We start from the raw sequence: 138,893 nt of genomic DNA on the forward strand, positions 1-138,893 counted from the left end.
CAAAAACTACCAAAAACCCCACCAAAAACAACCCCCCCAAAAAAAGGGTGGAGGAATAAAAAAGGCACAAAGACAGGGGGGCCACGAGTCCATGCCCTTGTGTCTGATCCTCATTGGGACCCAGAGACATGGAATGAAGTAATGTATGCAGGTACATTTTTCATGTTAAGAAACCACCCGGGGTGGCAGAGAGAATGTGGGATTAATGTAGCTCCTCTGGATCCCTTAATTTTAGCTTTGGAAAAGGACAGGGAAAAACAGGGATCTAAAGTGGAGAGATGTTGTTCAGCCTGTAATATTGGAGAAAGATGTTTAAAGTTAAGAAAAAAGAGTAATCAGGAAGATAGGGTGGAGGATTATCTATCACCGGGACCTCCATGAGGAGCATCCCCTGCCACGAATCCTTCAGATGCTAATGAGAAGGAGGTGGTTGCTGTTGCTGACAACAGAGCTGAAGGACCTGAAAATGTTACCCGAATTGCTGCACACATTCGTACTAAAACAGGACCAGTAACTCAGGCACCTTTAAGACAGGCAATCGGACCGGAGGGCCAGACAAGAATAAAGGTGAATTTTATAATGGGAGCTTTAGATGCTTGGAAGTTAGCTGTGAAAGACTATCGAGATGATCCAACAGGAGTGGCAAAAAGGTTTCAGTGGGTTGTTAAAAGCCAAGATCCTGACTGGGGAGATATAGATGTACTGATGGATGCATTAACTGAAATGGAAAACCAGCTGGTGTTAAAAACTGCCTGCACTCATGTGAATGCTCAGATTACTGCAGGAGCATTAGCAGTCAGAGTGGAAGACCATATTCCCACCACAAAACCAGACTGGGATTATGAAGAGCCTACGGATTATGCCGAGCCTACGGATTATGCCACTCTGAAAATATATCAAAATTGGATAAAATTTGGACTGGAAAATGCAATTCCAAAACCAGTAAATTGGTCAGCCCTATTTGTTATATGCAAGCCAAAACACCAACTGAGTTTTTGGACAGGTTGAGAGAAGCAATGTGAAAGTTCACTATGTTAGAACCCTCCTCAGAGGATGGGAAGCACCAGATAGCCAATTCATTTTCAGGGCAGTCATCAGAAGATATTAGAAAGAAGCTTCAGAAGTTTAAATAACCAGATAATTGTGAAACAGAAAAGTCGATAGAAGAAGCATGGAGAGTGTATAGAAATCAGGAAGAGGTGGAGAAGAAAAAGCTGGGTCATTCCATAGCCACGGATACAGTGGCAGCTTTGGGACAAGTAGAAACTGGTAGAGGGACTAATATGCGAGAGTATGAGGCAGAGGTAGAAGAAGAATGGCAGGCAGGGGTGGAGGAGTAAATTCTTTTCCTGTGGGACCAGATCAGAGTGTGTACTGTAGGGGATTTGGACACTGGAAGTGAGATTGCCCTAAAGGGAATCCCCAGGTGGCTCCAATGACTGAATAGGAACTAGACTGATGGGGACCTGGGGAATCTACCCCAGTGAATTTACTGGTTAAATTAAAGCTAGGGACCGGAGGAAAGGAGGTGGAAATTTTAGTGGATACAGGAGCAAACTATTCGGTGCTAAATCAGAGTCTGACTCCATTGGGAAAAGCATTTGTTACAGTTGTGGGAGCTACTGCCCGTCAAGAAAAAGTTTCTTTCTGGAACTATTAGAATACAAATTGGGAAAACAAATAGGAATGCATATTTTTTCAGACTTGCCAAATTCTCCAAAATCTTTACTAGGGCAAGATTTACTAGAACGTTTGGAAGTGACTATAATGTTTAAGGAAGGAGAAATGGAATTAAGAGTTAAGGATGAACTATTAATTGAAGTCTATTAATTCAACAGAAAAGCAAAAGAGAGGACCTCCCTGAAATAGAAGAAGTCTTTAATCAGGTATATCCAGGAGAATAGGCATCTGAAGTTCCAGGTGAGGTGAAAAATGCTTTGCCTGTTAAAGTAGAAATAAAAAGGGGGGCCTGCCCAGTTTGGATAAAACAATATCGATTAAGATTAGAGGATCAGAAGGGAATCAAAGAAATAATTGATGAATTTTTAGAATATGGATTGTTAATTGAATGTGAATCAGAATATAACACCCCTATCTTACCAGTAAAGAAACCTGATGGAAGAAGTTGTAGGTTAGTTCAAGATTAAGGGCAATCAACAAAATTGTGGAGGATATTCATCCAGTAGTAGTTAAACCCTGTGCCTTGTTAACCAAATTGAACAATAAACAAAAACGGTTTACCATCTTGGACTTAAAGGGCGCATCTTTCTGTCTGTCCTTAGCCAAAGAAAGACAGAATTTGTTTGCTTTTGAATGGGAAAACCCCAATACGGGAAGAAAAACCCAGTTAATTTGGACAGTATTACCTCAAGGATTCAAAAATAGGCTGATGATATTTGGAAATCAATTAGCTTGAGAACTAGAATCATGAAATACACCCGCTCAGACAGGAACTTTGCTACCATATGTTGATGATTTGCTAATTGCTACTGAAACTAAAGAAAAATGTGTTCAATGGACTGTTGAACAGTTAAATTGTCTAGGACTAGGTGGATAACCAAGTGTTCAAACAGAAAGCTCAATTAATCCAAACTTGAGTATCTTGTCTAGGATAGGAAATAACTGGAGGACTTTGAGAGCTTGGAACAGCCTGAAAATAAGCCATTTGCCAAGCACCAAGACCATCCACAACAAAGGACCTTTGAACATCCCGGGGTATGACTGGATGGTGCTGGCTCTGGATCTATGATCATAGCATATTGGTAAGACTGTTACATGAACTGTTAAAAGGAAATTGGCTCCTCTGGAATCTCTTGATGGTCTCCAGACATGGGAGACACCATGTCTTCTCCACCCTCGGCTGCTGCTGGGACAAGAGGGGCTGTGCTGGGCTCTCCCCGAAGCTCGGGCTCTCCCTGAAGCTCAGCCTCTCCAGTGTCCTCAATTGGTGCAGGTGACATTGCTGCCATGGCAGCAGTGGCTGTGTGGTGCTGAGTTACCAGCTGGGCTTAAACCACAATGCAGCTAATGCCAGTGAGTTACCAAGGTGACCGTGACTCATGTGCTCTGGTTGACACACTGCATCTTCATCTCCTTCTGCTTGGGATAGGAATCTGGAAATAAAGGAAAGGCCAAGTAACTCCTGGGTTTCAAGTAACTCCTGGGTTTCCAACAAGGCCTGGAAACTTGGGATGCACCCTGCAATTCACGGGATGGGTGAAGACAAGCTGGCTGCAGAGAGCGACGGAGATGAGAGCCTTCCACTGGGCAGAGCTCATCCATCTCCAAAACCAGTTTGGGAGGGAAGCAAGACAGCAGCACAGAGAGTGGATGTCTGCCCAGACAAGCCTTACCTGCAGCCCATCAGTGCTGCTCTGCCTCCCTTTGGCTGTATGGTCTCGGTCCAATCTTACCTATATTTCAGACTGGGAGATGCTCTGTGTGCTCTGTAAAAGCCTGGGAGTTCCTTTTCAATCCTCCCTTCGAGGGCATCCTCTCCACAACAAGATATTGATTCATGAATCATGGAATCCCAGTCTGGTTTGGATTGGGAGGAACCTTAAAGCTCCTCCCAGTTCCAAGCCCCTGCCACGGGCAGGGACACCTTCCACTAGGGCAGCTTGCTCCAAGCCCCTGTGTCCAATGTGGCCTTGAACACAAGGGTTCCCAGGGATGGGGCAGCCACAGCTTCTCTGGGCACCCTCAGCACCCTCTGGGCGCCTCAGCACCCTCACAAAGAGAATTTAATCCTAATATTTAATGAATACCCAATTCCACCTCGTGAGACACTTTACAACACTTCTGCCTGAATTTTTTTGCCTCTTATAATAACCTGACACATGCTGGATTTCCTCTGCAGACCCATTTCATGGTTGAAACCCCCCTGACACAAGCTCTTTCCACAAGCCTTAGGCATGGAGACATTACCCCCAAAGGCAATACACAGCCTGTGCATGTCCCCAGTGTTAATGCTGAGAGGCAAACACACACGGGAGAACTTCCCAGCCAGCTGAAGGCCTTCACTTCTGCTCTCCAGATGGTCTCCTTTATTCTGGAGATTACTCCTGGTAGGTAGAGCACACTCACAGATTACTGTGTGGGTGCTGGCGATGTCTTTAGGTTTCTGTTAATTAATATGTATATTGCTACTGAAGCACCCATGTTAACCTGCACACCTCTGTGTTACAGACCCAGTGTCATGACCCAAACACCAGTGTGCTTGGTCACCAAAACCCAGGAGATGAGCAAAAACCCAAACCCCATCAAAACATGAGACTTCTGCCAGCTGTAGGCAGGAAGGCTCTTCCCATGCAGCCTGCACATGTTATTGCTTCCCAGGGATGCCCAAGGAATGGGAAAGACTCATTCGCTTGGTACTCTGAACATTTTTGGCTCCATTTGGGATCAGCTGCTTCTGGGAGTTTTATTTTCTGTGCAAGCTGCAGAGGCATGTGAAGGAATGCAGGAGCTCAGCATATAGCCTACCACTGCAGGAAGGGAATTAGGATGACAGGGGAGAAGAAGCTGAGGCTTTCTGTTGTCTGCCCTGGCCACGGTATGGAGAGGAGGGTTTGCCCGGGGACTCCTGGCACTCACCCAAGCTCTGCTTCCCCAGCTGGCGCAGCAGGATGATGAAGTCAGGGGCAGAGACAATGTTGAACATCAGCGTGACCACAACCAACCTCTGCACGTAGCGTAGGAGAGGGGTGAGACCTGCAGGGTGAGACCTGCAAGCTGAGACCTCAAGGACAGAGGGGAAACCCCATGCTGGGAACAACCCCCAAACACAGATCAGCTATCCCAGGAAACAGCAAAACACTGGAAAACTCCAGGGATGAGTCCTGGCTCTTCCTGGCTTGGGAAAACCCATGATAGACAGTTGTACCCTGCAAGGTGGACATGTGACAACAGGACAACCACTGGCCCTGCCAAGGCTAACCTATGACCACCAGGTCCAGAGCTGCCTCCTTGCAGCTTATGGGGTTGCTGAGGCTGCAGGAGTAGAAGCCACAGTCCAACTTCTCTCCATTCCTTATCTGCAGTTCAGTGAGGTTTCCAGAGAGCAGGAAGGGCTTTTTAGGGGGAAGGAGACATCCGTCCTTCTTCCAGGATATGGAAGCCACCATTCCCACTTGCACCACACAGACCAGCTCGATGGGTGAATCTGTCAGGTTCAAATTGCACTGAAGCTCAGGCTGGGGCACGAGCTCCGAAAAGCAGAGAGAAGTGCGGTAGCATTGCTGGGAGCATGAGTAGTGCCTTGCTTTGGACCTGAAAACTGGCCAACATGCAGGAACCCCGGGCCCCTTGGGAATGAGCGGGTCCAATTTACACTGCTGGACATTTTGGAGGGAGAGAAGATACTGCAGGAGCAAGAAAATGTCCACCAAGTTCAAGCAGAAATTAGATGTTCCCATCCCTGCCACCCCACTGCCCCTAGGATGGACACTACCAATGCTTGGGGATGAGACACAGCACCCTGGGTGCAGGGATACTGACCTATAAGAGATGCGAGTTGGGATTATGTCTGGAAGGAGTGGCAGGAACTTTCCAGACACTGCCGGTCACTGGGTGTCCCAAGAGGAGAGGGCTTTTCCCACGCAGCAGTGATATGGGAAAGTATAGGAGGGGGCAAAGAAGTCATGAAGTTCAGCCAAAAAGCAGCAACATGGGACACTGCTGCTCCCTGCAGTTAAACTGGTCCAGCCACAGCCCCATATGGGCTGGAGCACAGAGAAGCAAGCCTGGCAAGCTGGAGACCCCAGCCCTTGCAGAAGGAAGACTGGCTCCATCCCTCAGCTCACCCCTAAGTACCTGCTCTTAACTACGTCTGGTCTTCCACTTGATAGCAACACCATGCGCCTGAGCTCCTTCGTCCCTGAATGTCCTACATGAGGTATGCTCCTGTGGTGATGCAGAGCTCCAGGAAAGGGCAGTTCAAAACTGCGTTAGCTCTTGTTTCTGTGTAGTTTTCAAGGAAATCCAGAGACAGAGAATGGCAACGCTGCTTTGAAGGAAGAGTCTCCGAAGTCTGGAGCTACATGGGGGGAGCTCTTACATGGAGCCGTGGGAGATCAGCCACATCTGCCTGGCATATCCACCCTCGGCTGAAGAGCATGCATAAACCCAGCTGATCTCAGGATCTGATCCTGAAGGGGTTAAGAGGGAAATTGGTGAGGCAGCAGCTTATCCTGTGATTGCTCCCAGGGAGTTCCAGCCCCAGCTGCAAGGGACTGAGTTCCTCAAATCGTTACCATAACATTTGTTTTGCTCATTAAACATGAGCAGAAGTCCCTTCTCTTGAGGGGGTTTATGCTAGCTGACATTGTCCCACTCTACACTGCTGGTGTGGCCCCAGCTTGAGTCCTGCATGCAGTTTTGTGTGCCTCAGTACAAGAAGGGCATCAGACTATGAGAGTGAGCCCAGGTGAGGGTGACCAAGGTGGCAAGAGACCTGCAGGGCAAGACTTAGGAGGAGCAGGTCAGGTCACCTGGCTTGTTCAGCCTGGAGAAGGGAAGGCTGAGGGGTGCCCTCACTGCAGGCTACACCTTCCTACAGGGGGGCAGTGGAGGGGAAGGTGCTCTGCTGACCAGCAATAGGACACAAGGAAATGGGAAGAGGCTGTGTTAGGGCAAGTTTAGACTAGATAAGAGGAAAAAGTTCTATACTGGGAGGGACATAAGTCCCTGGAACATGCTGCCCAGGGAAGTCATGGCACCAAGACTGTCTGAAGTCAAGATGCATCTGGATGATGCTCTTAGTCATATGGTTTAGTGTTAGGTAGTTCTGTGAGGAGCAGGGAGCTGGACTCAGTGATCCTTATGGATCCCTTCCAACTCAAGACACTACATGATACTATGACTACTCTGGTTTCCATCTTGTGGAGCTGGAGGTGTTTAAGGCCAGGTTGGACAGGGATTAGAGCAACTTGCTCTGGGGGAAGGTGTCTCTGTCCCCCTGCCATGGCAGGGGTTTAGAACTGGATGAGCTTTAATGTCCCTTCAACCCAAACCACTCCGTGATTCTATGAGCTGTCTGCTACATGGACTAGTGAATCTCTGTGAAAACCATCCTCTCAACACCTTTGACTTACTGATAACTGCAAGGAGGGTTGTCCTGTCTTTATCATGCATCAGATCAACTGTTGCTTCTAGGTGCTGCTGTCTCCCTCTTGTACCCTCTGCAGAAGAATCAAGCTGTTCTCTAGATAGAAGATCACTCTGCCTTGGTAAACGGTTGGAGACTGCTCATTTGCATAGTGCTGCAGGATGATTTCAGATGTGGTGTTTTTTATATATTCCCACTCAGTGATGCTCATGTTTTTGATATCCGGCGCATGCATCAGTACATCGGATCCTTCAGCTACAAGTCTCCTTTCTGTGATTCTCCCCACTGCTGAGGACCCCTGCCAAATCATCAACAGGTCTGGAAACAGGAGAGATGCCAGAGTGGGTTAGTTTTGAAGCAAAAGCCAATGAGCAATTTCATCTCCTTGTACACCCTATTTTATCTTACTTATTTTTGCCACAGGTTTTTGACTGACTTCCTGACACCTGTTAAACCAAATGCCTGATTTCTTTCCTCCTGTGGCAAGATAAAACTGTTGGTTTGTGTTATAAAAACACTGCTTAGCTGGTTAAGACAACATCTTGCCCTTTGGGATGAAAATGATGTGCTTAAAGCCCTAGAAAGTCCAGATTCCCATCAGAAGATGCTATCTCAGAGTGACTTCCCCCCTGGGTCTCAGCACCTGAAAAGAAGAGCACTGCTTGGAAAACAAACACTGAGACACACTTTGCTGGGACTCTGTAGTCCTGTCTGCTAAAATAAGTCTGCTGACAGTCTTGGTGTGTGAGAGCTGACCTTTCTGAATACTGCTAGAGCCAACAGACATAGTCAGCCTGTGTGTCCCACCTCCCTCCTCAAGAAGAGGTTAAGTACTGCAAAACTGCTGCTCCCACTTAGCTACGTGTCCAGTGATCTTATGCATCAGGGCCAGGCTGCACGTGCAAACCTGAAATGCATTGTACAAAACCCAGGCATGAAAACCCTGTTGTAGCACCACTGGAAGAAAAGGACTTACCAAAAGGAAAGTCACATCTAATATTTCCAGCCCCTAAATCTGACAGAATTGTCACCTTGGAGATATTATTAGCATGTTAAAAAAGGTCGTGCGTGGTTAAACAAGGAGCTGCTGGGCAAACTCAAGTGGAAAAGGAGAATCTATGGATTATGGAAGGAGGGGCTGGCCGCTTGGGAGGAATATAGGACAGTTGTTAGAGGATGTAGGGAGGCAATTAGGACAGCTAAGGCCTCCTTGGAACTCAATCTTGCTAGTCGGGTTAAAGACAATAGAAAGGGCTTCTTCAAATACATAGCAAATAAAACTAAAACAAGAGGCAATATAGGCCCACTGCTGAACGAAGTGGGTACCCTGGAGACAGAGGATATAAAGAAGGCAGAGGTGCTGAATGCCTTCTTTGCCTCTGTCTTTACTCCTGCAGACTCTCCCTGAGGGCCCCGGATTTCTATAGCCCCAGAAGGAGTCAGGACAAAGGAGGAGTTTGCTTTGGTAGATGAGGATTGGGTTAGGGATCAGCTATGCAAACTGGACATCTGTAAATCGATGGGTCCGGATGGAATGCACCCACGGGTGCTGAGGGAGCTGGCGGAGGTCATTGCTAGGCCACTTTCCATCATCTTTGGTAAGTCGTGGGAAATGGGCGAGGTGCCTGAGGATTGGCGGATGGCAAAGGTCACACCAATCTATAAGAAGGGCAAGAAGGAGGACCCGGGTAATTATAGACCGGTCAGCCTTACCTCCATCCCTGGAAAGATGATGGAACAACTTATTCTTGACTCCATCACTAGGCATATCAAGGATGAGGGGGTCATTAAGAACAGCCAACATGGTTTTATGAGGGGGAAGTCATGTATGACCAACCTTATAGCCTTCTATGAGGAAGTGACTAGGTGGAGGGATGATGGTAGAGCGGTAGATGTAGTTTTTCTTGATTTCAGTAAGGCATTTGATACTGTCTCCCACAGCATCCTCATAGATAAGCTAAGGAAGTGTGGGCTTGACGATCAAGTAGTGAGGTGGATCGAGAACTGGTTGAAAGGAAGAAGGCAGAGAGTTGTGGTCAATGGCGCAGAATCTAGCTGGAGGTCTGTGACTAGTGGAGTTCCTCAGGGGTCGGTGCTGGGACCGGTGCTGTTTAATATTTTCATCAATGACCTGGATGAGGGAACTGAGTGCACCCTCAGCAAGTTTGCTGATGACACAAAACTGGGAGGAGTGGCTGACACACCAGAGGACTGTGCTGCCATTCAGCGAGACCTGGACAGGCTGGAGAGTTGGGCGGGGAGAAACTGGATGAAATTTAACAAGGGCAAGTGTAGAGTCTTGCATCTGGGGAAGAACAACCCCATGTACCAGTACAGGTTGGGGGGTGACCTGCTGGAAAGTAGTGAAGGGGAAAGGGACCTGGGGGTCCTGGTGGATAGGAGGATGACCATGAGCCAGCAATGTGCTCTTGTGGCCAAGAAGGCAAATGGCATCTTAGGGTGCATTAGAAAGGGAGTGGTTAGTAGGTCAAGAGAGGTTCTCCTCCCCCTCTACTCAGCCTTGGTGAGGCCGCATCTGGAATATTGCGTCCAGTTCTGGGCCCCTCTGTTCAAGAAGGACAGGGAATTGCTTGAAGGAGTCCAGCGCAGAGCCACAAAGATGATTAAGGGAGTGGAACATCTCCCTTATGAGGAGAGGCTGAGGGAGCTGGGTCTCTTTAGCTTGCAAAAGAGGAGACTGAGGGGTGACCTCATCAATGTTTACAAATATGTGAAGGGTAGGTGTCAGGATGATGGAGCTAGGCTTTTTTCAGTGATATCCAGTGATAGGACAAGGGGCAATGGGTGTAAACTGGAACATAGGAAGTTCCACGTTAACATCAGGAAGAACTTCTTTACTGTAAGAGTGACAGAGCACTGGAACAGGCTGCCCAGGGGGGTTGTGGAGTCTCCTACACTGGAGATATTCAAGGCCCGCCTGGACAAGTTCCTGTGTGATGTCCTGTAGGTTACCCTGCTCTTGCAGGGGGGTTGGACTAGATGATCTTTTTAGGTCCCTTCCAACCCTTGGGATTCTGTGATTCTGTGATTCTGTGCTGGCTCCTAAAGAGTAAACAAGCTAAAAGAGCAGAAACCAAAAGGAAAACTAGTCTAAGCAAAGAGGGAGGATGACAGAGAAGAGGTGAAGAAGCTCAAGGCAAGGTCTGAGAGCAGAGAAGAAACTCACGGGGAAGCAATCCTTAAGGATGAGATGGATGAAAGCTGCTTTATGAGGTGGTGGTACCCAGGTACGGCACTGGAGGAAAGAGGCTTCCTAAAGGGGACACCTTCACCAGCACTGCCACAGGCCTGGATGGAGCAGGGAGGGAAGGAAAGAACAGGAATGCTGCAAGGATGAGCTCTCCAAGTTGGTGCATGGCCAGTGCAAGCCCCACACAAGTCCCTTTTCATACTCACAGCACATGATGTCCACCAGCAGGCAGGGTAACATGGTGAAGCCCTGAAAGCTCCAGACCAGCATAAGGGATGAACGCTTCCTGCAGTGAGGGGCTCTTGCAGTGGCTGCTTCAGGCATGGTGGCTGGGTCTCTGAAGGACGGCGTGAAAGGCATCTGCTTCACAGGGGTTCACCATTAGCATCTGCTACACAGGGATTGGGAAAGGTGAAGGCTGCTTGGTGCAGCAATGGGGGAACCCCCAACCTTCTCCACATGTCCCCACAGCACTGGCATCTCCACCAGCAGCACAAGCTGATGCAAAAGGTTGCTTGGAGAACAGCTTGGGGAAACCATCACAGCTGTAGAATCATCATAGAACCATAGAATGGTTTGGGTTGAAAGGGACCTTAAGGCTCCTCCAGCTCCAACCCCTGCCATGGGCCGGGACACCTTCCACTAGAGCAGCTTGCTCCAAGCCCCATCCAATGTGGCCCTGAACACTGTCAGGGATAAACGAACAAACCAGGAAACCACCTTCCTCATAGGCCAACAAAGAGCTATTTCAGAGGCTTCTGTGACCTCGCCCTGGCCTTGTCTGATGCTCTTCCCATCCTGCAGTCAGGGTGAATTGAGCTCTTCAGAGTCCTGGGAGTGAGTATGCCAAATGACACGTGCAAAGGCTACCCTGCTCAAGGGCTGGGGAGAGGAGAAGGGGGACTCTTTAGGAGCTGTATGAACAGTACTGTGAGGGCCTACGATAACTCTGCCTGCCTTTGAATTCATGTTTCTGGGACTGGGTAGGAGGGGGAAGCTGTGCCTGGGGAGCAAAGCGAAGCTCCTGGCAGGGAGCACGGGGGATGAGGGGGAGATCACTTGGTGCCTACTACTTCAGTCGGCATCCCTATTGCCCCAGTTCCCAGCCCCAGCTGTCCGATATCCGGCCCCACAGGTGCAGCTGCTGTTTCCACCACCCCACGGGCCCCTGGCCCCTCCTTCCCTGGGACTGCAGCCCCGACCCGACCCCAGCGACCCTTACTGCAGCGCCCGCACTGTGCCGCCTCTTCTGCAGCAGGCAGAAGCAGGCAGGGAGCCTGCGTCTGGTTCCTGCCGTGTGTGCGCAGGGACCACCCTGCTCCGCGCCCACCACAGCCCCCTGCTACCTCCGCTGGCTTCACCCGGGAAGCTGTGGTGATGCTGTTTCTGTCCTGTGGCTCACCCGCAGCCTCAGCAATGGGACCACCACCCAGAGAGATGCTCCCTCTGCACCCGCCACTGCAGCCACCTGGACCTTCAGCTGTCCTTCCGCTCAGTGAGACACAGTTCAGCTCTCGGAACTATCTCCAGCCCATCCTCTGGACCTCTGGCTCCTGGGTTCAGCTGAAATACTTTATTTTTTGTCTCCGTCCTTGGACCTGGTGCAGTGCTTTGTTTGGGTTCAGTCTGATAACACAGATAACGCTGATAAAACACAGTTGTTGCTCATTAGCCCTTATCCTGATCAAGGACTTTTCAGTCTCATGCTCTGCCAGTGAGGAGGGGCATAAGAAGCCGGGATGGAGCAGAGACAGGACATGTGACCCAAATTAGCCAAAGGGATATTCCATACCACAGCACATCATGCCCAGTATAGTAACTGGGGGGAATTACCTGTAAAAGACTAACTGCTGCTTGGGTCGGGCTGGGTATCGGTTGGCGGGTGCTGAGTAGTTGTACTGTGCATCACCTGTTTTGATGTTTTTTTTTCCTTTGCCCTTTTAGTTTTGTATTCTCTCCCCTTGTTGTCTTATCGCTATTATTATTAGTAGTCCTATATTATACTTTATTTATCGGACTTTTCTTATCAGAAGAGGGCAAGGAACATGAAGGGGTGAGCAAATGGCTGTGTGGTGCTGAGGTACTGACTGAGCCCACGTCAGTCCTCTTTGGCGCCCAGCAGTAATGTTTCTCTCACTGCGCAGGGAGGCAGCACTGCGGTGTGGATGTGGCTCTGCCTTCTCAGACAGGAAAAAAAAAACAAGGACCAAAACAGATTTCGTAAGGTTTCAGTTTCCTGCTGAGCCCAAAGAGTGAGCCCTCCCCACCCAGTCACAGGCAGCATCCAAACACTAGCCCCCCTTGGCACCCAAATCCCCCCCCCCCCTCCACTAAAGAGCCCCTCCTGGCAGGAGATAATGCCAGAGCACACAGCACAGGCCAGGGCTGCTGAGAGGGATTTGCATGGTTAAACAGAAGGCTCAAATCTGCTGCTGCTCCCACACACACACACACCCCCCCCCGGCCCCAGCCTCACATCTGGAGGACAGCAGTCCTGTGGATTCAGGGGGAAAGAATCTGACACTGTCCAACACCCTCCCGAAAAAAACCCATGCACTGAAACTATCTGCACCAGGGAGCAGAGAGTAAAGTGGAAAAGGTTGGGGCAGTCCTGCTGGTTCCTGATGGTTCTTCTCTACTTAGGGGCTGCTTTTAAAGAGAAAGAAAGGGAGAAAAGTGCAATTGGCCTCCCCTGGTTGTGTGTTATTCAAAACAAAAGGCAGAAATGAGTTAATTTCATTGCCATTTATTGCAGGCATCCTAGAGGCTGAAATCCACTGAAACTGAGAACCTATTAAACCTGGGAGGAAGATGGGGTTGACTCAGCCAAGTGAGAAGCACCCAGACCCACGTCTAATGGGTGGAAGGAGCATCTTTGCTGCTGCGCTTGGACATTTCAAAGGACCTGGAAGGGAGAGGAGGAGGAAGGTGTTGAGCATCTCTGGAGCCAGGGGCTCTGGTGCCCCACTTGCCTGGCAGAAGTGAGGGCTGTGGTCGCCTCTCTCTGTGCCAAACCCTGCATGGCCCAAAGACAGAACAAGACCATACAAATGGCTGTGGGTGTGATACTGGTTCCACTGTATCTCAGGATGGTTTTGGCTTGGACAAAGAGAAGTTGCCTGAAGTCCATAAGGTTGTGATGCCCCATGGGCATTCCCTCAGAAAGCTGGCTAAGCCCAAAGGCACCCACAGCATGGCTGAAATCCAAAGGGCTGGGGTAAAGGGCTTCCTTTCTGTGAGGGTGCTGAGGCGTTGGCACAGGGTGCCCAGAGAAGCTGTGGCTGCCCCATCCCTGGCAGTGCTCAAGGCCAGGTTGGACACAGGGGCTTGGAGCAAGCTGCTCCAGTGGAAGGTGCCCCTGCCCATGGCAGGGGGCTGAGACTGGATTAGCCTTCAACCCAACCTGTTCTAGGATTCTATAATTCTATGAAACCAGCAGGAATTAAGGCTTAAAGGTGTCAGGCTGAGGCCATGAGGGGAGAAATCTGTGGGGAGATTTGAGCAGGGACTCAAGCGCCTTGCTGGATGGGGATCTCCACAGAGTTACCCACTGAACCCAGTGTGAAATCAGGGGCTGCATCTTTCTTGGGGTCCAGGACTTAACGCAAGGCACAGGGTAGTTTCCATATCCCTCTCTTTTTACTTCTAGATGGTATGAATTTATTTGGAAAAAGGCAATAGAGGCTCTACCTCTCCATGTCCGCCCAACGGGTGTCACGTTCCTTCAGCCAGCCCTGAGTCGTGTGATCTGTGAAAGGACAAGTCTGTTCCCAGGCGGCAGGAGAAAGCGTAGAGGAGGCACCGAACGCACAGGATGGGATGTTGTTCTTGGGATGGTGCCTGGGGCTCTCCACGGAAGGGAAAAGGGCAATGGAGAGGTCTTGGGGTCTTCACGAAAGCCAAATAAATAGTTCCTAAATGATTCTCATGGCTGCTTGATCCCATGGGGTCAGAGGAAGACCAGCTGGCTGGATATAGAGCACTTGGAGGGGCAGGGAACTGAAGAAACAGGAGACTTACAGCAGAGGAAGATGGCGAGGAGCGGGAGGGCCGACACGGCCGCTGTGCTGACTGTGAGGATGGTCACGTCCATGAAGTCCGTGCATCCTTCTTCTGTGTGCAAAAAAGCCAGGAGTCAGCACTAAACACCATTGAGGCAGAAGGTGATAGAGGGGAAAGGCAAATCACTGTGAAACATGCACGTGTGCAAACCAAGGGAAAATAAATGAAGAGAGAGGTGTTGAGAATCTAGTTTTGCTTTTGCAAAGATTTCTCCTCCCTGAAAACCCCAATTTGCTGGATTTAGTTTGGGTCTACCTCCCAGCAGCCAAGTTGGAGGGATATTAGGATTTACGTGTCACGCACAAGCTTTAGCCTGAGTGTGTGGGGTAGTCCCTGGAGCAACCCCTCTCACCGTGGCGATGGTGGATGTTCTTGATGAGGAAGCTGGTCATCAGCACCACCACAACCACTCCTCCGGGTGCAGCATAGCCCATTGTGCGCTGCGCTGCCCAGGGGAAAACAACAGAGTCACATTAGCATGTGGTATGTGATGCAGATGGAGCTCTGCCCTCACCTGTGACCTGGTGTGGAACCCACCAGCCTGAGGAGCACAGATGCAGAAATACAGGTTTCATTAAAAAAAAAAAAAAAAAGAAAAAAGGAAGAATGAGATTTTGGGCAAAATAACTCCCCTTGGACCATTTTCCCCTCCCTCCTTCCCTCCTTGCCATCCTTGGTAGAGCAGCTCACCTGCTTTGCTCTTCAGCTGAGTGAGATTTGTAGGTTGGAAGATTACCGTGGTGGAGACCAGGAAGGTTACCACCATGATGTACATAAGGGCAATCTCTGGCAATATGATTGCAACAGAAGGGCCTGAAAGAAAACAGGACAGGGCAGAGCATCTGTCTACCACCTTCATCACTTTATAACCCTCCATCATATCCTTTTCCCACTCTCTCACAGCCTTTTCAAGCTGTTCTTGCCAGCAGCCTCTCCATCTCTTGGTCACTGTAACTGCCCTTCAGCAATCAGCCCTTGCAAGGCCTCTGGGGAAAGGGGAGTAACTATATTAATTGCATGCATGGGTTTGTAATGCATATGGAGGTCCAGGCCTCCATGACTAGCTAAGATCACACATGGGGAAAGACGTGTTGTTCTGGCTGAGTCTATCCCATGTGTTTAGCTGCGTTACCCTCCCTCTGGGGGCACTGCCTTCCTGCCTGACCCCACCAGACATCTCCCATGAGGTCTTCACCCCACCTGGTCTGCAGGTGAGAGATTGCTTCTCTGTGCTCCAGGGTAAAGGCGCAGTCTTCCTAGCACCACCCCCTGCCCCCAGCCGCCCGCAGCCACATCCTACCTTCCTCTCGCATCCAGAGCCCACCGGCGGTGCCAGCCAGGACAGAGGCGATGCACACCAGCCCGCAGGTGTAGGCACTGAGCCATCGCCATAGTTCCCCCCCTGCACACCAGAGCAGCGCCAGTTGAGCTGCGAACCCCAGGGCATCCCGCGCCAGCCCCTGCTAGGTCCCTGCCTCAGCTTGGGATGCAGCCTGTGCCCACCCAGGATGCTGGGGGATCCTTGGTGAGTTGGACCTGCTCTTTAGTGAGGGGAGCTGGAAAGGGCTCTGTTTCCCCCCAGGACACAGAATTAAACACAACCTCTTGAAAGTGGAGCCTTGTAATAGTAAAAACCACACACACACACAAAAAAAAAAAATAAAAAAAAATCCTGAGAAATGTCTTTTTCCACAAAGGTGTCAGTCAGCACCTCAACTGTCTGGAATAAAAGTGCTTGGGAAGTACCAGGATCTAGCCAAGCTTTTTCAGCCTGGAGAAGAGAAAGCTCTAAGGAGACCTTAGAGCAGCCCCCAGTGCCTAAAGGGGCTACAGGAAACCTGGAGAGGGGCTTGGGACAAAGGCCTGTAGGGACAGGCCAAGGGGAATGGCTTTAACCTGCCCGAGGGGAGGCTGAGCTGAGCTCTTAGGCAGAAGCTCTTCCCTGTGAGGGTGCTGAGGCGCTGGCACAGGGTGCCCAGAGAAGCTGTGGCTGCCCCATCCCTGGCAGTGCTCAAGGCCAGGTTGGACACAGGGACTTGGAGCAAGCTGCTCCAGTGGAAGGGGTCCCTGCCCGTGGCAGGGGATTGGAACTGGATGACCTTGAAGGTCCCAACACAAACCACATGAGGGTTCAGTTGCCCTGACTGGACTCACTTATCCGGAGCTTTTCAGACTGGCAGACGGGAATGATCAGTCCCCATGCTGAGACAGCAGCAAAGACCACAGCAACCACCGCAATCCTCAGCACATCCTGCAAGGCGGGGGAGACACCTGGAAAACACAAACCCGAGGAGCTGGGAGTGAGACCACTGCTGGGCCAAGCAAGGGGGGCTCTGGTGGGCCACGGGGCTTCTCTCTCTCCAGGACACATTCAATTCATTTGCCACCTGGTGTTGAATCAGCACTTTGTGCTGCAGGCTGTGGTCCATGGAATGTCCAACCTGGGATAAGTGCTGCCCACAGGCTTTCTTGGCCACCGCCCCCCCCCCCCCAATATTCTGCTCACCATCACCTTGGCCAAGGGCCATCAACCTGGGACCTTCTCCAAGACAGAGCAGCCAGTCTCCTGCCATCCATCCTGCCAAGGATTGTGCTTTGGTGGGATCAGAGACTGGGAATTGCTGCCGATCATCCTACCATGAGGAGCTCCTGTCAACAGCGTGTGGGGCACAACCACACAAGAGGGCAGCTGAACCTTGGGGGATGAAGGCAGAGGCATGGGATGAAACCACCCAGGGATCCCCAGGGAAGGGTGAGAGAAGGAAGAGTGATGGGAGGCAAAACCACAGCAGCCATCACCTGCAACCGTGATGTTCAGGGAGGTTTCTTCCCAGCTTATCCCATTGCTGGCATTGCAGGAGTAGGAGCCGCAGTCCGATTTCTTCGCCGACCTCAGGTACAGAACGCTGCGGCTGCTGGAGAGGAGGAAGCCTCTGTCCAGGGGCAGGGGCTGCCCGTCCTTCTTCCAGGTGATGGTGTCCACCCTCCCCTCTGCCACCTCACACAGCACCTCACCGGTGGTCTGGGCCATGAGAGCACTGCTCTGGAGCTGAGGGCGAGACACGGGCTCTGGGAAGGGGACAGGAATACCAGAACCTCTCTCAGACATCACCTGGAGCATCGGTGATGGGCTGCGATTGTCACCAGCAGCATCCATGTGCCTGAAGCAGTGCAGCCACGGGTGCATTTTCCTTGGGCTCCCCTGGGGCTGCCATGCTCACGGGTTTGGGCTGGTTTGTTGCTAGCTGAGTCATTGCTTTTATTGCATTTGGGTAAATAAAGGGCATTTTAAAACATGTCAGGAAATGAGGGGGGAAAAAAAAGAGGAAAAAGATGCAGATCCCATTCTGATTTATGTGTGGTTGGAAGAAATGGGTGGTGAAAGGCTGTGGTAGCATTATGGCAGCAGCATTATGACAGCAGTGAAGGGATAATGCCAAAGTAAATGAAAGGAATTGCTGGGAGTGATACTGAGTACAAACTTCTGTGTTATTTCAAGTCTGCTCTTATCTCTGCGGCAGCATCTGGTGCCTGAAGATTGCAAACAGACCATCAGGCAGCGTGGCCTGAGGCCGAGGACTTTGTCCTGACTTCTCCATAAAGCTCCATGGGCTCAGCTCCATGGGCTTGGCCAGGTCTGCCCTCCAGAAATGCTGGAGATACCCCCTGCAGCAGGCACTGACACACAGCACCCCCAAGTCCCTTCCTCCCTGCACTGAGAATAGAAAGAAAGGGATGGAATTGTGTTTCCAGGATGGAGCCCAGCCCTCTGTCACAGCCTTGAAGGTCTCCTTGGGCAGCATCACCAAATCTGCTCCCCTAGGACATGTTGGGAACCTCTTCCCAGAGTCTCCCTGGTGATGTCTCCATGCATGACAGGCTGATAGTCCATAAAGAGTCAAGGGTCAGTTCGTCATATTTGAAAAATCATGGCAGTCAGGTGAAGTTCCCTATGACTGGAAAAAAGGGAAATAGAACCCCCATTTTCAAGAAGGGAAAAATGGATGAACCAGGGAATTACTGCCCAGTCAGTCTCACCCCTGTGCCTGGCAAAATCTTGAAGCACATTCTCCTGGAAGGCATGCTAAGGCACATGGAAAACAACAAGGTGCTTGGTGACAGCCAGCATGGCTTCACTAAGGGGAAATCCTGCCTGACCAATCTGGTGGCTTTCTATGATGGGGCTACAGAACTGATGGACACGGGTAGAGCAGTTGATGTCATCTACCTGGACTTGTGCAAAGTGTTTGACACTGTCCCAGACAACATTCTTGTCTCTAAATTGGAGAGATATCAATTTGATAGGTGGAGCACTCGGTGGATAAAGAACTGGCAGGACGACCGCACACAAAGAGTTGTGGTCAATGGCTCAATGTCCAGCTGGAGACCATTAATGAATGTTGTCCCTCAGGGACTGGTGTTGGGACCAGCCTTTTCAACCTCTTTGTCACTGACGTGGACAGTGGGATTGAGTGCACCCTCAGCAAGTTTGCCAATGACACCAAGCTGTGTGGTCCGGTTGATACGCTGGAGGGAAGGGATGCCATCCAGAGGGACCTTGACACGCTTGTGAGGTGGGCTGATGCCAACCTCATGAAGTTTAACCATGACAAGTGCAAGGTCCTACACCTGGGTCGGAGCAATCCCAGGCACAGCTACAGGTTTGGCAGAGAAGAGATTCAGAGCAGCCCTGCGGAGAAGGACTTGGGGGTGCTGGTCGATGAGAAAATGAACAGGATCCGGCTGCAGTGTGCGCTTGCAGCCCAGAAAGCCAACCGTATCCTGGGCTGCATCAAAATGAGAGTGACCAGCAGGTTGAAGGAGGTGATCCTGCCCCTCTCCTCTGCTCTTGTGAGACCTCACCTGGAGCATTGTGTGCAGTTCTGGTGTCCTCAACATAAAAAGGACATGGAACTGTTGGAACAAGTCCAGAGGAGGCCACGAGCATGATCAGGGACTGGAGCACCTCCCGTATGAAGACAGGCTGAGGAAGTTGGGGCTGTTCAGCCTGGAGAAGAGAAGGCTGAGTGGAGACCTCAGAGCAGCCTTCCAGTATCTGAAGGGGGCCTATAGGGATGCTGGGGAGGGACTCTTCATTAGGGACTGTAGTGACAGGACAAGGGGTAACGGGTTAAAACTTAAACAGGGGAAGTTTAGATTGGATATAAGGAAGAAATTCTTTCCTGTTAGGGTGGTGAGACACTGGAATGGGTTGCCCAGGGAGGTTGTGAGTGCTCCATCCCTGGCAGTGTTCAAGGCCAGGTTGGACAGTGCCTTGGATGGGATGGTTTAGTGTGAGGTGTCCCTGCCCATGGCAGGGGGGTTGGAACTGGATGATCTTAAGGTCCTTTCCAACCCTAACTAATTCTATGATTCTAGGTAACGCCCCTGCCCTGCTTGCACCCATTACCATGTTCTTTCCTCCCATGCCCACCACTTACTGAGGACTTCCAGCAGGATTTTCAGGCTCTTCCTGTCTCCCATGTTGACAGTCACTTTGTAGATGCCACTGTCACTTTCCTGGACATCCTCCAGCAGGAGAGATCCATTGGATGGATGGAAAACAGCTCGTCCTGTGTAGGGTGTGTGGATGGCTGGGCTGTGGGACCCCCTGTAGTACTGCAGGATGGTGTGGGAGCTGGTGCCATTGAGATATTCCCACTGCATGGAGTAGACCTGTGTGATGTTAGCCAGCCCAGGAAGCAGCACTGGTGATCCCACAGCAGCAACTTTACTCTTAAGGGGTTCCAAGGTTTCTGCAGCCTGTTGCAAAGGCACCAGCAGCCCTGGAGGGCAGGAGAAGAGAAGATGAGCCGGAGAGATGGAGCAGGATGGCATGGCTGGGGAGAGGCTTTGGTACCCAGATGCCAGAGGCACACACGTGGTACCTGGACTACTTGGTCACAGCCTCTCACAAAGCCATCTCCCATTACGCTTCCAGGCAGGGAGACATTCCAGCTGGAGCAGATACAGATGTCGAAACACAGCCCTAGATGCTTGGAGCTCTCTGCTTGCAGCGCTGCAAGCTTGTTCTACTCCACTTTTGTGTGCATTTTAGGTGGAGTTCCCTCCCAGTCTATGCCAAGAACAAATTTTCTAGTTCTGACCTAGTTTCCATGGTTCATTCCCAATTCTCAGCCTTGTTTGGGGCAGAAGGTGTCCATCCACTCCCAGAAGAGCTGCCTCCCCATAATCACAGGGTCATTTCTGGGCTTGTCATGACTTGGGCTCTAAGAGGCACTTGGGGACTTCAGGAGGAAGGTAAGTCATAGTGTCCCCCTCTTCGTTTTTTGCCTCTCCCCCCCCCCCCCAACAAAACCCAGAGCTTTCTCGAAAAGCCAGGCAGAATCACAACTAAAGCCTTGGGTTGGGAAGTGGAGTCTTAAAAACATAAATGTTTTAAAGGGTGAATGTAAAGGGTTTAAAGCAAGGAGCCAGCCCCAAGCAGAGGAAGCAGAAGAAAAGGTGTTTATCTGCACAGACAGCGATCCAGCTACTTGCTAGCAGTGTTCCTGGTACTGCTGGGGGGCTGCTCTGTTGGAGTGACAGGATTTCTCCTAAAGCTGCTCCTCCCCTGTGTAACTGCTCCACTGGAGCATCAGCTCCGAGGCTCACAGAGACAGGGACCAGCATCAGCCTGTCCCAGCCCCACAGCCAGGCTTCCCACCAGGACACAGGCTCCAGCAGCGCTTGGATGCTGGGCAGGTGGGACACGGCACCCTGGTTCCCCACACACCCTGTTTTCTTCCCGGTGCCCCCGTTTCCGCCTCATCAGTGGATGCTCACGAGTGTTTGCTGCCCGTGCAGACAGCCCGAGAGCGGCCCCTGCGTCCTGCGTGCTGCTCCCGGCAGCTCTGCAGGTGGGAAAGGAGCCAGTGAATCCAGTTCACCCGATGGCTTCCAACTCTCATCCCCACAGCATCGAGAGACGGCTCCTGCTGTGCCTGCCCACTCCGCCCCCCCGTTGCCGAGCCTGAGAGGAAGAAACAGCCTCATGGCTAAAAGTCCCCTCACTCTAGGAAAACCCTGCTCATACACAACATGCGGCATCACCAGCAGAAGGGAAGAGGAAACCCTTTGTCGCAGGCAGCTTTCACAACTGCAATATCCGAAGCTCATCCAAGAGGCAATTGGAGCTCACTAACACCACGGCATTGGAAATCTAGGTACATTCTAACAGGTTTCTTTTCTCTTTTAGATGCTCACCCTGAAAACTCTTTGTAGCTGTGCACTTCAAGGCAGCCACTGCATATATAAGGACCACGCTGAGGCTTCTCACGGAAGTAAAACTACAATAAATGTTGTGTTATTGCATACACCAGCCCCAGCATAAATTTGCAGGAGGCTTTTAGCTTTGGCACTGTACTTGGCTCTTGGACTGCTTCTGCCTTCTCTGTCTTTGCACAGTGAAGCAGAGACATCTTCCCCTTTCAGGTGAAGTATTTGTCCCCTCTAAAAAGCATCCTATTGACCAGACATCCCCCTGTTCAACTGCAAAGCTCTGCTGAAGCCTCAGGCTCTCTGTGGGCTTGCACCAGGCAAGGATCTGGACACAGACAGCATCAGCACCCAGCCTACGGGCTGCTTACCTGCAAGGAGCACCCAGCCGGTCCCCAGCAGCTCTGTGGGATGACACGTCAGCATCTGCCAGGGAAAAATGGCTCAAAACTGCCCTGCTTTCACAACAGCCCTTCAGGAGTCCCCGCTGTGAGAACAGCTCAGGCTGTACCAGGTGGGTTCTGGTGCTCCTGATACAGCGCTGAGGGTAATCCCAGCCTGTTTTCCTGACGATTGCTCCTCTCCCTCCCTGCTGCCTCCCCTCCTGCTCCTCTGCCTGAGGATGCTTCCCGGAGCCTTCCCAGTGACAGCTCCCAGCCCCTGCGTCCTCTGATGCTGCTGCAAGTGCGAAAGCAGAGCTGCCTGATCCCTGCCCACACGGCAGCGGGGAGCCGCAGCTCCCCGTGAGCAGATCCCAAGGCTCTCCCTATTGGTCATGGAAGCCCTGGGAGCAGCCCCCACTGAAGGAAATGCTGAGCATGACTGACAAGGCGAAAGCAAGGAGAATAATCCACCTGCCTCCAGGAGAGGTGCCTGTTCCAGTTCTTGCAGCAATAGAGATTACAGGTGATATCCCAGATCACTGCCGTACCCTGAGGTCAAATGAGCACCCGTGGCATGAGAAAGCACAGAATCCCAGCCTGGTGTGGACTGGAAGGGGCCTTAAAGCTCCTTCAGTTCCACCCCCTGCCACAGGCAGGGACCCCTTCCATTGGAGCAGCTTGCTCCAAGCCCTGTGCCCAACCTGGCCTTGAGCACTGCCAGGGATGGGGCAGCCACAGCTTCTCTGGGCACCCTGTGCCAGCGCCTCAGCACCCTCACAGGGAAGAACTTCTGCCTAAGAGCTCATCTCAGTCTCCCCTCGGGCAGGTTAAAGCCATTCCCCTTGGCCTGACACCGTTACCGAGCCAGTCGCAGCTTTAGCTGGTATTGCCAAGCTCAGTCTTAACTATCAGCTTCACAAGAGGTCCCCAATGCTCCCTGTGGGTGCCTGAGAAATTTGGTTATTTCTCATTTCCCCACCTCGGCCTGGGTGAAACCCATCCACACCTCTCACACCAGCTCTGAGGTCTGGTGCTCCTCACGCTGATCTGCCACATCTGCGTCTCAGCAGGTTCCTAGTCCCTGGCCAGGCTGCTTGGCCTGAGGCAGCCACTGCATCACCTGCAGCCCCAGCTGCAGACACTGGTGGAAGGACAATGAACTTTAAGGTGAGTGGAGCTTGCAATTGGCCCAGTACAAAGAGGGCAACACTTTTTTGGGGGGGTTGGCATTAAAGGGGAGGCTGCTCCATTCAGACCCTGCCTCTCCCCTTGGCTGCGGCCAGCTGGGCACTCTCGTTTCTGTTTTAACCTCCCCTTCTCCTGTGCCCAGCAGGTTCTCTATTCCCATGCACGTGGTTCCTCAGTGCAGTGCCAGGTTCTTGCAGGGTCATATCACATGTCATGTTCTGCATGCAGTAACTGAGTTAAAAGCAACTGGAAGTTGGGCACTTGAGCAGGACATGTGAAAAGGAACAGTCCTGTCCCCTCCCTGGAAGTAGCACATTTCTTGGGTAGCCCTTGGCAGCTGCAATGGAGGCACCACCATGCAACAGCAACGTTCAGGGTAAGCATTCACTCAAAGGTGTCTTTGGAAAGATGCTGAAGGATGAAGCTTTGGGTCTCCAGGCTCATAGTTCACTTGCTTGCAGGCAGGATGAGCTGGCGCAGATGAGTGCTGCCCACCCACCATGTTGCCATCACCCATGCCCCCCTCTTAATTTGACTGCTCCAAGGAGCAGTTTCTATCAGTCAGGCCACTCTGGCTGCATTAATACTTCCAGGTTGCTGTAAGGAAACTCTAAAACCACATTCTCTCTTAATCTCAGAAGAGCTACAAGCCAGACCAGGGCAGGCTCCTGCTCGTGGTTAACTCCTCTCACAAGTACATTAAAAGCTTTTCTGGCTCTTGTGTTGCAGGGCTGGGAGAGCCCAAACAACAGATAAAGCAGCACCAACCTGCTCACAGCAGCTGCCAGAAAGAGTTTGCTTGCCCACTGCTTGGGGCCAGTGGCTTCTTGTGGCTGGGGAGAGGTGAGAGGAGCAGGTGACCATAGGCAGACATGAAGCTGATGAGCTTGAGCCCTTCTGTCTTCCCCCTCCCATGCTGCTGCAGCCCCTGAGTGTCTTCCACCTCCTTTCAGAGGTTACCAGGAGCAACCTCATGGTGCTGTCAGTTCCCTCAGCACTGAGGGGCACATCCCCTCAGGGCCCACACATCCCCTCAGGGCCCACACATCCCCTCAGGGCCCACTCGCGTGTCCTGTCCTGATCCTGACCTGATCCCATCCCGCTGAGGGAGCTCTCCATGCTGTGGGTGCTCTCTGAGGGCCAGTCTTACTGGTAAAATCCGAGGTGAAGACATTGGGTGCCTTGACCATGTCCTTTGTCACCGGGTCTCCCCCCATTCAGCACTAGCTTCAAAGGATGATGTTCAGCCACCTGGGATGGATGAAAATGTGGAGGAATAAACAATGACAGGCAGCAAGGCCATGAAGAGAACCAGGGTGACACTTGAGGTCTCAGATACAAAGCTACACTTATCCAGAGAGGGAGATTGCTCTGAGATGCAGCCAGAGATCTCCACCAGCACCGAGCCATTCGCAGCCACAAGGAAAGCCACACAGACTTTTAAGAGCTCCAAAGAGTAAAGAAGGGCCAGGGCTGGGCAAGCTCTGCAAGGAGCTGCTCAGAGAAGGAAGTGGCAGAGCAGAGGCAGCTGGTATGGCTGCAGCATGGGTTAAACAGAGAGGTGGGGGGCACAGTGTAGGTGAAGGCAACACCTTCTGTGGTGGGAGCCCGGGGTGGGGGGGGCAGAGAAGTGGAGAAGAGAAGGTGGAAGCAGGAGGGACCAGGGAGCACTGTGGAGCACATGGGGCCAGCCTTGGCTCCTCTCACCTCTTCCATCCAGATTAAGTCCTGCAGGTTCCTCCCTGCTCTGTGCACAGTGAGGTGAGAGCCCGGCTACAGCCCTGCAGCTCCCTGAGAGCACTTCCTGGCCTCAGCTGTTTGAGAGCTGCTTCTTCCCAGGCTGAGCTCCAGCCCTAAGTGCAGCATTCCAAGAGCATGACGCCACCAAGGCTGCTATCTGGAGCACGGCTTGGCCCAGCACCCTGTCCAGCAGGATCTCAACAGGTCCAGTTCCCCTGGGATTTTCACCCTTTCCCTGGAGAGGTGATTCAATGGCTGATAGTTCTCATGGTGAAACATGTTCCTCTTGTGTCCAGTTGGGATCTCCCCAGGACTAACGTGCCCATCACCCCTCTCCATCACGGTATGTGCCAAGAGCAGCTGTGGTCAGGAGATGCCCAAGGCTCTCACCCTTCCGTAGCATGCAGGGTACAGGGTGCCTGGCTTTCCCTGAAAGCCAGAGGGAAACAAAACTCCGTGTGTGCCCTCCCTGCATTTTTAAAGATGCCTGAAAATCCTGGTGCTGCTGAGGGAGATGCAGCCCTTTAAACTGGAATTACACGGCTCAGCTGCCTTCCACGCGTGCATCCCACCCTTCCGAGCAAGTGGCATTATGTGCCAGGAACTCCACTGCACAGAAAGCCCCATCTCCCTGTGCTACAATGGGGACATCTCAGAACAACAGAGGAACTGTTGCCCTGGGATTGTGAACTCAAGCAAACTGCACTACTCAGCAATTACTCACATACAAACATACGGACAACTTCTCAGGACAAAGGACCTTCATATATTCTTTTAATGACAAGACTTGGGGTAGTGAACCTGGGACTCATGATTAAAATCCATGTAATGTTCTCTGTTACCCTGTAACGAAGGGGAGTCTGTGGCAGCAAGCTCCCATTGATTTGCCTTCAGCATCTTTCTTTTCCTTTGGGTGATTCTGTATTCCCAGGAAGTCTCAAGGAGAAGCTGAAACCAGCTCATCCTCCAAATTCAAGAGGGACTTTCCAGGCAAACTAATGCATTCCTGTTGCTCCAAATCCTTTCCAGCCAAGGCTCAGCATGTGTAGCTGCTGGAGGGGGAGGCCTGGGGGTGCAGCATCAGCAACAAAGACATCCTCTCTGCTTGGAGGCACAACGATGTTCTGCAAGGCTCCTGCTTGAGGCAGCTCCCACAGGCACAGCAGGAGGTGGGAGGTCCAGTGCCTGGTTCAGGATGCCTTGATGGGTGCATACATGACCTCTGGTGTCACCCTTGGCTGCGGCTGTTCAGCGCTGCCTCCAATTCGGAAGCAAATGCTCACCACATCCTCCACCTCCGCGCTTTCCATGAGATTCCTCCACATGCAAGGCCTAGAGAAGTACAAAGGAAACACCAAAGGTGGGACTTCTTCAGAGGTCATATTGGGATCAGGAGGGGTCCAGAGATGCTGCCCATCTGCACGCAACAAAGAGCTGGCAGAGGCAGAAGCTGCGTAAAGCTCAGATGGCTTTACCCACCATAGTGGTGAGGGAACATTGGCTCCAGCACCCCATGGATGAAAAACTGGCTCAGCCCATCAGGTACACCCAGCCCTGAGGGAGTGCTTCACAGGAATCCATGAGACTGGGAAGCAGGGAGGGATGAGCTCTTAGGCAGAAGCTCTTCCCTGTGAGGGTGCTGAGGCACTGGCACAGGGTGCCCAGAGAAGCTGTGGCTGCCCCATCCCTGGCAGTGCTCAAGGCCAGGTTGGACACAGGGGCTTGGAGCAAGCTGCTCCAGTGGAAGGGGTCCCTGCCCGTGGCAGGGGTTGGAGCTGGAGGAGCTTTAAGGTCCCTTCCAACACAAACAACCCTGTGGTTTGCTGCTTTATAGGGGACCCAAGCTCTGGCAGCAAAGGGGTCTGCCTCTCCAGGGCTTGCAGGGAGCTGGCTGTCAACCATGGCAGTGCCCCAGAGAGGGCTGAGAGACGAGCTCTGATTACTCAACACGCTCAGTGTTATCTGTCCCCTGGCAGTGCACTGCATTGCACTGCATTTCACAGCCAGGTTTGCCCCTCTGGCCACCTACATGTGAAGGAGCTCTCAGTCCTTGTGCTCCAACAGGAAGTGAGAAGGCAAAAGCAAACCCCACTCCTGCTCTTCATCTCCCAGTGGATGGAGCAGCTGCTGCCACCATGACCCTGCTGGGACTGAAGCCAGGGCAGGTCCCCAAGGGCACATGTCACGGGAATGGCAGTCTTGGGGTCACCATCGAGCTGTCACTGTCACCCAGCCAAGGAGCCCCACCAGCGTCACCCCTCCACTGGGCTGCTCCCGGCAGCACAGCCCATCCCATGGGATCCCTGGCCCAGCCCAGACTCACCAAGGAGCAGCAGGATGGAGCCGAGGCTCCATCAGCACCAGCCGGACGACAGCATCTCTGGGTCACAGCAGAGGAGCTGAAGCTCGGGCTGATGGTCACCACACCTCCGTTCAGTGCCAGGGCTGTCAGCTCAGCCAGGGAGGAAGCTGGCGACTCTTCCTCGGGCCCTGGTGCAGCACGGGGGTTCCTTGTGGGCCCAGCTTTTCTTCGTGCTTCAGCCCACAGGCTGCTACAACTGCTGGTGGTGGGACCTGGGGAAGAGGGGGAGTGTCTGTGACCCTTGTATGGTCCCATTTTAGAGCTTGAGTGACGCCAGGGCAGGAGGTGAGAGCACCAGGGCTCAGTGCTGCTAAAGCAGCACCACCCATCAGCAGCAGGGGAAGCCTCCCCCTGGCTCTGAGATGGGGACCTTGCACACCCGCAGCAAAGGCAGGACAAGGCTCATTGGGAAGTGGAAGATGAAGGATTTAAGCATTCCTCTGGCTCCAGCAGGGCTTCAGAAGCCCTAAGAGAACTGTGATAAGGATTTGCAAAGCACCAAGAGTAAAAAACAGGGATTAAAAGTGCATAAATGGTGAAATGCAACTATATAAGCAATGCCCATGACACCGTGAACCACCAACCTACACAGCAGAGCCCATCACCTACAGGTGAACACAACACATCCCAGCTCTCGCCCCTTCCTTCCTGCCCATGAGCATGGCCAGGGCCATCGCTGTCAGCCCAATTACTGCTGCCTCCACTCACGTCGCCTGCACTTGGCTGGGTGATGTGTCCTGCCTGGGTTTGCACCTGAAGGTGACATTGTCTGTGAGCAGCAGCAGGGACCTGTTCTCAGGGAAGAGCTTTGCATGGCCAAAATCAATCCATCTTTCCTCCAGCTCAGGGAAACCACCCACTTCTCTAATACCTAAAGGCAAACAGCCAGCGAGGTGCTTGCTTTCATGAAAGCACAGCACAGGAGAACTCTTCCCAGCAGGAAATGCCTCCTTTCGCATGCCCAGGAATAGCCCCCAAACCCCAGGGCACAGATGCTGCAGAGAGGCCTCTTTGAACACCCTCTTCTCAGCACACTTTGGTCCCCAGCCCTGTGCTCAGACCCTCCTGGACTTACTGGGGAGGAGTGGGATAGAGCAAGCGGCCATGCCCGTGGGAAGTGCCCACATCTCCTGGCCCAGAGCATGGTCACGAGAGTGGAAGCTGCTGGTCACAAACCTCTGCAGGGCCTGGAAGGGAGCTGGGAGCCAGCACCAGGCATCTTCCTCTCTCAGGATGCACCAGGCATCTTCCTCTCTGAGACTTGCAGCTCAGGGTGGGCAGAGCAACCTCTGGACACCTCCATGGCTCCATAGGATTTTCCCTGCTCAGGGAAAGCTGAAGGTCTAAAAAAACACCCAGTTTTGGGGAAGGGCAAACTGGAAAGAGTAAAGTTCCTTCCTTTTCCTTTCAGCCTGGAAACAGCCAGCAATCAAAGATAACAACGGTACCTTTGCCTATGAGGATCAGGTAAATGGGACAGGCAGCAGGCTCCTGCTGGCTTCCTCCTCAAAAACCCCACCCCGTCAGAGAGCCCAGTGAGCTCTCACTGCTCACAAAGACACAGCCCCTGTGCTTCTCTTCCCCACGGAAAGCCTTCGATGGAACCCAAGAGCTAACAGGGAGGACAGAGGTGGGGGATGCACCAGCACAGCCCTGTGACCTGCAGGTAAGCTGGGGGCTCTTGGGCACACTGGGGGGGAACAGGAAGCTCTGAGGTGTACTGGGGGCAAATGGGGTTCCTGGTGTGACCAGCAGGTAAATGGGGGGTTCTGGTTTCACCACATTGAGCACGCCAGGAGCACTGAGAGCTGAATGAGGGGCTGTGCTGCACAAGTCAAGAGGGAGGGGTCTGGTCCGAAGGGCACCCGGAAGAGACAAAACACCAGTGCTGGGTCTGAACTGGATGGGCTTTAAGGTCCCTTCGTCCAAAACCAGGCTGGGATCCAAAGGGGCAGCGCTAATCCCAAACCCACGCCGGGTGGACAATTTCTTGCCTCTTCTGCCACCTTGTGGCCGATGGAAGAACGAACCATGAGAATGCAACCAAGCTGCCTTGGTTACCGCTCCTCGCGTTATTCCAAGCTGATGGGCAATACAGACTTAGTTTCAGGCTCCTGATTGCTTGAAATGGGTATTTGGTTAAGATGATCACTTTATAAATAATTTATCTAGAGACCTGGTGCTTAGCTTTGGAAAATGCCTTAAACACATCCATTGGATCGCCAGGGAAGGGGAAGGAGGAGGAAGCAGTTCATGATTTATTGGCTGAAAGAACTCAATTACAAAACCTGATCCAGTAGCATTAGAGCACAGAGAGCCAGTTCCCTGACGTGCACACCAAGTGCCCGGCTCACTAGGAACTGACTGCCAAAAAGCCCTGGTCCTCCAGATAAAGCTGCACAGGAAGAATTTAGCCCTTGTGGGAAGCAGAGGGAGATGAAGCTCAGGATTTAAACAAAGCCCTCTCCACTCCATGGCTTAGTGCTGGAGTGGCTACATTAGAGTAACACCGATGAGGAAACGTGTTCTTCTACATTCACCATAAGCAATCCCCCCCAGAGAGGTTACTCAGGCCCCCTGAGGAGTGTGCTGGCCTGGGGCTGGCCCTTCAGAGGAGGCTGATGTCTGAAGAACACAGCCCTTGGCAGCAGGAGGGTGAGCAGCAACAGCCACCACGTTGCCTGGCAGGAAGGCACCTACGTCACCATGACCTGTCACCAACACACTTGTGCCAGCCCCAGACCTGCCCGCTCCAGCTCAGAGCAGCGGCAGGTAAAGCTGATGTCCACAGTATTCCCCTCACATCCTGGAGGCACAGGAGGCAAAAGGAGCTCAGGAACCCTCGGTACCACCAAATAATTTGTGAGGACCCCACCACTCCAGGATCCTTTGGTTCACAACACAGAGATGGTTTGCTGTCACCACCACACTCCCAGCCATGGATTCACCCAGCAGCACAGGGGAAAGCCACCCCCGGAGCATCAGGGTGGGACTGTGTATGGAACCACTGGAGTTTGCTACTTCCACACCATCAATGAGGATGTGTAAAACTCCCCAGCTACGTTGTGCTGGTGTAGCTGGCATTCAAGGAGAACCTGGCAAAGAAAGGAACAGACTGGATGCTGCAGGCTGCTCAGGAAATTCACTGCCTCAGCCTAGAGGAATACTCAATTCCTGCCTGTGCCCGAGGCTGCTGTTCACAGAGATGGGAACCCATCCTGGAGAGATGAACCTGACAGAACCAGCTCACTTCAGGCTGCTGTTACCTGCCACCATAGCTCATGTTTCCCCTCCTCAGCCCCCTCCCCTCTGATCCACAGCTCCCTGCCAAGCCTTCACTGGGAAGCTCCTGGTACCCACAGCAGTGGGAAATACTGTGAAAGTCAGCCTCAGGCAGCTCAGGCCACACTTGCAGGAGTCTCTCAGCACTAGAGTCTATACAGTCAGTGTTTAGATTAAATGAAGGCAGCAAATGTAGCACTTGTACCTCGGACACAAGAGCATCCTGCTTGCAAAGGAGGGCCAGGGGTGAAAGAGACCAGCCCTGGTTTAAGGTCTAGTATAGCAGAGCAGACACCTCCAAAGACACAAAACCTAAAATCCCCTCTTGGTTCTTAAATTCCCATGTTTCTAGCATTCCAGTGTTTCTAATAACAGGATTTGCCTTTGTTCTTTACACTGCATCCCTTTCATGTGCCAGACCAGTTTATCCCCCAGCTAGCTGAAGCTGAAAGGCACTTCTGTGTTCACTGCCTCCATACGCAGGAGGATCTGGTGAAAACACCACCCAAACTGGTCAGCCCCATGCAGCAGCTGGTGAAATGACAACCTTACACAAAGCCCTTCTTCAGGAAAGGTGAAGGAGCAGGCACAGGGGGAGATCCGACAGCAAATCCTGTGGCTCCTGAGCCTTCGCCCTCGATTCAAACACAAGAACACACACATGGCATTACTGGAAGTCAGGGAAACAGGAGACCCACATCCCTCATCTAACACAGCTCTCCTTCCCAACATGCAGCTCTTGCTACTTCCCCCGTTCCTTCTAACCTAAAACTCTTCAGAAAAACCCTCCCAAGAGGGGGTTCTCCCTTTGCAGGCCACCTCTCCAGCAGCATGGCTTGTATCAGTCACTGCTCCTGGGGTACGTGGTATGTTTAAGAAGCCACTGAAATCTGCCAACAGCCCTCAGTTTGAGTAGTGGCATGTTGACATCAAACAGGGGCCAGATTTTCCTTTTCTCTAGAAGGGGTGAAGTCCAGCCTGGGGTGAGACAAAGCCCCAAAGATCTCCATTCTGCTCTGCTGAAGTAAACAACCCAAAAACCTGGAACTCCAGCTGGCAGTAGGCTGAACAGCAGGGATAAATGCAAAGAGTCCAAATCCTGAAGGCACTTGGTTGGAGGAGCACTTCCCATGGAGTGATTAGCCCTTCCTGGGCAGAGCCAAGACAATCTGAGGGCCTGGAGCAACCAAGCTGGGTGCAGACAGCAAGAGGCGGCTGTGCTCAAAGGCAGAACAGGGTCCCACAGAGCTCCCACAACTTCCTTTGGCTTCCACTTGCTCCCTCTCCTTAGCAGGCACCCAGAACGGCTCAGAGAGGGTGGAGGTGTTTGAGGTATGTGCAACGTTGTCCGGGTGACACCAGCAGGTCCCTGTGCACGCAGCCAGGCTAAGCCTGGAGTCCCAGCAGGCGCGCGGTGTTGAGCACATCGTCCCGCGTCAGGTAGCAGCCGCAGAGCTGGCGGTACCCGGTGAACGCCTCCCGCCCGTGCAGGACACGCCAGTTGTCTATGAACAGGGCCTGCAGGAGCAGAGAGGAGGCCATCAGCAGGGCAGCCACCATGGCCAGGACCCTCTGGAAGGACAGGTCTGAAAGCTGGAGGTCCCTCAAGACTGGAAGAGCAGCTGAGGGTTTGCCAGGGTGGGCACAACCACTCCTGCTCATCACTGTCACACAGCACAAGACCACAGCCAGATGTTTCATGTGATCTGGCACAGCTGCTCTACCTAAAGCAGCAGTTCTGCTCTGCTGCTCACCAGGAGTTAAAACACGAGGGCTAGCAAAGCACAGAGACACATTCTGGGCTGTTTCTTTGCTTTTCTGCTGGAGAGGCTGGGCAATAGTTCATCAGCAACAAAGGGGTCATCTCCTGCCTCTAGAGTGTCACTTCCCCCCAGCATCCTCAGGAACAGAAGGGTGGGGGGTTCTAAGATCATCCGTTTCCCCACTGGATCCTTTCATTTCTGGGGCCCTGGGCTCAGGCTGAATCTAGCCTCTGAAAGAATAAAACCCCTTCAAGCAGACACAGCTGAATGAAGAAGCTATGCACTGCAGTACCTTCAGGTCTACAGCTGTGGCTCCAGCTCTTCAAGCTCCTCCAATGCTGAACCCAGCATCAGCCTTTCAGAGCACAGGGCAGAGCTTTTTCCTTCCAATACCAAGGTGTGCTAAGGCATCTTAGCTGCTTCTGGGACACTGCCCAGGTCTCCTGTGACTCACTGGCAACGTGAGGGTTCAAAGATAACCTCAGAGCAGAAGTAAATTCAGCTTCCTACACCTTTGTATTTCCATCACACTGGAAGTTTCTTCTGGAAGAAGTGAGAGGTTGAACACTAAGTGTTCCCAGCCCCTCTGCTTCTGAGGATCCTCACTGCAGTGACTGAGAAGATCTTTCTCCTCTCCTCTAGCTGGGCCTAACCTTACCCTGAGGCAGGGTTTGAACTAAACATTTCTGCCTTACCTGGAAGCTCGTATTCTTTTGGAAGAGGAAGAACAACCCCCCCCCCAACAGATGCCAGTACTGTAATACAGGCCACCTTAGAAGAGCTGTGTAGAAAGCCGCAGTATGTGGAGCTTGCCTGAAGCAGTCACCTTAGTGGCAGCAAGCATATCCAAAGGACCATGCTTCTCTCCCTGCACAAAACCCAGGCGAGTCTCCCAGCTCCAAGCCCTACCTTGCCAGGCTTCAGTTTGACCCAGAGTTCATTCTCTGGTCTCCGGAGCTCAGTGGTGAGGGTGCGGTGAGCAGCGTACCAGCGGTGTGCAACGTCGTACGGCACCGTGTTGATGACGGCACGATCATAGTTGTTGTATCTACAAACAAAGAAGAGGTCAGAGACTGCCCACGTGGCTCCATGAGCACAGCCAGGGAACCGCAGGAGCCTGGGGGATTAGGCAGTATTTAAGGGAGACCAGAGAGATGATATGAGAGGTTACACTGCACGTGCAGGACTGTCAGAATACCCAGCACTGGGAGCAAGGAGTTTACTATCAAGTGTAAAACTGTTCTTGCTGGTGCCCTATGGAAAGATGTGCCACAGCAAAGGGTGAGGCCACAGGCTGTCAGAATGAGTGCAAAGCAGTGCTGGACAGGGTCCTGCACTCAGCCAGGCTGGAGTTCCAGAAAGCAGCCCAAATTTCCTTTGGAAGTGGCGCAGTCCACACTCTCCCTGTATGCCAGGCTGATTCCTAGAGGCTTTTTCAAAGAAGGGCTGAATCCTACTGCCTCTCAAATGAAAGGAGATGGGGGCATGGAGCTGAAGTGAGGATGAGAGGAGTGAAAAGCCAGAGCTCAGCACTGACACCCATTCTTGTCTGGGTGGTTCTGACACCTTCACTAAAGCAGCAGTGCACAGCCCAGGAGGAAACATGGGCTGTTCCTGCAGCTTCACCACTGCCCCTTAGATATAGATTGATTTTTCATAGAACCACAGGCTGGTTTGGGTTGGAAAGGACCTTGAATTTCATTCAGTTCCAAGCCCTGTCCTGGGCAGGGACACCTCCCATTAGAAGGTGTCAGTTTAGGATACCTCCTGAAACACCCCCCCCCCCAACTGGCTACCACAATCCCCTCTCCTCCCCATTAGCAAGAGGCCTCACATGGGTGTTACCTGATGAGATAAAGCTCGTTGTTCCAGGGGTAGACATTGAGAACTGGCCCAATTCCAATCATGTGGTTGTGGCAGTCTCCCACATTCTCGACGTACTCGTGCTTCAGCGGGACCTTGGTGAGCAGCTCAAATTGGTCTGGGGCACACTGGAGAACTTGCTCTGCCGCATAGAAACCATCCACCAGCAGCGTCCGCCCACCTGTGCCCTCGTGCTTCAGGCAGTGGAACACTTGGATTCTGCATGGACAAGAGAAACCAGAGCATGAAGACACCTTGGCTGCCTGTCCCGTGACCAGAAGGTGTTCCCCATCAGGTGTAGGCGGATGCAACCACCCTTCTGGTTTCACTGAGGAATGGAGACAGACCAGCAATTAACAGGCCTGCGAGTTCTTAAGGCGTAATCTACACCATCTCAGAACAAGAGGACAGTAAAGAAACGCTGGTTGTACTGTTGAAGTTGTCAGGAAGTACAAGGGTGTCCAGGATGACTCTCATTCAAAGGCACATCCATTATTGTCTCCCACAAGGCAACACATTAAAGACCCCTTGGAAAGCCTGGAGGAGTCCCCAGCGAGCATCTTACCTACAGGCACATCCCTCCCTAGTGGGAAACCATCCAACTCAGCTTCTGTCCTTCCATTACTTCTCTGAAGCTTCTCTTTTCCTCTGTCCAAGCAAGGTGGGCATTGTGCTGTTAGAAGCAAACACCCAGGAGCTGCCTCCAGCCACCTCCCCTTGTTAGAAAATGAACTGTTACCTTCTGGGAAAGCCTTTATCTTCTGCTGTCCCTTCAGGGCCTGTGAACCCAGTCCCACAGCAGGGGATGGGGCAGCACCTCCCAGCTCCACACTCACCAGCACCTTTTCACCTGGGCGCTCTATTCACCCTTTACAAAGCCAGTGCAGGAGCACTGGAGCAAAGGCCACTCTGTGCCTCAAAGGCAACAACTTCTTCCTGCAGCTCAGGGCTCTGAAGAAGCCTCTTCTCTGGGCAGGCTCTTTGGTACTTGAGGAGCTGGATAATGTTGCAGTCTTTCCCATAGCTTGGGGGTTTTCTATCCTCTACCCTTTGTAACAACCTGAGACTTGTCAAGTCTCAGCCAAAGCAGCGGGGAAGAAGCAGACATTGAAATGAACACATCTTCCTTGAAAAACAGCTCATTTCACTTAGAAGCAGGTCAAAGACTCAAGCGTTTTGGAAGCAAGTCTGGAAGAGGCTGGGAAGAAAGGATTTCTGGCAGAGGTGGTGGCTCAGGAAAGCTAGAAATTCATGTTCTTCCTGCACAACTCTGGCTTTGCAGAACTACAAGCACTAATGGTTAGCCCTACCAATTAAACCCATGTTGCCTTTGCTTGATGCACTTTAGCTGGCTGCAGATGGAAGGTTCCCTACCTGAAGGGAACCCTTTCAAGTGGAAAAGAAAGATACAAAAAGAGCTAATGAGCTCTATAGTTCTGGCACTGCGCAGTTACATCAAAGCCCTTCTGAAGGCTGAAGTTCTGATCTTATTTGATGTTGGGGGAGATTTTGTGAGCTCCTAAACCAAGTCAGCCAAGCAGGTCACTGCAAACCATGGGTTCTGCACTCAGCTGTTAGCTGAAAACAGAGAAGCCAGCTACATCCACTGTGGGGCAGAACCTGTGCTCTGTGTACTTCAGCTGCACAGAGCACAGTCAAATCCACTGACTTTGCTCCTGACATCGAGCTGCTTCCCAAAAGCTTCCTGCCCGTCAGGACACAAAGCTCAGGCTGCCCTGAGATCCACCTGCAGTCAACAGATCTCCCCCCTTAGTCCCACTTTGCTTTTCCAGCTCTGTGCTGCAGACCTTTCCCATTCAGGTGTTCAGCAAGTTACAGCCTCACTTGGGAAGAGCTGATCCTGCCCCGGGGCAGGAGGTGTGGACTGAGTGACTTCTCTTTGTAGCTTCATTTGCAGGAGATCACAGTAGCTCCACACATCTCCCCCAGGCTATTTCCCCTCTTGACTGAGATAAAAGCAGATAAAAACACTACTTAGGCTAGAAATTAAGCCTGAAGTCTCTTGCGCTTCCCCCTGAGCCATGATCTGCTGCCTTTCCACCTCCAGCTGGGTATCAAACTCACCCTAGAGGCTGTACCAGAAGAGCAGTTGGGAGAACAGCATTTGTGAGCCAATGCTGCAGCTACAAAATGCTTTTTAAAGCACAGAAGGGTGTGAGCTGGGGGAGCCTGACTTCTGCCTACCTGCAGGGCTGCACCCCTGCCAAAATGCAGCCCCCAATCTGCACGAACTGGTGCAGAGCAAGGTGAGCAGGGACTCTGAGGTACCTCTCCACGCTGTGCCAAGGGGAGCTGCTCTCCCTCCTCTCCAGAAGCTCCTCAGCCCACAGAGCTGGCCCGATGAGGGTGAGGAGGGTTCGCCCCAATCAGCAGGGGTAAGGCAAAGCAAACCTTTCCAGCAGCAGCTTTGTGCAACAGCTCATGAGAGGCACTTGCTGCAGGGGAAGCTGTGCTTTGCCGGTGTCCTGGGTTCAGCAGTAGCAGTCATTTTTCTCCTTCTTAGTAGCTCGTGCAGCGCTGTGTTTTGACTTTTGGCCTGGGAACAGAGCTGATAACACTGATGTTTTAGTCTGACCAAGGACTTTCTGAGCTTCATGCTCTGCCAGGGAGGAGGTAAAGCCAGGAGGAAGCAGAGACAGGACACCTGACCCAAAAGGTATTCCATACCACAGCACGTCATGCCCAGGATGTAACGGAGAGTTACCTGGAAGGGCTAGTTCACTGTGGGGTTGGACTAGGTATTGGTCGGTGCTCGGTCAGGAGTGGTAGGGGAGTTATCGGTTGGCTGGTGCTGAGGTGTTGTATTCTCTTCCCTTGTTATTTCCTTCATCATTATTATTACTGGTGGTAGCAGCAGTGATCTGTGTTATACTTTAGTTACTAAACTGTTGTTATCTCAACCCGGGGGAGTTACATGCTTTTCGATTCTCCTCTCCATCCCTCCGGGAGTAGGGCAAGGGCAAGAGGTGGGGGGGGAGGGGAGTGAGTGGACAAGCTGTGTGGCTGGGTTTAAACCACGACAGCCAGGTGTACCCAAAAGACACCTCAACCCAGCTTCTCACCCCCATGAATGCTCTGGGGCACCTCAGAGACTCTGAGAAGAGACTGTGAGAGAAGCTTCAGGGTAGCACAGGAACGACCACAGCATTGAGCCGCCTTTGAGACTACAAGAACTACTTGAACCACAGCAATACCAAGCTGCAGTCAATAACAGCCAAGTCCTTCACTGCCTGCATTCTGGAATCCCCAGAAGTTCCAAGCATAGGGAAAAGTGACCTACAGACTCCCCCCAACTGCAGAGGGATCAGACAGGACCTGGAATTGCTGAGTGACCAGTGCAAGTACATCCCAGCATCAGCACTGGAGACAACACAGCCCTAGCAGAAGCACTCACCCACAGGGCTCCTGGAAGTAGGTTGTGTCTGTGTGACGATCCAGAGCCAGCTTGGTGTAGGCAGTGTCTCCCCGGGAGAAGTCCGAAGTGAAGTACCACATCCTGCCATAAATGGTCTCCCTGCGAAAGGGACAGGCAGTTATAGCATGGGCTGAGGGAGCAGGGGGTCGGAAAGCAGATCCTCTCCTGCTTTGAGGTCACTCCCCTCCAGCCTCTGTACAGAGGAAATTAAAGCAGAACAACGACATTCACAATGCCAAGAGCTGGTGCTTCTTGTCCCTCCTCCAGTGTTCAACTTCTCACTCTCCTCCCCAAAAGACTGATGGCACCTGTCAAACCAAGGAAGCCCCTGAGCGGCACGAGGAGCTGCCAGGGCACAACCAGCCCCTGCCTGCACCCACCCACCATCGACCCCACTTCTGTTCTCAGGATCTTGCGTTTTCAGCCCCTTTACCCCCTACAACATGCACAGAAGGAGACAGACAGAGGGACAAACAGTGCTCAGGGGCTAAGGGGGAGGGTACCCGGAGCAAAAAGCTGCCTGGATATTCCTTGGAGCCCTTCATTTCTATTTATTTCTATTCATTAGAAGCAATCCCTCCTCTCCCAGCAGCGTAAGGCAAGTTAAAGTGTTTATGCAGCTTGGACAAGAGTTGAAACACAAACCCTGTCCTGCCATGCCGCTGGGCTGTTTTAAACACAGCAGATACATTTCTCACTGTTTTTCTTCAATGAGAGCTACAAACTGGTTCTGATCTGCCCGGCTCCCAGGGCCAGGGCTGCCCTCCTAACCTTCCAAGTCATAACAGGAAATGCCTCTCTTTGCAAAGCTCTGCTCTTCGTACACAGGCCACTTCCTCCAGTTCCTCCTCTCTGTGCACAGCCCCACTGTCACAAAAGTCACCACGCGCTCCTGAGGCAGCTCCACAGCCTCATGATCCAGGCTCTCACCTAGGAAGAGGCAGATCCCACAGTGCAACACTCCAGCTCGGTTCAAGCACAGTGGCCAGAGGCTGTGGAAGACCCAGACCTTTGCTTTGCAAACCAGGCCACAGGCACGACACACAGGACAAGGCAGCAGCACCTTCCCAAAGAACTGAGCAGTCTGCCCTCACAGTTCCTGACAAAGCTGTCAGTGGCATTCCCAGGGCAGCCCCTGTTACCTGATCAAGCTGATCCTTTCTGCCACCATTTCTGTGTCCTCTTTGGTGGGCGCAACATTCTCCACGAAAGCGATGCCATAAAGCAGGAAGTTCTGCAGGAATTCCTTCAGCCCCTCATCTGTCTCCAGGAAGCTCCGGCAGTCCACAGAGGGCACCTGGGCCTGGCGGTAGATTTCAGCGTTCCAGAGGATGCGGGGGTGCATCACCTGCTGCTTCTGCCCCTCGTAGCTGTTCTTCACCAGCCACTCCAGCCCATAGCGTGTCACATGCCCGTCTGGCCCTGATGCGAGGGACCAGAGTCACAGTCACCACCAGTGCATGCCACAGCCCCAGCTCATGATCAGCACAGCCACCACTCTCAGACAGTCCTCACCCTGTTAATTTGTCTGGTGACAGTCTTTGCACCCTGATGCCACCCACACTAGTGTCTGGTTCAGGCTACATGAAAGCATCACTGCTGCTGCAAGGAGCCAAATTCAGAGCCAAGGGCCTCAACTTCAGTGGTTCTGGTTTCTGCTGACAGAACTCCATGAGGAAGTTGAGCACTGAAGACCAGCCCATAACTAAGGGTAAGTTACAACAGAAGGGAGAGAGCAACTGAGAAGAAAGGACAGAAAACGTGAGTTCTGACCAGGGATACCAGCTCCAACAGCAGGGAAAAGGAACCCAACCATTTCTTGACCAGTCTGTTCACTCCCTGCATTGCTGCTGGGTTCAAACCAACCAGCGAAACAGCAGACACTGAAGATACTCACATCTCTACCCAAAAAGGGCTGGTGAGGAGGGGGAGGACAACACAGCCACACATTTAAGACCAAGACATGTTACAGCAACAGCAACTGTTTAAAATCTGCTTAGGGCCAGATCTATTTCCAAAACAGCTACTGATTTAGAGACAAGGCTGCCCTCTCCCAGCACACCTAAGACCAGGATCCACCACCGAGGCTCCCTCCAAGCAGGGCTGGTGGCCCAGAAACCATGGAACAGGCACTTTGCTACCTACAGGTGAGGAAGAGCGTGGTCTCATCCACTCGCACAGCCTTAGGTTTGATGGCCAGGTCCACACTGGCTGTGTCCAGGCTGCGCTGGTTGGTCTTGGCATTGTAGCAGGAGGCGGAGCGGCAGTGGTCCCGCAGCCACACGAAGTCCAACCGCATCAGCGTGTTGGCGTACCTGAGCTCTGCAGAGGAGGCCGGGCTCAGAGCTGCACTGGTGCCAACAGGCAGAACCATCACCCAGAACTGAGCCCACAGGTTAGGATCCCACTGACTGACAGGGGATGCACAGCTGGTTTGTCACACTACGCAGTGTCTTCATGGAAGGCCTGGCTGTCACTGAGCTCACCATGGGCTCCCTTCTTACCTAGCTCACCCTGCAGCAGGAAGGAGTAGAGCTAACATGCTGCTCACATAATTACCTCTTTCATTTCTCTTCAAGCAGTAAATTCAGAGCTGTACATAACCTAGCTGCAGACCCCAGTACATTAATACAGGTAAGAGTCAAACAAATAATCACCCCAACATCCAAACTACACAAAGGTTACAAACCCCACCAAGACCCTGAGACAAGGCCTTGATATCCATTTAGTGTTAAAGCCTCTCCTCCTTGTTCCATTCCAGGACAGCCTGGGAATGCACAAAGCCCTTCAGAAGGGGGAGCCAGCAGAGAAAAGAGGAGAGCGCTTCCTGCTCTAGTTCCACTCAGCTTTGAATCCAAGTACCCAAGGTCGCTTTGCAATGGGAAAGCAACAATACCCTTTCTTGAGGCCACTGTGTTGGATAAAGGAACAAGCAACTCCCCTTGCTTCTGAGTGACCCAAGTACCAACATCTAACTGGCCTCAGCAGACAGAGGCTAGACCAGACCAAACAGGTCCTGGGGAAACCTGTGCCTCAGTTGCCAAGTCACCTCCAAACCCAGGACAAAAGTCAGTCCTGCCTTTGGGAATTCCCAGAAGGAACATGGAATACAGAGACCAGCGGGCACCCCTCTAGCACAGCCCATTTCAGAAGAACACAGGTAACTGAAATCACTCCCAGGGACTGGCTGGGAGCAGGGACACGGGAGCCAGCACATACCGAGGTGGTCGTGGTGTAACTGCCAGGCACACTTGAGGGACTCCGGCACCGTGTGGTGGCAGCGAGTGGCAGCAGTGAGGACAGGCCTGGTGTCACTGGGTGGCCACAGCAAGGCCGGGCTGGAGCTGCCACACAGCCGGAGAAGCCCCACCAGCCTCTGACGCCACATCCTGAGCTGCTGGGAGAGACGAGACAGAACTGGTGACACTGGTGACACATGCACAGGGACACACACGCAGGGGTTGCTGCTGCTGCCCAGCCTGGCCCCCAGCCCCACATCCCCACACCAGACACTGGCAGCACTCCGGGAAAGCCAGACTCATCCCCACAATCACCACTGATGGACACAAGAGGTGAGAGAGAGCTCATGCACTAAGGAGGGGAGAAGTAGGTGGGATCAAAGGAAAGGCTGAAGAGGGCTGGGAGGCCCATTTTCAGGCTCTTCTCTCTTGTTGGCCTCCCTCTGTTTCTGGGATAAGGGCAGGAGAGGAGCAGGAGGAAGATGGTACATGCACATGAGCCCTGCTTGCCCCCCCCAGCTCCTGCCCATCACTCACCGACAGCAATGAACTGTCAGGGGCTCAGGGAGCTTTCTTACCAACCTCAGCCCATCCAATGCAGCAGCTGCAGCAGCACCAGACACAGGGTGTCTCCTGCTTTGTGACTCCCACAAATCACAGCAGAAAACAGTCCTGGGAAACAAATGAAAGCCCAGGATTTACCAGGCAAAGCAGTTCCAGAAGGGACTGCAACGTGCTGCCAAAGCCTCATCCTGACTGCAGGTCTCGGCCTCTCTCTGGCCTCCCCACTTTGAATTCCCCATTCCTGGGCAGAGCTACAGAGCTACGGGACAGAGAGAAAAGTGACCTTGGGTGGAGGCACAGGAACTGGAGGAATCCAGGGATTAGGTCAGTTCTAGAAGAGCATCAAAAGAGCACTGAGGAGGAGGACGAGGAGGATCTCTGCTGCTGCTGAAGGACACCACCAGCACGGAAGAGAATCCAACCAGGGTTAATCTTAGCCTGGAGGTCATGGGACCATTTCTCAGAGGGAGATCTGTAACGACTCCTCAATTCAAGGGCAAAACCTTCCAAGCATTAAGATATGAAGCCACACAGAGCACCCTGTCCTGGTTATCCATTCCTGGAGGGCAGGTCTCAACCCAGCAGGATTTAACAGCACTTTGGTCTCAAATGCACAGAAATGTGGCACCACTGGGGAGACGCAGACTCCGGGAGCTTTTCTTATCGAAGACTTGTGATTTTCCTCCATGCTTTCTTAACACTGGAGCTGTGGCTGCCCCACCTGCTTCTCCACTGCAGAGCTCTCGAAGTTGGCAGTAGCAATAAAATCACCTATTCCATGTTCTCAGACAACAACTCGCTGGGCAGGAACAAACTAAACCAGAGGCAGCTCTGGGGGAAATGCCTGGAAACAGTTTTCTAACAGAACATGGTCTGAGGTGGGGATGTGCCCCTTCAGCAAAGGCTCACGAGGTTCCTGGCCTCGAGTCGCCAGCAGCTTCAGCGCGGCACAAAGATTTGAACTTGGAAGTGCCGGATCTGCAGCTGCCAAAATGCAACCCTGGCTCCTGGCAGCTGCAGGAACCAGCTGCCAAGTCACGGACATGGACCTTTGAGATCATCAAGTTCAACATTAATCCAGCGCTGCCGAGGCCACCGCCAAACCCCGTCCCCAGGTGCCACATCTACACATCTGTTCAACCCCTGCAGGGACGGTGACTCCACCACTGCCCTGGGCAGCCTTTTCCACACTTGACAACCCCTTCAATGAACAAACTGCTCATAATCTCCAGTCTAAACCTGCCCTGGTGCAACCTGAAGCTGTTTCCTCTTGTCCTGCCACTTGTTCCTTGTGAGAAGAGACCAAACACTGCTGTGAAGCCCATGAAACTCCTTAGAGATGCTGACTGAGCTGCAACACCCTCAAAGACTCCTGGATTCTCGCTACACACAGAGGAACTGGGGCACCAGAGAGCTTACACAGTCCAAGCCAGAGTTACCAGGCACCTGAAGACACACCACAGCACTTGCTCTTCCCTTTGGTGGTCTCCAGCCAGGCAGAAGATGAGGCTTTGTAGAACAGCCAATGCTCAGTCCTGGAAGAACACTTTCCAGCACACACACTGAAAATTCAATACAGGGAAAAGAACTCTCCACTTCTGATGTGCAAGCTCAACCAAGTGAGGAAAAGCCACAGCTAAAGAAAAGCAGAACTTGACTATGATGTGTATTGGCTTTAGAACTTAAATAAATTATTTAAGTCCCTGAACCAAACACTACAACTCACAAAACATCAGCCTGTTCTTTAGGATGTGCAGGAGGGGAGGCTCTGCCCAGGTTTTGGTATCAAGAAACGCCAACAGGGAAAGGAAAAGAGCAGCCACTTTGTTTGCCCATGCCTGGTGTCCTCACACAGGCCCCAGAGCTCACCTCCAAATCCCTTTAGCAAGTGGCCTCTGCTCAAGGCAGCTCAGCCCTGGTTCCATCTTTCTGCACATGTTCCTTTTATCTCCTCCTCTCCCAGTATCAAAACTCACCAGAGAACACACAGAGGCAATGGTGAGTGACCCAGATACTGAACCTCATCACTGAGACCTCCTGCTCCTCTGCTGTCCTTGCTGGAAACAGACACCACCACCAGCGCACAGAGAAGCCTTGAATGAAATCTTCCCAAGAGGTCCTAAACCTGAGAGGAGCTGCACCAACCCCTATGATCAGAGAGGGTTTACATTCTGCCTTCGTGTTCAGTCGGAGCCAAGAGCTCTCCTGGCTGGAACCAGGTATGGGAACAGCCAGCTCTTCCCCTCACCTTTATGCTTCTATCACCTTTATCCCCCCCCCAGAGCCTACCAGGCAGTGAATGAAAGCCAGGAGCAGGACCAGACCCCCGGTAAGCAGGAGCAAACATTCCAATGTGTTGTGAGCTGAGGAATTCCCTTGAGACGGAGGCCAAGAGACAGGTTGTGAAGGGAGGAGGAAGGAAGAGAGGCCTCAGGAGGGCTCATGTCCAGGGGACTTCCCTCCTGCCCTTCAGCAGCATTCCACTGCTGTCACAAGTGCTGGTTCCTCGAGCTCTGCTAAACCCCACAATTCCCCCTGTGAGCTAAGGAAAACACTGAGCTGGAAAAACCAGGAGCCAGCTGGTTCAGCAATGCCTACACACATGGAAGGAGAAGCCCCACACCTCTGTGGTCTGCGGTCAGCTTGTAGCCAAAGCCTGCCAGGAGCCAGGCAGCTGGTGCTGGGGACGCTGCTCTGAGGCCTGACCTGTGCTGGTGCTGTGAACAGACCTGACCTGTGGCAGCATGGGCAACCCAGCTTCCAGGCTCCTTTAGCACCCCGGAAAGAATTCCCTGTTTCTCACTGAGCATTCCTGAGTGCTCAGCTGCCGACACTCACGCACCCTTGTCCACACCTGGAGCCTCTGGCTAAAGCAAAGGGTTCTGATCCACCAGCAGCACGGGATTTCAGCAGCACAACAGGCCTTGGGCTTCTGAGAGAGAGAGAAAAGGGAAATCCATTGTTTTGTGGAGGCAGCCTGAGGAATAGCGGGCAATCCCCAGGCAGGGCAGCTCGGAAAAGACCTTTAAGATCCTCAGACTGAACCGATCCCCAGCAGTGCAAAGGCCACGGCTGACACCAGCGAGCGCCGCTACTGCAGCAACGGAGAAAGCAGCTGAAGAGCAGAGCGCTGCAGAGGCTGGGACAGAGCCGCTGCCCCGGGCGGAGCAAGGGCCCGAGCCAGGGGCTGAGCCCCACGCTGGGAAGCAGCTCCTGGGCACAGGCGCTGGGCTGCCGGCAGAGCGAGAGGGGCCGCGGCCCGAGCTGCCCCCGCTCCCCAGGCAGCTGCGGCAGCGGCTGTGCCCCGCTGAGAGAGGCTCCTGGCCCCCCCCGCAGGCCGCTGCTGCTGCAGCCACCGCGTTAGGGCTGAGCGCTCAGGACCCAGAGTCCCCTGCAGCCCTCCCCCGCGGCACCGCTCGCAAACTCAGAAGCCGTTAAAGGCACCCCAGACCCGGCAGCTCCATCCACAGCCGCTGCGCTGCCCTGGCAGCGAAGGGAAGAACCTGCTCGCCCGAGGCTCAGCAGCGAGCGCCGGCTCCAGGCCCCGCTCCCCACCGCTTCCCGCAGCCTCCTGCTCGGAGCTCCTCCGCTGCCTCCAGCGAAGCCTTCGTGGGCGCAGCCGAACGCGAGCAACCTCCGCGTCGTTTCCTGCCCGCAAAGAGCCGGCTCTCGGGCCCCTCCCGCAGCTGCGCGCGGACGCTGCCCCGCCCGCCCCGCCCCGCAGGGGCTGTCCCTGCTGCGGGCCGGAGCGCAGCGGCTCTGCCGGAGCTGCCGCGGCCGCAAGCTCCGGTCCCTGCCCGGCAGGGGCTGAAGCCCCGAGCCTCGCGTGCGCCCGGGGCACGGCCGTTACCTGCGCCGCGGCGGGGAGAGGTGCAGGGAGGCCGCGGCGGGGCCCGGGCGGCTGCAGGGGCCCCAGGGGCGCTCCGCGGCTCCTCCCGGCCTCTGTCCCGGCGCCCCCGGAACGGACGCGCTGCTCGGGAGCGCCTGCGCAGCGCCCGAGGCGGCGCCGGAGCCCCCGGAGCGGGTCCCGCCGGTCTCGAGCGGCGACGCCGCCGCGCCCCGAGCTCCGGCCCCTGCGGCGGCTGCGAGCGCCGGGCGCGGCACGCGGGGCTACGGGACACGAGCGAAAGGCGGCGGGGCCGGGCCGGAGCCGCCCCCGAGCACGAGCGCCGGAAGAGGGGCGCTGGGCGGAGCGGCGGCACCAGCGACAGGAGACCTGAGCCCGGACAGGGACCCATAGAGAGCGGGGCGGCGTGTAGCATAGAGTGGAAGACAGAGCGACTCCCGACAACAGAAAGGAGGCTAGAGCGTCCTGGAAACCATGGGGAGGTGCACAGAGCCCCCCGGGCAGCAGGGACTCGGGCCTGCGGCCACAGCATCGCACGTGTAAGATACAGTAGCCTCTAGAGCACCCACTGTACCACAGAGATGCAGGCCTGTGGCTAGAGCGTCCCACGTGTACGCTTAGAACAGCGGCTAGAGTGCCCCTGGTACCATAGAGATGCAAGCCTCTGGCTACAGCGTCGCAGGTGTACCATAGAGAGGTGGCTATAGCACTTCTTGTACCATAGAGATTGAAGCATAGAGCCAGAGCGTCGCACATGTACCATCGAGAGGAGGCTAGAGCATCCCTTCTACCATATAGACGCAGGCCTGTGGCCAGAGCGTCGCATGTGCACCATAGAGACGAGGCTAGAGTGGCAGACATACCATGCAGACTCAGGCCTGCGGCCAGAGCGTCGCATGTGTACCAGAGAGATGGCTAGAGTGGCAGACATAGCATAGAGACTCAGGCCTGTGGCCAGAGCGTCGCACGTCTACCATAGAGAGGTGGCTAGCATAGCAGGAAATGCCATAGAGATGCTGGCCTGCGGCCAGAGCGTCGCCCGTGTGCCGCAGGCAGCCGGCCCTGCAGCCGCAGTACCCCCGAGCCGGGCGCTGCGCTGGCCGCGCGCTCTCTCCGCGGTGGCTGCGCCCGGGGCCGCTCCGTCCCGCGAGCGCGCGTCGCCCCCGCCCGGGGGGGTCTCCATAGCGAGGGGTGCTGCCCCGTGCTCGCCTGCGGGCGGCGCACGCGCACTGCGGCGCTGCCGGTGCCCGGCTCGGGCGGAGCCGGTCGCGCCGCCGCGCGCCTTCCCCTCGCTGTTCCTGCGGCCTGGCCGAGCTGCGGGCGGCGCGGGGCCGGGCGCGCCGTTGGGCAGGAGCCGCTGGGTTCGTTCGGAGGCACCGGATCCATTCGTGCCGCGGGGCTGAGGCGCAGCGCTCCCTGCCCCGGCCCGAGCCCGCGGCGGCCCCGCTCCCGCTGCGGCACCCTCGGGGCCCCTTGCCTTGGGCGCGGATCCCTCGGGGCCGCACCGGGAGCGGTGGGGGGGACCCGAGCGCGGCGGTGCCACCCCTTGGGCTGTGCAGCACGGCCACAGAATCCCAGACTGGTTCGGGCTGGAAGGGACCTTAAAGCTCCTCCAGCTCCAACCCCTGCCGCGGGCAGGGACCCCTTCCACTGGAGCAGCTTGCTCCAAGCCGCTGTGTCCAACCTGGCCTTGAGCACTGCCGGGGGTGGGGTCTGTGGGGCTCACTCGGCTTTATGGCCTGTGCCCCGCTTTCGGGGCTGGGGCAGACAGCGCTCTTCGCCCCCCAGCGCCCGGCGCGTTCTGCTCGCTCCCGCAGCCTGGCTTAGCACGGAGGAGCCCGTGTGCTGGGGAAGAGCCGGGATCGGGGGGCTTAAACAAGCAGCGGCCGCTCAGTGCCCCTGCCGTGCCTGAGGGGTGCTGGGGACGCGGTCCCGCACCCGGCTGGAGGAGCGGCATCAGCCTGTGCCCGGCAGCGGCTGCCCCAGAGGATCCCGTGCCCGTGTCCCCGCGCCGGGGCCGGTGGCGGGGCCGGGCGCCGCTCGCTCCGTACACGCGGGGTTCTGTCCCCGTGCGGCTCCTGCGCGGGCAGAGACCGGGAGATGTTCCCACAGGGAATCCGCAGGTGCCGGGAACCGCGGGAGCAGCGAGAGCGGAGCGCGGCTGAGCGGGGGGAGGAGGGGGGGGCGCGTCTGGGGGCGGTTTGTGGGGTAAAGCGTGTGTTAAACTGCGGAGGGGGAGAAGGAGCTGCTCCGGTTTGGCCCAACCTGAATGTCACCATCCAGCACCACCCAACCCAGAGCACAGCTCCACACAGCCCGGCCTGGGTGACACAGCGCGGTGAGATGAGCTGCCAGAGAGGAGACTGAGATGAGCTCTTAGGCAGAAGCTCTTCCCTGTGAGGGTGCTGAGGCGCTGGCACAGGGTGCCCAGAGAAGCTGTGGCTGCCCCATCCCTGGCAGTGCTCAAGGCCAGGTTGGACACAGGGGCTTGGAGCAAGCTGCTCCAGTGGAAGGGGTCCATGCCCATGGCGGGGATTGGATCTGGAGGAGCTTTAAGGTCCCTTCCAACCCAAACCAGGCTTGGATTCTGTGAAGATCGGAGGAAAATCCAAATGATCTAAATCCTGGAGTGGCTCTGATCCTTGCTGTGGGTGTGCAGAGCTTGATCTAAGGGCTGTTGAAGCTGGTCACCTGTGCCGGGTGCCCATGGTGCTGCTGGCTGTATTGTTGGCTTCCCTGCTCTGGTGTTACTCTTCCCTGAGGCCACTCTCCCACTCCCAAGGATTCGTCACCTCCCCATGGAAACACAAATGCTTCTTTATGTCACCTGTTTAATTATTATCATTATTCTTCATTTTTAATTCCCCCTCTGTCTTTTTTCTCCGGTTATTCAGGAGAAGGAACGGAGCAAGCCCGGACTCAGATGTTTGTTTGCTGTGTCCTGGGCGCTGCTCCCTTGGTCACCCTCCAGTGGCCGATCCACTGGCAGGGAGCGGGAGCAGCAGCACAGCGGAGCCTGGGAAAGGCCGGGACCCGCTTCCCACGCCCTTGTGTCCCCGTGAGCCCAGCCTGGAGCCACGGCTGCTCCGCTCCAGCGCTGTCCCCTGAGCGGCGGCAGCAGCTGCCCCTGTCCCAGCTCGTGGGACACCTGCACTGAGCCACAGCCTGGGTTGGGTTGGAGGTGCCTTAAAGCTCCTCCAGTCCCAACCCCTGCCGCGGGCAGGGACCCCTTCCACTGGAGCAGCTTGCTCCAAGCCCCTGTGTCCAACCTGGCCTTGAGCACTGCCAGGGATGGGGCAGCCACAGCTTCTCGGGGCAGTCACTGGAGCATTTTGTTCCCAGTGGCCTTTGGTTTGCAGCAAATTCCCTCATCTGTTCCAGCATCACAGTGTCGTGGGAAGCAAGAGCAAATCCCTCAAATGATGCGGAACACCCCTGTGGGCACCTGGGTCCAGTGAGAAGAGCACAAGTGGCCGAGGAGGAGGATCTCTCTGCCCACCCCTCAGCACAATGTCTCCTGCCTTTTCACAGTCCCAGCACCACTTGGCTGGCTCCAGCTCTGTCTCCCTTCTCCCAGCCCTGGGTGTTTGGCACAGCCTTCCCATGATCCGGACAGCCGCCCCCTGTGGAGTTGGGTGCTGGAGGGGTGCTTGGGGGGTCCCCGGGCTCTGCTTGATGCCAGGTCCCTCCCGGCACCCTGCATGCAGCAGCCCAATACGTCCGATATTAAGGCTGGATCATCCCCCTCCCTCCAGTCTGCTCAGTGATGCCACCCCATGAACATGCTTTGGATCATAGTCTTGGATCACCTCCTCCTCTGGCCATTCCTGGGGGTCTTCCACATGTCCCACAGCATGGAAGCAGAAAGGATCCTTGGCAATTCACTGCAGACTGAGGTTAAGCCATTGCACTGATCAGAAGTGGTAAACTGAGTCAGGAACTGTGAGCTGGTGTCCATGAATGTGTGCTTGGGGATGTCCTCCAAGAAGGGAGGACGTGGCCACTGTGGGCAAGACAAGCCCTTCCTTTGACTTCTCTGTTTGCTGTAGGGCAGCGGGGGCTGTCCCAGCCTGCTCTCCCACCCTCCACTCCTGGGAATGATAAAATATCCAGCCTCATATCACCCCCCCCCACCCCGGGAAAATGAGAATGGGGTGTCCCTGGAGGGACAGACAGCCTGTGCTGGGGCAGGGATGGGGCAGCATCTGCGCCTTCCCCTACCCTCCATGGGGACAGGGGCAGGCGAGCCTGGACACAGCCAACGCCTCCCCCCTGTGCTGGGTGAATGCTTCTGCTTGCCCAGGGCAGCAATCTGGGAAGGGGGAGAGTGGCTCCCTGGGATGAGTGGGAGGAGGTGGGTGATTCAGGTGAGAGCCACACAGAGGCTGGCCCATTCAACCCAGGACCTCAGTGGCTCCATGAGTCTGAGCTGAGGCTTGAAGTCTCACTGTGACCCATGTCTCATGTGCCCAGCTCTGCCCCATGGCTCCTTCATGGAGCAGGAATTCTGCAGCTCTGCCTGCCCACAGCTCCATCCCCCTTGGGCATCCCTGGGGTCTCCCCTCAGCTCCCCCCTGCCCCAGGAATACCGTTCACCCCAGGGTCACTGCTTTGGCTGCTGCACAGCCCCTTTCCCCTTCCAACCCGACTTTCCCACTGCCTGCAGCACAGCGTGGCCCTGCCCCAGCCTTTCCGTGGCCCCTTGGGTCCCGCTTGGAGCAGAGGAATGTGGCTCAGCAGCCTGGGGGCTCTTTGTCCCAGTGAGTGACCCTGGAGGGGTGTTGGGGTCAGGATGCTTGGCACAAAGGCAGACGCTGGGGTTGTCCCCATCCAGGCAAGCCCCTGAGCTCAGCCCACCCCAGCAGGGTAGCATGGACCAGCAGCATCTGTAGGGAGCATCCCTGGACTGCCAGGACATACCTGGCCACTCTGGGAATCACAGAACCCCAGCCTGGTTTGGTTGAAGGGAGCTTAAAGCTCATCCAGTTCCAACCCCTGCCATGGGCAGGGCCACCTTCCACTGGAGCAGCTTCCTCCAAGCCCCTGTGTCCAACCTGGCCTTGAGCACTGCCAGGGATGGGGCAGCCACAGCTTCTCTGGGCAACCTGTGCCAGCGCCTCAGCACCCTCACAGGGAAGAGCTTGTGCCTGAGAGCTCATCTCAGTCTCCCCTCTGGCAGGTTAAAGCCATTCCCCTTGGGCTGTCCGTACAGGCCCTTGTCCAAAGCCCCTTTCCAGGTTTCTTGTCGGCTCTTTTAGGGGACCACGGCAAGGAATTGATGAGGGTTTGTGAGACCTGCAGCAGAGCATCTGCTCACCACGGGTCTGAGCATCAGCCCCCCACCCTGTTGGCTCTGGCTGTGGAAACCCTCTGGCTGTGCTGGAGCAGGGGCCAGGCACGGAGTCCCTCCACCTCCAAGGCATCACCTGCACCTTGAGGGCTTCATTTTGGGCATGTCTCCTGTGCCATGCACCGGGTGGCCGTGCAGAGCAAGCACTAATGGGGAGGTGGGATGTGCAGTGAAGGGTGTCGGGGGGTTGCAGCCATGGGGCAGAGCCTCTGCCTCAGCTGAGGAAGACAAGGAGGTGAGAGAAGGTCAGGGAAGTTTTAGCCTGGCCCAAAGCGCTGGGGCAGGAGGGGCTGAGCTCCATGTAACCACTGTTATTTAATTTGTTTTTTCTAAATAAAAAAAAGGAAGGAAGTTAATAAATAATGTAAAGTGAAGAATGCATTAATGAAAAAGAGAACGAGGGAGAGAGGGGGAGAGAGGAAGGGACAGGGCAGAGGGAGAGCGTGGGGCGGGGGAGAGATATTCCTGCCTGTATCGATTGGATATGATTACATTAGCCCTATCAAATATTCATACTACATTCCACAAGAGGTCATTGTGTGTGCTTCTCCAATTTGGCTCTGCCTTGACGCAGAGAGCAGGCTCTGAGTGGGAATAGGCTTGTGCAGACAGCTCCAGCCCCGGCTTCAGGGGTGTCACCCCCTGGGCTGGTGGCACGGTCTGGGTAGGATGTTGGGGCGGAGAATAAATGGGGTGCTGAAGGGGATGTAGGGGGATGCTGAGCCCTGTGGGTCCTTTGCAAAGCCCCTGAGGGTTGTGGATTGTGTGTGGACACAGGAACTGCTGCTGAGATGGAGCCGTGTTCCAGACGTGTTCCAGACGCAGCTCCTCCCTGAGAAGCATCCTGCTCCCCTCTGGGCACTGCAGCAGTGTCACTGTCCCCTGCCTGCTCGAGGCTGTTCCTTACCCTGGAGCACCTGAAGGGGGGTTTTCACAGCGCCATCCCTTTGCCAGCTGGGAAGGGGTCAGCCCAGGCCACAGAGCCAGGCAGGAGATGGATGAGGTGCCATATGGAGGGCAGGCAGGAGCATGGGTCAGGTCCCCACTGCAGTGTCCATCTCCCAGGGCTCCTCTCACCCTGCTCCATCCCCATCCCCTGCAGCTCACCTTCCCAAAGCCACCCGTGGTGGTTCTTTGTCCCGAGGCAAAGCCCCTTGGAACTGCTGTTCTATATGAGGCACTTCCCTTGCCCGTGCCTCAGTTTCCCCACCCCGCCTCTAGCTCCCTGCAGCCCGAGCAAGGCACTGCTGCGGTCCCCATGAGCCAGTGCTGTTTCTCCCCTTACATTAATAACAACTTTAGAGCGGGGTGGCAGGAAATGCATTTCCAGTTCATCTGCTGCAGCTATTAGATTACCAGGAAATGGCTGCCTGGCTGCCGGCCAGAGCCTCTGAAGGGCCGGCGCGGGGCGAGGGGAAGGCAGACGGAGCCCGTGGTGCTGGTGGGCACCTGGCTGAGCCGGTGAGACTGGTTCCCATCACCCTGCGCCCCGTGGTGGGCCAGGCTGTGCCCCGCAGGGGTGCAGTGCAGGGGATGCTCCCAGATGCTCCATTCTCGACTGCTCTGGGAGCTGGGATGAGTTGGGAAGGAATCTGTGGATGAACCTCGGCTCCATTCTGAGAGCAGCAGAGCTCAGACTGGCTGCACTCTGCTGGGACTCAGCTGTGCTGGGACCAGAAAAGGGAAGATTTGGGATTGGGACATGGAGGGTGCATGCACAGAATGCGGCAGGGCTCTGCAGAGGCTGGTTATTCCGACTGGGCTGGAGTCAGGAGGAGCACGGGATGGAGGTAAATGTGTGTTGTCTCTCAAGAGCTGGGGGCATCTGCAGATGGGACAGCTTCGTGCTGTAACCCCCCCAAGCTGGGCATCGAATACCAAAGCCTTTAGTGGGGTGATGCCCGGGGCTGTGCAGGGCTGGCTCTGCCCCTCACTCTTCCCGGGGTGCTGTGTGTGGTTGCTCCCTCCTTTGGGGAGACTCCAAGGAGCAGCCAGGAATGGGCTGGGCTCCAGGGGGATGCTCGAGCCTCCCTGCCTGTGCTGGCAGCAGCTCGGGGGCCTCAAGCTCTTGCTCTTTGCTTGGTCACCCCAAGGCGCTGGAGCTGTGTGCAGGGTCAGGTGCCAAAGGGGAGGCTGGGATGAGCTCTTAGGCAGAAGCTCTTCCCTGTGAGGGTGCTGAGGCGCTGGCACAGGGTGCCCAGAGAAGCTGTGGCTGCCCCATCCCTGGCAGTGCTCAAGGCCAGGTTGGACACAGGGGCTTGGAGCAACCTGCTCCAGCGGAAGGGGTCCCTGCCCGTGGCAGGGGTTGGATCTGGAGGAGCTTTAAGGTCCCTTCCAACACAAACCAGGCTGGGACCCTCTGATGCTGTGCTTGGCTCAGAGGGGACCTTGTCCCTTTACTCCCCAACCCCTGCCATGGTGACATCTGCTCCAGCCCCTGCCGGCTGGGAAATGAGGGATGGCAAAGCGGGGAATCAAGGGAGGATGGAAGGGGATGGAGCAAGTCATGGAGCAAAGTGTGGGGCGAAAGCAAGGTCTGAGCCTTGCTGGGGTTTATTAAAGTTTAACAGAGAAGAAACCCTGCTTTGCGTGGAGGGGACCGGCTATTTTTAGCCGTGGGTAGGATGTCAGCTCTGAAAATAGCCTGCTACCAGATCCTAATGAAACCCTCTCTCTGGCTCTCACCCGGAGTGAGTTTGGAGGGGGAGGATCACTGTCACACTGAGGAGCTCCTGACATTCACAAGGACTCACCTTAGGCTTTTATTTATTTGTTTCATTTCTTCCCCTTCCTCCCCCCAGTTTCTCCCATTTTTCGTGGCTCTGCCTTACACTGAGCAGAGGAGTCACCAGCCAAAAAAGTGGCTGTGGGGGTGGTGCTGCTTAGCTACGGCCACATCCCGGCAGCATGTGATCAGATTGGCAATTTAATATGGAGCCTTTCATCCCTGCACACCCGCTCCAGTTAAAGTGACATTGAAAAGGGAACCCAAAGTGCCCATGGGGGGAGCTGACCCCTCCCCGTCCGCCACCTCCATCCCCAGGGAATGGGTGATGCTCAGTGCACATGAGAGGGCTCGGTGGGGGTGGGAAGGTGGTACCCAGGCGAGGGAGGATGCTCGGGTCAGGTACATTTGCTGCTGGGGGCACGGACTGTCTGGTCTATGGGGAGATGGGCAGGAGAACACATGTGGTGGAGCTCAGGCTGGGACCTCTCTGGGAAGCCCAAGGAAGACCTGGAACAGCAGTTGGTGACTGCTTCCAGGGAAGATTGGGGTGGTGCAGAAGCATCCCAGGGAGCATGGAGTACGGAAGCCAGGGAGAGAGATCGTTCTGAGGGTATGGGGACAGAAGAGAGTGGTGGAAGCAACCCATCTCATCGTGCTTGGGATTGGAGGTGCTCTACAGACAAAGGTTCGATGAAAAGCTTGTGTCCTGTGGACTTAGGGTCAGGCCTGGCAAGTGGGACTGGTGCTCCACAGGCTTTCTGGGAATGCTCAGGGTCCAGAGGGTGCAAACTCTTTGGTACTTGGTTCCATGGTGGGTGCTGCAGTGGGGTTTGTGTGGGGAAATACACACCCCTACCCATGGCACCCTGCACAGACCTCAGGCTTTGGCTCAGCAAAAGCAGCCTGCGCCTAATGGGAATGAGAAGCTTTCAACTCTGTGCCCCCTGCCTCCCAAAGGAAGGACTGGATGCAGCTGGATGGCTGTGATGGATCCATCACCAGAGCTGTATGCCTGTTCAAGGCCAGGCTGGATGAGGCCTGGAGCAACTTGCTCTAGTGGAAGGTGTCCCTGCCCGTGGCAGGGAGTTGGAACTGGCTGAGCTGTAAGATCCTTTCAACCCAAACCAGCCTGTAGTTCTATGAAACATGTTAATGGCAGGCCTGCAGTGCCCCATCCAGCTTTATCTCCCTGCTTTGGTTCCCCAGGAGCTCAGGGCTGAGGTCTCCACCTCATGTTTGGAGCCACACTTGCTGCTTGAGTCACACCTTTGCTCTGGTTCCTCTGCTGGGACATTGATGTGGGTTTGGGGAGGGCATCTTGCGGGGATAAATGTGTTTTGTCAAAGAAGAGCTGCTGTGGGAGCACAGGGAGCCTGTGAGCGCACTTCAGCTTTGCCCAACGTCTGGTGCTCACTGTACTCAATGGGACATGGAGAATGAAGTGAAACCTGGTTTGATGTGCCCCGTCCGTTGTGTTCCCGTGCTGGGGCAGCAGCTCAGCCCCTGTGCTGGGTGCTCTCCCCCTCCTGGTTTGCATGGGGCCAGAGCCATCTGCATCAATGAGTCAGCAGGACCCACTTAACACTTCTCCAGCAGGATCTCCTCCTCCTGACAGAATGGGCAGCTTCTGGCAAGCTCCGTCAGCGTGTTACAATCTCAGCTCATTAAAGGGATGCATCCTGAGCTCTTTATTGATGTTTTATGCTGCCTGGCTCCATCTTCAGAGAAACAACTCACAGTGCAGTCAATGACTACACCTCCGCGGTGCTGCAGGCTGAGTGAAGAGCTCAGGATCTGGCTCAGGGCTGGGCTCAGCTCCCATTGCTGAAAGGCTGCACGGCTGCAAACTGTGGTGTTCTACACCAGAGCAGCCAAGAGGCACCCCGGGGCTGGGATCCCCTTTCCAGGCAAGGTTCAAAAGGAAAACACAAGGAAGGGGTGGCTTTTTTTTCCTCTGTGCTTGCTTATCCCTCTTTGCTGGGCAGAGGAGTTGCCTGGCACAGAAGGGGAATGATGTTCTCTTTCCCCCAGTGCTGTTGCCTGTTCAGCTGGAACCTGCTTGGGTGGATGTATCTGGCCCCCTCTGTACCTGGGATGTGCTGGGATTCACACATCCCTCTACCTTGGGAGAACCACAGTCTTTATAAGTTCCCCAGTGCTTGCTGTTGCTTCTAAAAAGCTGGTGGCACTGTCTGGCTTCAAGTGGCTTTTACATAATACAGACTGTCAGGCCAGATGAGCGTCATGGTCCCCTCTGGCCCTCAAATGTGTGAATCTAAAAATTAGAGAGCACCAGCACCTCACTGCTTCTGGCTGATTGAATCAGGGGAATCACAATGTTCTCTTTAACCTCCCCTTTTCTCTCTCCCCTGCCCGCATCATCTTTAACTGAAGGTGAATGCTCCGTCATCCAGTGCCCAGGGTTGTCAAATAGCATTGGAAGGAGCAGACATCTCCAGCCTCATGCTGGGATATTCTCCTCCCCATTCGCAGTGGTTCTCTGGTGGGATCAGGGGTGCTCAGGCTTGGAGAGGGCTGGAAAACAGTGCTGAGCTCTCCTGGTTGCTTAAAAAAGCAACTGAAGTTCTCCAGGCTCCAGAGTGAGCTCTTTTGGGTTTGTGAATGTGTGTGTGTATCTAGAGAAACACACGCTGAGGAGAGGAAGGAAGGTGGTGACTCCCCAGATGGTTTGTGCAGTGTTGGGGATGTGCAGGAGAAGAGGAAGGAGCAGGGCAGGGAGGAATTGGTGGGGATTGCCAGGGATGAGGGTTCCCCAAGGCAGAGATCTGCAACAGGCAGATGGGAGATCTGCAAAAGGAGCTGGGAACACCAGGATGCTCTGCCCTCTCAGTGCCTGTATCTCAGTGCTATCAGCAGCCCCAGGCAGGAGATGTACTGATAGCCCCAAAAGTAAGGGGGAGTGGGACTCCTGGGAGCTGCTATGGACTGGACCCCAGGGGTGCTTGAGGGGTTAAGAAGTGTTGGATTCACCCTGGGAAGAGGAGTGGAACAGGTTCAAAAGGCCAGTCCAGAGGAGCTGGCTCAGGTGGAGGTGGCTGGGAAGGGGCAAAGGCAGGATGGGTGCCTGGAGGTGTCCCAGAGCTGCAGAAAGATGTTAAATCCCTGCTTAGTGCTGGATGATCGCTCCTGCAGGGAGAGGTTATCGGGAAACTCATGTAGCCTCACACCTTCCTCCAACATATACAGCTGCGCAGGACACCACATCCCTCTTCCAACAGCCTCAAACCCTCCAAACACTGGCTGGAGGCTCCATCCCAGACCCTTCCTTTGGGAGCGTCTCTGAACTTTTCTGCTTTGCAAATGCATTCAGGTTTCCAGCCCTCCTCCTCAGGGATGCTGCGGTCAATAACTCACCAGGAGGCTGCTATTCTCCCTCTGCTTCCCACCCTCCCACTTGTCTCAGTATCTCTGCATTCATGCCTTTCTGGCCCTCCCTCGGCAGCGGGTGAGGAATAAAGCAGCGCCGGCTGAGCACGACGCAGGCTGCGCCGGCGATGCTGTGAGCCCACCGAGGGAAGCCTGAATCACTGGCACCTCAAGGTGGGAGTGATGGATTTGGGCTTGGAATTGGGCTGGGATAAGGGGAGGACGTCACACATGGGTTTTGGGAGTCAGGTGCTCGTAGCCATCTGGCAGCCGCTGGGAATTGGGCAACTCGGCTCCTTTCTGCACCTTTAAAGATGAAGCTGAAAGCGGTGGGGAGAAGAGGAGGGGCTCGTGGGAGCACAGAGATGCGGCATGAAGGCTCTGGGCTGTAGCTGAGGCTGAGGCATGCTCTCAGGGATGCGTTCCTCTTGGAGAAACTCCTGGAGGAGCATCTCTGGTGGGATCCAAGGGAGGTGGAGAGCTGCCCAGCCCAGAAATGTCTAAAAGATGAGCCTGGAAGGGCTCCGCTGGGCACCGTGCAGGAGAGCGGAGTCATTGACCCTGCTGGGGAGGACTCCAGTGCTTCTGCTGGCACCAGCTGGGAGGGAGCTGCTGAGCCCAGTGGGATCATCCTGGTTTGTACCCATCTGGTGGAGCAAAAAGTGGCGGAACTGGTTTTGTCAACCTTGTTCAGGCTCCTCATCCCTTCCCTGCCCTCTTGTACCCAGCCCCTGTGCTGCCCGTCAGCAACCAACATCGAGAAAGGATGGCTGGGTCCTGAGGAGCCGGGTCCTGTGCTGGGGGGAATTGCTGGGGTGGGTGAGGGCTTGGATGGCTTCAGCTTTGCTTCTCAAGGCAGGTTCTGAACCTGTCCTGAGCTGCTAACATCGCTTTGCTCACCCAGTGAATGCTGCCAGAAAGGATGGGTGACCAACCTGGAAATGCTGCCAGAAGTGAGGGTGGGAGCTCAAGTGGAGTCCATGCCAATGTACAATGTCATCAAGGAGAGGCCTTGAGTCTTTGGGATCGTCAGACTAGGTCCCATTTATTTATGGATGGGGCTGAGGGAGGTCACAAGGGTCCCTGGTACTCCCAAGCAGCGGTTGTTGCCTTAGAGAAGAGAGAAAGCAGTGGAAGGTGGGAGTGCACAGCAGCACAGTGAGATGTCTGGGACAGAATATCCAGGTCCAGTTTGGACCTTGAGTCCAGGGAGCTTGTTTCTGGGAGAATGGGATGTGTGTGGGATGGTTCTGTGGGTCTCAGTGCAAAACAACCGCTTTTCCACCCCAGCTTCTATCAGAGGAGGTGGTTCTGGTGTAAGTCAGGCTGTCTGGTCCCATGGAGGGTGGGCAACGTCTGAGCTCCCACTGATGCCTCTTGAGATGCCCGGGAAGGGTGAGGGGTGATGGTGGCTGCGCCCATTCCCCACCCATGTGCGGATCAAATGATTCCTCAAGGTGACAGCGCCCAACAGCAGATGCCGACCCTGGGCCCCCAAACCTGCTCCCCACACCCCTGCCCACCCCAACGGGCTGGACCAAGCTTCCATGCCCATGAAGCCTCCTGAGCCAGCGCTGGTCCCGCGGGTGTCCCCAGGGGCCAGGGGGCGGCGGGTCCGGGGTGGGGGGAAGCGGAGCCCGAGGCAGACGGAAATGTTTAAATAGTGCCTGCAGGCTCCGCGCTGTTCCCGGCTCCGCTCAGCCATTATCTGGGGAGCGGATGCCGGGGCTCTGTGGGACTGCTAATGGGCCGGTGCCATTCCAGCGGGATGACGCCACTTAGGTAAGCGCTAAGAGCTCCAGCTCCGGGAAGGCAGCGGCGGAGCGAGGGAGAGATGTGGATCCCTCCCTCCGTCCCGTCCTCCGCTCTCCCCCGTTCGCAGCCGGCGCTGGGGACGAGCCAGAGCCGCCCGCCCGGGCTCTGCCGGCCCCGATCCCGGTGCCCGTGGCGCGGGGCTCGGCGCGGCGGAGGGGCCCCGAGCCCCCAGCCCTGAGCAGCCCCTTGGCTGCCCCGGCAGCGCTCGGCGCTCCGCGGGCGCATGGACCGGCGGCTGCCCCGGCGGCGGCAGCGGGGTGAGTTCGCCCGCACGGACAAGCATGGGACTGGGCACGGGCGGCCTGCGGTGGGCGCTGGAGCGGACACGAGTGGGACTGTGGGGGTGAGGTGCAGGTGGGGGCACGGGGCACGAGGGGGGCGTCTGTGCTGGGGCTGACAGCGAGCGTGGGTAGGAGTCACGCGTGGGTCGAGCGGGCAGCGGGGCTGGGGCGTCCCGAGCGCGAGTGGGGTGCGGGCACGGCGGGGACGGGGGTCCGGGGACCGCGGGGGCTGCGTGAAAGGAGGGGCTGGGGGCTGCGGGTCCGACTCCTGCGAGAGGTGGGCTGTGCTGTGCGGGGCTGTGCTGTGCGGGGCTGCTCGGGGGGGCTGTGGGGCCCGCATACGGAGGGGCTAGGCGCGGGGGTTGTCGCCGGATACGACCCACGCGTGGGCTGCTGCAAACCGGGGCTGGGGCATCATCCTCCTGCCACCGCCCCGCTGCTCCCTGCAGCGCTGGGGTGGTCCTGGCAGTCCCTCCGGAGGGAAAAATCCCTTTCCTTTCCTCCCACCTGGGTGCCCTGTGCCCCTCGTCCGCGGCTTGCAGCCACGCCAGCCTGTAAATCATTTGCTTTTACGATCACTGCTCTGGCCACTATCACACGAACTTATTATATGTGTTGGGGTGCAGCGGCCATAAAGCTTCCCCGGTTTCCGGGCTGGCAAGACCCTGGCAGGCAGGGTGTGAGGAGGAGGAGGCTGGGGACACGCTGCCCCGGCCCCCTCAGATGGCAGCGAGGCAGTGAGGCGTTCATCACTGCCCCAGGGGTGGCCTTCCCACTGGGAACTGGAATATGGACTGGTTGGAGCAGGGAGTGAGTGGGGGCCACTGGGCTCCCAGGGGTTGAGGGCAGCAGTGGGGTCCCAGCTCCAGTATTCACTTTGCCTTCCCTCTGTTCCACTGGACTGGAGGACCTGCAGATCCTCTGGTTTATGTCCCCTTGGGTCCCAGGGGGACTTTTGCCTCCCCATGCCAGTAAATCTGGGTCCATGTCCAAACCATGCACCTGGAAATTGGAGGTCCAGGAGCATTTGGGCCCTGGTTCAGTGCTGAGGGTCCTCCCAGGACCTGTCTTGCCCAGGACCCATCCAAGCCCAGATCCTAAGTGTCAGGGTTAGCAGACACTGCATGGCCTGACTGCCAGCTCTGTCTGCCTGCTGTTCCCAGGCTCTGTTCCTCCCCACAGTATCCCCTTGTGCACTTCCTTCTGCCTAAGCCCAGCTCATGGGTGTCCTCATGTTTCCTGAGCTCCAGGTCTTGCATAGAGGGCTGGGGGTGGCTGTGGTGCATCTGCCCTTGGGCTGCTCTTTATCTCAGGGCCCTCAGTCTTGCCCCTTGGGTCACACTTTCATTCAGACCCAAGACGGAAGCCTCATGGGGCTTTGCTGCCAGAGCCCTAATGCCCAAGTGCTGCCAAATCTCATTGCCCAGGTTAGAGGGGACAGACACCCAGCTGTGAGCAGCTGCTCCGTGGGTGGAATCAGCATCTTCCTTCACCGGATCCCACCCCGAGGTGGGATATGGGTCATGAGGGACCTGGGAACCCTTGGAGGCTGCTCTCCACTCCCCCCTGCCTAGTCCTAGCTGCAGATGAAGATGGGTCATATCCCTTCGGGGATCCAGGGGACTTCAGGTCACCAGCCTCTGCTTTAGTAAGACCAGGTGAGGAGCTCAGTGGCAGCAGGTAGCAACTCACAGGAGGGTGTTTTTCCTCCATGGCCCATTCCCATCCTGTCAGTGTGCTCACAACACGGGTCAGCTCTGCCCTGCCAATTCACTTTGGTGTTAGTGGTAAAGAAATCAGCATCCAAATCTATTGTGGGTGTCCCAGCGCACCTACTAATTCCCTGCCTGCTGCCTCTCCTTGGATAGGGTGAGCATCTCACTAGAATCACAAAGGGAAGGGCACAGGTGGGTTTCAGGCACAGGAAAATCCCAAATCTCAGCAGATCCATTGCTTTTTCTTTCCTGGGAGGGGAACAGGAGAGATGAGATCTTGCTTGAACAGACAAAGTAAGTTGCCTTTGCTTTTGCCTGCTTCTCAAGGTCAGCCTGGCTAATGAAAATCAATCTTCTCTCTGCCTCTCTCTGCTGCATGAGCAGATTCTACCTGCGGCCCCTCACCTACTTGAAAAGCTCCAGCACTGCCTGACTGTGGGGAGCTTCCTCAGGGAAACAGCATCTTCCTGCAGGCCCGGGCACCAAGAGGTGTCTGTGTCACTGAGGGATCACTCTCTGATCTGACAGAGGAGAATGGCTTTGTCCTGGGGAAACTGGCAGTGCCCGGAGAGCAGGGATCCGACACTGAGATCTGGGCTGGAAGTGCCGGGGAGCTGGTCTGGAATGCAGAATGGCTCCATCCTCCGTGTGCTCTGCTTGCCTTGTTTTGTGGGCAGCACAAGCTTCTCCCTCCATCCATCCTAAGGGGAGAGAGGTGGCTCCACTGAGAGCCCTTCTGCCCCTCTCCTCACTCAGCCCCACTGAGGCTTCACCAGACGCCAGCGGAGAGGTCTGGTGGCAGCCCAGGTTTGGTGATGGGTCCGGTGCCATCAGGTCAAACCTGCTGTGGGGGGAGTTGTAGGACACGGGAGTGCTCCCTGCCCCAGCCCCACTGCCCTCGGGGAGTCCGGACCTTCCCTCTGGGATAAAGCAGGCGCCTGCCGGTGCTGCAGACTCAGGAAGTCCCGTTTCCTGAGCACAGCAGCAGACACACGGCAGCCTCGGGGCAGGGAGCCGGCTGGGGCTTGCCTGCTGACAGCGCTGCTTTCCCTCCTTCCCCTCTGCTTGTGCTGGGGTGAAGGAGAAACCAAACCCTGCCCTTCCCGGGGTTCCTGAGGGGGTGACTTGGCTGCTGGGCGTGCACGGGAAAGCGGGATGCTGCAGTGGGAACGGTGGGGTTGGCTTGTCCCTGGCCCAACGTGTGTCACATTAGTGGGAATTTGTTGCTGATACTGCCTGAAATTAGTGTCCAGCTCCCCTCCAGCCCTATGCCCATGTTACAGCACTGGGAGGCTCCTCTGGGTGCACTGGGAAACCCCCAAAGAATCTCCTGCTCTGGAGGAGATGCTGTTCCCAATTCTGTCACAGGCTCTGGGTATGTCACAGCTTCAAGTTTTCCTCCTCCAGAGAGGGCTGGAATTTCCCCTGGGAAGGAGAGGAAGGATGGATGGGGTCCATCAGTGCTGGCAAGGGGTGGCAAATCCTCTGGAAGGACATGAGAAGCCTGAGGAGATGCTGCGGCCGCCTGGGTCAAGGGACAGATTTTGGCTGTCTCCAGCCTGAGTGTCCCCAGGCACAGAAGTACTTGAAGTCTGACTGTTGGAAATAACTTCATCAGGAATTCTCCAGCCGGCCTTTGCTTCCTGCTTTGTGTGGATGGATCTGTTGTAGAATGTAACACAAATGATTTCTCTGTCTTCCCTCCCCATCCTTTAGGTTTTGTAGATGTGCCCTGATGCCGCAGGGTCTCCTCACTCCTGGAAATGCAGCTCTCTTCCAGTGTGGCTGAACTCAGCTGTGATGAGACGATGGACCCACCCGTGGAGGACTTCCAGCAGGTCCTGTCCATTGACCAAATCCGCTCCATCCGTGCCAGCAACAACTACGTGGAGAGACCAGCTGTGTGCTTCCAGCAAGCCCGCTCCAACCCATCCCTGTCCCAGCTTCCGCACAAGCAAGAGTGGTCCCAGGACCGCCTGGTGTCTTCCACCTTCCAGGACCTTCACCGCAGCCACAGCCAACAGCACCAGATACCACCTTTGCAACAGCACATGAGCCACTCCAGCACGGCCAGCTCTGTCTCCCAAAGCACCACGGCCTCTGACCAGCGCCTCCTGAGCAGCCTCACGCCTTCCCACTCTGGGCACTCCCTGATCCGGACGCAGCCGCGGGCCGGCGAGCTGAAAGCGGAGGAGTCTCCACTGAAGGTGGTGGTGGAGAAGCCCCCCCTGCATCCTGGGCACCTCTTCCTCTGCGAGGAGTGCGGGCGCTGCAAGTGTGGACGCTGCACGGCCGCCCGCAGCCTGCCCTCCTGCTGGCTCTGCAACCAGCGCTGCCTCTGCTCCCCGGAGAGCCTCCTCGACTATGGGACTTGCCTCTGCTGCGTCAAGGGTCTCTTCTACCACTGCTCCACCGATGATGAGGACACCTGCGCCGACGACCCCTGCTCCTGCGGGCCGGGGTCCTGCTGCGCCCGCTGGGCTGCCATGAGCTTCCTTTCCATCCTCATGCCCTGCCTCTGCTGCTACTTTCCTACCCTGGGGTGCCTCAAACTTTGCCAGCGGGGTTATGACGGCCTGAAACGACCCGGCTGCCGCTGCCAGAGCCACACTAACACGGTCTGCAGGAAGATCTCTTCCTCCAGCGGCACACCTTTCCCCAAGACGCTGGATAAGCCGGTATGACCCTCCCGGGGAGGAGAAGCAGGCTTTATTCCTCTTCCTTCTCATTATCCTCCTCTCCTTGCCATCCCCCTCCTCTTCCAGCACCCCTCTGTTCTGCAGCGCTCCCCCCCTACCCACCATAACCCCTTGGGAATAAGACTGGTGAGCTGGGGGTCCCACAGAGGAGTGTCCGGGGGAGCTGGCACCCGCAGGGGAGCAGTGGTGGTTTTGCACATGTGGGTGGGGGACCAGGAAAGGAAAAGAAGAGGAAGACCGAGGGTGTGTGGGAATGTGTCCTCAGGACTCTGCTCTGGGAGGGTTTTCAGAGCTGCCACTGCGCCATGGTGAGCTCCTTCCTGATGGGGGAACAAGTCAGGTCAATGCATCCCCTGTGCAAGAGTCCTCTAGGAGCCAGACCTCCTCTTCGCTGTCTTTCTCCTTCTCCAGCACTTTCTTTGGGTGGCCTCTGCTCTCACGTGGCTATAGATCTGCTTTCCCCAAGGGCTGGGGTGAGGCAGGGTCCCGCCAATGGCAGCGACTTCCATCTGGGGTTGGAAGCCTCTGGGAGAAGGAAGAGCTTCAAAATGAGGTGGCATCGTATTTTTCTGTCTCAAACAGGAAGGGAAGGTGTGGGAAGCTTTAGAAACCTTCTGGCAGGGGAAGGAGCTATAGGAGGCAGCCCAGCCCACTCGCTTCTGCCCGACTGCAGTGAGGGAAAGGTCCCCTCTGGGATTTGGTGGAGAGCAAGAAGCTGGGTTGAAATTGCCATTCATTTCTCAATGCCTTGAAGGGCTGCCTCCAGGGTGCAAACCCCGGCAGGATGGGAGCTGCTGCCCGGCTGCATCTATGCCACACGCACCAAGACCCCCGATCTGGTACCTTCCACCAGCGCTGAATTCACTTTAAACAAAATGAAGATCACAAACACAGATGTGCACCCTGTGCTTGTGCTGCCAGCCCCACTGCATAGCATCCACCCTGGGGGGCAGCCTGGGGGGGGACTCCTGCACCTCCTGCTTTGGGCTGGAGGGAAGCAGAGGGCAAAAAGGGGGCCTGGAAGATGAGAGCCCGACTTTCCCTCCCTGAAGTTGCCTTTTAGTCCTCCCCTTGCTTTCCTTGCTGCACAGTGTCACACCAAAACCAACACCAGTGTGATGCTGGTGGGCAAACCCTGGAGGCATTGCTGAGAGTGTTCCTGTGGCAAACCGGAGATGGGTCTGAACCAAGTCCTGGGACTGGGCCATCTGCAGACCATGAGGAAACCTGACTCAGGGTCAGTGCTTCGTGCTTTGCTTGCTGTGAGGATAAGAAGCCCAACCCGTTGCTGCAGTTACAGGGAGCTCCTCCTGGTCCTGGACTCCAAGGTTGATCCAAGCCCATCTCTGCTTGCCAGCTGTCGGGAGTGACCCTGCAGCCACCAGCCCATCGGCCAGGGGAGTGGGAGCAGGAGCTGGGAGGAAGTCCCAGTGATCAGCTCTTCCTGCTGGTTCCTCCTCCAAAGGGTGTGAGAGCAGAGGGGAAGCAAACGGATCCCTTGGAGAAATATATGCAACATGTCCCTTGGCTTCCTCCAAGTCCTTGCCACCCAGGGCTTGTCCGTTGCCTTCCCTCAGCCACCTCTTTACGTAGAGTTCTGTGGATCTATTTTTGTATATAGAAATATAACGTTAGGATGGCTAGGTCTATTACTAATAATATTCATGATACTGCTGTGAATGGTGACAGATGCAAGGGTTGGCTTCCTGGTACACTTGTGCATGCTGAAAGATGATTTCCCAGTATGGTTCTTGCTAATCCTAGACCTCTAGTTCCTAGGTAGTTGGGACAGGGGGAAAAGGAGGTTTACAGCTTGTCCTGGGGGGGGGGCTGCTTTGCAGGGAGAGGGCTCTGGGGTGAGGTGAAGAGGTAGGCTCTCGTCATGGGATTCCTCTTCCCATACATTTGCTGTCTAAAAATTGTGGCTAATCCAAGCTCCCTCCATTGCAGAGAAAAGCAGATTCAGAGAGTGATTCATCCCCCTTGAAAACATTATTCATTAAATGATGTTCTGATGGTGCCTGTCTCCCTCAACTCAAACAGGACCCAAATACTGGAAGTTGAGGTTTGCTGTGGAAGGAGAGATGAATCCGAGCCCTGGTGTGAGGTTGTGTCTGGGGCATGTTTGGGACATGACTGAAATCCTCACCCTGCTTTCACCTGGAGCCCAAGGGGGGACGTTGAAAGATGCTTCCTTTGGCCAAAGGTGGAGAGAGACCACTTCCATAAGCTGTGGGAAATTCAGGATGATGCTCTAGGTTGTAGTGAGGATCTCCTGGCATGAAGAACAGAGAGGGCCACATCTGTGTGGTTTGTATGCCCTCTGTGGCCAGCCCTGAACTCTGCAATGGGTTGGGTTTTAGGGCAATGACCTTCTCAGAGGATGCCCTGTAGATGTGTGACCCCCATAAGCTCAGTCCATGTCCCTGTGGCAGCACTTACGTATTGCAGTCATATTTATCCGTATGCCAATAATTGCTTGGGTCTTCACTTCCAAGTGATGCCTGGGGGAGAGACTTCCACCAAGAGGCACCCTTCCTCCTGAGCACTCAGTTCCCTTCTCTGCTTGTGCTGATACAAGTCCTTCTTCCTAGAAGAATTAAACCTTTTGTTTTTAGGGAAAGAAAAGGTCCCTTTTCCACTGAGGGTTTGAGGAATTGTCTCACTCCAATGAGAATGTGAAATGGTTCATTGAAACTTTCTGAAGAAAACTAATGAACAGAATTTTCCAACTTGCTCTACTTTGATATCTGGTTGGGTTTTTTTTTTTTTTCCTCCTCCTTTTTAAATGGATCCTACTTGTAAATTTAGTTACCACCTCTGTATCTCTGCAATTCATTGCTTCCTCTCCTGATGGTGCAATGACTCAACATGTGAAGCTGCATCATTTTCATGGCCTCCCAAGTCATGCAGGCAGGGGATGACCTCCCCCAGGTGCTGGAGCTGTTGGATGAGGAGATGGGTGTCCACACACCTGCTCTCCAGAGCTTTGCTCAGCCAAGCCCTGTGCTGCTCCTGCAGCACATTCACATTCAGGCCAGGACTCCTGCAGTATCCTTCTACCTAATGGGCCTTTCCTGGGCCAATGCAGGAGCCCCAGTTCTCCTAGGGGATGGTGCCATAGCTGGATGCAGGGCTGAGCAGTCCAACCACGTCTCCTGAGTGTCTAATCTCCAAGAAATGAAAAACCTGTGAGATACCTATTATGAAATAGGGGACATGTAGGAAGGGAATTGGAGAGGAGGGGAGCCCAAGATGGGCACTGAGGGCTGTCAGACCAGTGCAGGGCTTTGGTTTAGCTGTGTTGAGCTCAAAATGCAAAGCCACATCCAGGACTTGTGGTTGCATGGGCTAGAGAGGTTTAGGGCTGTTGGCCTCTACCCTGCTCACAGGGGCAGGTGGCTTCACAGGGGGTTACTGCTTCCCACTCCATCTGGAGGGGTTCTCATCCAGCTCCCATTCCTTGCTCTTGGCAGAAAGGGCAATTCAGGATTTGCCAGAAGCTCTCCGCGGAGGCCAGCTCTGGTTCACGGAGCTCATCTGGTGTCAGGAATGCTGTGGGTAGCCTCTCATCATGTTTTTTTCTCCTGAACTTTTCCTGACACCTCCAGAACAGATCCATCCCACTCTCTCCCCATCTCCAGCTGCCAGAGTCTGGTTTCCCTTCAGAGAGGACTCCAGCTCTGGTTGGGGTTGTGAGCCCCTTTCCTGCCCCACCCTGCAGTGAGTCACATCACATCTGCTCTTGCTGTTTGTTCGCAGCTGCCTGTCCTGGCAGTTTTGGGTCTGTCTCTGTCCTGACGTGTCTTTCTTGGTTTTCTTCTGGCAGAGTCGTGTGTCGAGTCCTCCCTTTTCCCTGGGAGCTGACAGGGATGGATCCACTCTGCCAGGGAACGGCTCTCGTGTTGTGTGTCTCTAATGGATGGGGGCTCCTCTGCTGGGAAACATGCAGGGATGTAGGGAGGATTTAGATGGGGAAAGGGACACTCAGGTGCCAAAGGAGCAGGAGGCAGGAGTTGCTGAGCAGGACCTGCGCTCCCCCTGCTCTGCTCCCTATGCAGGAGCCTCGTTTTCCTGCCCAGACCTCCAGAGCTCCATCCACACAAGAAGTCCTGCTGGTGCTTGCTTTCTCCGAGGCTTCCCTTGGTCCCTCTCCCCTCCTTCCCTACTGGCCCCTGCACTGGTGATGGGGGGTCACTGGGGACCAAGGTGGAGTCTCCCTCCCTTTTGAGCTCCTCAACCCACCTAGTCGAAGGCCAGAAATGGTCCTTGGGGTGCTGTCCACCCATCCCTGAGAAACATTGGTGCCAGCCAAGTACCTCAAAGAACAGGGGGGAAGTTCTTTGGGACTCTACTCTCAGATTCCCATAAAATCCCGTTGAGTTCGCTCTTCCACATCCCCATGTGTGAACCCCAAACTATGGGCAAGTGTCATTGACCAAAAGATGCCAAAGCACAGGATAACCATTTAGGAATGGCTGCTTGAATGCAATAGAGGGATGGGTGGAGAGGTGAGGAGTTTGCACACGGGAGGAGCACACTGTGCCCCCAACTTACTGTCTGCAGCGCACACTTCGCTAGTTTGCTCTGTCTCTGGCCCTTGGGTGGAGGAAACTGGGAGCTCTTCAGATATGGGAAGGTTTAACTTCTTGTGATCAGCACGTGAGGAAAGTAGATGAGGGATGAACCCCACCCCGCACCCGTTCGTGGCAGGAGGGACATGGATGGATGGATGGATGGAGGGAGGGATGGATGGGAAGAGGTCATGCACCTCGTGGGGCAGGGTGAATGTGTGAGTACCAGGTAAGGGAGAGCAGTGCCAAGCCTCTCCCTAAGCCTCTTTCCTACTGCACCTTCCTGCAGCACCCCAAAGGGCTCCAGCACAAGCAGGACCAAACCGCCCATGGTGAGCTGGCCTGGGCATGGGGGGAGGAGGTTTCTTATACCCTCTGTTCCAGTTGGGAGGTGTGTGGTCATCCCTGGGCTGACCCAGCAGAGCCCTTTCCCCTTCCCATCCCGTTCCCCTCTGCCCATAATCTCCCAGCAGCTCCCTCAGCCCTTTCTGATACTCTGTGGACCAGCAGCGGCCGAGCTGCCTCCTGCCTCCCCAGGTGTCCTCAGCACAAAGCTCTCCTTAGAAGACGGATCACCCTTGGCTTCAGGGAAGAGTCTCGTACCAAGAACCGAAGCGTCTAATCCTCCCTGAACTGGTACAAAGGCATTCTGTACAGTGTATAAAGAGATCCCTCCCTGCTCTCTTCACTTGGGTTCCTTTCTATAGGGTATAATATATGTTTATAACCTGATGGCTGTTTTTTGACAATACTCTTGTACCTTTTAAGGGAAAAAAAGCCAACAAAAAAAAAAAAAAACAAACCCACAACAAAAAACCCACAAAAAAAAAAAATCAACCCCCCCCCCAAAAAAAACAAAAAACAAACCTGAACAACCCAAAGTATTTATTTGAAAAGTTTATTTTAAAGATAAGAAAAAAATAACCTATTTATTTTAATGCACCCTCTTCTGTTTGGTTTTCTTCTTTCGCAAAGCTGATAACTGTTACTGAACCACTGCTGAGATGACAGGAGTAACTCTATGATGGCTTCACAAGCCCACTTAGAGCAACTATCCAATAAAAATACATATTAATTTTGAACATGGTCTCCTTCTTGTGTCTGCGATGGCAGGGGCAGGACCTAGGCTCCTGCTTTGGCCGGGCTCTTCCTGACTGCAGGATGCTGCTGGCAGGGGTGGGGTGTGGAGGGATCAGTGTGAACTCCTAGCTCTCTCCTGATGCTTCCAGAAAGCCTCAAACATCTCAGCGTGTGCTTCCCTGCTACAGCGGTCCCAGATCCCGAAGGAAGGGCAGGCTCCTGGAATGAAGGGCAGGAGGAAGCAGGGAGGGGCTGATGTAAGAAATCGCAGAGATTTGGGGGATTTCAGTCACTCCAGAGATTCCAACACATTCCCAAAGCCTCTGCTTGTGCCAGAAGAGGTAGGGTGATGCCACAGGCAAATGGACACAGTCCACAGGAGGAGCTGCAGGCTGGGCACTGCTGCCTCTTCCCTCCACCTCCGCTGTGTGTTTAGTCCCAGAAGGGTGAACTTGGGCCATAGCACCATAGGTCCTGGATCAGGCTGGTGCTTCTGATCTCCCAGTGCATAATACAGGGCAGTTTGACGTATTTCTGCACATACAGAGCCCAGTAACAACTTCTTGGCTTGAGGTTGTCTTCTGTTCACCTAAAGCTCTTCCCTCACGATACGGGATCTGTATTAGAACACTTCCAGAGCATTAAGTCTTTTCACACAGCTTCGGTGGCCAATGAATCCCATGGTTAGTGGCACATCCCTTATTCCCATTTGAATTTGCTGCCTGCACCTTCGAGCCCTTTGGCTCTGTCTGAACCCATTGCCTCCAGCTGCATCGCAGGCTGTTTTTTCTAGGCTAGACCTGTGCTCAGGAGCCCTCTCAACCTTTGCGCTTGGTTACAAGCATGCATTCTCCTTGTCTCTCACCATCAAACCCTTTCTCAGGCTGTTTTTACTGGTTCTGGCGTCCTATTTGTGCCACTGCTGGTAGCAGAGCATGCTTTCCAAAATGTGTTCCAGTACTCAGGATCTGCCTCAGGGTTGTGGAGTACAGATGTGAGTCCAACCCCTGCTGTGACTCACTCTTCCCCTCCTTTTCAAACAAAAGATGACTTTAGGCCATTTGTCACCCATTGGCTCTTCTCAGTGCCAAAGTCCCTCTTGGACACAGCCAATCAGTTTCATGCCCAGTTGCACAGCCTTCTTCTAACTATGTTAGAGGCCTTTTGGTCTGTGTCATACCACCTCCCCAAGCCTTCCCTGTCCTCATCAGTTCATGTCACTGAATCTTACTGACATCTATGGGCCTTTATCACCTGTGACCCTGTAGAGGAAGGTCGAGCTCAGGAGCTGAACTGTTTTGTGGGATTAGTAGAGAAGCACAGGTAGGTGGTCTATGGACCATGATTATCTAAAAGAGATGGTAATTGCTTGCTTAGACATTTTTCTTCTATGTAAAAAATGTCATTACGGTGCCAGGAATCTCAGAAAGTGACAGTAACTGGGCCTTCTCCTAAGGTCTCAGGCACAAGCTCTTCCCTGTGAGGGTGCTGAGGCACTGGCACAGGCTGCCTAAAGAAGCTGTGGCTGCTCCATCCCTGGCGCTGTTCAAGGCCAGGCTGGACAGGGCTTGGAGCAAGCTGCTCCAGTGGAAGGTGTTGGAACTGGAGGAGCTTTAAGCTCCCTTCAGCCCAACCCAGTTTGGGAGTTTGTACTTTTATGAAGACCAGGCAGAGGTGTCGCAGGCTCTAGCACACTGTGCCCCCATGGCGGAGCACGAGGCCCCAGGTAAGCTGGTGACAGCACTAGGATAACAATCCCCTTTCCTTTTTGGCTAACACAGCCAGATGTTATTCAGCGCATCCTGTCCTAGGGCCAGCGTGGTCAGGGCAAGCTCAACTCCACAAAACCCTCCCTTAGTGGCAGAGAAGGTTGTCCAGAACTGGTTTTCCACTCTCACAGTGTTGACATCTTCCCTTGCCTTCAGAGCAAGCATTCCTCTGAGGATATCCAGGTATGATCCAATCCTGGGCCTGTGCTGGAAGCCCACCAGAAGCCAGCACCCCTCACCAACCTGGGAAGGGTGCTTGGTGTGCTCCAGGGGTAGGTGTTTGCAGTCGAGAGGTTGGCTGTCTAGACAGTGGAAAGAAACAAGCCCTCTCAAGGACTCATTCATCTCTCCCTAAGATGGCTAAATAGGTCAGATGACTCATGCCCTGAAAGTGCCTGTTTCTCCTCACTGACTACAAAGAGGGAAGGAAGGAGCTTGACAGCCCTCCACACGGGAGACATCTGAAGGTAGCGGATGTGAACCCGGCTGCTGCAGGATCGGCAAGGAAATTCAGCCTACCCTGAGGATCCAAAGTGCTCTTTGGTCAGTGACTTCATCAGTGACAGTGACAAGGAGATGAAGGAATGATTAAATGCCAGCAGCTTTTGAGCCCACGCTGAAGACGATATGGATGAACCTGGGAGTGCAAATTTGTGTAGCACCAGGTAGAAGAAGGTAAAATCTAGTTCCCTGCTGCCACTGTAGGTACTACAGAGCAGGAGTTTAGGCTGGAGGGATTTGCAGAATGGTTTTTCCACAACCATAAACACTTCCTCCCTTGGCCATAGTCATCCCCCCTGTAGTGCTGAGGGCAGCTTATTGCTCTGCAGACCACTGATGTGGCCTGAAGGAGCCAATGCTGCTCTGCTCCAGGCAGATACAAGAGCACAGTCCGATGTTACCCCAGGGTCTGCTTTGCTACCTCTGTTCTGAGCTGCTCAGTGATGTTTGGGAAATGGGGCCCTGGAGGGATTCACCTGGGCCAGTGAGGCAGCAGATGTGAGGGTGGCCTGTGAGGAGCCTTTGAACTGCCCCAAACAAGACATGGCACCTGCAAAAGGTTTATCCATGCTGTGGCTGCAGCCCTGGAGATGCAGGGGCTTGGTTCCTGCAGGCAAGAGGCTCCCCATGAACCCAGCGATATCTCCTTTTGCCAGATGGACAGTTTGCTCCAAGCCCCCAGGAATGCCTGGAGTTCCTGGGGCTGCCCGGATCTTACAGCCCTGCAAAACATCATGAGATTGGCTAAGAAATCAAAATGCAGCTCACAGCAGGTCCTTGTTTTTCATGGCTGCTTTTGGAGGCTGACTGAGTCATACTCACAAGCCTCCTTTGCCAGACACCAGAGCTAGCAGCCACGCTCAAGTAATTCAATGAACATGGGGGTTCTCATGTGAGCCCAGGAGCTGGTGGTTCAACCCCAGACATCACAGCCTGAGGACCAGGACCCAGCCTAGATGCCCTGATATGTGCCAGAGAGAGCAGAAAGCTGCAATGGGCAGAAAGGATCTTAAAGTGGGGATGATGCACAGGGAGCAAGAGGGACAGGAGGTCCATTCCAGTGTTAGGACCTTGGGAAGTAGCTGATGTTGAGGGTATTTCTTTGCAGAGCAAAATTTTTTTCCTGAAATGAAGCTCAAGCTCCAAATCCTCCTGGGTGGCTTCTAGAGGATTTATTTCCTGCATCCCCTTCCCCTGTGCTGGCTGTTATTCATAAGGACATTTGCATGAAACAGTAGGATCTCAGTCTTTTGATGTGCAATTATCATCTGCAGAAATGACTAATCAATTAAGGACAGTCACTAGCAGGCTTTCTATTTATTTCTTTCTCATTGAAACCAGAGCAAATGTGCCCTTTTTCACAGGAAAAATGCTGTTTTTTTCCAGCCATCACTGCTGAAAACTTCCCGATGGATCTGAGAATGACATCATGCCCTTCTTGGTCCCTGCTGTTGTCACCAGCAGCACCGAGCTGGCCACGCTGCTGACAGTGAGCAGGCAGACGAGCAAGCCCGTGTCACCAGTCCTGCCAGCCCCACAGTGCCAGCAGGAGCAGGGACATGCCAGGGCACACTTGAGAGCAGCTCAGACAGGTATAAAGGTGCCCAGAAGTGGAAGCATGAAGATACTTCATCCTAAAGGTGCTCCTCTGTGAGAGGGTGCAGCTAGAGGAGAGACCAGACTTACACTGCAGGTCTGGACTTGCTCTAGGCATAGGGGGATTTGGATTTGAAGGGTTCAACCCATTGTGTTGCTTCTTCAGACATCAATGGAGAGCTTTAAAATGCAGTTGGCTGCAGAGCCAGGGGCTGACACATTGCTGGTTGTGCTTGTAAAGGGGTGATAGTAAACCCGGGAAGACCGGCAGCCCTGCAGCTTGGGGCATCAGCGCCCAGTAGCTGCCAAGCATGAAGTGAGATGTCCAGCAGGAAGAGCATGTCAGTGACTGGACTAAAACTGGATGATGAAGCTCCTGTCCCTCCTACTCTCTGTGCATCATCCCCAGGTTAAGATCCTTTCTGCGCATTGAAGCTTTCTGCCCTTTCTGGCACATGTCTGGGGTGTCCAGATGGATAAAATCACAAAGCACTGGGTGGGATCCTCTGGCAAGAGGCAGGAGGGCTGGGCTGTCTCTGCCAGACACATTTGGTGCCACTGGAGTCTCCTGTCAGGAGTGTCCCCCTTTCTCTGCATGGTGCTGTCTGTCTCAGCAGTTGTCCCCACTCTGTTACAGGGAGCCAGGATTGGGGTGGGCATGGATGGAGGGGCATGAAGCCAGTAGACAGCCCTGGGTGGGCTGTGGGGATTGCTGCTGGAGGGGCAGAGTGTGGTGGTAGTGCTGGGATGGAGAAAAAATGTGACAGCAGAGTCCACAGTAGGAATGAGATGAGCCAGCACAAACCACCTTATCCGGATGCTTGTTCAGACTCTTGTGCTCTGGTGATTACAGGGTGGTGTTGCCCTGTATCTATGGGTGCATCTCCAACAGGACATTGCTGTCCCAGATGAAAGGGTGACCACAGGTCTTGGCCAGGAGAAGCAGGTTCTGCACTAGGGGACTGAGGCATTCCTGTGTGTGCACAGAGCACAGGGAAACTGAAATGAGGGTCCAGGAGGTTCTGGATTCCCACATATGCACATGTAGACACCCAAACTGCCCCCATGTTTAGCAGCTGAGGGGGCAAATGAGCTTCAGAGCAATGAGCCAAGGGACAGAGGAGCTCAAGGGGCCTTGCACTTGCCAGATGCTCTTGGAAAGGAGGTGTGCAGGAAACATTTGTGGCTGAGCACACCAGGCACTGCTGCTACCTATGCTTGTCACTGCAATGGGCATCCCAAGGAGCAGATCCCACCCCAAAGCCTGTGATTTTCCTTTGCCTTCTCACACCATGGCTGCTCCCAGAGACTCTGTGTGACTCTGATGAGGGGCACGAAGCTAGGGGTGTCCCGGGGAGACAAGGACAAGATGGAGCTGAAGAAGAAGCAGAGCTGTTGTGTAACAGCCTGCCCCTGGGGAGAGATCACACCACAGCGGAGACGGGCCCCAGGGAGGAGCGGCAGGACGGAGGTGACCAAATGAATTGACACCAGACAGCTCAGGAGACACGATAATTGGAAATAAATGAGGAACGTGACACCTGGCTGTGGATCAGTTATCTATAGCGTTCCCTTCCTGAAATAACCACCTCTGAGCAGCTGCCGCACAGCCAAGGAGATGCAAGTGTAAAATAGGCCACTCCAGCAGGGACCTGAGGCCCCTTTATTTTTAATGGGAGCTGTCAGAAGGGTTAATTAGTTGGTGCTCAGCAGTGGCCTCTGTGTAGGGTATGGGCTCCCCTCGCCACCAGTGGGTACTGCCTGCAAGGGTAAGGTGCCCCGTCACACTTGCCCTTGGGCAAACACTTGGGTTGCAGATTGACATAAGTGGGAGCTTTCCTGGCTCTCCAGCCTCAGGGAGAAACCCGGACATACTGGGGATATCCAGGATGTGGTGCTCTCACTCCATGGAGCTTTGGGTGGCTGGGGTAAGGGGTGGGGGCAGCAACTCATCCTGGGTCAAAAATGCCCCCAAAAGTCCTCTAACAAGGTCATATGCAAGCCACTGACCCCAGACTGGCAGTGTGCAAGGATCATTCTCAGTGCTTCTATTCCTGATGGCATATAAGGCTCACAGAGCCTGGCATGGACTGTGCCTCCCCCTGGAGAGAGGTGAAAGCAAAGGTGAGGAGAAAGAAAGGTCTGCATGGGACTGGCTTGGGTTTGGTGCTGACACCAGGAGTTAAACTCTTCAGCCAGCAGCCAAAGCCACACCAATCAAAGTACCCATCTGGCCCTTTCCATTCCTTATGGATGCTGTGGGTTGATCTCACCCTCCCCCTGTGGACGCCTGGGAAGCACTCAGAAGCTTGGGCAACCAGCATGTTTAATAGGAACTGGCTGATGAGGCGATACCTGGCTTGCACAACAGTGGTTGATGACTTGGCCATGCTCTGTCCTGCACCCCTTGGTGCTTGCGTTGGGGTGTCGCTTTCTCCCAGCGATGGGTATGACACTGTGTATGACCTCTGCCCAAGGACACAGCATGTTGGTGTGCCTGGAACGGGAGAAAGAACATCTACCTGGCTCTGCCACAGGGTCCCTGGCAGCCTTGCTGTGCCAGGACTCAGCACCAAATGCTATGGAGATAGGACCCTCAGCAGCAAGCGAAGCAGATCCTGCAGATCCTTGCTAGATGGTCATTACTGGGGAAAGAGTCTTGGCTTAGACTTAACTGCAGGCTTTTCCTCTCTGCTGAAGCTAAGCTGGGTTAAATCTGCCTTTGGAAGCAGTACCAGCAAAGCCCTGCTGTCCCAAGGAGACACCACAAGCTTTTCCCTTTTCATCTGTTCTTCTCCTAGCTCTGAAAATGAAAGCAACCAGAGCAGAAAGCTCTTCTGCACAGAGGAGAGGAGAAAAAGCCAATACGTGCCCAAGAGGCAGGTCTGTGCCTGGGAAGAGTGGCTTTAGATCCAGTGGCCCTTAGCTGGTGAAGGCACAGCTCACGCAGCCCCTCAGTGCGGTGGGTGTGGGACCTCACCACTGTGCCGGTGACGTGGGGTGCGCGGCAGGGATGTGCACCCATCCATGAGTCTGCAGCACCTTCCCAGGGACTCCTTCCCCAGGGAAGAGGCTCAGCCATGCCAGAGGCTTGAGGTTTGGGGGAGAGAAACCAGGTCTCCCGGGACAGGCATGAGCAATTCCTGTCTCATACCCTGTCTCATTCTTCTCTCATAGTGCTGCTGCTCCATGTTACCTTTTTGGGCAGCCCAATTCTTAGTGGTTCTGTTGCTCCCACTCATTAACGGAGGCAGAGGAGTGGACAGGCAGATGGAGCTCTGCTGTAACCCTGGACCGAGCTGCATGAAAAGAAAGCAAGAAAGAAAGCAAGAAAAGCAAGAAAGAAAAGCTCTCCCTCCCCCTCCAGCCCATGCAGCTGAAATCTTGCACTGAAAACATGGCCAAGGCTCTGCTCTGCCCTTTGCAGTGCAGGTTGCGGGGTCGCAGGGACGTGGTCCCCCGGCATCGATCAGGGCTCTTTGGGACTAGCATATGGCACCAGCTTCCAAAAGGCAAGCAGCTAAAAAAGAATTAAGTGGGGGCAAAGAGTGGAACGTACCAGATTGAACCGCTGACATGCGGGGGTCAAAGAGCACCACAGATAAAGGGATGCTGGAATGGCCTGTGCCATGTCAGAGATAAATAAGCACTAAAAATCAAACACTCTGCAATGCTCAGGCTAAACCTAACTGCGTTTCAGAGGGAGAGAAATGGGCTGGATGAGCCTGACATGGAGAATAACTGACAGGGAAAATATCCCTGTTTGTGTCTAGGGCTGAGGGCAAGAATGCCCTACCTGGAGAGTGCCTTACCTGAAGAGTGCCTTACCTGGAGAGTGCCTTACCTGGAGAGTGCCCTATGGGCTTTGTCAACTGTCCCAAAGAGGGGCAGGTTCCTGAGAGGAGAGGTTCTGTGCCCCTCTCACTTCCCTTCTCCTTCATAGTGTTTCCTGGGTTTCACCCCTTGCTTCTGCTGACTCTGTGTAGGTGTGTGCGACATGGGTCCTCAGCTCCGGACACATGCTGAAGGAGTCACAGATGGAGACTAGCCGTCTCCCAGAGGAACAGGAGGCTGTCAAAAGTCCAAACCACGGCAGGTTGAAGATCTTAAACTGGATTTTCAAACTCCCTCACCATCTCCACATGGAATAGCAGCCTCTTGTGATCTCCAGAGTGGTACTGAGAGTGAAAGGTACATGGCCTGGAGGAAAAAGGTATGAAAAGGAAGAAGCCTCTTGGTTAATGGATTTACCCTGGGCATCCTGTGTTTGTTCCAGCTCTTCCCAGCAATGCAATGCTCTGTGGGACTCCACTTGGCAGTACTGCAGCTTTGTTCCTCTCTCCGCCATGTAAAGAGAGAAGGACACATGGTGGTCTCACCTCTGTCTTTACTAACCCCCCCCTCCAAATCCATACAGTTGAGTGCTGGGAGCCTGTGGCTCTATGGACAAATCCATGAGCTTGTTTTCCCACCTGATTTTCATTGACTCCTTCTTTTCCTTTGTTCTGATGGAGCCTTTCATACCCAGCCAAGGTGCTCTGTCTTCCTCCCCATCTCTGCCTGCAGGGTCGTGTGCCTCTCTGCTGTTCAATGTGTCTCCTCTGTTTGCTTCCTGATAGAATGAAATGCTCGGTGTGGTCTGCAGCAGGGCCAGGTGTGCTTCCACATGCAGACTACACATCCAGAGCCTTGTCACCATGTGGTTCCACACAAACACTTCCACCATGGACACCAAAGCATCTGACTGTGAATGTCCAACAGCAATTTCTTAGCATCTCCTCTCTGAGCATTTCTAGCTGCTTACTAAGAACAAGGACCTCCTGTAGCACTGATCACCTTTCAGACACTGTCGTTACCCTGGCTGCCAGCGTTAAAACCATCCAGAATTCAAGTGGGCTGAGAGACAGCTCAGCAACTGAGATAGAGAAGAGAGAGAGCTGCTGAATGCTTGGAAGAGCAGGGAAGTGCCTGGCTGTGGAGCCCAGTGACACATCTAGCAGGTTATGCTACATCTGCCCTCTGCACTGACCTCTCCAGTGTGCCAGACAGGATGAGCAGCCTGGGATTTTGTGCCTTCATCTGTTTTCTTCTACATCTGTGGAGGTGGAACGCTCTAAATGGCAATTTATCCCTTCCACGCTGCGCTTCCCCCTGGGTTTGTACTTCTCATGAATGTCAGTGAATGTGTTCTAGCACTGCTGTACCATGAGCAGTCAGTGCTCAGGAATGTTGCCTTCTCTTTTTTCATGGGAAATTTAGTAGCAGATGGAGCCTCACAGCCCTGAGAATGAAGTGCTCAGAACTGACAGCACAACATGACTAGCAGCAGTGTGATCATCCTCCCCTCTTCTCCACCTCTGAGGCTCTGCTGGTGCCGAGTGAATAATTCAGCATCCCTCTGCCATTCAGCAAACCCTGCCCGTGAGCTGGGCCAGGATCATTTTTATTCACTGGATGCCTGGATGCAGTTTTCCAGCAAACCCTGTGTGCAAACAAATTGGAGCTGACTGCTGGGCAAGTGCCAGTGCTTATGACTGTCTATTGGTACAGCACGATGAGATGCCCACATCCTGTTGCACCATCTCCTCTGCTCAGGAACTGTTTCCCAAGCCCACAAGTGACTTTGATGCCGAACAATCATGGTTCCTTATCAGAGAGGCTGTTTTCAGCAGGACACTTGTGCTCATGACGTTTTGCTGTTCCCTGGGAACACTTGAAAGACATGAGGCTGCCCAGCCTGGTCTGTAAAAGCCATTGCGGATATTGGTGATAGGGCTCATGGGATCTGACCAAGAAAAACACTTATGAGCCCTTTTGTTTTTGCTCCATTTGTCCATTTCTGCCTCATTCCAGCACCAGGGTGACAGTGTCAGGAGGTGAGAGTGGCGTCTGGTTGGGTCGCTTCATTGTCATCTCCCATCGGTGCCACCCAGGAACCATGCTGGAGCTGTGGCTGCAGTCAAAGCTGGGCAGATGCCACCAGCCAGAGGCAGGCTGCTTTGGCTGCAGGTGAACTGGTTTTGCCGTTGCCTCCAAAAACCACTGATTGCTTTCAACCCACTGCAGATGCCTGCAAATGACTTGCAGTGGGGATGGAAGGTCCTGCTCACCACTGTCCCCTCTGCAGACAGATGTGGCAGGATTTCTGGGTCTGCAGACAGATATGGCAGCTTTTTTGGGTCTTCCAAAGCCTTGCAGTTTTGCAATGGATCATCCAGACATCCATTGGGAAGTGCGATGGATAGGAATGCTGCAGTGGACAGGTAAGAAACCTCTGAGTGTGTTGGACAGATGCCTGGAACATTAGGCTATTATTGGAAGCATGAGGCTCTTATGGTAAGTAATTGTAATGTTATTGGGCGTATTCCTTAAATAGTCCACTTCACTCCCATATGCCGCAGCTGATACTGGAGGGAGTGGGGTGTCTGAGACCAGCCCAAGAGGAAGGTGAAGTGTCTTTGCTTAGATGGGATGTAAAATGGAGATTCAGGGCAGCGGTGGGGATAAAGTCTCTCTGGCTCCTTTCCTGAGCACAGGGGTGTGTGTCCTGCTGCCCTGCAGCCTGTCCAGCCTGGAGAGCTCTTTTCCAGCTCTCTCCAAGTTCCTGTGTGCTCACAGATGGATGTGGTGTTCTTCTCCTCTTCCTGCCCCAGGCTGGAGCAGGGAAGTGCTTGAGGAGATGAGGAAGATAGTGGTCCGTTCGACATGGAGGAGTACTGTGGGCCCAGAGCTTGTTTGTAGCATGAGTGGAGAACACCACAGCATTAGGTCCCGTCAGGAATGGGCTGGTGTTCATCCTCATGGCTGGCAGCACAGCTCCACAAAGCCCTCATGGCATGTGGAGATCACCAGTACCTGGTTGTTCCCAGCAGCTTTGTATGTGTGTAATTCTGTAGGGATGCAAGAGCCCTGGTCTCTCAAACTTTGAAATGCTGCTGTATACTCATGAATATCAGTGATGTGGGATATGGACCTTTGGTAGGGAAAACCAACACACCAGGAATGTCCTGATCCATTTCTCCCTTTCAGGACCTTTCAGGGTTAGGATGGTCACTGTGGAAAGACAAAGCTCCAGTCTGAAGTCCCGTTTGGCTTCTCCCCACAGCCTGGCCAGACTTCACCACCAGATGACCGAGTGCTGGAGACCATGCTCTGGTCTTCCACCGCGATGGAGGCTGAGAGCTTGCCTGGGATTGGTGGCCAATCTGGTCAACACTGGGGCTGTCGGTGTCTCTGGGAAAGCTCAGCCCCGCCATGCGCTGGTGGGGACGTGAGAAGGGACCCTTTTGGCTCTTAGTGATGGATCACTGCATACTGTTTCCCCAAATCCCAGCCAGGAGAAGCCTCTTTGCAGCCTGGGAGCTGGGTATGGATGTCCAAAGGACTTGTGGCCCTGCATGTTGTGGAGGCATCCAGGTCAGAACAGGCAGGGCTTAGAGATCAATATGGTATTTGTCCTCTCCTGAGCACCTAAGGAAGAGCATCTCCAGATCTAGAACCAGCAAGGGCAGCTATGGCAACTAGGCCACCCTGGCCTGAAATAGCCCATGGGGCAGGATTAGCATCACTTTCCCTCAGGGATGTGCCAAGTGTTAGGAGAACTCCTTAGCAAACTGGGTATTTGCCTTTTTTCTCCTATTCAGCCTAAAGGAGCTTCTCTTTGCTCTTCACTACCCATCCTCTCTGCAATACCCTGTCACTCCTCAGGCTTGTGGCTCACCCTGGAGTTACTCACAAGCAATGAGCCATTTCCACATCGTCCCGGTACAGTTGATCATGAACACTGGGCTGCCAACATCTGACAGCTGTGAATAGCCCAGAGCTTGTAGGAGGCAGGAAAACTCCCCGGAAATCAGACGGAACTGGAGAGCTGCAGAGAGACAAGATGGAGTTATTTGGCTAAAAACGTACCTGAGCTCCGTTTGCTCAGTGGGATGGTAGGGGGAGGTTGGAGGTGGTGTGAGTAAGTAGTTTGAATGGGCAAGTAGCCATTGGGATGCACTGTCCCCAATGCATGCTCAGATGGTGATGTGCTCTGTGAGCGGGAGGGAGATGGGGAAGGTTTGATTTGAGATCAGGAGATGAGAGCAGAAAGGCCCCCATCATGTTTGATGTAGGACACAGCCATGTCAGACCCATGGGCTGCATCCTGCCCCTCTCGCCCACACCACACCCAGTATAGGCTTGGCTCAGCTTCATCACCTCCCCTTCCAGCAAGAAGGTGCCTTGATGAAACTGCGGAGCCGCTTTTGGGGACTCACTTCTGCCCGCTCTGCCCAGCCCTTCCTGCTGCCATCCCTCACCTTCCTCCCCATCAGCCCAATCTCCTCCTCCCGTCGTCCTGGAAACCAGAGGCCGGGACGCCTCTGCCCCGCCTGACAGCCCCACAACAAAGGCGGCTTTCATAGTGCGGGGTCGTCCCCCGCTCGCCCTGCACAATGCGGGGTGGCGAGTGCTGGGGGTGGCCCAAAGTCCCGGGGGGATGCCGGGGCCTCGGCGGGTCCCCGCGTTCCCCCTCGCTGCCTCCTCCCTCCAGGGGACAGGGTTCACGGGCTCCTCTCGGCGACAGGGCGAAGGTGGATTAAGGAGGGGGCAAGGCTCATTCTTGTCACTGGTGCAGGGTGCAGAGCGGGTCAGCCGTCCTCGAAAGCGCTCACACTCCCTGGTGGGTCCCTGTGTGTCATTCAGCGTGAAGGAAGTTGTCCATCAAAGCTCTGTGTGTGTGTGGGGGGGGGGGGGGGGGGGGGGGGGAATGTGGGAATACCCAAATCCCGGAGCATCGCAGGAAGCTGAGCAGAGGGACAGCAAAGCGAATTCTGCACAGCTGCTCTTCCCTTCTCCCTCTTCTCCCTCATATAAGCTGCAATTTCCCAGGCCCATCAGGCCCAACGAAGTCACTGGGGTGAGGAAACAGTGTCCCTGCAGCAAGACTTTGCATTTGCTTGGGTAAAGCAAAGGGCTGGAGAGCTATTTCAGGTAAGAATATGACTGCAGGTAAAGATTGCTCTGCTGGGTCTTTTTGCCTCAACCAAAAGTAAATCTGCTTCAAAGTGCCAGCAGTGTCAGACACAAAGTGAGGATGAGCACAGGATTTTGGAGGCAGGCAGAGCATGGAGGCAAAAAAGCTTTCCCCAAAATATGAAGCAAGAAAGAAACCCTCCTCAAATACACACAGGTCCTATGGGACACATATTGCTGGGCAGGTTGCTGCAGGATCCTTTAGAGAATACACACAGACAGGTTTGCCCCTAATTGTCACATCTGATTATGTGCATAGAGACCAACTGATGAGGGAATGGGCTGCTCACATTTTTGCAGTCATGGCTGGGATTCTGCCATGACTTTTTGCTTTTTGCTGCCTTTTTGCTGCCGTTCTCTCCAGCACTGGGGATGGAGCATCTTCTGCCTGAGCCAACCCCTTTCTAGCCTGCTGATCATAGAATCACAGGATCCCAGACTGGTTTGGGTTGGAAGGGACCTTCAAGCTCATCCAGTTCCCGTGCCACAGGCAGGGACCCCTTCCACTGGAGCAGCTTGCTCCAAGCCCCTGTGTCCAACCTGGCCTTGAGCACTGCCAGGGATGGGGCAGCCACAGCTTCTCTGGGCACCCTGTGCCAGTGCCTCAGCACCCTCACAGGGAAGAGCTTCTGCCTAAGAGATCATCTCAGTCTCCCCTCTGGCAGGTTAAAGCCATTCCCCTTGGCCTGTCCCTGGTACAGCCTCTGCGGGGACATCCCCCACAGCTGGAATCTCGTGGGATGCTCTTGGAATCTCCTCTCCTCCAACTGTCCTCTGTCCTCTCCTGTCTTGCCCCTGGCTCAGCACAGGGCCCCTTCACCATCCTCGCGTGCAGGGACAGCAAGTGAGTATCTGCCGCTTGGGTGGATGTTTCTGGGAAGCCACTGGTGTGCGACAGAGGAAGGAGCCACGGCGGCTGCAGGCAGGGAGTGCTCCTCGGGTCCGCCCTCCTGCTCCTTCCTGCCTTGCTAAGCTCCACTTTCCTGCAGCCGGGGCCAAGCTCTTCTTGTCCCCTGCCTCTGCCTGCAGCGCCTAAAAATAACCCCCGGGTGCAGATCTGGGGAAGAGCTTCTGGGCTGGAGGTCAGCCCTGGGAGAGGAATGACACAAGGAAGCTGCAGCCAGTGCCCCGTGGACAAGCTGGCCCATGGTGTGCTGGGCTTGGTGCTGCTGAGCTGTGCTGATCCATCAACCTTTGAGAGCAAATGGTACCTTCTCACCAGGGATGGAGGGGCCCGAGCCACCAGGTCACTCCATGTTCCACGACACAGAGTGGGAGAAAGTTCTCTCATTGCTTCCTCCCCATCAAAACAACGCCCTTGGCTGCTGCCAGCAGTGGAGCTGAAGTTATTGGCTTTCCCTAGGAGTGCAATTTGGGTCCTGCTGGGACAATGATCCAGATCCCATCGGGGCGGTGGGAGCTCTGTGGCAATTGGGGTGCTAAGGCTCTAGAAAACGCCTACTACTCCTTTCCCCTCAGCCAGGTTGTTCTTCAGGGGTTTTTGCATGATGAGCTATGGCTTTGACCTGCAACCCTGCCGGACTAGGCAGGCTCTGTCTACTTATTATGGAAAATCTAATGTTTGAAGGCTCTTCCTTACAGAAACAGCCTGTTATTTCATGTCCCTGGGGTTCATCCCACTGTGGGTGAGGATGCAGATGCCTCTTTCTGCTGGTGGGCTTACACCGCTCATAGCAAAGGAGATTGGATGGTAGCAGAGCTGTCCCACTCCATGCAGGCTGGCCCCACCGATGTGCCCATTTTGGGTGGGCTGGTGGCCCAGGTGGATGTCCGAGGACCCTGGCACGTCCCAGGTCCTGCCCCTCTGCCTCCTGACACAGCCCTCGTCTTTATATAGAAACCTGGAATCATGGAATGTGGCTGCTGCTTCCTGTTTGTGGGGTGCGTGGGGAGGCTTCTCGCTCCCTTGCCCGTTCTTTTCCCTCTTGGCCAAGGGCAAGAGGGAGCCAGTGTCCTGGGAAAAGTAAGACTTGAAAGCAGAGTTGGACTCCTGGTTTCCAGGAGGCTCTGGGGGGTTGATGAGTTTCCTTTTGGTCATTTCCTTTCCATCCGAGTGTGGGTTAAATTTGTGCTTCCGCTGACATCACCCCCTGTCCCTTTTTGGAAGGGATCTGGTGGCTCCAGCCTCCCTGAGCACCCCAGGGCTTTGCATTCCATGAGAAACATGCCTGGAATGAGCAGCAGGGGCAGCCCAGGCCAGCTGCTGCAGACTGGGAAGGACCAGCAGGGAAATGGGACTCCTGGACTTCTTGGTGTGGAGGAGGGGGAGCATGTAATGTAATGAGGCTTTTTGGTGTTGCTCTTCGCACAGGGGGAGTTCAGCCTCTTTTGCTACCCAAGAAGGGAGGGCAGCTTGGGAAAACTCAGCTCTTCCACATCCCAAGCAGCGGTTCCCATGGAGGAAGAGGATGAGAGGCCGTGTGCTCAAAGGCTGCTGCTTGTGGCTGTTGTGCGCTCTGGATCTAGGCAATCCTATGCAGGTGCCATGGGACAAGCAGGTACCCCTGTTCCTGTGTCTCCATCCAGGCCCCATCAGCACAGGTCTCAGTGGGCTGGGACTGAAGGTTTGACCCATAGGCTCAAGCAAAGTGGTCACACTCACTTTCTCTTCCGAGGCTGGCCAGCACCTCACTGTCTCACATGGATCCAGCCCAGAGTGTCTCCAGCTTTACAGGACTCCTCTTTCACATCCCTGCTGCCTACACTGCTCATGAGATGACCCAGCACCTTCCCCACACACCAACCTTATGGTGGTGACACCTCAATTACCTCCTGGCAGCCGGGCAATGGGGCAGGTTGGAGATGTGCGGAGGGATGAACATAGGGTTGCTTGAAAAACAAGACCTTTGCTGCACCCCAGCTACGATACCCTGGGAGAGAAGCTGGAGCTGTTTCCCCTCTGGAGCCCATGGGGATGTGGATGGGGCTCAAGCACTTCTCCCTCAGTTGCCACACACATGCTGAGAGGTCCCAGGGATCCCAGAGGAAGGGTTGTGGCTGGTGGCCCCAGTTGTTTATCCAGCTGTGGCTTCCCGCTGTTTGCTTTGTACTCGGTGGCCCTGAGCTTCCACCAAGTATTTGGTGTGTGGGGCAAAGGGTCCATGCAGCCATGCCCTATGCTCCAGCTTGGATGGGGAACAAGGGAAGTGTCTGCCCTGGTCTCTGATGGATGAAGCTGCTGAGGAAGGGTTTCTCCCTGAGCTCTCGCAGTTTTCCCATTCTGAGGAAAGCTTCTGGGAAGTGAGAGGTCAAATGACTGTTTTGGAGCTGCTCCCTCCAAAGAGGCCATTCTGTTGTGCAGATCAGCTTCAGAGTGAGCTTCAGGAGGGAAAAGCTGTCCTAAGAAAAATGTGTCTGTGGAAAAATGGGATGTTTCAACTCCTTCAACACTGCCAAGGATGGGGCAGTCACAGCTTCTCTGGGCACCCTGTGCCAGCGCCTCAGCACCCTCACAGGGAAGAGCTTCTGCCCTAGATCCCATCTCAGTCTCCCCTCTGACAGGTTAAAGCCATCCCCTGTAGCTTTGAAGACACCTGAACTCTGTGTATAGAGACCTGCTGGATGCAGACAGCCTCGTGGTGGGGCAGAAGGTGGGGCAGGGTGGGATGTGGGCTCGGGACCTCGGGACGGGGTGGATGGTCCTCTCGCTGGGCACGGCGTGCCGGTTGCTGGTGCAGGGAATGTGGTGCGCAGGGTGAACCTGAGAAGCAGGTTTGCCCAGACTCTGGCGTTCCCTGGGACAGGGACCTGGGACCTGGGCAAAGGAAAACCCTGATCCGGCTGGCAAACACCTCCCCTCCTCTCAAAGGCAGCCGCCGGGACACGGGTGGTTTCCAGCCGGGAATGACAAGTGGTGCAACTGCGCCATCTTGTGACCGAATCTGCAATTGCAGCAGAACTGCAGGGAATAATAACGGGAGTAAACGCTGAGGCTGCTCTTAGCTGGGGATTCGGCTTCCTCTCCATTGCCAGGTCCATCAGAGACCCCCACGTCGCATTGCTCGGGCAATGAGCCGGTGAAGGGGCACGACCCGGCAGCCTTGTGTTTTTGCTGGGTCAGTTTAACTGGATCCATTCCTGACCTGTCTCACGGTGCGTAGAAACCAGCAAGAAACCCCTGTGGGACAGGAGGCCCCCTCTGCAAGCCTCAGGGGCACCCTCTGGCTTTTCCTTATGTGTTCAGTGACCTCAGCCTTCATCTCACTGGATCCCAAGAAGTTTAGAAGAGTGAGAAAGCTCTGGTGGCTTGCAGAAAGGGGTGTGTTTGCACTCAAAGGTACCATGGAGGAGAGAGGTCCTCAAGCTAGTGCTGCTCTGGTCACTGACCTCATCATATTCAGCCTTGCCTTGGCTAACTCAAACTAGGTGTATGCCATTAGCTCCCACCTGGGTCCCTGCATGCTTGTGGCCTGACGGTAGGGTGTCTTCCAAGGATGGGAGCCGTGGCACTGCAGCTGGGAAAGCAGCAAATACCATGCAGGAAATTCCATACTCCCACACCCCCCTCCACCAGCAGCCTTACGGCTCTGTCCTTACTCTCTCCAGAGCCTTTCCTCATTTCAGAAGGGTGGGATCCAACAAGTTCTGCTGGAATCCCAGCTCTGCAGGGATGCTTTCCATGAATGCCAGAGCACAAAGCACCTCTGCTAGGAGGGCTGAGCTTGGAAGAGGTATTGGAGCAAGAACCCATAAACCAGGGATGCCCCAGCAGGCGCAGCAGCATCTCCCTATAAGACCTCACACACCTCCTGCCTCCTGCCAGTGAGAAATGTTGACATGGAAGAGGCAATCACATCTGTCCATCTCTGCCTCAGGCCTGGGGATGACCTTGACCTACAATGAACCTCCTTTGTTCACTTGGCTTTAGGACTGCCCAGTAATGGGAAAGCAGCACAAAAGAGGCTGAGAGCAGCCTGGGAGCTGGGGGAGTACGAGTAGACCCAGGAGTTAAAACCACTTACGAGAAAAGTGCCTTCCTGGTGATTTACAGCCCCTGGCTCTGTAGCAGCTCCAGGCTGGGGAGTGCAGGGCTGCGGTGCAGGGGGATGGTGCTCTTCCCCTTTTCCTCCTTCCTGCAGTATTTTAACTTGGGAAAGGTGCTGCCATTTAGATCAATCCCCAGATTTCCATCGCAGTGGGAACCTTCCCGTGAAAGGGTTTGTAAGAGTCATTCAGAAGTCATTTGAATTTGTACGGTTGGAGCTTCTTGCAGCACTCCCACTTGCTTTGATAGCAGGAATAGGCTTGAATTAGCCCTGCTCCTTGTGCCTCTGAATGGTTTGAGTGTCATTTCAGGCCCGTGGATGCTTTGTTGGTGGCTTGGGCTGGGTGACACACTGAGAGCAAGGGGCGGTTGCTGATTTACTGGTGGGTCTCCAGCCTGAGATTAAGGGTATAGAATCAGAGACTGGTTTGGGTTGAAGGGGCCTTAAAGCTCCTCCAGCTCCATCCCCTGCCACAGGCAGGGACCCCTTCCACTGGAGCAGCTTGCTCCAAGCCCCTGTGTCCTACCTGGCCTTGAGCACTGCCAGGGATGGGGCAGCCGCAGCTTCTCTGGGCACCCTGTGCCAGTGCCTCAGCACCCTCACAGGGAAGAGCTTCTGCCTAAGAGCTCATCTCAGTCTGCCCTCTGTCAGGTTAGGACAAGGAGCCACTCCTCTTGTCCCTGAGAGGAGCAAACCGGAACATTCGGAAGCAGCCACTTGCACTTCAATTGTGTCCATGGATGTTTTTGCCCCTATTTTTAAAGGAGAGCAGTGTGTTTTCTCTCTGCAAGCATTGCTGGCTGCCGGCCAGAGTGTGGGAGCTGTCACCCCACAGTGATGGGTGTCTCCTGGGAGAGGCAGCAAAGCAGAACCCCTTGAGATGTCACAGTGCAGAGGAAGGTGGCATGTCTCATGCATCACCATCCGGGATGTCACAGAGCTCATTGAGATAAATGGGGAGATGGCCCCAGGAGCGCTGAGGAGTCACTTCCATTTAGCAGCTCACAGGAGCCGGCTGGAGACAGGTCAGCAGGAGACAAATCACAGAGCTGCTCCAGCCCTCACAGCATCTCCATGGCCTCCTCTGCCCTCGCTCCAGCAGCTCCACATCCCTCTTGTGCTGTTGCCCCAGAGCTGGATCAGGACTGCAGGGGGAGGTCTTGTCAGAGCACAACAGAGGGGGAGAATCCTCTCCCTGAACCTGCTGCTCATGCTCTGGGGGTGCAGCCCAGCACACAAGAGGGTTCTGGGCCATTGCTCTGAATGGGGAATTGTTTCCCAGCAAAAGGGGTGTGCAGGGAGGGGAGAACATGTCAGGGCGTAAAGGGAACACAACAAAGAAGAATGGGGCTTTTAATTTAAAATGAAATGCCCAGGGAAATGTCTTGACAGAGATGTGTCAGGTCATGGAGGACTTCAAGGGAAGTGCTGCAGGTCCCTGGGCAGGCATTGGAAATCAGATTAGAGAGAAGTGCTCTGGAGACACCCAGCATAGCCATGAACAGGGAGAGGTGGGAAGCTTGGCCCCTTCCAGGCTCAGTCGCTGCTGGTGCCTCCACTGGCAGTGGGGATTCTATTCCAGCACCTTTGTCACTACTTAAGGCTGAGCAGACCAGGCTCTTTCATCTTCAGACTGAGCTCAGGGATTCTCCACTTCACAGGGAAACTCCTGAACCTAGGAGCTGCCTGTCCCCAGGGAGGTGCTTTCTTGCACATGAAGGAGAAAAGTCCATCATAGTGGAGGATCCCCTGGGAAAAGGGGATGCCACGTCCCCAACTCCCAGGGAGCAGATCCACATGGATCCTGCCAGTGTGTGGACCTGAGCTGTGTTTAAGGCCTGGATTTTTCTGTGCCTCCTTTGATTCGACTAATTGGCCAGTGAGCTGCAGGGAGACCCAAGAGCCAGGTTAGGATGAGATGAAATAAGAGTGCAGAATAAATCATGAACCAATTCCCAGCATTTTCTTGGCTGAACTGGAATGGCTCAGCAGTGTGATGGCAGAATTAACATAATTACTCTACCCACTGGCCCAGGCCAGGCTAAGAGTGAGAAAGCCAGGCTGCTGTTTCAAAGGGAGATGCTTATGGAAGTGATTGAGTGAGTCCTGGGACTCAGATCTGGGAAGAGAGTGTCTTGGTCATGGGAAGCGACAACTTCTGTGCTGGACCCAAGTGTCCTCTTCGCTCTGCTCAGCTGCTGCCACACTGATTTCCATTCAACATTGCCACCTTTCTTACACGCTGTACTCCTAGAGAAATCAAACCCAGAAATCCCTCTTGAAGGACCCAATCTTACAGGCTACTTTGTACCTACATCTGCTTTCTCTAATCTTTAACTTGGATTCACTGCAGGCAGGTATTGTCTTGGTTTTCTTCTCTTTTCTCACACCACACTCATATTTTTATATGCTTCTATGCCAAACCTTCATGGACAAACCCCCCCCCCCCCCCCGCCCCGTAAAATTTGGTTCTTATCATGGCTTTTGGCAAAGGTGGAGCTTGTAAAACTTTGACTTACCTGAATTAGGAGAGTTCATATTCCAAGAGACTTTGGCTTTTAATTAGGTTCCATTGTAGGATCAGTGGCTAAAAACTGACGGCTATAATTCTGACTTTACTTCTCTCCCAGTCTTTTTGCAGTGGCTCTTTTATAGTGAAATCCTACTTCTTGCATCTTTCCAGATCTCCCATTTGAGGATCTGTCCTCTGCAAGCAGACAAACTGGGTAAGAGCTTTTAAGAGCTCTTCTCTCCTTTAGCTCAAGCAGTAGAAGACCATGTGCAGAGATGTAGGAGCTCCTGGCTTCATCTCCCTTCCCAAGCAGGGATGTCAGGACACCAGTCAGGGTAATTTCAGTCCTTGCTGCTGCTTCTTTCCTTGCTCTTCACTAAGACCATTTAAGGCATCGAATCTATGGTCAGCTTTGCCTCTTGATTCTATAGCCTTGGTGCCAAATTATAGTCTTAGGGATGAAAATGACAACGTGAGTGAATGCAGTAACAAGAGCCTCCAGCCACCAGGGTTTCCTATGAGGTTATTGATTGTAGAACAACACTTGTAGATTGTGTTAACATCGTTCATAAGGAGGACAATCCTTGTTTACTTGTTTTGTTAACACTGGGAGACTCTACGGCCTTCCCACAGGCATTCATTTGCATGTTTCTTCCAATGAAATGTAATAAAATATTAATATCATTAAAGGAAGGGGGAAAGAAAGAGGCCTTGGGCTGCTTCTCTGAACGAGTGGGTGAGCTGCATGTTCTCTGCTGAAGATCAAGAGAGGATGGAGGGTAGAAGGTGCACAGAAGTTGCAACCATGTGGCTGCAGCAAGGACTGGCCCAGCATCCTGCAGCATCTCACCTGCTCCAGCAGACCTGACTCAAACAAGGTGAGGTTTGGAAAAAGGTTCCCCTTCCCTGAGGCATATGTCAAGACAGTGGCTGTCAGAGGTGGAAGGAATCATCTGAAAGCAGATCTTCAGGGCCTTTTTGGTCCCTGCTGATCTCTCCTCCTTCTCTCTCATTCTATTTCTCACCCTGGATAGGTTGGACCTGGTTTTCACCCTGCAACAAGGCATCAGCTGGTGCCCATGCCCGCTGCCCCAAACACACATACTCAGGGCTCCATGGGGTCATGGTCTTCCTGTGCGGATGCACAGGGCCCTGGCTGCCTACTGGGATGGACCACCACCTGCTTTGATTTCCTTGGCGAGAAGCAGGAACACCCTGGACTCCAGGAGCTGAAGTCATGGCTAATCAGGATGTATAGCCAGCCACTGAGGCCATGTATATTTAATGAGCCCTGTTAAAGGATTTCAGAAGTGCTCTCCCCATGGACATCACAATGACTTCTTTGTTTATAATTTTTCCCCCTTTCCTGTTGCCACTAATCACCAACTCTCTGCTCCTTAATGGCACCTTTGGGGAGCTCTGGGGATGGCTTAGTTATTTATTTGCTTGCTCCAGATGGGAAAAAAGCACCTTCCCTCCCCGCCACAGGTCTCAGGGTCCATCTACACAGGAACCTTAAACAGGGCAGTGATCCCAGGTTGTGCCGGGCTGGAAGAAGTAGGATCTGGATCTGTCCTCTCCCTGGCTAATAGCTGAGAAGGGCTGAAGAGATGAGTGGAGAGGAAGAGGAAGGGAGAGCCCTTACACTGGAAGGGGGCTGAAGGAAAACAAGGCACTTCCTCCTGGGCATCTCAGCTGTGGAGTGAGGGTGATGGCCCCAGAACATGGGTAGGTGTTCACAGTTTATAGCTGGTGCCTGTAAGATGCTCCACCAGCCTCCTCTCTCCCTGCCTGTGCCTGCCCACCAGCTGGGGTACCCTCCACTGCATGGCCATGGGGAGGGGATCCCCTCTAGCCCCACTCTCCTGGGGTTTGGGAGCCCTTCTCCAGGGCTCTAGCTCTTGCCTCCTTCTTGTGCCTCCCACAGCTGAAGGCAGCAAAGCCCCATCCCCTCTCGGAGGGGTGTCAATTCCCCCCTTCTCTGCACATCACGAGGGCTGGACTCCCTGAGTCTCTTCCTGGGGCCTTTTCCCTTCTTCAAGCCAGGTCTGGGGGGACCCCAGGGGAGGAGCAAGAGGCTCATAGTGTTAATGTTGACGCAACACCAGCACATCCCGTTTCACTCAGCCAGCCTCTTGTTGGTATGACCTACTTTGCTGCAGATAGACCAGAGCACTTAGTGCTGCATGTGTGTGAACGTGTCAGCTCACGTCCTCCTTGACCACATCTTCGAGCCCAGGGAACCATGCTCTGTCAATCACCTCATTGCAATCCACCTGGGTTATGCTTTGATGCTCAGCTTCAAACTAAGAGGGTATGTCCCAAAGGGGACCCAACGGTGTGTCACGGGGCACCATTGTCCTCAAGCTCCCTAGGAAACTCTTAGGAAGCTTCTGTCCATGTCCCAGTGCAGATCATTGCAACCATTGAGGTGGGATACCATAGGTGTGACTGCTGGGAGGCTGGAAGACCTCACTGCTGGTTATCCTAAGGCTCCTCCTCTGAGCTGAAAGTCCCAGTTCCTTAATCCTGAATCTGAAACTTTGGGGAAAAGCTAGAATTTAAAGGCTTCATGAGAGGTTTTGCTTGAAGCCGGCTGGGAAGAGAGACCTGGGGGCATGTGGAGTCGTGCAGCACTTGGTTAGTGCTGGTTGTCCTTGGTTAATATAGACTGGTACATCTTGTCATCTAATCTCACCTGCAGACAGCAGGAGGAAGAAGGGAGGCCTCTGGGAGTAGTTCTGGGACATGTCTGAATATTTCTTTTGCTCTTGGGCTCTTAGGCTTGTATTCCTTTGCTACAGCTACCAGACCTGAGGACAAGACATCTAAAAACTGGATTATGGGGTGCATCCTGCACAGGACAGAGGAGGATGCTCTCAGTTCTTGTCCCAGTAACCCAGATGACAGCCCTGATGTCCTTGGTGATGTGCGATGGGTATCTGTTTGTGATGTTTACCATACTGACCTCTTTCTGAAGTGTCTAAAAGTATCTTGAACCTCGACCATTGCCAGTTGGGCTTGGAAAGCGGTTCCAGGAGAAAATCTGCCTTTTCTTTTTAAACGTAGGATTATTTCTTTGAAGATGAAGCCCTGAAAACTCTCTGCTTTCAGAGGGAAGTTTTACATCTTTAATGTTGTGAAGAGGAGCCGAGAGCTGAAACTTGCTGATGCAGGTTCCCAGGCTTCCACTGCTGATACAGTGCCCTCGTGTCACTCAAACTTTTCCTGCTTGCAAGGTCACAGATGCCAATTTGCTGGGGAAGGCTGAGGGTCTGGACCTCCCTCCAGCCCCGCTCATGCTGCCCAGATCCAGCAGCCTCCCTCAGCCTCATGTACTGGCAGGCAATTAGAGGAGGCCAAGCTGGTCCCAACCCCAGCTCTTCCCAGCTGAGGATGCTCCAGGTAGGGACTGCTCAAGCTGCTGAGTGGCAGAAACTCTCCTTTCGTTGTGCAGTAATTGGCACTTGATTCTTGTGGTGCTGCTCTTCCTCCAGGCCAGCCTGTAGTGCTTTTAATTGACTGGAGTGAGCCAGTAGAGCTGATGAAGGGCTCTCCAGAGCCTGAGATTTTTGCCTCCGTGGCCTTCTCAGAGCAGCAGAAAACGAGATGGGGAATTGAGCTCTTTGTGAATGCTCCCACTCCTTTGCAGCTGGAAAATGGTTTCCCACACCTTATCTTCACCTCTCTAACTGGTAGGGAGTCCTAAGAACTAAGTCCCTAAGAGCACATCTCAGTCTCCCCTCTGGCAGGTTAAAGCCATTCTCCTTGTCCTGTCCCTACAGGCCCTTGTCCAAAGCCCCTCTCCAAGTTTCCTGTAGCTACTTTAGGCACTGTAGCTGCTCTAAGGTCTCCCCCTAAGCAGCCTTCTCTTCTCCAGGCTGAACCAGCCCAGTTATCCCAGCCTGGCTCCAGAGCAGAGCTGCTCCAGCCCTCACAGCATCCCAATGGCCTCCTCTGGCCTCACTCTGGCAGCTTCACATCCCTCTGGTGTCAGCACCCTTGGTGCTTGAGCTCTCTGCTAACCTACCCTAGGCTGAGCACCCATGTGTTGTTCCAGATGTGCCACTAAACCAGAGAACTGTGGAGGATGACCCCATCCCCTTTCTCTGCTCCCAAACTAGCACAAGGCCAGTGCAACCTGCAAAGAACAAAGGCAAGAAGCATCGAGCATTTGGCTCAATGTCCTGCTGGAGACCGGTAACGAGTGGTGTCCCTCAGGGATCGGTGTTGGGACCAGTCTTGTTTAACATCTTCATCGCTGACATGGACAGTGGGATTGAGTGCACCCTCAGCAAGTTTGCCAATGACACCAAGCTGTGTGGTCTGGTTGATACGCTGGAGGGAAGGGATGCCATCCAGAGGGACCCTGACACACTTGTGAGGTGGGCTGATGCCAACCTTATGAAGTTCAACCATGACAAGTCCAAGGTCCTACACCTGGGTCGGAACAATCCCAGGCACAGCTACAGACTGGGCAAAGAAGAGATTGAGTGGCCCTGCGGAGAAGGACTTGGGTGTGCTGGTTGATGAGAAAATGAACATGAGCTGGCTTCAGTGTGCGCTCACAGCCCAGAAACCAACCGTATCCTGGGCTGCATCCAAAGGAGCGTGACCAGCAGGTCAAAGGAGGTGATCCTGCCCCTCTGCTCTGCTCTTGTGAGACCTCACCTGGAGCATTGTGTGCAGTTCTGGTGTCCTCAACATAAAAAGGACATGGAACTGTTGGAACAAGTCCAGAGGAGGCCACGAGGATGATCAGGGACTGGAGCACCTCCCGTATGAAGACAGGCTGAGGAAGTTGGGGCTGTTCAGCCTGAAGAAGAGAAGGCTGCATGGGGACCTCATAGCAGCCTTCCAGTACCTGAAGGGGTCCTATAGGGATGCTGGGGAGGGACTCTTCACCAGGGACTGTAGTGACAGGACAAGGAGTAACGGGTTAAAACTTAAACAGGGGAAGTTTAGATTGGATATAAGGAGGAAATTCTTTACTGTGAGGGTGGTGAGACACTGGAATGGGTTGCCCAGGGAGGTTATGAGTGCTCCATCCCTGGCGGTGTTCAAGGCCAGGTTGGATGAAGCCTTGTGTGGGATGGTTTAGTGTGAGGTGTCCCTGTCCATGGCAGGGGGGTTGGAACTAGATGATCTTGAGGTCCTTTCCAACCCTAACTATTCTATGATTCTGTGATTCTGTGAGCCCTGTCCAGGATCTCTCTGTGTGTTTTACCCTGCAGGCTGTATTCCCGACCCAAGGAGGGTGCACCTGATCCCTGACTCCCGAGGCCCTGCCTGCTTCCGAGAGCACCTGCGCATATCCGTGCACGCATGCCATGCACGGCAGTTCTGCAGCAGTGCTAATGGCATGGAGAAAGCCATTAAAGGAGGAAGAGTTGAGGTTACGATATTGTGCTGAAAAGTTTATTGCTGCCTGTAGAGACATCAGGTCTGTACTTCCAGGATTACTCAGTGCTTAATGCTGAGCGCCTGCACATTAGTTTTGCCGGGAAGCCCATTTGGGGTTCTTCCAAAACGGAAAAATTAAAGGGCTTCCCTAATAAATGTGCTCTCCAAAAAAACATAAAGGCTCCAAACCCAACCCAGGAACCCAAACTGAAGCAGCCATCATGGGAGAAAGGCAACACTGTGGAGCCTGGGGAGCAGTCCTTCTGTCTGAGCTGGGGAGGGAGCAGAGCTGGGAAGTGACATTCATTCCTGCTCCCTTCCACTCTTAGGGCCTCCTGAGACTCACCACGGAAGGATAAGATAATATATGAATTTACACACAAATTTGGGTGCATGGTGGGTAAACTTGCTTGGGAAATTCTTATTTCACTGGCAAGGAAACTCAGCTCCGAGGAGGTGCAGTGACTTGCTTGGAGCCTTGCTCTCCATCACACAAGACAAGAAGTCTTTGGAGTTCCATTCTTGCATCCAGGCTGCTGGGCCACTCTTTTCCCAGCATTTGGTGTACACCTGGGAACACAATTAATGCCTGAAATAAATGCAGATGAGGTGGCATCAATGAGCTGGAGAAGCAATAAGGTTTCAGCCCTAGGTCAGGCAGTTCAGCTCACTCCTTGCTTAGTTCTGGCACCTAACTCCTATCTGAAATCAATGAGAGGAAGGTGCCAAGATGCAAGTTAGACTCTGTGTCTCTTTGCAACTAGTAGATACTATAAGTTCACATTGGCACTGCCTAGAAGCCGAGTTGAATGAGGACCAGCAGTTTTGTGCTGTTCTCAGGAGGTCCTCGGATTGCCCATGGCAACAGAAACGCCTCGGGGCTCTACCTCATGTGGGTCAGGGATGGTTTGTCTGCTCTTGCCTTCTCCAGGAGTGGTGGGGTAGGGAGTGCAGGGCTGCCCGTGTGTGCCTAGGGCTAGCTTTCTATGCTGATATGTGCTGGTTCAGCCTCCCTTGGGAATGGAGTGAGTGCAGGGTGGGAGCTCTGCTTCTGGAGGGCTTCATCACCAGTGTCAGATCTTTCATCTAGAGATGTGAGACCCCACCTGGAGTGCTGTAGGAGCTGAAAGGGATCTATTTGAGGTGATGCACCCACTGAGCTCTATCCTTCAACCTGCTGTCCTGAGCACTTGGCAGTCTCATTTATTCATTGGAGATTACACACACTCTGAAAGGTTGTGTGGTCTCCAGAACCAGGGAATCATATGAGGGAACCAGATGCTTGCTTTGCTTTCTCATACCATCCAGGCATTCCTGAGGCTAGATCCTTGTTCAGTACTTGGGAAGCTCCAGCTGCTTGAAGTGACCAGGAATTGGTCCTTCTGGTTCAGTTTTTGGCATAATGACTTTGCCTGGGAAATTGTCTGCAACGGGACTGAGATTTCGTGACAGACAAGTGAAGTGTGAGGGCATTTTGGGAAGAACATGGAAAAGCAAAGGAAGGCACCAGACCCAACCAAACCTCCTTCAGCATGGGCAGAGCTTGCAGGGTATGAATCTCTCTCCTATTCAGCGTCATGAGATGAAATTAGAAGAGAGAAGTTAGCCCAAAGTTAGCAGAAAAGAGGTGGCAGTAGAAGGTGAGGGGGTAAGGCTGTGGGTCGTGGGGAAGGAATGGCTCTTGGGGAGGGGGAAGAAGAGTATTTGAACCACTGGGAGCTGTGAACTTCCTTGCAGAGACAGATCATTGAAAAGTGGGGGTGTTCAAGTTTCCCTCTCCCAGAGTCAGGGGGCTCTGCCTACGGAAGGGGCTCGAAGCCCATCTGTGTCTCCCTCTCGAATGCCTTAAGGTTGCTTATTCTCCATTTGCACATCCTGCCGTGAGAGCAGACACCTCTCCCCACCCCAGGCAGAAGCCTGGCACACAGCTCCATCTGCATGGGGGCAATGCCAGCTTTCCTCCTCACCACAGATCCCTCACAGCTTTCCCAGGGGAGCAGCTCAGCTCACTCTCCCGGCTCCCTGGGTGGCAGGTTCATTAGTGCACATTAGGCAGGTCTGTCCCAGAGCTCTCAGCAGGAGACAGGAGCTGGGAACTCAGGGGAATACATTCCCGTTTCTCCACTCTTCCTTCACTGCAGTTCCTTCTCCAGGCCTCAGTTTCCCAGCCTGTGAAGAACAGAAATTGCCTAAGCCTAGTGCTCCTGGCTTCTGTTTAAATCCGTGACTCCATGTTTTCTAATGCCCACCAAGGACCGTTGCCTCTCTCCTTGCAGGAACACTTTGCATCTAAGCACATTGATTTATCTCCTCTCTGGTCTTGGATTTTTTGCCACTACCATTTTTTCCCCAGGTCTTCTGTCTTTATCTCTGAGCTTTTCCCAGTTTATATTTCCTACTGGAGACAACCCTGCTTCCAAGTCCTAGGGTGGTGGTTCGTCAAGACTGGGGACAGCTATAGGCAGAACTAGAAGTAAGAAGACAGGGAAGGTCACTACCTTAGTTCATTAGCCTGTAACTGCCTGGGGAGGAGTTATCATGTCTGATATCCCTGTGACTGCTACGAGGAGCTACTGGGACAGGGCTTATGGGTCAGGAGGTGGAGTTATATTCAGCTTTGAGAAACAGGAGAGAACAAGGATTTGAAAGAGAAGCTCCAGCACAAGTCACAGAGTTGGACGCTCAGGGGTGAGCTGTGGGATTGGGGCTGGGGCACCTTCTCTTTTTTGTCTTTTGAGTGAAACCTTTGGAGAATTGGTGCTGAGCACGTGCTGCATGCCTTGGGCAGGTGATGTGGTCCGTTAGCACCGGAGGAGATGAGTTAGAGTTCAGCTACAAGATCCCACCTCAGCTGAAGAGGGACTTTGCATCATTCCCCACTGTGATCTGCTCCCTGGATTAGCTTTTCGTAATTCTTCCTCAACCAGATTCTCCATGGAGAAAGCAGAAAGGTTCAAACTGGAGATGAGCTCAAGCCCAGAGCAGGAAGATGCAGTGGAGAATTCCACTCAGTCCAGACTCTTGACCCCATCCTTACTCCCTTCCTCCCTATACTTCACGGCCCTGGAGCAGAGCCTGGACTGTCTGTTTTCAGCTCATGGCCCTTCAGGAATTGTTGTGCTGTGTGTCATAAATTCCATGGGGGAAGATAACGCTGCCTCTCACAACTCGTGTCAGCTCTGCCTTCCTCCTAAATCTTCTAGCCACTCTCTGATGAGACCACTGCAAATGAGCTTTTAGCATTGACACAGAGCCTGATATTCAGCAGGATGAGGTGAAGTTCTTGAGAGCTGGACTGCTTATTGGCCTCATGGCCAAGGCTGAGTAACTCCAATCTGTTCATCCGTGGCTATTCTCCAGCCTCTTGCATTTGGTCCTGCTGTGGGACAGGTTCCTGGCTTCTCGAAAACAGCTCCTTTCACCTGCCAGCCCAGGTCCCGTCATACGAAAATCATCCACAGAGGAGAGAAAACAGGAGGAACATCCCATCTGGTAGCACTGCTTCTCTAACCAGAACTGCACTTTAAAACCAGGCATTTCCTTTCTCAAGTCCAACACCTTCTGCCACCCACCACCACCAGTCTCCCTGACTTGAGAGGCTAGTATTTTATTTAGGGCTGATCCATTTCTCTTTTAATTCAGATCAATGTGGGTTAATTGAGAGCAGCTTATTTTTACTTCTGCTGGTATGTGCCTGCCAAGATCAATACCAGTCATTTCCACTTAAACCGTTGTACCTTTACTGGAACTACCAGAGTACCCAGCTCTCCACACAGCAGCATCTCATGGACCAGCCCCCTGCATGTGGTTCCTCGTGTTATCCTTGAACCAGCCTCTCGCCAGCCCGGCTGCAGCGGCATCCTCGGCGTGATGGAAGGAAACGGAGCCATGCTCAGCCCAACCCAGGGCTATAGATCATAGCACGGAACATTTGAACGCTAAAAATACTCAGCGAGGGGCAAGCGTTCATTGATCCTTCCTGCTTCACTGGGGCCGCAGAGATCCCTACGCCCACCCTTTGCCACTAGGTGGGGCGATGCTTCAGCAGCAGAGCCATGGCCGCAGAGGTGGCTGCCTCTTCGTGCCCCCAAAACACCGAAGGGGGCTTTGCTCAGCCCAGAAGATTAAGAACCCTGTGTTCCTGCACCCATCTCCTGTTTGTGTGAGGGCTGGCTGGGTGCAAACATCCCGATGGCATCTCTGGGTGCAGAGCTCTTGACAGCATCCCCAGCAAGCGTTGGGCTTCCAGTAGAGGTGGCACAAGTGTTCTGCCACTGTTTCTGTAACTTTAGAGGTCAATCTTCATGGAGGGGCTGGTGGGGCTCTTGTATCGTTGCAGTATCTGCATTCCCATCCTGTGCTACTGCACAGGGATGCAGAGCACTGGATAGCCACAGTCTTGTTACATCCTCTCACGCTGAGAAAGCTGGATGTGGAGAACTTGGCCATGAGATGGTGGGACAGGAGTCACCTTGTCTGTGTGGAGGCATACCCAGAGGCTGCAGGATTCTGTGGCCAGACACAGTGCATATTCAGGACAAGCTGCTGATTTGTACCAAACCCTATGGCTGGCGTGGGGTCATTCTCCTGCCCCCATCCCCCTGGTGTGCCTGCTCCCATCTTCCTTCTCTTCCTGCATGGCCACGATCCCCATGTTCCGTTCTCTGTCCTCGCAGCAGCTGAGCACCCTGGTCCTCCTCCATCAGCTGCTGGAAGCATCCTAAAGATTATTTTGGGCATTTAATTAACTGATACATTAATAGAGAGCAAAATCATATGGACACAGGAAGCAGATTCTCTGCAGAGCATCAGCTGAGTGTTTAAAGGACCTTTTCCCTGCAATCTCTTGGCTGGAGCTTTTGCTGGAGCGGCTTTCTGGAGGTCTGTCCATCTGTACAGATGATGTTCAGCTCTGGAGGATGCAGGGTCTTGTCCACATGGTGTGGAAGCAAAAGGAGAAGTAACCATCAAAGCAATGGGAAAATCATTCCTCCCTCTCCTTCCCTTGTAGTGGTCTCTGCTCTTTCCAGACTGGGCAGGTTGAGCTGCAGGGGCTGGTGTTTGAGTTTCCTGATGGGTAAAACCATGGGGCTGGTCAAAGCCATAGGGATTAAGCAAGCAGCGAGTCCTGGTCACAAATATCAGACGATAATGGCTTGGGCCCATACCCCTCAAGGAGAACTGATTTAAGGGGTCATTAAAAATTGTTGATGTCCATAAGGGTCTCCAGCCCAGGTCTTTTATTCCCTTTGGCTGTATGAGTTAAGGCGATGGACTTGGAGAAGCCATATGTCAGCTAAATGTGTCCCTAATTGCTGTGTGGATCTGCATGGAGGGTAAACATTTTACCAGGCAGAGAACAGCTGATCGGGAGATCCTGGTGAGAGGGGAAGGGATGGGAGAATGTCTGGTGGGTAAGTAATGGGGGGGGGGGGGGCTTGGAAAACGACTTTTGTCCAGACCCAGCAGACCCCAGCTTAGCCCTGCCCCTCCGCGGGGTTCCCTGGTAATGGAGTCACTCCCAGGGCAAAAGTTAACTCCAATTAGAGGCTTTGAAGAGAGAGTTTTCAATGCCACGTCTTCCCGCAGGAGCCGTGTCAGCTCGTGTTATGGAGATGGGCTGGTGGCAGGCAGGGGAGCAGCTGGGAGCTGTGTGTGGACAATGCGGGGTGTCCTGGGAATCCTCCCCTTGCGAGGACGCACCCCCACCTCCTCCTTCTCCTCCTCCTCCTTCTCCTCTATTCCAGCAATGGACAACAGGGGGACCAGCACACACAGCACGCAGCCTGCGTGCATCCAATCCACAGACCCCTGCAAGGGCACCAGATCCCCCACCAGTTCAGTACCATCCCAAACTGGCAGGCACCATATCCCCTCTGCCTAAGCCCTTCTGTGCCACCTCTCCCGGTTGCTCACGGGTGAACCCCACTTCCCAGCCACCCTGGTGACATGGGATGAAGACTCATGGGACAAAACGGGTAAACCAGTGGAACAGCTGGTGCTGCCCTGCAAAGCTGATGGTCAGGAACCAGGGAACAGGTACAGGCAGTTAGGGGCAGCCTGTGGGACAGAGCAGGCTAGCATGGGAACAGGGTTAACCTGCTTGGTCACTGGAATTTTTCTGGAGAAGGATCCATGAGGTGAGGAGGAAAGCCACAGCGTCACCCTATGGGAGAGCTCCAGGGGCATCCAGGAAACCACCCCCCAATGCCGCGAACACCAGCAGGGTGGTCCCCAGGGTGTATCATCTTTCTCAGCTCACCTCTTTGCTGCCACCAGCCCGAAGATGGGCTGTTCAGACGGTGAACAGAGCTGGAAAAACAGAGCTCTTTCAGCCCTGAGTGTCCTTGGGTTCAGCTTTCAAGATCTGAGTCCAGAGCCATAAGGAGTAGAGATGTCCTGGGGATTGTCTTTAGGAGCATGAACAATAAGATCCATAAGAAAACTGCTTTGACCCAAGAATTTATCAGCTCTGATGAACCTTTTGCTGAAACTGCAAACCTGAACAAATCTGCTCCATTCCCAAGATACTGTGGGACTTTTCACTGGAATAAACCACAATGAATTGTGCTTCAAACCACATTTTCCTTCTTGTTCCTCTCTAAGCCTGTGTTATGCAGGATTTCACTCGGAGCTCATGAACATCTTCACCTGAAAAGGCCTGAAACTCATTCATGAAACCCAAGTCAAGTTCCAAGAGAAGAAAAAGTGAGGCAATTATAAGAAAATCTGAACCAGCCTTGATTTAGGGGGGAGCTGTTTGGGGCTGGTTTGTTTTCTTCAAAATGATGATGTGGTTCTTAAGTAGTCCTAAACTGGGTAATCCCAGACTGGTTTGGGTTGGAATGGACCTTAAAGCTCATCCAGCCCCAACCCCCTGCCATGGACAGGGACACCTTCCACTAGAGCAGCTTGCTCCAAGCCCCGTCCAACCTGGCCTTGCATCTTTTCAGTAATGACATCTTTTATTCCCCAAATAACCCAGCCTTCCTGTGGATCCCAGCTGCACTTCTCCCGACGTTCCGCAGCGGGTTGTGCTGTGCCTGTTCGCTCAGGCTGGGGCAGGAGCTGTGGTTTTAGCGCGCTGGGAACACCAAGCTGAGCCCCAGGCACCGGAATCGCCCGGCCCCGTTCCATCGCCGCAGGTGCAACCCGGGTGGGTGATGGCAGCGGGTGGCTCTGCCTGGCAGCTGCTGCCGGCTCCGGTTGACCCCACGGGCCCACGTCCCGCCCCACATCTGGCGCGGGCCCCCGTTGCCTGCGGCCGGGGCTCTGTGTGTCTGCTGGGAGCTGTGTCTGCAGCAAACCTGCCCCGCCGCAGCTCTTCCAGCCCGGGCTGAGGTGTGCAAGCTGCTGGCTGGCAGGGGAGGGGAGAATAGCTCCACACGGTGTTCATCCCGAGCTGGAAGCTGCCAGCGGGATGGGGAGCAGCGGTGCAGCCCCCGAGCGAGGCGGCAGATGGAAATCCGTGCGGTTCCAGGCTGCGCTGAGTCCAGCCCTTGCTTCCCCTGCTACGGGCTTGCAACAGGCTCCTGGGTTAAAGCGCCGGCAGGGAAGATGCGGGGCTGGATTGGGATTTAGCGAGAGGAACGGCAGGCAGGAGCAATGACCGCTGTCGCTGAACCCCCTCTCCGACTCTCCCCCCATCTCCCGGGGGAGATGACCCCTCTCTTCCCCTCCCAGCCACCCGCGCTGATTTTCATTCCAAGCTCACTGAAGCGCCGTCCCTCCGGGTTTGGAGGTGAGAATCTCCTGCTCCTCCTGCAGCGGCTGCCGCTGTGAGTAGCATGCAGCACGAGGTGTGCACGGGGGGGTCAGCGCTGCAGCCAGGACAGGACAGCATGCTGGACCCTGGCAGGGTGCTCTGCTCCATCTGTCCCTGGGCTGGTGTAACCCTCATCGCTATGACATCTGGGAGCATCCCAATCTCACCTGGAGCCCTTGCATTTTGCCCCTCTGGAAGTACCAGGAGGTGTTTGTATGGAGGGTGGCATTCCCATTCCAAAGAAATGGAAACTTTAAGGATTTTTTGCCTCCCTCTCTTGCATTTTTATCCTAGCAGAGTCCCATATGAGTTACACAGGGTGGCTCCAGCAAGTGGTTTCTCTTCCCATTGCGCAGCTGCTGGATCTGAACGGGCTGTAACTGGAGTGGGAAAGGGCCTGAGCTGCACATGGGGTAGCAGGTACCAGGAGGGCTGGGACATATCACCCCTTCCCCTGGGTGCTCAGCCGGCTCTTTCATCCTCTGGCAGCTGGGAGACTTGGTTAGCTGGGGAGCTGATGCTCCTTGGCTTTTTCCAGCTATCTACAACTATTGGCAGTGCCAGAGCACTTGGGGATAGGGAGAGGGAACTTCTGTAGGTGCAGCTCTTTGAAACAAGCTCATTTTGACCATCTCATCCTTCCCAGGGGAGAATAAGCCCTCGTACCCTGCAGCACAGAGGAGCACTGCAGGGAGCAGGTTTACAGTAGCATGGGAGTGTGCTGTGTCCCACTGTCGGTGGGGGAGAGGAGGGAGGAGAGTTTGCTTGGGTGCTTGGGGTCTATTCAAGGAGGAAAGCAGCACCAGTGGGTCCCTTGCTGCCAAGAGCTGGCTGCAGAGGAGCTGTGCCTGGTTTTATTAGGTGGTGCAAATCCGAAATGATGCAGTTGGCTTTCTGCAGCTCTGGGAAGGGGCTGGCCTGTTGCAGCAAACCTCCACGCATGCTCTCCTTGGAAAAGACTGGCCACAGTGATGCCAAACAGGCAAAGGCCAGGAGGAGCACAGCACGATTGTCACTCTGGACACGGTTATATCCCCTCTGTGTAGGTTTGAGTGGGTAGTCCCTCAGCAGGATGCTGAGGATAGTGGGATGTGAGGGACCCCACTGTCTTCCAGCTGGAGAGCGTAGGGACCGGGGCTGGGAGCAGCCGGGGAAGGCAGGGAGCGAGCAGATCACTGCTGCAGCATCTGCCCATTGCCTTCTGTGCTTACGGAGGGGGCGGGGGGTGGGGGGGGGTGGGGGGGATGGGGGGGTGGAGGCGGCGAGTGACAGCCGGTCCCTAAGAACCCGGGCTCTCGTTTCCTCCCCAGTGGACACCCATTGGCCGGGCACCAGATCGTGTTCGAGGGATGGGTATCGGATGGCTGTAGCTCGCATTATCGGGCGGCTTCCCTGCTCCATTTCTGTCCCTGTGTCCCTGCAATGGAGCTCAAGTTACGGGACCTTCACAAAGCATCAGCCATCTATTATTCAGCTGTCTGTGTTGGCGTGTGGAGCTAAGCCTCCGCGGCCTCGCCCCTGCAGGGGCAAGGTGGGCCTCAGTAAGTGCCTATGTGGGGGGATGAGGCTGTAAATCACCCACCAGGAGTTATCAGGATGCAAGCAGAAGGCTGGCGGAAACCACCCGGAGGTACCTGGCTCCAGGGATGCTTTATATAGCACCGGTGAAACCCATCCCGCCAATTCCCGTCAGAGGGACCAGCATCTTCCCGCACCCCGGTGGAGCATGGGGAACCTCTCACCGGGTCAGGCTGTGGGACATGGGTCTGACGTCCCAGACCGCCGGTAGACGGCAGGCAAAGTGCCCGTCAGTGGGATAAACCTCAGTCGGAGGGCTCCGGGTCTGGCGGGAGGGAGCAGTGGCCGTGGCTCTTTGTTCAGGGCATCATTCACATCTCCTGGCTGTCAGCATCGAGGACCCGAAGATGTTCAGTGAATGAGAAACACTCAGGGCAGAGCGAAAGGAAATATTCCTGCATCATTCCCCATGGAAACACAATCCCCCTTTTGTGGGGAAATATTGTTTGGTTGACACTGAAGCTGTGCTCAGGGCTGGAGGGATAAATCTGTTTGGATGAAGTTTCAGCTTGGAAACAAACAGACAAATAAACCCGAGCAGGGTTGATGGCGATGAAGTTCTGGTTCACTACAATTAGAATATAATGCTCTTATTTTGCTTCCACACCAATATTGTTCTAATTCATTAAATTTTACTTTGCTTTTCATTTTCTAGTCCTTCTTTTTTAATCCCAGTAGAAATATATGCATTATAGTGCTACCAAATTGGAATATCCCATTCAACACAAACGTCAACCCTTTCTCCAAATACTATCTTTTACAGGAAAACCCTTTCCCATCAGTCAGAAATTCATGTTCCTGCATTGCTTTGTGTATCTCATCAATGCACGTGCAGAATTAACTGTCACAAGTAGCAAAGACATGAGGACACTTCAGACATCTGTGCAGGAAGAGGGTCTCTGGCAGCCCCACTGGTGGAATCACATCCTGTTGCTTCCCAGTTTCTACCATCCGAGCTTCGGGTGTCATCAGTGTGTCATTCCCTTTCCATTTTCCCCATCCCTCTTTCTGCTGGAGGCTGGGATGTGAAGCAGAATGTGGAAGCCGCAGCAGGATACCTGCTGGAGATCTGAAACCCTGGGGAGATCAGGAGCCTCTGGATCATCCAACGCACGGGGAAATGCCCACTTTAAATCAGTGCTGGTTCCCTACCCTGCTGTCCTCTCCCACCATCCAGAGCTTGCTTGCCATGTGGATGTGTGCTGAGCTGTCCACCTTGCGCTGCGTGGCTCAGCTCCTCTGCCTGATCCTCGCCCAGCGTTTTATTTCTCAATGGACAAGCTCAACAGAGATGTCTTGGGTTTTTAAAAATAGTTAATATTTAAATATTAATTGAGCCATTAATTACATCTAAGCCCCAGAACAAAACAGCCGTGAATAATTCATGAGAGGGCCGGTGGTAAATGCCTCTAATAATTCACAAAGCGACCGAACCAGGTATTTTCAGAGCATTCACTGAAAGGAGAAGCGAGGGAGAGGGGAGGCGAGCAAATGCAAGAATATCAAGAGAAGGGGCTAAAAGGAGACACGGATCATTATGGGCTGGTTGATGCTGTTCTTCCAAGGCTTTCTCAGCATTATTCATCTCCGTAACGTCCAGCTACTGGGGAGGGGGTTTCCTCTGTGATTTGCAGTGGGGAAACTGAGTCACGGGGAGGCTGGGTGTTCACCACAAGCAGACTTGGGAGGACAACCAGGAGTCCTGGCAGGCACTCCCACAGCTTCATCTAAAGTGTTTTGGACCATGTGTCTGTGATAATCATCTCTCAGAGGCCTTGTACCCCACAGAGGCTGCTGCTGTGTGAACAACCTGTACTGCAAAAGAAACCAGCCCATCAGCAGGAGGGAGGTTATTCGTGCTTTGCCTTTCCCCTTCCTCCAGGATGTGGCAAACACTCTGAAGGCTGCAATGGGGAAGGTGAATCTCTGTAAACACATGCACAATCTCCACAGGGCTTGATAATGGACCAACATAGGATATTTGTACTTAATAACTGCAATTCTTAATTACAGATGAGTTGAGCCTCAGGTGAGTCCAAGGGCTTCAGCACTGAACACACACAGCGGCCAGGCGATGGAGATCCCCTCTGCCTCCTGGAGCTGTGTCTTAATGGTCTCTTTGTGCTTCAGTCTGTGCAGGAGACTGTGACTAATGACCCCATTCACTGACCAGCTTCTCACTGTCGAGGTCTTCGAGGCAGAGCTCTTCCACCTCCTGCAGCTCCCCCGAGCCCCATGGTCCCCACATCTCCCTCCACGGCTGCTAGGGAAGGGGTTTGTCACTGTGAGGTCCCTGTTATGCCCTGGCAGCGCTGACCTCGTGTCGTAGCTGAAGGAAGCCCAGGCAGCAAGTTTGGACATACCTTTAGGCGCTGACGTTACACAAAGGGAATCCCACCTCTGCCTACGCAACAGGCAGCACTGGGCAGCTTCTCGTTGCTTTCAGCTGAGTCATAATTGCATTGCTGGCAGGGAGCAGACCCTGACGGATGCTTTACGGGTATCCTTTCTCCCAGTACCCCAGCCTCTGCTGTGAAGCAATCACTCTGTCCCCACACTGCTGCTGATTGACAACCATTAAACGACTAGGAGTTGAATCCTACTTGATGGCCCTATAGATACTTGACACACGTCCCATGGCTACCAAAGCAGCTTCTCTTTTGCTGGGGATGAACATGATCCAACCCACCATGTGCTGGAAAAGTGTGACCCCCTCAACCATAATAACAACCGTGTAATCAGCAAGCACCAGGGCCTTCCTAGTGAAGTGGTGCCCTTCTCCCCATGCCGCAGCAAGTGTGTGCTAAATACGCCTTTGTTCCTTTTAGCAGATGAAAGATTCAGCCGTCTTCCTTAGCTTATTGACCTCCTACAAGTACAGGAGGCAAGGAAATGGATCCCTCTCTGTCTCTAATAGCATGATTTTCACAACTTCAAGATACATAGAGACACCCAAACCGGATTGGAATCATTATTATCAATGTCTGCTTTTCTATCCATGTGGATCTAGCATTTATAAATTAACCAAAAACACTTGCAAATCTGCATAACCAGTTACCCATGCTCCTAATGCTTTCAATTTATCCTAATAGACATTTAATGAATACTTTATAAAGCCTTAGATGGGGAATTTTAAAATCAATGGTGCTATTTTATTGCTGTTTGTATTATCTTTATTTGGATGGTGTCTTAGCACTCTGGTGCCCATTGATTTCAGGCCTTAATCAATGAAAAAGCGTTTCAGCTTAAATACATTCAGATGCACAAGAGAACCTGGATCAAGGGGTAAAGGACTCTTTCCCAGGTGAGGTGTGGCTGGATCCAGGGGTAGCACCAGGTAATCCTGGATATTGTTCTGGTGCAGCTCTCCTCTTATTTGGGGCTCCTCAAAGCAGCTCTGTTACAAAGGGGGCAACCAGCAGATCTGTGCCCCTTCTGCTGCTGGAGCTGATGCAGTCCCGGGCTACTAGTGATGCTCCAGTGCTGTATCCACAATGAAATCCTGGGTATTCTCCCTGAATAACTCTGAAAGCCCTGTGCTAGTGCTAGATCAGCAGCACTTACGTGTGGTGGCGACTATGCCCAGAACTGATGGATATATATGAAGCTTGACAGCTTCTGCCATCAGTATCAGCTTGTTCAGTTCCAAATCCATCGATTTCCCTCTTCTGTCTCTGGTTCCACCCAACCTGGCTGAGTGTGGGTGAATCTCATAATGAAATGAAGGAGGTCCACAGTAACACCCGTGCTTTTTTTGGATGGGTTTTGGGGAAGAGCTGTCTGAGCTAGGAGACACCATGATTTTTCCTTGGATTTGAAATCAAAATCAAATTGCAAGACAACCTGGGATTCTGTTCCATTCTGTATGTCCGTCCCCCGTCCAACCCTGTCCCCCCCCCCCCATCTGGAGGTGACTGCAAGTTTAACTCAGTTTGTCAAACTGAAGATGTGACATGAAATATGAGTGAAGGGAACTGCATATTTTAGCTGGAGGAAAAGGCAAGGAGCATCACTGGGGAACTAATACTGCCCAAATGAACAGAAAGAGGTGGGTCCCTTCCCTCCAGAGACAGGTAAAAGTTCTCAGACAACAGGAACTTGCTGAGACCTGAATCCACATCCCCCTTATAGTGCAGGAGGTCACAGTGACTCACATTCCTGAGAGATCTGCTTTTGTTTTCCATCAAAATTCACAAGAATAAGGACTGAAGGTGAGAGGTCTGAACCACTGGACTCCAGTCACGATCACACACACCCCGGAGTGGATGTTGAATTCTTCCCAGCCAAGTGGCAGAGGTTTCACAGGAGCGGAGAGCTCTGAGTCTCAGAATAGCCTGAGGTCAGGATTTAGCTCCAGCATGAGTCACCTGAGTGTAAATCCCTTCAGTAAGTGATGGGAATGATGCTCAAAGCTTCCCCTGGGATACTGAAGCTTTCCATCCTGAAAAGATCATCTTTTCTCATCATTGCCCTTGTGAACAGCATGTGCCATCCACCTGCCCTCCTTTCCTTTCGTGAAGCTCATCTGCTTGGCTTGGCCATGCTGGTTTCACTTGACTTGGGAGGTTTTCAGGTTTAGGCAAGAAAACCCCAAATCAGCTCATTTCTGAAGCCTCCTTCCTGCTTTCCCTCTGCAACTTCCTGGTCCAACCAAGCAGCCGCTCTCTGTAGCCCTGCTCTTGTGTGAGGAGGTGGCTCAGCTGCACCCCTGGTGCTAATGCATTGTTGAGGGCACTAACGAGGGCTCCCAGGAACTCGTGCGCAGCAGGATCAGCCCATCCCTTGTCTGCTGGGTGAAGCATGAGACCTTGTGTGAGCCTCCCCTGACCTGTGGGCCGCAGCTTTTCCACCCACCTCAGCCTCTAGGTTCAGCCACAAAGTCCCATGCCAGAGACTTCACCTCCTCATGGGGACCTTTCTGCTCTGGAGCTGCTGATGCTCTTTGTGAGCATAAGAGCTCCAAGGCCTGGCCCTCTGCCTCTCAGAAGAAAGCTGACATACCTGGTTAGTATCCTCCACCGTCCCTGTGCATCCTTCCCCCTTCCAGCCCTCTGAATCTATTCTTCCTCCAGGACTTTTCTGGACATCCAAGCATTTTGGAATTCAAAGATCAGCTCCTCTGTCCTCTGCCCTTCCTCTCCAAAGTGCCCACAGGGCATAGACCAGGTTAAGCTGCTGGCTGGTAATCTCCCCATCGGCTGTGGATAAGAGAAGGGACAATAGAGAAGGTCGGTGGGTCAGTCCATGGCCTGGAGGGCTCTTAACCCTTTCCTCCCCTAGATCCCCTGGGTTCTGCCTGAGAGAATTCTGCCTGTCAGAAAGGAAAATGAAGATTTATACATGAAGGTCAAATAAACCGTCACACTCAGATTATCCCCCATCATGGCCCTCCTCCACCCCTCTGAAAAATACTCTCTCGTGTAGGGCTTGTTAGACTTTTTCCTCTCCTCTGCAGAAGATCTCAGGGAGTCCAAGGACATTTTGACACCTCCCTGCTCCTGCAGTTTTGGTGGGAAGTCAGTGATCTGTGTCTATTGTGTGTCCAAGTTTAAGTGCTTACCATGGCAGTGGAGATGGCCGTGGATGCTTGGCTGAAGCTGGAGACTTCTGGTTACCATCATGCTGGGAAGTAACTTGGGTGTTAGGTGCAAGGACTGAGCCTGTGCCAGACATTTTCTTCTAAACTGTGCAAGAATCCTGGAGAGGGGCTTTGGACAAGGGCCTGTAGGGACAGGCCAAGGGGAATGGCTTTAACCTGCCAGAGGGGAGACTGAGATGAGCTCTTAGGCAGAAGCTCTTCCCTGTGAGGGTGCTGAGGCGCTGGCACAGGGTGCCCAGAGAAGCTGTGGCTGCCCCATCCCTGGCAGTGCTCAAGGCCAGGTTGGACACAGGGGCTTGGAGCAAGCTGCTCCAGTGGAAGGGTCCCTGCCCGTGGCAGGCATTGGGACTGGATGAGCTTTAAGCTCTCTTCAATCCAACCCAGTCTGGGATTCTGGGATTGCTTTCTGGCAAATCAAACTGCCCTCATGGTGCATGAACACCTCCAGGCAAACACAGGGGAGACATCTTCCCATGCCAGGTCATAGGGCTGTGCTATGGGTGGGCAGCAACCTCTACTAAAGCACTGGGAATACTGGTGCCATCCAGGACACAGAGCTATAAAGAGGGTATAAGAGCAAAGGGAATGCGGTACCTGAGACACAAGGTTGCTTTGATCCCCTGCCCAGGAGATGCATGTCCACAAGCTGGGAAAGCACAGACAGCTTTGTCTCCTCTGAAAGGTATGAAACCTGACAAAGAGATAAGCTTTCCCTGCTGTAGCTGCCTCTGACCCCCTTTGCCAATGCCCTGTGCCTGCTTTCCCCAGTGGAGAGGGGACAAAAGATGCCCCTGTCACCAGATAGCCTGAGAGGGCTGCCGGGTGCCCATGTGGGCAACCTGTCTGTCCAGAGGGACTGCGCAGGGGTCACTGCCTGGGAAGTGCAACGTGGGCTCAGCCCCCTTTGTCCCCAGGACAAAACCAGGCTGTACCATGCAGCTTGTGCTGCTGTCACCTGCAGAGGGGCTCTGGGCTAAAATCTCTTCCTGTTTCCCAGCCATGGATGTCAGTGCTGACCCTGCACCTCTGGGGCGGTCTGCCTGGACCACTCTACCCTGTGACCTGGTTCATAGAGCATCAGGTTGGGCTTTTCCTCTGCTGTCAGTGTGAGGGCTCGAGGATCTCTGGGCAGAGCATTGAGGATGGGACAAGTGACAAGTCCCTGGGACAGCAGTGACAGTACATGGGTGAGTGGTGGAAGTACCTGGGACTGGCAGAGGAGAGACTCATTTATTCAGATGAGCTTTTCTGCCTGTGGGTCTCCCAGAAGGAAAGCAACTTCCTCAAGTGGCTTTGACACTTGGAATTTGTCCTTGATTTGCTTTTGCTTATTTTCCTTCCCTGCTCCGGGAGGGTCAGGATTCAAGATGTTAGTATGCTTCAGTGTGGCTGTCTCTGGTCTCCCCTGGGCTTCATTGCAACCGGCCCCACTGGCATTGGGGGATTTCAGCATCATTCATGCTGGTAATGCCCTCTGGAGCAGCGCAGGATGCACAGCCCACACTGTCCAGGTGACTGGGGAAGTGACACAGGCAGGAAAGACATTTCTGTTTCAGGTGGTCTTGGGGATGCTGGTGTAGGTTTGGTGTCGGTCAGTGGCTGCAGGAAATGCCTGCTCACCTGCAGGTACTCAGGACACAGCCCACCTTCGCTTCACCCACTCCATGACACAGCCCCTTTCTGCATGGAGTTTCCACTTTGTAATCAGGAAGGCTCAGCTGTCTCTAGAAACTGTGGGGTTGTGCCCAAACCCTGCCTGGCTCCAGGAGTGTGAACCCAGACTGTGGACCTGGATGTGCTCTGGATTCACAGCAGAGCCAGAAGTGGGGCAGCCAGACCCAAACAAGCACAAGCAAAACCCTCTGGATGAATCTTTGCCAAGTGCAAACACTGCCTCAGACGCTGACACCTCCTGGTTTGGTGCTTTTCTCGATAGCACCTGTTGAGATGGGGTTTGTTTCACGGTGACTGCAATGAAACTGATCCCCGATTATAAAAAGATTCCCAGGAGCTGGAAAAAGTTGAAATGAAGGGGGTGAGTTTCAGGACTATCTGATGAGCTCCACGTGCATCCATGGTGATTCATGGTTAACCTTGTTTTCATTTGGTTTTTCTTTTTCATTCTGTTTAGAAACTGAAGAAAAGACTCCAACTACCAGTTTTCCTAAGGAATAAACCCCTGATTCTGGTTCACAGGAACACAAACTCTCTCTGTGTGTATGTGTAAGGCTGAGATATTTAGGGCATGAAAAGGACCAGGGTGATGTGTCTAATGAGCCCCAGAGCAGTGAGTGTTGCTCATGTAAAGATTTTTCCTCTGGTCTGTTTGCAAGACACAGCGAATAACCCAATATTAGAACTACTTGGGAAAACCAAACAGTTCTGACTTTCATCAGCTAGTCACAAACCGATATTTCTCGAGTCATTAAAAGCCCAAGCCCAAACCAATTTCAGAAAGAAGCCCAAAGGAGGTGAGAAAATAAAACTTCTGGGCTGGAGGTCAGAAAATAGGGGTTTTTAGGTTCTTGGTTTTCCAGTAAAGAAAGGAATTTTGTAAGGAGTCCGAGTGTTTCCTGTGAACACTGCTGTTCAGTCACAAGGGTATTTTTATGAAGATGAAAACAGGAGTGGAGAATTTTTTGTTTCCTACTTACACAGTTTCTGTGGGGGCTCAGTTTGAGAATAATCAGCTTTCCAGAGAGAGGACGGGGGATGTTCTGCTTGTCCTTACTCCTAGGGATGGATCCCTCATGCCTGGTGTTGAGTGCTGGCTGGGAGGTTCGAGCCAGATCCACTCCCAAGGGGTGCAGAGGTTCTCCCCCACTGGTCTGTGTGGGACTGTTAACCCGGTCCCAAGCTGGTGTGAGCAGAAGGCTGACAGGGATGCTCTCATATGCCAGAGATGCTCTTGCACGCACAGCTGCCCTTGGGGTGTACCGGGGATGTCCCACATGAACCGGAGCAAAGGTGTTCAGGCTGCGACTCTCCCTCGCTGCTCCCTTTCCTGGCATCCTTACCCGTGCGAGGGGATCTCCCTCCTCCCGGCCTTCGCTTGCGCCCCCTCCCCGACTCCCCCGACCCCTCCTGCTTCCCGCAGCCCCCCAAGCCCCGGCTCCTCCGAGGGGTAATTGAAGCAGCACGTAGAGCATATGGCGGAGCAGGAATCCCTGCTGCTGCACCAGCTGTGAGCTGGGTGCTGCGCCAGACGCTGTCTCTCCCTGTCTGCTGCCTCTCCCTTTCTGTTGCCTCCGCTGCCGCAGCCCTTATCCACATGACACCTCTTAAGGAGGTCTGAGGTGTAGGAGCTGCCCGGGTGCCTGTGGGGCAGTCTGTGGGGTTGGTGGCCTCCCGCCCGCAGCCGCCCAGGAGCGGGTCCCTCGGCCCCAGGCTGTTCTCCGTCAGAACACACTGGCTTTGCAAGTGAACTCGCTCTGGCTGCTGCAGACTCCACCCTGCCCTCACGGCTGGACCTTGCTCTCCCCAGAGCTGTATCCTTTGTCCTCCCAGGGACCCCCAGCCTCTATGGGGTGCGGGGTGTCAGGGGGGAAGCTGGGGTAACATTGCTTAACAGTGGGAGATGTGTCCCTCCGAGGATGCTCCTGCTGCTGCAGCTCAGGTCACTCCACTCGTGTTGCCTTGTCCTTGTGCACAGGCTCCAGTGGGCACTGATCAGGCAGCAGGGACCTAAGAACAGGCCCCTTCTCACCTTTGTTTTCCCCACATGGATTCTTTTTGCTGCTTTCTAGCCTGCTGCAAGGCTGGAGCCTTTGCTTCCTATTTTCCATGTGATGTGTCCCATGAGGCAGGTACCTACCATGGGTCACACGCTATCAAGTATCCTCTCATGTATCTCCTCAGAGGTCCCCTGTAGAAAAGACTGAAGGAGAAATCACTCCACTGCCAGCCTTCTCCTCAGCTCTGTGCAACCCTGAGGCCACCTTCTGCAATGTGGGCTCACAGCGAGGGGGATACCTGGGTACAAGCGACACGCGAATATTACAATCACTGCAGGACACATTGGGGAGCATTATTCAGAGATGTCCCCATGGGGCCACCTCAGACACAGATAGCCTTTTGCCTTCAGGTTTTCACCCCTGCCTTAGGTAAGGACCTGTGGAAGGGAACCAGCTGAGAGCAAGTCCTCAGGACAAGGGGGACAGTGGTCCTCCATGCCTGGAAGGGGGGAACTGAGGGCTCTGTGTCCATGGAGGCTGAAATGACAGCAGTCTTCCATATCTGCAGTAGTGATCAAACTGGGACAGGGGGTACCAGTGGCTGATATCTGACCACCAGCATGTGGGATGGCTTAAAAAATCATAGGGAAGATGGGAAATGGGTGAAGCAAGACACCTCCAAACCCCAGGTCTGCCACCGCCACCACCAGGTGCTTATGAGCCATGCCTGGGAGGTTCGAGGAGCTGCTTGGGGTGGATGTCACTGTCCTAGGTCCCTTTCCATCACCACCTTTGAGAGCTGCATGAAGAGTAATGTCTGTGTGAGTGCTGGGGGAGGACAGTATGAGCTTTCCCTGAATCCTTCAGTGAACTTGTATCGTCCAGGACAGGGACCAAATCTTTCCCTACTCATCACACTGAAACCAGATTTGTTTCTGAAGACTTCTTCTGTCCTACACCAAGTACATCGCCAACACTAACCTTGAAGGAGGGACTCACCACTGGGCTTCCCTCCAAGGTGGAACCATTTGGGATGGGGCATCTCTGGTCTTCAGGATCACATCTCCATGTCCTGAGGAGGTGAAAAACACTTTGGTTCCTCCAGCACCTGCCAGGCTCATCTTCTAGGATTATCGCGGAGCTCCTCTGTCTGGGTGTAGGGACAATGTCCCAGCCACCCATGCTGGGCTCCCAGATGGTCCCCATGTAGAGGAGGGGGCAGGGGTGACTCTATTGAAAGGAAAGGGACATCATTTGGACCAATTATTCTCAAACTGAGCTGGAGGAGGCCGTCATCTCCACGCTTCTTCTTTTTTTTTTTGCCTCCTTTTCCATTTGTTGTGTGTGTTTTTTAAACACTCTGGCAATGGCTGAAAATCACACAAGTGCCCTGTCAAGAGATATATTCAATAAACACTTGACACCCAAGCTCAGGAATACATGGCCCATGGCAAACATGAATTATTCAAATGGAAATCAAGATAATTTTGCTTCTAACTCAGAAAACCAAGACTCTCTCTTTCCTGCCTTATTTTTCCTCTCTTCCTCTGCTCATTTTCTTTCTGTTCTTTCTTTTTTTCTGTTTTCTTATAATTTCTTTCTTGTTCTTTCTCTTTCCCTCTCTCTCTGGCTGGAAATCCTACCTGCTTTAGGTTCTAGGGGACTCCCTTTGCTGAATAAACCAAGGTGAGGACCAGAAGGAATCTCCTTTGGATGAGGAGATAATCTGCATGTTTGTCCCCTGTGGCTCTGAAATCCCTTTGGCTTGGGCTCATTGGTGGGTGCCACAGATGCATCATTGCAGCTGGATGTTGAATCATCCAGACCCAGAACCATCTCTTAGTCAAAAGCAAATCGTTTGGGAGGGCAGGATGTCAAAGCTGGCCTTTGGGATGCCTTCCCTGCACAACTGGGCCTTTTTTCTGCTCAAGTAAGTCTCTTGCTAGTTGTGGGAGTTGGTCGGGATGGGATGGGTTTATGGGGATGCTGGAGTTCCATGGACAGAGCTTTCTGGAGATCCCTGCTCTAGAAGGACCTGGGTTGTGCTCATGAGACCAGGGATCAGCAGTAGCCTGAGGAGCTGAAAGCATGTAGAAGAATGGGACCACAAAGTAGAAATAGTAGCGATGCCCAAGGCTAGAGGAAAGGAAGGGACTTCCATTCCTGCCTCTACTCATTAGCTCCCTTCACCTTCTTCTCCCTCCCTCATTTCTTCTCTTACTGAGAAGAGCAGAGGTGACTCTTAAGAAGGCTTTGGAAGTGGGATGCCTTGACAAGAGTTGCAGGCAACAGAGGGGACATTGTTCTGTTTCTTCCCACCATCTGGAAGGCCCCTTTCCAGCTGTTCATGGGCTCCTCTTCCATAGACTGATTGGGCTTTGGCCTCTCCACTAACTAATAGAATAGAATCATAGAATAGTTAGGGTTGGAAAGGACCTTAAGATCATCTAGTTCCATCACCCCTGCTATGGGCAGGGACAGCTCACACTAAACCATAACAGCCAAGGCTCTTTCCAACCTGGCCTCGAACACCGCCAGGGATGGAGCATTCATAGCTTCCCTGGGCAACCCATTCCAGTGCCTCACCACCCTAACAGGAAAGAATTTCCTCCTTAGATCCAATGTAAACTTCCCCTGTTTAAGTTTTAACCCATTACCCCTTGTCCTGTCACTACAGTCCCTGATGAACAGTTCACCTCCAGCACCCCTATAGCTCCCCTTCAGATACTGGAAGGCTGCTATGAGGTCTCCACTCAGCCTTCTCTTCTCCAGGCTGAACAGCCCCAACTTCCTCAGCCTGTCTTCATACGGGAGGTGCTCCAGTCCCCTCATCATCCTCAGGGCCCTCCTCTGGACTTGTTCCAGCAGTTCCATGTCCTTTTTATGTTGAGGACACCAGAACTGCACACAATGCTCCAGGTGAGGTCTCACAAGAGCAGAGCAGAGGGGCAGGATCACCTCCTTTGACCTACTGGTCACGCTCCTTTTGATGCAGCCCACGATACGGTTGGCTTTCTGGGCTGCGAGTGCACACTGCAGCCGGATCCTGTTCATTTTCTCATCGACCAGCACCCCCAAGTCCTTCTCTGCAGGGCTGCTCTGAATCTCTTCTCTTGACTTGGTGAAGAGGAGCACTGCTACTTTGATATGGGCTGAGCCTCTCCAGTGAACCATGGCACATGAAAGAACTCTGAGATTTTGTCTCTGCCCAGAAACAAGTTGGCTTTTGATCTGGTGCTTTAGCTTACAAAGAAACACAACACACATGTGAGGGACTGTTCAAATGGCACTTCTGGCCTACTGCACACTTTGAGGTGTTACAAACACACGGAGTAATGCTATTCCCACCAGTATCTGCAGTGCTTCAGGAGCCACAGGGCTGCAAGATGGATCAGAGGAAAAGCAATCCCACCAGCAGCTCATAGAGTCTCAGCCACCAGGTCCTGGCAGACCTTGACAGCAGGTAGGAGAGTGAAGATCATTTCTGTGGCTGCTTTCTTCATGTCATATCTGTCAACTGTTTCACGGCTCCCCTTCCTCCTTTCCCTGGTAACATACCCCCTGGGTGTGAGTGGGCTCCAGCCAGCTCCATCCTTCCTTCTTCTCTCTTTCTTCAATGCTGCTGGCAATGCTGGAGCTTCCCTGCTCCTGGTGAATGGCCGTGGTTACTTGTGAGGTCGGGACTGGCTGTCAGCCAGTCACAACCCAGAAGCAGGGATCTAATAGCCCAGGCGCCAGCCATGTAAGAGGAAGGAGAATATAGGTCATCAGTGACATCATCTCTTGGAAGGGTGGGGAGGGAGGGTTGGGAGCAGAGGGGGAAGCAGTCATTTAAAATTGGAGAGGAGCTAACTGGAAATTTGGGCCATCAGGAGAATAATGGCCCGAGAGGAAGAGATGGGGATATTAATAGAGCTGGTTTCTGTAAAGAGATGGAGTGAGCAGCAAGGGATGGAGAACCACAGAGAGCTTCTGTGTTGGCAGGCATGTGTGTTCCGGAGCAGACTGTGAGCCCTCAGGGGCTCGGGAGCATCCGCCCAGATTTCTGTGTGGCCACATAGTGCAAAACCTCCCTTTGCATCCCGGGAGCCCAGCAGGTCTCTCCTACTCCTTCCCTTCTCCAGCCCATCCTGGCCTCTTCCCCTGCCTTCCAGCACATAAACTCAATCAACACCTCAAGAAACCTTCTGAGATGCCCCAGTGGGTTGGTGAGGACCAGCGTGGAGTTTGGATAGATCCCTGCTTGCGCTTCTTGCCCAGTTGCTGGTGCCACCTGAGCCCAGTTCCCTTCATCTGCAGCCCCTCAGTGTTTGCATGTGAATCAGGCAGAGGCAAGTCCCCCAGGCAAGTTTTGGTTGCTATTTTAGATTAAGAACCTTGACAGCATCTCCCTGTTCACTCAGCAAGGGCCCAGAGAGACTATGGTATCTCCATCCTCGGAGACATTCAAACCTCTCTGTATAAATCCATGAGCAACATGCTTTACCTGATTCAGTGTGTTGGACTGGAGACCTCCACGTATCTCTTCCAAATCTGGGACACCATAGCCCTTCAAAGGGCACAGGAGCTGCCAAAACCTCCCCTCCTGGGACATGGCTTGGACACACTTTTCCAAAGGGCTACACAGCTCCACTTTGCCCCATCTAGGCAGGGTGCAAGAGAAGGGCCTTAGGGTTCAGAGGAGGCCATGAAGATGCTGCGAGGGCTGGAGCAGCTCTGCTCTGGAGCCAGGCTGAGAGAGCTGGGTTGGTTCAGCCCTGAGAAGAGAAGGCTCCTTAAGGGGAGACCTGAGAGCAGCTCCAATGCCTAAAGGGGCTACAGGAAACCTGGAGAGGGGTTTTGGGCAAGGGCCTGTAGGGACAGGACCAGGGGAACGGCTTTAACCTGCCAGAGGGGAGACTGGGATGAGCTCTTAGGCAGAAGCTCTTCCCTGTGAGGGTGCTGAGGCGCTGGCACAGGGTGCCCAGAGAAGCTGTGGCTGCCCCATCCCTGGCAGTGCTCAAGGCCAGGTAGGATGGGGCTTGAAGCAGCCTGGTCTCCTCAGGGCTTTGCTGTGCTGCCCTGGCACTGTGCTGGAGGAGAATAGGAGAGGGGCAGTGCTGCCAGCTGAGGGAGATGCAAGGGCTGAATACGTATGAAGAAGGGAGGGAGAAAGGAAGGGGGTGTCCCCCTTGTTAAATATTTACCACCCCGTGTGGGTGATGTGATATTTCCTACCCTATTTCCTAGGGCCTGGCAAGGTCGAACAGAGAGGAATGGGGACTCTCTCCCACCCTTCCCTGAGCAGCAAAGCCTTGTCCCTCTGCCAGAGGTATTTGACATCCTGGAGAGAGGTCTGAGCTATCAGGTGGGGCATGGAGGCAGATAATCCTGTGCTTGTCAAGTGAGCTGGTGGTGCTGGGGTGGGCTTGGACAGGCTGTAGCAGAGCTGGCCAAAGCAGGGACCTGGGATTTCCTCCCAGCTTGGAGGCAAAGCAGTGATGGGCTTTATTTCTTCTGGAAGGAAGACTAACAGGACAGAGTTTATGAATTCACCTTTCCCTCCTCCTTTTGCAACCCAATAGCTACGGCAGCCGCTGTGGACTGTATTCTGGGAGCAATTCTTTGGCTGAAGAAGGAGGTCAAACACCTCCTTGCTCTTCTGGATCAGCATACTCCAGTGGCCACCAAACTGTACCAATATCTGCCTTTTGTTCCTGTACTTGGGTATAGCTGGTCTTAGAACTGGAGCTGCCCAGGCATGTAGGGTGTGAGTCACCTTTGGTGTGCGTGCAAGTAAAGTGCTACTGGCATGTTGGGGTTTGCAGGGAAGCAAAGCTACTGACTGTATTCTTTGTCTACGGATCTGGTCAGTTATTGTGGGTCTTTGCTGCTCTTTGTTGGCCTTGTCTACGCTCACAGTGAATTCCCAGCAGTTTTCCATCTCCTAATCCCCTGATAGTTTGTGAAGGTAAGGTTTTTCAAGGTTTTTTTTCCAGGGGGGTTGGAACTGAATGGTCTTTAAGGTCGCTTCCAGCCCAAACCATTCAGTGATTTACAACTTTCCAGTGGAAAGCACGCATTCCCACAGAACCCAAGTGCACCTTAAGAGTGGAATACAACGTGCCCTTTGCAGTGGGCTTAAAATGAGGGTGCTTAGCACCAGTTACACAATGGAAAGGACTCAGGTACTCCTGGCTGCAAATACATTTGATACACTGAAAGGGCTGCGGGAGCCTATCAGGCCAAGTTCCTTACTTTGCTCAGGCAGCCTATCAAATATTTAACGGGCTGCCATAGGCAATTACATTAGAGGAGATAGTTAAACACCCCCTACCCTAGGGCACCCCCCTGCAATGTAAATCAAACAAATTGGACTCTTTTCACAATTGACACACACGATTTTACTTACTGTAAATAATTTAGTATTAAAAAGTCGAGCTACACTTTGCCCCATCTGGATTTTCTGTTCTCCTGCTCTCTCTCCTGCTCCTCCTTCTCAAGCCACGTGGACTCTGGGTTCTTAATGCAATAGATGGAGTGGAGGAATTCTGCTGCCTGGGTGAGCTGTTAAAAGATTCCCATTTCCTAATGGAGGAAACCACACTCAGGAAACCTGTGAAGTTGCCTATTGAAAACAGTCAGAGATGTTCCCTGCCAGCTAACAAGGAAAAATCCCTCCCTCCGGAAGGAGTTGGGTCTATTGCTGGTTGGCGTCTCCTGGGGTCTTAGCAATCTTCTATGAAAGTTGGCTGAATGGTTGCACTTTTTAATTAAAAGCTATCTCTCCCAATTATGCTCAGAGGGGTTTTAATAAGGATTTTTACAAGCTGGCTTGCAGCACTGACCTGCATGGATAGTCTTTCTCTTGCACTCTCTCTAGCACTGAAGTGCTAGACCCGTGCATTAAAATACACTCTGCTACCAAGGAAGAGCTCTTGTTGCCACCAGGAGCTATTTCTGTATTCCGTTCCCAGCCTCCAGAAAAACAGGCCTTTTGCAACCATGATACTTGGAACCATGACTTGATGTCTTTTCCTAATTCCAGCACAGAATTTGCACTGGAATTTGCAAATTGAGCCTTCTGCAATGCTGCTGTTTACACGCTCGCATGGGGTATCATGGTGGTGGTTTTGGTCTCACATTGAGTTTAGATTAGCACAAGTACCATGTGCAGGAGGAATGCTCTCCTCGATGCCATGGCCCTCTCTCAGATGTGAGGCAGCTTTTAGAGTATAGTTTGAAATCACTCTGGGGCTTGATTTTCTGTTCCTGCACTCAAGCAAGCAGCTTAAACCATCACCCTGATGGTGCAGACCTCTGGCAGGTAGAGCCGCTCACACATCTTCTGACAAAACCAATTTTCCTCAGAAAATGTCAATTCCAGTGAGATTGAAGCATTTAATCCCCCAACATCTTTATTTTGATGGATGGATCCTCCCCAGGGTTTCCACAGATGGTGGAGGTGGTGTCAGGTCTGCTGAGCAGGGCTGAGGGATATGCTTGCAGGAACCATAGCCCTGCAACAGTGAGGATGTGCCAGAGGCCAGGCAGAGCCACCGGCAGGGACTGGAATGGCTGCTGGTAGCATTGGCTGTTGATGAATGATGATGATGACTGGAGATGAGTGATGTATAAACCTAAAATATCCAGTGCAAATTCACCATTTTTGTTTTCTTCTACTTGCTTAGGTGCTGGGAAAGACCACAAGGAGAGGAGGGAGGCAGAAGGGTCATAGAATCACAGAATCATAGAATGGTCTGGGATTGGAACTGACCTTAAAGCTCCTCCAGTTCCAACCCCCTGCCATGGGCAGGGACAGCTTCCATTAGAGAAGGTTGCTCCAAGCCCCATCCAACCTGGCCTTGAACACTGCCAGGGATGGGGCAGCCACAGCTTCTCTGGGCACCCTGTGCCAGCTCTTCAGGCCTTAAGTTGGCCCCCTTACTTGTCCCACTGCCTGGGCTGGGGGAGACCTTCCATGCACTAACTTCCTGATCTCTACACCACTCCACCAAGGATTTCCAGGAGCAGTCCTGACAGCCAGTTTATACAGGTGGGTACCTATCCCCTCCTGTGTGTACCCACACTTTGGGGTGACACCCACCAGCACTGTCACCTTCATCAGCCCACTGCTGGAAAATGTGCCTGGGAGCCTGGGACTGATGAAGTAGAAAGTGACAGCGGTGACCTGGGGACAGAGCCATTCCCAGCCGGTGTGCTCCATCCTTCTGCAGAAAGTCATGTCCCTTTTCCACCAGATCTTCTCCCAAAGACCTGGAAAGCCATGGAAACCTTCTGCTCTATGTTAAGGTTAGGCTGGAAGCTGTTAATTGCTGCCAGTGGGTTTAATTGGTAGCTAGAGCACACAGACCCCATTAAAGCCCATGAGGGTGCCAAGGGCTCTCCTTCAGGCACAAATGAAGGAGTAATCAAACCCACTTGGGTAATAAAAACAGCTGGAGCTTGGAGGCAACTGCCTGAGGCACCAAACCACATGGCAGGTGAGACAGCCCTCTGAAAACTCAGCTCTGAGTTATCCTTTGATTGAAAACATGAGAATTAGGTGGAGTGATGCAAGATTTTATTGGATAAAGGCAGGAAACCAGACCAAGAAATTACCGGTCATCTTCAGAAAGCAACAGAGAGATGGAGTTTCTTGAACACAGACCTTAGAATCTCCAAGATTTTTTTTCCAGTGGCAACGACAAGTGAGAGCGTCTTGCACTTTCTTCATGTGACAGAATATCCACAGGATCCCCGTTGTCTTGCTAACTTTTCCTGCCATGGCAGATATCGACAACATGACCATCACAAGGAGCAACAATGACTCGAAGAGCTTTCTGGCTCTTCCTTTCTGCATAGGAATGTATCTCAGGACCAAACAGGCTGGGGTGCCAGGTCCTTTTCAAAAGGTTCAGGTCATGAGGCTCTTTTTTCTGCATTTTTATTTGGTCAGAATAGGGGAGAACCTGAGTCTCCTCTTTTATCCTGATTCTAGTGAAATTATCTCAAAGGAGTTACTGATAGGGATGGATGGGTGGGGGGTCAGAACTTACAGAGCAATTAGGGAGGAAAGCCAGTATATACATGGAGTATATACTAACTCCAGTATATACTGTATATACTACAGCAAGTGTTGCAGAGCTGCCTCATATTACTCAAGAAATCCACAGCTGAGCATTGGCAACCTTTGAAAGTCCAGCTCATTCCTTGCAAAGGGCACTAGCAACATTCCCAGATGTGAAGGGCTGAAGGAACAGCCAGCTGGGAAGGTAGCTTTGACATCAAGCATTGCTGCTGTAGACACTTCCTCCTGGCTTGGTGCTTTGCGCATCTTTGTCCATCCTGGTTGTAAGACACCTGGTTTACCCTGCCCAGGAGGAATCTGGTAACTCCTGAATCAATCCAGAGGCTTTGGGAGCTCTGACACAGAGGAGAACTGCTCTCTTCCCTTCCGAAATCAGCCACAAATCCATTCAGGAGCTGTAGGAGGACAGGTTCATCCATGGGATAGAGTTGGGAGGTTGTTCTGCTGTCACTGTGGTGTCTCAGTGTCCCTGCTGGTTGTACACACTGTGAGTGCGCTTCAGTGTCCGTGCCAGCATGTGCAGTGGGGGATTCTACCCCTAGTATCTCTTGCTCAAACAGTTCATGGCCAAGATAAAGCCAATGCAGAGCATGGTGCTTGAGGTTGTGAAGAAAGGAGACTCAAAGGGTGGAGGCTTGGCTGTTGGGAGAAGAGGTCTGCTAACCTCTAACGCGTGGGGCAGTGAAAGGGAAGGAAAGCCATTTACTTCATTTGCTTCTTGTCTGGTTGTCCTAAATGAACACTCGAGGCACAAGGCCAGAGGAGTCTTTGGGCTGACCTGGGACAGTTTATCTCCTGCTCCCACAGCTGTTGCAAGTGTGGAAAACAAAGCCTTGCGCTGTTCACAGACTCTCCCCTGCTCCAGCCGAGACTGAGTGATGTGCAGATGCGGAACATGCCCACATCTGGTCCCGGAGTCCTGAACCTCCCGGGCACAACCCAGGGCAGAGTCTGGAGTTGATTCCTTGCAGTGAAAATGCAGCTTGGCGCAAGGTTTGCTTCCTTGGGCAGAGGTGAATCAGGGGCTGGGAACTGAACTGCTCTCTCCAGCCTCCCTTCTCTGAGCTGCTGAAATGAGGGGTCACCGAGGAGAGCCCAGCAAAAGGAGCTGGGAAATGCCCTGTCAAAGGCTTCCTGCTGTCAGAGTTAACACAGCCAGGGGTTGTCAGCTGAAGGGGAGAAGCTGCCTGTACCCACTGCAGAACACCCAGGAGGGACAATTCCCTTCTGCAATGATTCTGTGTGAGTCTCCTCCATACAGAGCTTCCAGAGAACCTTTCTGGCAGCTGCTCTCCTCTGCCCATCACCTGATGCTGCAATCTCTCTGCAAGCAGCAGAGAGGAGACATGACTCAGAAAGCTGTGTGATGGAGAGCAGAGGGGGAAGATGCTTCAGAGCTCCTGTCTGCGCCTGCCTGCAGTCAGAGCATCAGAGTGTTGACAGGTCTGGGGGCCTCTGGCATGTGTGGGATGCTTTAATGAGCCCAAAGGTCTGCCTGGACCGTGCACATTGACCTCTCCCACCTCTGAGGCCCCGAGGGATGGGGCTTTCCTGGCAGCTCCATAGTGCTGACACAGTTCCCCCAGAGCAGACTCCTCCAGAGCCAGGGTTTGCCTCCATCCCTCTGCACAGCTGTTGTCTGCATGGGTCTTGTTGAGGGACCTTCTTGCTGCACAAGCATCACTGTTTGGTGACTGTGCCTGAATCTGGGCAGCAACACTCGTGGTGGTGGTTGCTTTGTCTCCTGTGGCTGGATCTGACCTTTCCCCATGTGTGTCCAGAGCCAAAGAACCATCTTTTGGGGGACACTTTATCCTCTCAGGTGGGGGCTGTGGTTAGATCAGGACTTCCATTCCCTTGTGTCCCTGCCTGACCCAGAGTACTGCAGTACCCATGAGAAGCAGCATCTCAGAGGATGCTGGATGCAGGCTCTGCGCAGAAGAGGGTGAGTGGGAAAAAGGCCAGGAAAACTGATACTAACCCTGACTCTTAAACCACCTGCCCTGTGTATGATCATCCTTACACGCATTTCTAGGGCTGGATTTTGGGGGCTGGATTAACACACTGTTCCCCTGGGAAGACCTTTGCCCTGAGCACGACCAAACATCCTTCTGTCCTCCATCAGCCCCGTGGCGATCGTCCCCTTCTCCAGCAGGTGTGGATGGGAATCCCCTCCATTGGTCCCCCTGCCTGGGCTGGCAGTGCTGCTGCCCATTGCACTTCTCACCTACCTTTCGGCAGGGCTGGGGGCAGCCGGGGGGCTGCACAGCCCCCACTCCAACAGGCAGCCACCAGGTTTCTGCAGCTATGGGATCTGGGCTTGGTGGCAGCAAGGAGAAGAGCAGGGAAACAACACGGGCAGCGGCTGTGAGGAAACCCGTGTGGATGAAGGAGGCAGGACTGTCAGGCATAGACAGTGAGCTGGAGGGAGGAGGATGGAGAGGGTCAGCCAGCCAGCCACACAACCGTGGAGCCGGCGGGACCCTGCACTAGCAACAGGGGTGGGATAACCGGGCCAGGTAACTTCATCGAAACAGGGCAAACCCAGGAAAACTTGGTGAAACTTTTCCTTATTTCGTTGTTCTTGGTTTTAACCCCAGGGAATTCTTTTCAGAGGGAGCGGAGGGGATCTGGCGTCTCCTGCTCACCCCCAGGCTTGGGTTTGTTCGCTCCCCAAATCCCCGTTAGAGAAACTCAGTCCGAAGCCGCTGGCAGGGACCGAGCAGGCACCGGGCAGGAGGATACAGCAGGAGGCTGCAGCTCGGTACCGTACGGGACGTTCATACCGAGCTGAAGGGCTGCTCGACGGCGCGTCCTGGGGCAGAAGCGGAACCCTGTGCCTCTCTCCCCCACCCAGTTCCGTCGGTGAGGGCAGGGGGAAGCCCTGAGCATCCCCTCCCCATCCTCATAGCTGCGACCGGACGGATCGGGATAACGGCACACACACCCCCAGCTCGGGGATGCGCGGAGCCGGGGAGGGGGTAGGGGAGCCCCAGTTTGGGGAGTACAACGGGAGGGGGGGGGGATGAGCTGGGTGCCGGGGGGCGGGCGGTGGGAGGGACCTCCCGGGGCCCGTCCAATGAGCGGGCGGGGGGGCGGGGGGGCCGGGCTATAATGCTGTTGATGCCGGGCGGCGGAGTCAGACAATACCGCGCCCCCGAGCCGGGCAGCCCGGAGCGCTTCTGCCCCGCTCCGCTCCCCTCCCACCATGATGTCCATGAACAGCAAGCAGGCGTTCAGCATGCACCCCATCCTGCACGAGCCCAAGTTCCCCCACCTGCACACCAGCTCCGAGGCCATCCGTAGGGCTTGTCTGCCCGCCCCACAGGTAAGCTGCCCGTCGGTGGGGCTCTCCACAACACCCCACGGGAGGGATCGGGAGGTCCGTGCTGCGCGCTCCCCAACTTCCAAACGGTTTCCGTCTGGTTTTGGGTGCTATGTGGGGTTTCGGAGGGGTGGAGGGTTTCTCTCTCCGAGCGCTCCCGGAGCCGGCAGAGGGGCCGGAAAGTGGGGAAGCACCGGTGTGTCCGCCCCGGCGGGGGGAAGGCGGCTGTTCTCCCCCGTCCGCCCCGTCGGTGCAGCGGCGGCTCTGCGGGATGTCCGGTGGCTCTGGGCCCCTCGGAGGCCGCTCTTCTGTTTTGGGAAGGACCCTGGAGACCACGAGGGTGCCCGGAGTCCGGCACCTGCTCCTGACACTTTAATTTGATTGGGGGAAAGGGTTGAACTCGGTTCATCGGCCCTGTCCCAGGCGCTGCTGGAGGGGCAGAGCTGGATCACAGCAACTTCCTTTTAATCCTCTCCCGCTCTTTCAGTTTGTTTTTGCTCCCACTTTTATCCCCCCTCTGCAGATCCAGGGTAACATTTTTGCGGGCTTTGACGAGACCTTGCTGCGGGGCGCCGAGGCTCTGGCCGCCGTGGATATCGTGTCTCAGAAAACCCACCCTTTCAAGCCAGATGCCACTTACCACACCATGAGCAGCGTGTCCTGCACTCCTACCTCTTCCTCCGTCCACCTGCACCACCCGTCCGTGCTGACCACCCACCATCCCCACCACCACCAGCCCTCCCAGGGCCTGGATGGCGAGCTCTTGGACCACCTCAACACTGCCCTCCCGCTTGGAGGGGTGCCGGGCCTGGACGTGGGCTCCACTCCTTCGCACCCACATTCCCACATGTCGGCCATCAACCACATGGCCCATCACTCGCAGCCCATGAACGTGTCCCACCCCCATGGCCTGGCTTCCCACACAGTCATCTCCAGCCCCGAGACGGAGACGGACCCCCGGGAGCTGGAGTCCTTTGCTGAGCGGTTCAAGCAGCGGAGGATCAAGCTGGGGGTGACCCAGGCAGATGTGGGCTCCGCACTGGCCAACCTGAAGATCCCAGGGGTGGGCTGCCTTAGCCAAAGCACTATCTGCAGGTTCGAGTCTCTCACCTTGTCCCACAACAACATGGTGGCCCTCAAGCCCATTCTGGAAGCATGGCTGGAGGAGGCTGAGCGGGCGCAGAGGGAGAAAATGACCAAACCTGAGATCTACACGGCGGGGGACAAGAAGCGCAAACGCACGTCCATCGCTGCCCCCGAGAAGCGCTCACTGGAGGCTTATTTCGCTGTGCAGCCACGGCCCTCCTCGGAGAAAATCGCTGCCATCGCCGAGAAGTTAGACTTGAAGAAGAACGTGGTGCGAGTCTGGTTTTGCAATCAGAGACAGAAGCAGAAAAGGATGAAATTTTCTGCTACCTACTGAAGAAGGGGCTGGGAGGGTGGTGGTGGGGAGGGCCTGCCCCACTCGCCACCCCAGCCCCTTCAGAATGGGCCGGGCTGAGGGCTGGTGGTGGTGGTGCTTGAAAAAGAAAATTGGGGGGGTGGGGGGGTGGGGGGAGGGGGAAAGGAACCAAAAGGAGAAAAATAAAACCTAAAAAAAGGGAAACCCCCCCAAAGCGAAGAGTTTGGTGCCTGCTCCTCCCCCTCGGGCGAAGCGGCCACGCTGCTGGGACTGGTACAGACTGCTTTTGTAGATAAAACTGGACAAAAGGTGGAGGAAAAGAGAAAGAGAAACCGAAGGGCTCAGGAGGGGTTTTGGGGGGCCAGCGGTCAGGGCAGCAGCACCCATAGCGCGGCAGGCTCTGCCGCAGCCCCTCGCCTGGTGCCCGTTCCTTTCCTTTCAAATAGGCTAAAATAAGGAAAACACGTGAAATACCTGAGAAAGGAAACGAGCTGAAAGTGCACCGGGTGGCTGTAAATAGGGGTGTCCGCCGCGCTCCCCGTTGCCGGGGCCTCCACACACACGCACTTGCATGGTTCTGTTCCAAACCCATCGCGTTTTTGCAGTAACGTTTCTGTTTCTACCTCATCGGCTGAATTAAAACGAAAAGAAAGAGAAGAAAAATATCTTAAAAAAAAAAAAAGAAAATAATTAAAAATAAGGGAAAAAAAAAAAAAAGATAAATTGTCACATCCCTGGAGCCCGTGTGTTGGGAATGGAGCTTTGTTTTTGCTTTGGTTTCACGCGAACCGTCCAAGTCCCTCTGATCTCCCTGTGTTCAATCCTACGCTTCGACAATCAAGTCACTGGGGGCCCAGGAGCGGCCCGGGGGGGTCCCGCAGCCCAGACCCCCACGGGCGGCTGCTCTGCAAAGCGTCAGCGCTGCACTTTCTGAGGCAAGAGCACTCCGTTTGAGTTTTCTTTTCTTTGCGTATTTAATAGAGACATTTTTGCCTCCGTTTCCTTTTTGTTTTGCTTTATTTTTAAACTTAAAAGTAAACGAGATTTCGTTGCGCCGCGTGTGTGCTGAATGGAGTTCGGTGTCTGTGTACGCTGCAGCATTTCAAATAAACCATGCACGTTTTACCTCACCCTCCTGCCTCCTGGAGTTCCTGCGGCCGCCGGGCTCGGCCCCGCTGAGGCTCCTCCAGCCCAACCCCGCCGCCTCCGGCCGCCGTCGGGCCGCGGCTCGGGCCGCTCTCCTCCGTGGGGAAGGCAGCGGTGGGGCCGGGCCGGAGCGGGTCTTCCCTCTAGCGGACCCACTGCGGGGACGGGCTGGAGGAGCCTCCGCGGGGAAGGGACTCCGCGGAGCTGGGGCTCCCCGAGCCGAGCCCGGCGTGAGCCCTGCCTCGAAGCCCGGAAGATGCTCCCCCGGCTCCAGTCGTCCGCGAGCCCCGCGGGGACGGTTCTCTGCCCCTCGTTGCTGCCCCGCCGCAGCCCCGGCGTTCCTGCCGGGCAGGAAGCCTCCCTCCCCAGGACGGCTCCGGGACCCCGAAATGAGCCTGGACCAATGATAGGGGTGTTCCCGCCCGGGGGAGGGAAAAGAGCGGGGTCTGGTTTGTGGGGTTTTTGAGTGTTAGTTTGGGTTTGTATTTTTTGGGTTGGCTCGTTTCGGGTTTTTCTGGTTTTTTATTTTATAATAACTTATTCGAGGAAAAAAACACCCGAAACGGAGGCTCGGGGGAGCGGGGCTGCGATGAGGGTTTGAGTTGGGTTCGGGTTCAGGTTCAGGTTCAGGTTCAAGGTTCAAGGTTCCGGTTCGGGAGGACCCTGCGACCAGACAGAGCGGCTTTTACAGGCGGAAAAAAACCAAACGAAACGAAAACAGCAGACACAAAAAACCCCAAACAAGCAAGCAAGCAAACAAACAAACCAACCCCCCAAACAAACAAACCAAAACACAAACAAAAAAACCCCCAAACAAATAAAAGAAAACAAAAATAACCCGAAAACAGAAAAAAGGAAAACAAAAAACCAAATAAAAAATCCCCATAAAACCCCAAAATAAAACCAAAATAAAATAACTCCCAAACCAACAAAAAACCAATAAAAAACCCCAAACAAATACCAAACAATATAAAACCACACTCAAAACAAACAAAACCAAGCCCAAGGAAACCCCACGAAACGCAAACCAAGAACAACCCAAGCGAACAGAGCGAAACCGGTGCAGCGCCCCAGCTCCCGCCGGGGTGCGGGACCGGCTTGGGGGGACTCAGCAGGGGGACCCCTCATCCCGACCGGCCCCCTCCGCGTTATTCCGGGGCGCTTCTCCACCCCCATCCCCGCCTTTGTTCTTTCTCTCCTTTCCTGGGTTGTTTTTTTTCCATGGAGTGAAAAGCGCATTTTCATAAATAGACCTTGGCCAAGTGCTGCCGATGAAATTTTAATGACGGTGGATGCTGAGTGCTGCCCGGGGGGGCCCGGAGGATCGGCTCCAGCATTACCGGGGCCCCGTTTCCCCCACCCCCAGCTCTCCCTCGCAGGCAAAACACGATCCCGCATCTCAGGGACCTCTCAAACCAGAACCCTCCCGTTCACCCCCAAATCGGGACCTCTCATCGCAGCCTGGGGGGGGGGGGGGGGGGGGGGCGGGGGCTGTCCGGCTGCTCTCAGCGGCCACTCTGCCCCCGCTCCTCAAAGTTTGCAACGGAGAGCGATGCAATATTTATCACCCGCCACCATAAAAAGGCGAGTCGGTATTTCCCAAGCACAAACGCAAAGCGCTCAAGCTAATGCGCGGAGCTGGATCAGGGCCGGGATTGCCCGAGGCTCCCGGGACCACCAGGTAAGGGATCGGGGGGACCGGCAGGGACAGGAGCACACGATGGGGACAAGAAGCAGAATCCGGTGGTTGGGAAGGGTGAGCAGCGGGTGCAGAGCTGGGGCTGAGGCCTGGAGAGCTCATCACACCTGGGGGAAGAGGCAGGAGGCAGCTCGGGGGGTTGATCCTCCTCCTTCTACTTCTGCTCCTGGTCCTCCTGCTCCTCCTCCTGCTGCTGCTGCTCCTGCTCCTGGTCCTCCTGCTCCTCCTCCTAGTCCTTGTCCTGTTACTGGTCCTGCTGCTCCTCTTCCTCCTGCCCCTAGTCCTGCACCCACTGTGCTCAGGATGTGTGTGAGGCTCCAGGATGCATGGGGAGGAAGGGTGGTGATCCAAGAAAGAGGAGGATGAGAATCACAGAAGAGCCCCTTTGACATTCCACCCCCTGCTCCTCCATAGCCACCTCCTGGGCACAGCTTGCGGAAAAGCTGCTGGCTCTTCCCGGCCCAAGGTCCAGGAGCCAGGATGAGCCAGGAGCAGGTCCCTGCTTCTGTCCTGCAGCTCCGTTTCTGTGTCGGTTTCTGCTGCTCCTCCCCAGGGTGTCTCTGCCAGGGGGGGCTGGTGGCAAGGTGAGGGTGGCTGTGGCCTCCCAGCTACCCCCTGCTGTGGGTCTCCCTTCGAGGGTTCGGGCCCAGCCAGATACCTAAAGGCCTTCTCCCTTCCCCAGCCCTCCAGTCAGCAGATGGTGCTTCCTGAGGACTGAAAAGCATCACACAGAGCTAACTCACCAGGGATCTGACAGAGGTGGATTCAGGGTCTTTGAAGGAGGGGTTCATGGGTGTGTGTAGACCTCTAGGCTCCAGTTATGGTCAATGGAGAGGAACCAGGGAATCGACAGCACAGCTGATCTCTTTCTAACATTGACTTCTGAAGTAGGGAGGATGAATGGTGCTCTAGAGGCATCTTACTCACCTCAAAGCCTATAAAGATGCTGAATGACCAGCTCACGGAGACATCTATAAATGGAATCGTGACAGCTTAGCAGAGATGGGTCCTACCCCTGGTGCTGCAAAGGCTTCCTGAGGAAAGTTGCCCACCAGTTCTGGGCTGCTAAAGCTCTCAGACATCAATTACTGGAGCTCTGCCCTTGAAGCTGGTGCGTGACCCCACAGCAAGGATCTCTTGCCATACAGTGCTCCCTTCCAAGCTGATTAGCTCCATGTCATGCTCTTTTTTATCCTGATATAAAAGCCAAGACCCTCTGCTGAACTTGAGCCTGATAAGTCCAGGCAAATGCAGACATGTGTGAAGAAATCCCTACTTTATGTTTTAGAATAATTTAGGATGGGGCATGGCTGTAATGCTGCACCAGATCCCTTTCACCCCACTTTGTTCCACAGGGAGAAGGACTGACCATGGTTCCTGAGCTGCGGGATGGCAGCAAACGCTGTCAGCACAGCTCTTGTGTCAGCACACAGCCAAGGGGATGATTTCCCCACTGGGAAGGGAAACAACGCAGGGAAGGTTGTTGATAGCTGGGTTCCCTGGGGATGACCAGCAGGTCCCATGTCTCCATCCATGGATTCTGCAGCTCTAGTCCTTATGCAGAGCTTTAAGGGCTGTTGGGAATCAGCAAGGTGAAACACCCCCCCCCCCCCCCCCCCATCCCCAGTAAGAGCAACAGGCATTGCCTGAGCCCAGAGCGATAACTGAAGACTAACCTGTGTGTCACTGCAACCAGCCTTGCCCCAGAGTGGGGACATGTGAACCCCCTCATTCAGCTCTTACCAGCATGTCACAGCTTTGTGCCCAGCTCTGAGTCTAGAGGAGAGAAAATGCTCCATGTTCTTTCCAAGATTCCTGCCTTTCAAAGGCATCCAGGTAAAGGGTGCCTCTGCTGACGGCCGCTTTTCTATTATTCCATGTGTTTTAGTGCAGAGCAGATGTATTTTTAAAGAGACCGAAGCCTGGAGTAGGTTCTGTTCCACTACAACGGAAAAAGGAGCAAAGCAGTAATTAGAGGCTTCAGGGAGGAGGAGAGCTTGAGGCGGGGCAGGAAGACGCCAGCAATCAGCTGTCTTTGGAAAACGTTTGGGAAATGAGTTAATAACAATAGAAAGAATGATACCTTAATCTTATTATTCACAATTGTATGTTTTGATCTATTTTGATATAAAATAGAAAAAAAATTTATTTAATTATTTATTTATTTAAGGCTTTTGAGAGACTTTATAATAGTCCTGCAATACCTAAAGGGGCTGCAAGAAACCTGAAGAGGGTCTTTGCAGAAAGGCCTGTAGGGACAGGCCAAGGGGAATGGTTTTAACCTGCCCGAGGGGAGACTGAGATGAGCTCTTAGGCAGAAGCTCTTCCCTGTGAGGGTGCTGAGGCGCTGGCACAGGGTGCCCAGAGAAGCTGCATTGCAGAAATCCAAGCACTTCCCACCAGGTCTGGTGAGCAGAGTGTGGGAGCTCCAGAAAGCAGCAGGAAAAGCTGGTTCGTGTTCACCCTGGACACAGATTCCTGTCTGCATTTCCAAGGACCAAATCCTGAGTTTCCTTCTCTTGCTCCCAACAGCAGGAGTTGGGCTGCTCAACCTGCCTGCAGTATGAATGCCTTTAGCACATGGCTCTAGTGTGTCAAACCAGAGCTCTGGGCTCCACACACTCATTTGAGTGACAAGAAGAGATCCTACTAAACCTGAGTATTTCTTTATTTGTTTTAATCTGTGTTAAAGAAACACTTCCAGCAATTGAATCCTGTGCTTTTCCCGCGCAAAGACCAAGTCCTGGCTCTCACCACCCTCACCTCCCAGACTTGAGCAGTCCTACTGAAGCAGGAGCTATCCCTGATTTTTTGGTGGAAGCTGGAAGGAAGCGCGGTGGGATCCTGCTTTGCATCATTGGGTGAATCAGAGGGTAGGGAAGCTCACAGGTGATCTCAAAAACTTTGGGGTCCTGGAGACAGAGCAGAGGTAAACCCCTCACTTCATCCTGCCTTGCAGTACAATGAGGGGGTATCCACCACACATGTTTATCCACTCTGCATCTTGTGATCTATCCAGACTTTGAACTGGTTCCTAACACCACGATTAACGCTCAGGGCAGTTTTTCCTATTGCTTACCAGTATTTGCACAATGTATGCCGGGGTCCCAAGTGAGTTCAGCACACAGATCAGGATCTTCAGATTAGGAATGACAGCTTCATTGTCCTGTTTTCAGCCACACGCTGCTGAAACTAAAACATGGACACAGGGCTGATGCAGGTTCCCACTGGTGGTACAGGAAGTTCAGGGTGGGAGCGTTGCTTTAATGCAGTCACCAGAATCAGTTGATGTAATTCTGGAGGCCCCTTTCCCCATCCTGAGTCACACCATGAGTGAATCTGTTCCCTGACTTCTGACTTTTTTCCTCCCACCTTCATCTTCTCCCTCCACCCTGTCCATAATCTCTGCTGCTCTTCTCTCCTCCCTCTTCCCTCCTCTTCATTCTCACAGCCTGCCCTCTCACGTGGTCCATACCTTCTGCTCAAACACCAGGGCTCTTGACCAGCCCATCCCATGGGAAATGGGGGCAGTGTGTCCCAGGCTAAGCAGCACTCCGCTCATGTTATGGTCTGTGCTGGCTGAGCATCCCAGGGCTTCCCTCCCAAACCCACCCAGCCTCCCTGGTGTGGGGGACACTCACTCCTGAGGGTTTCCCTTCTCCTCCTGGAAGGCCATTTGCTCCATCATAGGGAGCCTTCAGCACTGACCCGCTCACATCTGCACAGAGAGAGCGGATACTGGATGTGAGCATCCTCAGTGCTGCTCTCCCACCTCCTGCTGCAGGAGCTGACTTGGTCTGCTCAGGCAGACAAACCTGGACCAAACCAACAGTGAGGAGGCTCCCAGAGAGTCCCAGCCTCCAGCCACTACAGACCCAAACCTCCCCATGGAAAGCAGCACAGCCTTCAAACACGGGGCTGATGACTTCTGATGGCTCTTCCCAGAGGTGCTGCAGTTGTCTTTGGCCAGGTTTCTCCCTCGCAGGCTGCTCTGTGCTGCAGCACCGTGCCTGTGTCCTGCAGCCAGCGTGGGGGAGTGCTCACTACCTGCGGGTTCTCGCATGGATTTTTCCTACCCTCGCTGTGCTGTTTAGTTCAGATCTAAGTGAACTTTTCAGTGTGCTGCCTCTATGTCTTTATTAAAAGACACAGCTTAAGGGGGGGGGGGGGAGCGGGTGGGATGGAGCAGCTCTGGATGCACTCTGTGGCCAAAACCATGGGAATCTTCTGCTCTACAACTGTTCGCAGCCCCCAACAGCTGCGCAGTGCAGGCAGTGGAGCAGCAGGACACGGGGTCAGTCCTCTGGCCATGACTAATTCATCACTGAGTGCAGCCCCTCTGCCTGTTACCTTTGTGCTGCTGTCTCCTCTGGTGTAAAGGCAGGTGGACTGATAGGGACATGTCCCTGAGGGGTGAGAACCACTGGGGTGGGGGTGGTGGTAGGCAAGCTGATGGAGAGGCTGAGTCGTGTTCCCTATGGCTTGCAGAGGAGCCCATCTCTGTTGTGAGGCAAGGGGTGACAAGTGGTCAGTCTATTCATTATACCAGATTATGAGGCATATGTTTCCCTCAGGAAGCTTTGAGCCCTGGGTCAAATTTACTCTCAGATTCCTTGAAATCAAGGCCTCATTCCAGGTGGTCCCGACATTGCCAAAGCTGAGCCCTGGGAGTCCCTTTGCACCTAGTGCTGCAGCCAAGCCGCCTGGGACCAGGGGCTGAGCAGGGTCCCTGTGTCTGGACACACACCTCCAGCCTCGACTGCTTGCAGCAGTTGCCAGGAGCTTTAGAAACTGCAGAGCCTTTCCTTCGAGAGCTGGTGTCCCATCAGAACACATGGTGACCAGTGTGGTGCTGCACCGGCCCTGGGGACTCAGGCACAGTTATGGACTTACCCCTGTGATGCACTGACTCCCAAGGCTTGGCCAAAGGTTCTTGACCTTCTGCCACCCCCAGTGGACCCCGCAGCCAGCTCAGACATCGCTTCCCCTTGCTCCCTGCTGGCAGGGTGCTGTTAAGCACCAGAACCAGCTGCATTAAATGCTCCTCTTGCTGGGGGAAGTGCCTGCTTCTTGCCATGATGGCTCCGCATCCCCCTTGTGAATTCCTGACTGTTGCAAGACACTAACTGAGCCAGCCACATGCTTCAGAGTGTTAATTATTGATGATAAAAGTTCATAATGTGCTGTTAAATGGGCTGCAGGATATTTTGGTTAAATTAAGGGAACCTTAAAGCTCCCTCTGCAGGGCCTTGCTGAGAGCAAAGGTTCAATTAAAGCTTAGGCACCGTGGCCTCTGCCTATGGAAATCCTGAAAGTGCAGAGATGACCCAATAGCTCAGCTTCATTGTTCCCAACTGTAAGATTCTAGGTGAAGTGTTTACCAAGAAGACCTCAAAGCCAGGTCTGCAGAGAGCCTGAAACAACACCTCCTGTGTTTCAGGATTTGGGGTCTGTCTGAGAACCAGACGCCCCTGAGGGAGGTATTGCAGCACTTCAGTGATTCATGGGAAGCTGCACACCAAACTCGCATGGGGAACTTGAACCTAAGCAGAGGCTTGAGGCCAGCTCCCCTGCTCCTACCTCTGCCTTCAGTTCAGTTTTGAGGTTTTTACTGAAGGACAATATCACATCAATGCCTTCAGTGACTCTTTACCAGCCTTCTGCAGGCCAGATGGGCTTCCAGGCTCTATTCTCCTTCTCATTCATGGGCAAATTCAGTGGGTTTTACTCTCACCTGATGCAGTACTTCCCAACGAATGGTCATGCAACTGCTTGCAGCCATGATTTGTTAATGGTGCTTTGCTCTGTGTGCTTGCCACTGGGTTAGGCCAGGACACTCCAGCTCCCTGCCTGGAGAGGGGCCAAAACCACAAGGTCCTCTCCGGGTGGCTGGGTGAATGCCCCTCACATTGACCCCTCTGCACACTGGGCCATGCATCAGTGGAAAGCCCACGGGGATGCAGACAAAGCGGCAGTGAGCCCCACACTGGGCTTTACTCCTGCCAATACCTGCAAGTCCTCATAGTGGCCAGTTTGCTCTAACAGAGAACATCATATCTGGACTTGTCTTTGAGAGACCTTAAAGCCTTCAGGGGACAGCCACTGGTGCTGCAAAGAATCAGCCCCCACAGCTTCCTCCATGTGGAGCACCTCCATGGGACTTTGCTCACCCCCTGGTTTGTGACCTGGTCCTGCTGTATGTTCAGATAGGAATCATCCCTCCTCTCCCAGCCCTGAGATGCATCCCATGCCACCACCTTTCTTGCTTCTCTCCTATTTTGTGCGTTCAGAGGCGATGCCCAAGTCTGGCTCTGAGGAGTCCCACTCTGGAGGCATCCTTAGTCCTGCCGACACAACGAAGCAACATTCATTTTCAGTGTCTTCCAACTCTCCCCTGAGCAGGAAGAGATGAGCTGGCACATAGGGAAGTTGTGAAGGAGAGTGAATACAAGACATGAGTGTGTCTGTCCTCCTATGAGGGACTTGGTCACCTCAGAGCCATGCTGGGATCTTATGAGAGTCTCACAGACTTATAAGGGGAAGGAGCCCAGGCATTGAGAAGGAGTGGGGATAATTTCCTAGGTTCATAAGGGAGCTATTCACAGCATGGTAGTGTCCTGTGTTTACCAGGAGCTGTTTTGCTCCTTCTTAGTAACTGGTGCAAGCTCTGTGTTTTGACTTCCAGCCTGGGCAGAGAGCTGATAACACCGATTGGTTTTAACCGTTGTTAAGTCATGTTTCTTCTGGCCAAGGACTTTGTGAGCCTCATGCTCTGCTGGGGACGAGGGGAGGCCGGGAGGAAGCAGAGACAGGACACCTGACCCAAACTGACCAAAGAGGTATTCCATACCGCAGCACGGCATGCCCAGGGAGGTAACTGGGAGTTACCCGGAAGGGCACGGTCTCTCTTCGGGGGGGTCGAACTCGTTCGGCGGTGGTATCGTATTCTCTTGCTATTTTCTCTTATCGATATTATCATTGGTGGTAGCAGTAGTGGTTTCTGTTATACCTTAGTTACTGGGCTGTTCTTATCTCAACCCGTGGGAGTTGCATTCTCTTGTTCTCCTCCCCATCCCTCCAGGAGGGGGGAGGGTTGGGGGGGGGTGTGAGTGGACGAGCTGTGTGGATCGGTTTAAACCGCGACAGGTAGCCTCCCTTGTGCATGCCACTTTGCTTAGCTGAAAGCCTCATCCTTCCCCTGCTGCAGGTTCCCAAGGTCCTGAATCCTTTGCCACGGTTTTTTCCTGGGAGCAGAAGCTAATGCAGTAAAGCATGCCATGCTCCCAGCTAGAGAGCAGGAAAGGAGGTAAGCTGGGGTTAGAAGAAACCTAAAGGAGCCTCCTTCACACTCACTCTCTATTAATTTCATGCCTTGGAGCATCTGGAGCCTGCTATAAAGTGGGGGAGGAGCATCTCATCTCTTGACCCTGGAGGTGAGACCTTTTCAAGGCTGACACTGCTGCCCTGGCACACCCAGGTCTGCAGTTGCAGACTTGTCAGTGTTCGAGCTGTGGCTCCTCAGCAAGAAGTGGTGTTAAAAAGGACCGAATATGGCTGGTGACACAGAAATACCCCCCCCAGCCTGCACTGCACTTGCTGTGGTGGCTGCTGCAGTCTGCAGTGAGGCTTAGATGCTGCAGACAGACCTTTCTTCAAGCCCTCTTAAAGAAGCTCATTGAAACAGCCCTGACAGAAGAGGCATTTTGAACTCTTACCTGAGGATCCCCTTTGGCCATGCTGTTTCTTCTCATTCTCCCACCGTTTATTACTAATGTATCGTATCGACATGCCTTACTATCTACTCATGAATGAGGGAACATCTCTCTCCATTGACTGATGGATCAATGCCCTTCCAGACCAACTTTCATGCCTACAATTTTTGCCAGCCTTGCTCTTTCCCTACTCTTTCTGCTGACCATAAAACCCCTTGATTAGTAAAGGTTTGGGTCTACACCATGAGATGAGGCCTCCTCTGCGCAGGTGAGAACATCTGCAAGAAACACCCATCACAGACAGTGTGATGAACTTGCCTGTAAGGCCACTAGAGTGTCTGCTGGTGTTTCTATCCCACTGTAATGCCCACCTTCACCACTTCTTCTTGTGCCATTCGATCCTGGCACCATCAGCAATTAGACAGCTGACCTCAGATATCCATGTCATCCTTGGGTGAGATGGTTTAATGGGAGGTGTCCCTGCCCATGGCAGGGGAGTTGGAACTGGATGATCTTAAGGTCCTTTCCAACCCTAACTATTCTATGATTCTATTCTTTATGAAACTGGAGACATTGTAGGAGCAAACCTAAGCAAGTTATAATTTCTGCTATTGCTGGTGTGTTCAAACACAAAGCAGTAACACAGCACAGCTACTGACTGCAAGAAATCCCTGCAGGAGGTTTTCATAACTATCATCATCCGCCTTGCAGTGCCCAAGACCAGCTAGTTTGAGTGTCCAATGCAGCCTGAGCACCAAAGCTTCTGGGACTAACAACCCACAGAAGCATGGGCAGGTGGGTCCCAGTGGTGAGGTCTCAGCACTGAACTAGTCATGAGTCCAGTTATTCTCAGACAAGAGCCCCCTAGATCCCTTCTTTATACTCCCTTTGTCACATCAGCCTTCACATGCTTCCTGCAAGACAAAGTCCCTTGTGCATGGCACCGTATCTTCATCTCAGGTAGCCTCATGGTGAAAAGACAGTGTCTTCTGACAGACTATAAATATAGATAAGCTAGCTGGAAAATGATGACCCTTTGGTGTTACCATGTTTGTCTGTGTGATGTGAGCAGATGTCTTCAGACCATGCCTGTGAAAACCTCTGCTTAGCTCTGCTTCAGATGCTTTTTACCATCCTCCTTCTCATCTGCAGTTCAGCTCTTGGCTGATTGAGAGGGTCCACTGCAGTAATCCCCAAGATAACACAAGAACATTATCTGCCAG

General features: G+C 53.8%; 5 protein-coding genes and 1 long non-coding RNA gene across 24 annotated transcripts; 2 read left to right on the forward strand and 4 right to left on the reverse strand.

The window, feature by feature from the left end:
* Positions 1-1,057: 1,057 nt before the first annotated feature.
* Positions 1,058-11,802, reverse strand: LOC136019428 (uncharacterized). The gene is made up of 3 exons (XR_010614871.1): positions 11,722-11,802; positions 10,526-10,707; positions 1,058-3,113 (listed from the first exon to the last, which is right to left on the reverse strand). It is a non-coding gene; the product is annotated as an uncharacterized LOC136019428 (long non-coding RNA).
* A 1,286-nt stretch (positions 11,803-13,088) lies between these two features.
* On the reverse strand, positions 13,089-30,548 carry LOC136019568 (uncharacterized). The gene is made up of 16 exons (XM_065689888.1): positions 30,539-30,548; positions 30,016-30,078; positions 27,338-27,484; positions 26,194-26,327; positions 23,978-24,116; positions 22,111-22,277; positions 21,971-22,025; positions 19,823-20,167; positions 17,181-17,450; positions 16,536-16,652; positions 15,682-15,783; positions 15,072-15,194; positions 14,734-14,826; positions 14,340-14,432; positions 14,010-14,067; positions 13,089-13,224 (listed from the first exon to the last, which is right to left on the reverse strand). Exons 1-16 carry the CDS (start codon positions 30,546-30,548, stop codon positions 13,173-13,175), a joined length of 1,968 nt encoding a protein of 655 aa, XP_065545960.1. The 3' UTR covers positions 13,089-13,172.
* Positions 25,668-45,702, reverse strand: TMLHE (trimethyllysine hydroxylase, epsilon). Of its 13 annotated transcripts, none has more exons than XM_065689139.1 (10): positions 45,270-45,702; positions 44,262-44,351; positions 40,836-41,010; positions 39,762-39,938; positions 38,759-39,038; positions 37,596-37,715; positions 34,163-34,399; positions 33,227-33,365; positions 27,234-32,072; positions 25,668-26,242 (listed from the first exon to the last, which is right to left on the reverse strand). In XM_065689139.1, the coding sequence occupies exons 3-9, from the start codon at positions 41,002-41,004 to the stop codon at positions 31,941-31,943; spliced, it is 1,254 nt and encodes a 417-aa protein (XP_065545211.1). In that variant the 5' UTR covers positions 41,005-41,010; positions 44,262-44,351; positions 45,270-45,702; the 3' UTR covers positions 25,668-26,242; positions 27,234-31,940. The 13 variants fall into 13 exon arrangements, with proteins under 13 accessions (XP_065545211.1, XP_065545217.1, XP_065545210.1 ...); XM_065689145.1 differs by having other exon boundaries at positions 40,836-41,013; XM_065689138.1 differs by lacking the exon at positions 45,270-45,702 and adding an exon at positions 44,975-45,259.
* A 6,681-nt stretch (positions 45,703-52,383) lies between these two features.
* SPRY3 (sprouty RTK signaling antagonist 3) lies at positions 52,384-68,897 on the forward strand. 7 transcript variants are annotated; one of them, XM_065689640.1, is made up of 3 exons: positions 52,384-52,406; positions 62,259-63,220; positions 67,071-68,897. In XM_065689640.1, exons 2-3 carry the CDS (start codon positions 62,306-62,308, stop codon positions 67,158-67,160), a joined length of 1,005 nt encoding a protein of 334 aa, XP_065545712.1. In that variant the 5' UTR covers positions 52,384-52,406; positions 62,259-62,305; the 3' UTR covers positions 67,161-68,897. The 7 variants fall into 7 exon arrangements, with proteins under 7 accessions (XP_065545712.1, XP_065545711.1, XP_065545714.1 ...); XM_065689639.1 differs by lacking the exon at positions 52,384-52,406 and adding an exon at positions 56,824-56,905; XM_065689642.1 differs by lacking the exon at positions 52,384-52,406 and adding an exon at positions 57,357-57,366.
* LOC136019569 (uncharacterized) lies at positions 58,436-59,167 on the reverse strand. The gene has a single exon (XM_065689889.1). It carries the CDS (start codon positions 59,165-59,167, stop codon positions 58,436-58,438), a length of 732 nt encoding a protein of 243 aa, XP_065545961.1.
* A 56,647-nt stretch (positions 68,898-125,544) lies between the features above and the next one.
* Positions 125,545-127,215, forward strand: LOC136019329 (brain-specific homeobox/POU domain protein 3). The gene is made up of 2 exons (XM_065689440.1): positions 125,545-125,714; positions 126,235-127,215. Exons 1-2 carry the CDS (start codon positions 125,595-125,597, stop codon positions 127,132-127,134), a joined length of 1,020 nt encoding a protein of 339 aa, XP_065545512.1. The 5' UTR covers positions 125,545-125,594; the 3' UTR covers positions 127,135-127,215.
* Positions 127,216-138,893: the final 11,678 nt, after the last annotated feature.

This window comes from Lathamus discolor, chromosome 9 (genome assembly GCF_037157495.1).
Source record: "Lathamus discolor isolate bLatDis1 chromosome 9, bLatDis1.hap1, whole genome shotgun sequence".
NCBI classification, from domain to species: domain Eukaryota; kingdom Metazoa; phylum Chordata; class Aves; order Psittaciformes; family Psittacidae; genus Lathamus; species Lathamus discolor.

Bases quoted from the DNA above. Each gene is read 5' to 3' on its own strand.
- LOC136019568 (XM_065689888.1), bottom strand. The intron at 27,485-30,015 runs GTCTGGGGCTGG...CCTCTTCCCCAG, and splicing joins CTCTGAGCTGGAGCGGGCAG to GTCCCACCACCAGCAGTTGT. The intron at 22,026-22,110 runs GTACAGCCTGAG...TTTCCCTGGCAG, and splicing joins GGAGCACCAGAACCCACCTG to ATGCTGACGTGTCATCCCAC.
- TMLHE (XM_065689144.1), bottom strand. From the start codon at position 41,004: ATGTGGCGTCAGAGGCTGGTGGGGCTTCTCCGGCTGTGTGGCAGCTCC. The intron at 39,939-40,835 runs GTATGTGCTGGC...CCTCCTCTGCAG, and splicing joins GTTACACCACGACCACCTCG to AGCTCAGGTACGCCAACACG. The intron at 32,073-33,226 runs GTAGGGCTTGGA...CTGCTCCTGCAG, and splicing joins TCAAACTGAAGCCTGGCAAG to GCCCTGTTCATAGACAACTG.
- LOC136019569 (XM_065689889.1), bottom strand. From the start codon at position 59,167: ATGCGGGCCCCACAGCCCCCCCGAGCAGCCCCGCACAGCACAGCCCCG.
- SPRY3 (XM_065689640.1), top strand. From the start codon at position 62,306: ATGCAGCTCTCTTCCAGTGTGGCTGAACTCAGCTGTGATGAGACGATG. The intron at 63,221-67,070 runs GTATGACCCTCC...TTCTTCTGGCAG, and splicing joins CCAAGACGCTGGATAAGCCG to AGTCGTGTGTCGAGTCCTCC.
- LOC136019329 (XM_065689440.1), top strand. From the start codon at position 125,595: ATGATGTCCATGAACAGCAAGCAGGCGTTCAGCATGCACCCCATCCTG. The intron at 125,715-126,234 runs GTAAGCTGCCCG...CCCCCTCTGCAG, and splicing joins CTTGTCTGCCCGCCCCACAG to ATCCAGGGTAACATTTTTGC.